The sequence below is a fragment of the Lagopus muta genome, chromosome 32 (assembly GCF_023343835.1).
Source record: "Lagopus muta isolate bLagMut1 chromosome 32, bLagMut1 primary, whole genome shotgun sequence".
In the NCBI taxonomy this organism is placed as follows: domain Eukaryota; kingdom Metazoa; phylum Chordata; class Aves; order Galliformes; family Phasianidae; genus Lagopus; species Lagopus muta.
Genome location: NC_064464.1, coordinates 889,423 through 1,008,941, shown reverse-complemented (window position 1 = coordinate 1,008,941; position 119,519 = coordinate 889,423). Strand labels below are relative to the sequence as shown.

Here is a 119,519-nt window from a genome sequence, read left to right as displayed (position 1 = left end):
GCGAAGGTTCTAAAATGGCAGCCGCACTGCTGGCCATGGCGTTCCACATAGCATGAGGAGGGGGCTGCAGGACAGGGCACGGGACGGCAGCTAGAAGGCACCCCCTGTGCCCAGCGGGCAGCCCTTCTCTCCGGCAAGCAAGAGGCCACAGAGGAGCCGGCCCCGAGAAAAGGGCCCTCGGCCTCCTTCATCCTCTCCCTTCTTCCACACGGGAATCTCTTGGGGCTGGCACACGCAGCACACAGCGCCATGTTCAGGGGCCTCCCGAGCCCAGCGCCAACAACAGCACGCTCCAAAGCGCACCTCACCACGCCTGCCTCCTGGCACACACAAGCTCCGCTTTCCACCTTAGCATCCAGCGCCTCTTCTTGCGCCTCACGGCTGGGGATTCAACCATTCCCTACCAGAAATACCGCCAGCTGCATTGTCATTACAATCACTCTGACTCCATTCCAAACCCGCGCACAATGCTGGCACACACACACGGGGCCACCCTGGCTCAGCCATGCTTCGCGGGGACCCACACAACAGCATGAGCAAAGCACGCAGAAACGTGCCGCGCTCCTGACTGATGCCAGTCTGAAAATCTCCCTCTCCCTCCCCCCCAGCCTACTAAGGCAGCACTTCTCCCAAGCAACAAACACAATCACACACAACTGCAGCCCTGCCTCGTCCCGACAACGGACGTCCACAGGAAGCACATCTTCACAAACCTTCTTCCAGCTCCGCGCCCTCCGGCCAACACAGCACCCGGGCGCCTTGCTCCACTGCCCGCCCGGGCTTTGTGGCCACAACTAGGCCCTACGGGGCCTCCTCCTTCACACGCCCGAAACACCAACAAAGCTCCGCACTCGCACGGCCTTCCCTGAGAGGAAGCTGCCCCCCGACCCCGCACCACTCGCCAGCGCCGCACGCATCGCCTCTGCGTGCCGGCAGCACCGCCAGCTCCTCCCCCGAGCGCCCCTCCATGCCCCCGCACCGAGGCCCGACCCCGCTCCCAGCACACAGCCCGCTCCTCCCGGCCCCGCTCACCGGCCCGGCGCCGCCATGCCGCGCTGCCCCGGAAGTGCTCTCCGCCGCCACGAAGCACTTCCTGCCCCGGCCCTACCAACCGCCTGCGGCCTCACGTTGCTAAGGCCGGCCTGGGGGCGGCCCGGGGCCTGCAGGAGGGGGAGCGGCAGCTGCGGGGGTCCGCTGCCGGATTCCCCTCGGCTGGCGCCGGCGGCATGCAACTTGTCTTCTTCTCCTTCTCTGCCTTTTCCCTTTGCCCCCTTTTGCTTTCCTTTGCCTTTCTTTTCTTTGCCTTGCTTCTCTTTTCTCTTCCTTTCCTTCTCTCTTTCTCTCTTCCCCTTCACATTTCCCTTTCTCTTTCCTTTCATTTCTTACTTTCTTCCCCTCCTCTCCCCTCCCTTCCCTTTGCTTTCTGTCCACACTCAGTCTGCACATCTCCAATGGACATGCCTGGAGAAGATCACCTACGCAGGCAATAAATGGCTTGTGCTCTGCTTCACTGCTTTGTGCTCTTGAAAGACACTCATTTGTTTTGCCCTTTCCTAACCCCCAAGTATCAGGAGGGCCCAGCTGCCTTTGCTGCGGAGCCTTATCACCCCACAGTCTGAAGACTTGGGGGAAAAGCTCAGCAGCTACGTAGCTGCCAAGGCAAGATTTCATGCCCTGGCCTTCATACAGCCCGGCTCTCCCCGCTCTGCTCTGCGCTCCTGCCATCCCCTGCAGCCCCTGTGCTGCCACAAACACGAGCGCGGCTCGGGCCCAACGCCCTCCCTGCTGCACGCCCTCTCACGACCCCATGTGCTGCACCCACACCACTGCCCCAGCCCCGCAGCCCTCCTGCCCACAGCGCAGCCCCACGCACCGGGCTCGGCCCCAGCCCCCAGCAGCTGATGGAGGTGACTCAGCCCCCGCTGCATCCACACCCAAACCTAACACGCACTAACCGCTCCTCAATACTCCGTTTCCCTCCTTGGCAGCCAGCTCCTTGGCTGCACGCAGCCCGACAATCCGCTCTTTCCCCTTCAGCAGGGCAGTAGGCAGGCAGGCGGGCAGGCAGGCAGGCAGCAGAAGGCAGTGCCGTGTAGCACGCTGGACCCAGTGCACCGTGCAGGCTCCTTCGTGGAAGGAGGAACACGCCGACGCGCCAAGCCAAAATGGCAGGCAGACACTCTTGACGTGCAGCCTCTCCTCTGCTCTCCTCTCCTCTCCTCTCCTCTCCTCTCTCGGGCTCCGGCTCAGCAAGGTGCCCGCGCAGCACTCAGACGCTCAACACGCGGCGCTGCCCATGACGCGCTCAAAGCCATTGCAGCTGAAGCAGCGCAGCACGGCTCGCTGCCCTCCCGGCTCACGCCTGAGCTCTGGGCCCGAGGCGCGCTCACCTGCAGCCCTCCCGCTGCCCTCTCCTCCTGCCCCACTCCCAGCGCTGCTCTTCACACCAGCCCACCCGCACTTGAACTCCTCGCTGCTCAACGGGAGCCTGACGTGCAGGCCACGGCTGCCCGCAGCTGCAGCTGGCCTTCCCAGGGCAAGCAGGAACAGTCAGTGCTACACAAGGCTCAAAAAGCCACCAGGCAAGCTGGAGAGACAAGCTCAAGGGGCTGAGTGCAGGGACACCTTGCTTCCTCGCGCGCTGCTTCCTCTCCTTTTGTTGCTCTCAGGCCTCACAGAGCAAGCTGATGCTCACACGCTTCGCTAGCACTTACGCTTTGGCTGAAAGGCCACCACTTGGCAAGACCAACATGGAAACGCGGGAAAAGCAGCTCCATCTCCACGGAGGGACGTGAAGCCGGCCGGTTCATCGCCCTGCCACTGCCAGCCCAAGCCAGGCATGTTTGGACCAGCTACTGAAAGAGGCAGCACCAGGTGTAAAAGGTTGCTTTCCCTTTTATTTTAAACAAAGGGATTTGGGTTGCCTTTTGTAGATATGTCAACAGAAAATAAAATAGCCTGGATACCGCTCATGACCAACCACATGCGGTAAGTTCACCTCATCATCAACATTCTGAAACAGCTATCGAGCTGAAGGACCCTGAAGGAATGCAGCGTCCCCAGCTCTTGCCACACATGAGATCCCGCACAGGCAAAGTCCGATTTGTTTGTCACGCATCAGAAGCCCTTCCAGCTTCCTCAGTTCCTCTCCAATGTCCGGGCAAGGGAAAGCACGGCCACGCCACAAAACCAGACGTACAGTGCGCTGCCTTTGGAGCACCTCTCAGCAAGCATTCCCGCTGCTTCCTTTGGCCTTTGAGGCTTAGCGCTCAAGCCCTCACCGTTTCTTTTTGCTTTCCTTCTTGGCTTTCTTGCTTAGCTGTGCAGCACTTGCCTTTGGTTTCTTCACCGTCTCCCAAGTCTTAGACTCCAAGCCGTCCCAGTCCTACAGGAATCAATTCACAAACAGTCAGGGAACTTTCTGACAATTGCCTGACAGCTCGCTTTGGGAGCTCAAGACACCTGACTGGGCAGCTTTGGGTGCCACTGCTGCACACTGCCTTCCTGACATCAGGGCACAACAGAAACTCCACCTCTCTCTTGTTCCCCAAAATCCCACGGAAGCTACAGTCTACAGGCCTTGCCTGCAAGGCAGTCCCTGCACAGGGGGACGCCCTGCCTGCCACTCACACCCCACAGAAGCAGCAGCACCAGCAGCAGCACCACGATAAGATGAGCTTGCACCTCCAGGCTCCTTGCGTGCCACCAGGAACAGCACGCACGCCCAAGGAAGGACAGAACAAACTGCCGCACTCTCAGCAATGCCGCGGCGCGCTACCGTAGGCCACGGCTCCAGCTGCTTCCCTCCCAGCCCATTTCCTCAGCATTTCTATCAACCTCTATCAAACAGAGCGCTACTTACTGTCTCTGGGCACTTGGGAACTGGCAGGGTTATGGCCAGCACGCACACCAGCTGGAAAACGGCTCCAAAGAAGAGGCCGGAGCGCAGCACGTTCTCCATCAGCGCGGGCTCAGGGATCTCACGGGGCGAGAAATGCAGTTCAGCGGCCATAGCGCAGACAGCCTGCTGCTCTGCTGCTCTCCAGGAGGCTGCTTTCTACAAGGGGGAAACGAGAGCCATCATTCCATTCCTGCGCTCTGACGCTGTGACTTCCTGCTAGCAAAACCTCCCAGCCTGACTCACAGACGTGCTCTGAACATATCCTTGGTCTTCCGACCCAACCACAAGCAGGGACGCCAAACTTGCATTTCAGCAACAGCTGAACACGCAAGAATCAACTTCTCCCTGAGCTTGATCACACACGCACGACCACTGTCTCATGAACACTAACAACAAGAGTATTCATACCATCACTTGCACATTTGCATCTACCTGGCTACGTACGTGTTCACGGCCTTGCTGCTGCTGTGCCGGACGGCACCAAGCACAGCAATAAAGCACGCAGAAAGCCCACCTGCTGAGGACAGGGGGATGAGCTGGGCTCACGCCTAAGCACTGCTTACTGCAAAGGAAGGCACACCTACCTGGCAACGGCCACGCAGGATGCTCGAGACACAGTCACACACTGTTCTCCTGAGGCCCAACGCAATGTCGCAGCCACTCACACTCTGCTCCTCGACGGTCTGCAACACAAAAGTCACAAGCTGCAAATTCAATCCATCCAAGATGCCATCGGGCCTCCGTGCTCACGGCACTCGCACTCATGTCTTCGCACCATCAATCAGCCGTGTGCTTACCGAGTGAGCGCTGCTCACTTCCACCTGACACCAGCAATCGACCCCTAACTGTCAAGTATGAACAGGAACCTATGCCTAACACTAAAAGACTACAACTAACCTATGCCTAACTCGAACAGAAGAACAGGAACCTATGCCTAACACTAAAAGACTACGAGTAACCTATGCCTAACTCTAAAACATGAACAATAACCTACTCCTAACACTAACACTAATCTTAACACTAAAATCAACAAGAAAAACAGGGACGGGGACATAACAGGGTGAAGATGGAGCTGGGGGCCCGCAGAATTGGCTCCAGAGGAGGAGCTGATGGAAACTAATGCCACCCAGCTAATGCTGGGGGCGGGGGCCGCGCAGCGGGTAGGGAGCCGAGCGCCTGGACCAGCGGCGGTGGGACGGCGCCGATGCGGGGCCTGGCACGGTGGTGTGGTGCCAGGCCAGCTGTGCCGCAGGCGGATCCACCTCCATGGGCTCATCCGGAGGTGGATCCACCTCCATGGGCTCATCCGGAGGTGGATCCACCTCCATGGGCTCCACGGAGGTGGTCACAGCGCTGGTCCAGGCGCGATGGAAACGCACTCTCTTTTCCTTCCTCCTCCGCTTGATCTTAAAGGCGGCCCCCCTCCTCCTCTTCGCTTCTGGGGCCCCCAGCTCTCCCTTCCTATTGGAAATTGGGCAAGCTTCGCCCCTCGCTCTCTTTGCTCCTGACATGGCTGCCAGAGCTCTCAGAGGCGAGTGCGTTGGCCGGGGCAGCGGTGACCAAGGTGACGGCTGTGATGCGGCGAAGGTTCTAAAATGGCAGCCGCACTGCTGGCCATGGCGTTCCACATAGCATGAGGAGGGGGCTGCAGGACAGGGCACGGGACGGCAGCTAGAAGGCACCCCCTGTGCCCAGCGGGCAGCCCTTCTCTCCGGCAAGCAAGAGGCCACAGAGGAGCCGGCCCCGAGAAAAGGGCCCTCGGCCTCCTTCATCCTCTCCCTTCTTCCACACGGGAATCTCTTGGGGCTGGCACACGCAGCACACAGCGCCATGTTCAGGGGCCTCCCGAGCCCAGCGCCAACAACAGCACGCTCCAAAGCGCACCTCACCACGCCTGCCTCCTGGCACACACAAGCTCCGCTTTCCACCTTAGCATCCAGCGCCTCTTCTTGCGCCTCACGGCTGGGGATTCAACCATTCCCTACCAGAAATACCGCCAGCTGCATTGTCATTACAATCACTCTGACTCCATTCCAAACCCGCGCACAATGCTGGCACACACACACGGGGCCACCCTGGCTCAGCCATGCTTCGCGGGGACCCACACAACAGCATGAGCAAAGCACGCAGAAACGTGCCGCGCTCCTGACTGATGCCAGTCTGAAAATCTCCCTCTCCCTCCCCCCCAGCCTACTAAGGCAGCACTTCTCCCAAGCAACAAACACAATCACACACAACTGCAGCCCTGGCTCGGCCCGACAACGGACGTCCACAGGAAGCACATCTTCACAGAATCACAGAATGGCCCAGCTTGGAAGGCACCTCAAGGATCATGAATCTCCAAGCCCCCTGCCACATGCAGGGCCACTAGCCTTCATGTTTAATACCAGACCAGGCTGCCCAGGGCCCCATCCAATCTGGCCTTGAACACCTCCAGGGATGGGGCATCCACCACCTCTCTGGGCAGCCTGTTCCAGCACCTCACCATTCTCATAGTAAAGAACTTCCCCCTGATACCCAACCTAAATCTTCCCCCCTTCAACTTAAAACCATTTCCCCTTGTCCTGCAGTTATCTACCCTTGTAAAGAGTTGACTCCCCTCCTGTTTGTAGGCTCCCTTTAGGTACTGGAACGCTGCAATGAGGTCACCCCGCAGCCTTCTTTTCCCCAGGCTGAACAAGCCCAGCTCCCTCAGCCTGTCTTTGTAGGGGAGGTGCTCCAGCCCTCCAATCATTTCTGTGGCCCTCCTCTGGACCCTCTCCAACAGCTCCCTGTCTTTCTTGTACTGGGGGCTCCAGACCTGGACACAGTACTCCAGAGGGGCCTCACAAGAGCAGAGTAGAAGGGGACAATCACCTCCCTGTCCCTGCTGGCCACCCCTCTTCTGATGGAGCCCAGGATGCCACTTGCTTTCTGAGCTGCAAGGGCACACTGCTGGCTCATGTTAAGCTTTTCATCCATCAGGACCCCCAGGTCCTTCTCTGCAGGGCTGCTGTCAAGGACTGAATGCGTACAAGTCCATGGTGCCAGATGGTGTGCATCCCAGGATTCTGAAGGAGCTGGTTGAGGTAATTGCTGAGCTGCTCTCCATCATATTTGACAAACCTTCTTCCAGCTCCGCACCCTCCGGCCAACACAGCACCCGGGCGCCTTGCTCCACTGCCCGCCCGGGCTTTGTGGCCACAACTAGGCCCTACGGGGCCTCCTCCTTCACACGCCCGAAACACCAACAAAGCTCCGCACTCGCACGGCCTTCCCTGAGAGGAAGCTGCCCCCCGACCCCGCACCACTCGCCGGCGCCGCACGCATCGCCTCTGCGTGCCGGCAGCACCGCCAGCTCCTCCCCCGAGCGCCCCTCCATGCCCCCGCACCGAGGCCCGACCCCGCTCCCAGCACACAGCCCGCTCCTCCCGGCCCCGCTCACCGGCCCGGCGCCGCCATGCCGCGCTGCCCCGGAAGTGCTCTCCGCCGCCACGAAGCACTTCCTGCCCCGGCCCTACCAACCGCCTGCGGCCTCACGTTGCTAAGGCCGGCCTGGGGGCGGCCCGGGGCCTGCAGGAGGGGGAGCGGCAGCTGCGGGGGTCCGCTGCCGGATTCCCCTCGGCTGGCGCCGGCGGCATGCAACTTGTCTTCTTCTCCTTCTCTGCCTTTTCCCTTTGCCCCCTTTTGCTTTCCTTTGCCTTTCTTTTCTTTGCCTTGCTTCTCTTTTCTCTTCCTTTCCTTCTCTCTTTCTCTCTTCCCCTTCACATTTCCCTTTCTCTTTCCTTTCATTTCTTACTTTCTTCCCCTCCTCTCCCTTCCCTTCCCTTTGCTTTCTGTCCACACTCAGTCTGCACATCTCCAATGGACATGCCTGGAGAAGATCACCTACGCAGGCAATAAATGCCTTGTGCTCTGCTTCACTGCTTTGTGCTCTTGAAAGACACTCATTTGTTTTGCCCTTTCCTAACCCCCAAGTATCAGGAGGGCCCGGCTGCCTTTGCTGCGGAGCCTTATCACCCCACAGTCTGAAGACTTGGGGGAAAAGCTCAGCAGCTACGTAGCTGCCAAGGCAAGATTTCATGCCCTGGCCTTCATACAGCCCGGCTCTCCCCGCTCTGCTCTGCGCTCCTGCCATCCCCTGCAGCCCCTGTGCTGCCACAAACACGAGCGCGGCTCGGGCCCAACGCCCTCCCTGCTGCACGCCCTCTCACGACCCCATGTGCTGCACCCACACCACTGCCCCAGCCCCGCAGCCCTCCTGCCCACAGCGCAGCCCCACGCACCGGGCTCGGCCCCAGCCCCCACCAGCTGATGGAGGTGACTCAGCCCCCGCTGCATCCACACCCAAACCTAACACGCACTAACCGCTCCTCAATACTCCGTTTCCCTCCTTGGCAGCCAGCTCCTTGGCTGCACGCAGCCCGACAATCCGCTCTTTCCCCTCCAGCAGGGCAGTAGGCAGGCAGGCGGGCAGGCAGGCAGGCAGCAGAAGGCAGTGCCGTGTAGCACGCTGGACCCAGTGCACCGTGCAGGCTCCTTCGTGGAAGGAGGAAGACGCCGACGCGCCAAGCCAAAATGGCAGGCAGACACTCTTGACGTGCAGCCTCTCCTCTGCTCTCCTCTCCTCTCCTGTCCTCTCTCGGGCTCCGGCTCAGCAAGGTGCCCTCGCAGCACCCAGACGCTCAACACGCGGCGCTGCCCATGACGCGCTCAAAGCCATTGCAGCTGAAGCAGCGCAGCACGGCTCGCTGCCCTCCCGGCTCACGCCTGAGCTCTGGGCCCGAGGCGCGCTCACCTGCAGCCCTCCCGCTGCCCTCTCCTCCTGCCCCACTCCCAGCGCTGCTCTTCACACCAGCCCACCCGCACTTGAACTCCTCGCGGCTCAACGGGAGCCTGACGTGCAGGCCACGGCTGCCCGCAGCTGCAGCTGGCCTTCCCAGGGCAAGCAGGAACAGTCAGTGCTACACAAGGCTGAAAAAGTCACCAGGCAAGCTGGAGAGACAAGCTCAAGGGGCTGAGTGCAGGGACACCTTGCTTCCTCGCGCGCTGCTTCCTCTCCTTTTGTTGCTCTCAGGCCTCACAGAGCAAGCTGATGCTCACACGCTTCGCTAGCACTTACGCGTTGGCTGAAAGGCCACCACTTGGCAAGACCAACATGGAAACGCGGGAAAAGCAGCTCCATCTCCACGGAGGGACGTGAAGCCGGCCGGTTCATCGCCCTGCCACTGCCAGCCCAAGCCAGGCATGTTTGGACCAGCTACTGAAAGAGGCAGCACCAGGTGTAAAAGGTTGCTTTCCCTTTTATTTTAAACAAAGGGATTTGGGTTGCCTTTTGTAGATATGTCAACAGAAAATAAAATAGCCTGGATACCGCTCATGACCAACCACATGCCGTAAGTTCACCTCATCATCAACATTCTGAAACAGCTATCGAGCTGAAGGACCCTGAAGGAATGCGGCGTCCCCAGCTCTTGCCACACATGAAATCCCGCACAGGCAAAGTCCGATTTGTTTGTCACGCATCAGAAGCCCTTCCAGCTTCCTCAGTTCCTCTCCAATGTCCGGGCAAGGGAAAGCACGGCCACGCCACAAAACCAGACGGACAGTGCGCTGCCTTTGGAGCACCTCTCAGCAAGCATTCCCGCTGCTTCCTTTGGCCTTTGAGGCTTAGCGCTCAAGCCCTCACCGTTGCTTTTTGCTTTCCTTCTTGGCTTTCTTGCTTAGCTGTGCAGCACTTGCCTTTGGTTTCTTCACCGTCTCCCAAGTCTTAGACTCCAAGCCGTCCCAGTCCTACAGGAATCAATTCACAAACAGTCAGGGAACTTTCTGACAATTGCCTGACAGCTCGCTTTGGGAGCTCAAGACACCTGACTGGGCAGCTTTGGGTGCCACTGCTGCACACTGCCTTCCTGACATCAGGGCACAACAGAAACTCCACCTCTCTCTTGTTCCCCAAAATCCCACGGAAGCTACAGTCTACAGGCCTTGCCTGCAAGGCAGTCCCTGCACAGGGGGACGCCCTGCCTGCCACTCACAGCCCACAGAAGCAGCAGCACCAGCAGCACCAGCAGCAGCACCACCATAAGATGAGCTTGCACCTCCAGGCTCCTTGCGTGCCACCAGGAACAGCACGCACGCCCAAGGAAGGACAGAACAAACTGCCGCACTCTCAGCAATGCCGCGGCGCGCTACCGTAGGCCACGGCTCCAGCTGCTTCCCTCCCAGCCCATTTCCTCAGCATTTCTATCAACCTCTATCAAACAGAGCGCTACTTACTGTCTCTGGGCACTTGGGAACTGGCAGGGTTATGGCCAGCACGCACACAAGCTGCAAAACGGCTCCAAAGAAGAGGCCGGAGCGCAGCACGTTCTCCATCAGCGTGGGCTCAGGGATCTCACGGGGCGAGAAATGCAGTTCAGCGGCCATAGCGCAGACAGCCTGCTGCTCTGCTGCTCTCCAGGAGGCTGCTTTCTACAAGGGGGAAACGAGAGCCATCATTCCATTCGTGCGCTCCGACGCTGTGACTTCCTGCTAGCAAAACCTCCCAGCCTGACTCACAGACGTGCTCTGAACATATCCTTGGTCTTCCGACCCAACCACAAGCAGGGACGCCAAACTTGCATTTCAGCAACAGCTGAACACGCAAGAATCAACTTCTCCCTGAGCTTGATCACACACGCACGACCACTGTCTCATGAACACTAACAACAAGAGTATTCATACCATCACTTGCACATTTGCATCTACCTGGCTACGTACGTGTTCACGGCCTTGCTGCTGCTGTGCCGGACGGCACCAAGCACAGCAATAAAGCACGCAGAAAGCCCACCTGCTGAGGACAGGGGGATGAGCTGGGCTCACGCCTAAGCACTGCTTACTGCAAAGGAAGGCACACCTACCTGGCAACGGCCACGCAGGATGCTCGAGACACAGTCACACACTGTTCTCCTGAGGCCCAACGCAAGGTCGCAGCCACTCACACTCTGCTCCTCGACGGTCTGCAACACAAAAGTCACAAGCTGCAAATTCAATCCATCCAAGATGCCATCGGGCCTCCGTGCTCACGGCACTCGCACTCATGTCTTCGCACGATCAATCAGCCGTGTGCTTACCGAGTGAGCGCTGCTCACTTCCACCTGACACCAGCAATCGACCCCTAACTGTCAAGTATGAACAGGAACCTATGCCTAACACTAAAAGACTACAACTAACCTATGCCTAACTCAAACAGAAGAACAGGAACCTATGCCTAACACTAAAAGACTACGAGTAACCTATGCCTAACTCTAAAACATGAACAATAACCTACTCCTAACACTAACACTAATCTTAACACTAAAATCAACAAGAAAAACAGGGACGGGGACATAACAGGGTGAAGATGGAGCTGGGGGCCCGCAGAATTGGCTCCAGAGGAGGAGCTGATGGAAACTAATGCCACCCAGCTAATGCTGGGGGCGGGGGCCGCGCAGCGGGTAGGGAGCCGAGCGCCTGGACCAGCGGCGGTGGGACGGCGCCGATGCGGGGCCTGGCACGGTGGTGTGGTGCCAGGCCAGCTGTGCCGCAGGCGGATCCACCTCCATGGGCTCATCCGGAGGTGGATCCACCTCCATGGGCTCATCCGGAGGTGGATCCACCTCCATGGGCTCCACGGAGGTGGTCACAGCGCTGGTCCAGGCGCGATGGAAACGCACTCTCTTTTCCTTCCTCCTCCGCTTGATCTTCAAGGCGGCCCCCCTCCTCCTCTTCGCTTCTGGGGCCCCCAGCTCTCCCTTCCTATTGGAAATTGGGCAAGCTTCGCCCCTCGCTCTCTTTGCTCCTGACATGGCTGCCAGAGCTCTCAGAGGCGAGTGCGTTGGCCGGGGCAGCGGTGACCAAGGTGACGGCTGTGATGCGGCGAAGGTTCTAAAATGGCAGCCGCACTGCTGGCCATGGCGTTCCACATAGCATGAGGAGGGGGCTGCAGGACAGGGCACGGGACGGCAGCTAGAAGGCACCCCCTGTGCCCAGCGGGCAGCCCTTCTCTCCGGCAAGCAAGAGGCCACACAGGAGCCGGCCCCGAGAAAAGGGCCCTCGGCCTCCTTCATCCTCTCCCTTCTTCCACACGGGAATCTCTTGGGGCTGGCACACGCAGCACACAGCGCCATGTTCAGGGGCCTCCCGAGCCCAGCGCCAACAACAGCACGCTCCAAAGCGCACCTCACCACGCCTGCCTCCTGGCACACACAAGCTCCGCTTTCCACCTTAGCATCCAGCGCCTCTTCTTGCGCCTCACGGCTGGGGATTCAACCATTCCCTACCAGAAATACCGCCAGCTGCATTGTCATTACAATCACTCTGACTCCATTCCAAACCCGCGCACAATGCTGGCACACACACACGGGGCCACCCTGGCTCACCCATGCTTCGCGGGGACCCACACAACAGCATGAGCAAAGCACGCAGAAACGTGCCGCGCTCCTGACTGATGCCAGTCTGAAAATCTCCCTCTCCCTCCCCCCCAGCCTACTAAGGCAGCACTTCTCCCAAGCAACAAACACAATCACACACAACTGCAGCCCTGGCTCGGCCCGACAACGGACGTCCACAGGAAGCACATCTTCACAGAATCACAGAATGGCCCAGCTTGGAAGGCACCTCAAGGATCATGAATCTCCAAGCCCCCTGCCACATGCAGGGCCACTAGCCTTCATGTTTAATACCAGACCAGGCTGCCCAGGGCCCCATCCAATCTGGCCTTGAACACCTCCAGGGATGGGGCATCCACCACCTCTCTGGGCAGCCTGTTCCAGCACCTCACCATTCTCATAGTAAAGAACTTCCCCCTGATACCCAACCTAAATCTTCCCCCCTTCAACTTAAAACCATTTCCCCTTGTCCTGCAGTTATCTACCCTTGTAAAGAGTTGACTCCCCTCCTGTTTGTAGGCTCCCTTTAGGTACTGGAACGCTGCAATGAGGTCACCCCGCAGCCTTCTTTTCCCCAGGCTGAACAAGCCCAGCTCCCTCAGCCTGTCTTTGTAGGGGAGGTGCTCCAGCCCTCCAATCATTTCTGTGGCCCTCCTCTGGACCCTCTCCAACAGCTCCCTGTCTTTCTTGTACTGGGGGCTCCAGACCTGGACACAGTACTCCAGAGGGGCCTCACAAGAGCAGAGTAGAAGGGGACAATCACCTCCCTGTCCCTGCTGGCCACCCCTCTTCTGATGGAGCCCAGGATGCCACTTGCTTTCTGAGCTGCAAGGGCACACTGCTGGCTCATGTTAAGCTTTTCATCCATCAGGACCCCCAGGTCCTTCTCTGCAGGGCTGCTGTCAAGGACTGAATGCGTACAAGTCCATGGTGCCAGATGGTGTGCATCCCAGGATTCTGAAGGAGCTGGTTGAGGTAATTGCTGAGCTGCTCTCCATCATATTTGACAAACCTTCTTCCAGCTCCGCACCCTCCGGCCAACACAGCACCCGGGCGCCTTGCTCCACTGCCCGCCCGGGCTTTGTGGCCACAACTAGGCCCTACGGGGCCTCCTCCTTCACACGCCCGAAACACCAACAAAGCTCCGCACTCGCACGGCCTTCCCTGAGAGGAAGCTGCCCCCCGACCCCGCACCACTCGCCGGCGCCGCACGCATCGCCTCTGCGTGCCGGCAGCACCGCCAGCTCCTCCCCCGAGCGCCCCTCCATGCCCCCGCACCGAGGCCCGACCCCGCTCCCAGCACACAGCCCGCTCCTCCCGGCCCCGCTCACCGGCCCGGCGCCGCCATGCCGCGCTGCCCCGGAAGTGCTCTCCGCCGCCACGAAGCACTTCCTGCCCCGGCCCTACCAACCGCCTGCGGCCTCACGTTGCTAAGGCCGGCCTGGGGGCGGCCCGGGGCCTGCAGGAGGGGGAGCGGCAGCTGCGGGGGTCCGCTGCCGGATTCCCCTCGGCTGGCGCCGGCGGCATGCAACTTGTCTTCTTCTCCTTCTCTGCCTTTTCCCTTTGCCCCCTTTTGCTTTCCTTTGCCTTTCTTTTCTTTGCCTTGCTTCTCTTTTCTCTTCCTTTCCTTTTCTCTTTCTCTCTTCCCCTTCACATTTCCCTTTCTCTTTCCTTTCATTTCTTACTTTCTTCCCCTCCTCTCCCTTCCCTTCCCCTCCCCTCCCTTCCCTTTGCTTTCTGTCCACACTCAGTCTGCACATCTCCAATGGACATGCCTGGAGAAGATCACCTACGCAGGCAATAAATGCCTTGTGCTCTGCTTCACTGCTTTGTGCTCTTGAAAGACACTCATTTGTTTTGCCCTTTCCTAACCCCCAAGTATCAGGAGGGCCCGGCTGCCTTTGCTGCGGAGCCTTATCACCCCACAGTCTGAAGACTTGGGGGAAAAGCTCAGCAGCTACGTAGCTGCCAAGGCAAGATTTCATGCCCTGGCCTTCATACAGCCCGGCTCTCCCCGCTCTGCTCTGCGCTCCTGCCATCCCCTGCAGCCCCTGTGCTGCCACAAACACGAGCGCGGCTCGGGCCCAACGCCCTCCCTGCTGCACGCCCTCTCACGACCCCATGTGCTGCACCCACACCACTGCCCCAGCCCCGCAGCCCTCCTGCCCACAGCGCAGCCCCACGCACCGGGCTCGGCCCCAGCCCCCACCAGCTGATGGAGGTGACTCAGCCCCCGCTGCATCCACACCCAAACCTAACACGCACTAACCGCTCCTCAATACTCCGTTTCCCTCCTTGGCAGCCAGCTCCTTGGCTGCACGCAGCCCGACAATCCGCTCTTTCCCCTTCAGCAGGGCAGTAGGCAGGCAGGCGGGCAGGCAGGCAGGCAGCAGAAGGCAGTGCCGTGTAGCACGCTGGACCCAGTGCACCGTGCAGGCTCCTTCGTGGAAGGAGGAAGACGCCGACGCGCCAAGCCAAAATGGCAGGCAGACACTCTTGACGTGCAGCCTCTCCTCTGCTCTCCTCTGCTCTCCTGTCCTCTCTCGGGCTCCGGCTCAGCAAGGTGCCCTCGCAGCACCCAGACGCTCAACACGCGGCGCTGCCCATGACGCGCTCAAAGCCATTGCAGCTGAAGCAGCGCAGCACGGCTCGCTGCCCTCCCGGCTCACGCCTGAGCTCTGGGCCCGAGGCGCGCTCACCTGCAGCCCTCCCGCTGCCCTCTCCTCCTGCCCCACTCCCAGCGCTGCTCTTCACACCAGCCCACCCGCACTTGAACTCCTCGCGGCTCAACGGGAGCCTGACGTGCAGGCCACGGCTGCCCGCAGCTGCAGCTGGCCTTCCCAGGGCAAGCAGGAACAGTCAGTGCTACACAAGGCTGAAAAAGTCACCAGGCAAGCTGGAGAGACAAGCTCAAGGGGCTGAGTGCAGGGACACCTTGCTTCCTCGCGCGCTGCTTCCTCTCCTTTTGTTGCTCTCAGGCCTCACAGAGCAAGCTGATGCTCACACGCTTCGCTAGCACTTACGCGTTGGCTGAAAGGCCACCACTTGGCAAGACCAACATGGAAACGCGGGAAAAGCAGCTCCATCTCCACGGAGGGACGTGAAGCCGGCCGGTTCATCGCCCTGCCACTGCCAGCCCAAGCCAGGCATGTTTGGACCAGCTACTGAAAGAGGCAGCACCAGGTGTAAAAGGTTGCTTTCCCTTTTATTTTAAACAAAGGGATTTGGGTTGCCTTTTGTAGATATGTCAACAGAAAATAAAATAGCCTGGATACCGCTCATGACCAACCACATGCCGTAAGTTCACCTCATCATCAACATTCTGAAACAGCTATCGAGCTGAAGGACCCTGAAGGAATGCGGCGTCCCCAGCTCTTGCCACACATGAGATCCCGCACAGGCAAAGTCCGATTTGTTTGTCACGCATCAGAAGCCCTTCCAGCTTCCTCAGTTCCTCTCCAATGTCCGGGCAAGGGAAAGCACGGCCACGCCACAAAACCAGACGGACAGTGCGCTGCCTTTGGAGCACCTCTCAGCAAGCATTCCCGCTGCTTCCTTTGGCCTTTGAGGCTTAGCGCTCAAGCCCTCACCGTTGCTTTTTGCTTTCCTTCTTGGCTTTCTTGCTTAGCTGTGCAGCACTTGCCTTTGGTTTCTTCACCGTCTCCCAAGTCTTAGACTCCAAGCCATCCCAGTCCTACAGGAATCAATTCACAAACAGTCAGGGAACTTTCTGACAATTGCCTGACAGCTCGCTTTGGGAGCTCAAGACACCTGACTGGGCAGCTTTGGGTGCCACTGCTGCACACTGCCTTCCTGACATCAGGGCACAACAGAAACTCCACCTCTCTCTTGTTCCCCAAAATCCCACGGAAGCTACAGTCTACAGGCCTTGCCTGCAAGGCAGTCCCTGCACAGGGGGACGCCCTGCCTGCCACTCACAGCCCACAGAAGCAGCAGCACCAGCAGCACCAGCAGCAGCACCACCATAAGATGAGCTTGCACCTCCAGGCTCCTTGCGTGCCACCAGGAACAGCACGCACGCCCAAGGAAGGACAGAACAAACTGCCGCACTCTCAGCAATGCCGCAGCGCGCTACCGTAGGCCACGGCTCCAGCTGCTTCCCTCCCAGCCCATTTCCTCAGCATTTCTATCAACCTCTATCAAACAGAGCGCTACTTACTGTCTCTGGGCACTTGGGAACTGGCAGGGTTATGGCCAGCACGCACACAAGCTGCAAAACGGCTCCAAAGAAGAGGCCGGAGCGCAGCACGTTCTCCATCAGCGTGGGCTCAGGGATCTCACGGGGCGAGAAATGCAGTTCAGCGGCCATAGCGCAGACAGCCTGCTGCTCTGCTGCTCTCCAGGAGGCTGCTTTCTACAAGGGGGAAACGAGAGCCATCATTCCATTCCTGCGCTCTGACGCTGTGACTTCCTGCTAGCAAAACCTCCCAGCCTGACTCACAGACGTGCTCTGAACATATCCTTGGTCTTCCGACCCAACCACAAGCAGGGACGCCAAACTTGCATTTCAGCAACAGCTGAACACGCAAGAATCAACTTCTCCCTGAGCTTGATCACACACGCACGACCACTGTCTCATGAACACTAACAACAAGAGTATTCATACCATCACTTGCACATTTGCATCTACCTGGCTACGTACGTGTTCACGGCCTTGCTGCTGCTGTGCCGGACGGCACCAAGCACAGCAATAAAGCACGCAGAAAGCCCACCTGCTGAGGACAGGGGGATGAGCTGGGCTCACGCCTAAGCACTGCTTACTGCAAAGGAAGGCACACCTACCTGGCAACGGCCACGCAGGATGCTCGAGACACAGTCACACACTGTTCTCCTGAGGCCCAACGCAAGGTCGCAGCCACTCACACTCTGCTCCTCGACGGTCTGCAACACAAAAGTCACAAGCTGCAAATTCAATCCATCCAAGATGCCATCGGGCCTCCGTGCTCACGGCACTCGCACTCATGTCTTCGCACGATCAATCAGCCGTGTGCTTACCGAGTGAGCGCTGCTCACTTCCACCTGACACCAGCAATCCACCCCTAACTGTCAAGTATGAACAGGAACCTATGCCTAACACTAAAAGACTACAACTAACCTATGCCTAACTCGAACAGAAGAACAGGAACCTATGCCTAACACTAAAAGACTACAACTAACCTATGCCTAACTCAAGAACAGGAACCTATGCCTAACACTAAAAGACTACGAGTAACCTATGCCTAACTCTAAAACATGAACAATAACCTACTCCTAACACTAACACTAATCTTAACACTAAAATCAACAAGAAAAACAGGGACGGGGACATAACAGGGTGAAGATGGAGCTGGGGGCCCGCAGAATTGGCTCCAGAGGAGGAGCTGATGGAAACTAATGCCACCCAGCTAATGCTGGGGGCGGGGGCCGCGCAGCGGGTAGGGAGCCGAGCGCCTGGACCAGCGGCGGTGGGACGGCGCCGATGCGGGGCCTGGCACGGTGGTGTGGTGCCAGGCCAGCTGTGCCGCAGGCGGATCCACCTCCATGGGCTCATCCGGAGGTGGATCCACCTCCATGGGCTCATCCGGAGGTGGATCCACCTCCATGGGCTCCACGGAGGTGGTCACAGCGCTGGTCCAGGCGCGATGGAAACGCACTCTCTTTTCCTTCCTCCTCCGCTTGATCTTCAAGGCGGCCCCCCTCCTCCTCTTCGCTTCTGGGGCCCCCAGCTCTCCCTTCCTATTGGAAATTGGGCAAGCTTCGCCCCTCGCTCTCTTTGCTCCTGACATGGCTGCCAGAGCTCTCAGAGGCGAGTGCGTTGGCCGGGGCAGCGGTGACCAAGGTGACGGCTGTGATGCGGCGAAGGTTCTAAAATGGCAGCCGCACTGCTGGCCATGGCGTTCCACATAGCATGAGGAGGGGGCTGCAGGACAGGGCACGGGACGGCAGCTAGAAGGCACCCCCTGTGCCCAGCGGGCAGCCCTTCTCTCCGGCAAGCAAGAGGCCACACAGGAGCCGGCCCCGAGAAAAGGGCCCTCGGCCTCCTTCATCCTCTCCCTTCTTCCACACGGGAATCTCTTGGGGCTGGCACACGCAGCACACAGCGCCATGTTCAGGGGCCTCCCGAGCCCAGCGCCAACAACAGCACGCTCCAAAGCGCACCTCACCACGCCTGCCTCCTGGCACACACAAGCTCCGCTTTCCACCTTAGCATCCAGCGCCTCTTCTTGCGCCTCACGGCTGGGGATTCAACCATTCCCTACCAGAAATACCGCCAGCTGCATTGTCATTACAATCACTCTGACTCCATTCCAAACCCGCGCACAATGCTGGCACACACACACGGGGCCACCCTGGCTCACCCATGCTTCGCGGGGACCCACACAACAGCATGAGCAAAGCACGCAGAAACGTGCCGCGCTCCTGACTGATGCCAGTCTGAAAATCTCCCTCTCCCTCCCCCCCAGCCTACTAAGGCAGCACTTCTCCCAAGCAACAAACACAATCACACACAACTGCAGCCCTGGCTCGGCCCGACAACGGACGTCCACAGGAAGCACATCTTCACAGAATCACAGAATGGCCCAGCTTGGAAGGCACCTCAAGGATCATGAATCTCCAAGCCCCCTGCCACATGCAGGGCCACTAGCCTTCATGTTTAATACCAGACCAGGCTGCCCAGGGCCCCATCCAATCTGGCCTTGAACACCTCCAGGGATGGGGCATCCACCACCTCTCTGGGCAGCCTGTTCCAGCACCTCACCATTCTCATAGTAAAGAACTTCCCCCTGATACCCAACCTAAATCTTCCCCCCTTCAACTTAAAACCATTTCCCCTTGTCCTGCAGTTATCTACCCTTGTAAAGAGTTGACTCCCCTCCTGTTTGTAGGCTCCCTTTAGGTACTGGAACGCTGCAATGAGGTCACCCCGCAGCCTTCTTTTCCCCAGGCTGAACAAGCCCAGCTCCCTCAGCCTGTCTTTGTAGGGGAGGTGCTCCAGCCCTCCAATCATTTCTGTGGCCCTCCTCTGGACCCTCTCCAACAGCTCCCTGTCTTTCTTGTACTGGGGGCTCCAGACCTGGACACAGTACTCCAGAGGGGCCTCACAAGAGCAGAGTAGAAGGGGACAATCACCTCCCTGTCCCTGCTGGCCACCCCTCTTCTGATGGAGCCCAGGATGCCACTTGCTTTCTGAGCTGCAAGGGCACACTGCTGGCTCATGTTAAGCTTTTCATCCATCAGGACCCCCAGGTCCTTCTCTGCAGGGCTGCTGTCAAGGACTGAATGCGTACAAGTCCATGGTGCCAGATGGTGTGCATCCCAGGATTCTGAAGGAGCTGGTTGAGGTAATTGCTGAGCTGCTCTCCATCATATTTGACAAACCTTCTTCCAGCTCCGCACCCTCCGGCCAACACAGCACCCGGGCGCCTTGCTCCACTGCCCGCCCGGGCTTTGTGGCCACAACTAGGCCCTACGGGGCCTCCTCCTTCACACGCCCGAAACACCAACAAAGCTCCGCACTCGCACGGCCTTCCCTGAGAGGAAGCTGCCCCCCGACCCCGCACCACTCGCCGGCGCCGCACGCATCGCCTCTGCGTGCCGGCAGCACCGCCAGCTCCTCCCCCGAGCGCCCCTCCATGCCCCCGCACCGAGGCCCGACCCCGCTCCCAGCACACAGCCCGCTCCTCCCGGCCCCGCTCACCGGCCCGGCGCCGCCATGCCGCGCTGCCCCGGAAGTGCTCTCCGCCGCCACGAAGCACTTCCTGCCCCGGCCCTACCAACCGCCTGCGGCCTCACGTTGCTAAGGCCGGCCTGGGGGCGGCCCGGGGCCTGCAGGAGGGGGAGCGGCAGCTGCGGGGGTCCGCTGCCGGATTCCCCTCGGCTGGCGCCGGCGGCATGCAACTTGTCTTCTTCTCCTTCTCTGCCTTTTCCCTTTGCCCCCTTTTGCTTTCCTTTGCCTTTCTTTTCTTTGCCTTGCTTCTCTTTTCTCTTCCTTTCCTTTTCTCTTTCTCTCTTCCCCTTCACATTTCCCTTTCTCTTTCCTTTCATTTCTTACTTTCTTCCCCTCCTCTCCCTTCCCTTCCCTTTGCTTTCTGTCCACACTCAGTCTGCACATCTCCAATGGACATGCCTGGAGAAGATCACCTACGCAGGCAATAAATGCCTTGTGCTCTGCTTCACTGCTTTGTGCTCTTGAAAGACACTCATTTGTTTTGCCCTTTCCTAACCCCCAAGTATCAGGAGGGCCCGGCTGCCTTTGCTGCGGAGCCTTATCACCCCACAGTCTGAAGACTTGGGGGAAAAGCTCAGCAGCTACGTAGCTGCCAAGGCAAGATTTCATGCCCTGGCCTTCATACAGCCCGGCTCTCCCCGCTCTGCTCTGCGCTCCTGCCATCCCCTGCAGCCCCTGTGCTGCCACAAACACGAGCGCGGCTCGGGCCCAACGCCCTCCCTGCTGCACGCCCTCTCACGACCCCATGTGCTGCACCCACACCACTGCCCCAGCCCCGCAGCCCTCCTGCCCACAGCGCAGCCCCATGCACCGGGCTCGGCCCCAGCCCCCACCAGCTGATGGAGGTGACTCAGCCCCCGCTGCATCCACACCCAAACCTAACACGCACTAACCGCTCCTCAATACTCCGTTTCCCTCCTTGGCAGCCAGCTCCTTGGCTGCACGCAGCCCGACAATCCGCTCTTTCCCCTCCAGCAGGGCAGTAGGCAGGCAGGCGGGCAGGCAGGCAGGCAGCAGAAGGCAGTGCCGTGTAGCACGCTGGACCCAGTGCACCGTGCAGGCTCCTTCGTGGAAGGAGGAAGACACCGACGCGCCAAGCCAAAATGGCAGGCAGACACTCTTGACGTGCAGCCTCTCCTCTGCTCTCCTCTCCTGTCCTCTCTCGGGCTCCGGCTCAGCAAGGTGCCCTCGCAGCACCCAGACGCTCAACACGCGGCGCTGCCCATGACGCGCTCAAAGCCATTGCAGCTGAAGCAGCGCAGCACGGCTCGCTGCCCTCCCGGCTCACGCCTGAGCTCTGGGCCCGAGGCGCGCTCACCTGCAGCCCTCCCGCTGCCCTCTCCTCCTGCCCCACTCCCAGCGCTGCTCTTCACACCAGCCCACCCGCACTTGAACTCCTCGCGGCTCAACGGGAGCCTGACGTGCAGGCCACGGCTGCCCGCAGCTGCAGCTGGCCTTCCCAGGGCAAGCAGGAACAGTCAGTGCTACACAAGGCTGAAAAAGTCACCAGGCAAGCTGGAGAGACAAGCTCAAGGGGCTGAGTGCAGGGACACCTTGCTTCCTCGCGCGCTGCTTCCTCTCCTTTTGTTGCTCTCAGGCCTCACAGAGCAAGCTGATGCTCACACGCTTCGCTAGCACTTACGCGTTGGCTGAAAGGCCACCACTTGGCAAGACCAACATGGAAACGCGGGAAAAGCAGCTCCATCTCCACGGAGGGACGTGAAGCCGGCCGGTTCATCGCCCTGCCACTGCCAGCCCAAGCCAGGCATGTTTGGACCAGCTACTGAAAGAGGCAGCACCAGGTGTAAAAGGTTGCTTTCCCTTTTATTTTAAACAAAGGGATTTGGGTTGCCTTTTGTAGATATGTCAACAGAAAATAAAATAGCCTGGATACCGCTCATGACCAACCACATGCGGTAAGTTCACCTCATCATCAACATTCTGAAACAGCTATCGAGCTGAAGGACCCTGAAGGAATGCGGCGTCCCCAGCTCTTGCCACACATGAAATCCCGCACAGGCAAAGTCCGATTTGTTTGTCACGCATCAGAAGCCCTTCCAGCTTCCTCAGTTCCTCTCCAATGTCCGGGCAAGGGAAAGCACGGCCACGCCACAAAACCAGACGGACAGTGCGCTGCCTTTGGAGCACCTCTCAGCAAGCATTCCCGCTGCTTCCTTTGGCCTTTGAGGCTTAGCGCTCAAGCCCTCACCGTTGCTTTTTGCTTTCCTTCTTGGCTTTCTTGCTTAGCTGTGCAGCACTTGCCTTTGGTTTCTTCACCGTCTCCCAAGTCTTAGACTCCAAGCCGTCCCAGTCCTACAGGAATCAATTCACAAACAGTCAGGGAACTTTCTGACAATTGCCTGACAGCTCGCTTTGGGAGCTCAAGACACCTGACTGGGCAGCTTTGGGTGCCACTGCTGCACACTGCCTTCCTGACATCAGGGCACAACAGAAACTCCACCTCTCTCTTGTTCCCCAAAATCCCACGGAAGCTACAGTCTACAGGCCTTGCCTGCAAGGCAGTCCCTGCACAGGGGGACGCCCTGCCTGCCACTCACAGCCCACAGAAGCAGCAGCACCAGCAGCACCAGCAGCAGCACCACCATAAGATGAGCTTGCACCTCCAGGCTCCTTGCGTGCCACCAGGAACAGCACGCACGCCCAAGGAAGGACAGAACAAACTGCCGCACTCTCAGCAATGCCGCGGCGCGCTACCGTAGGCCACGGCTCCAGCTGCTTCCCTCCCAGCCCATTTCCTCAGCATTTCTATCAACCTCTATCAAACAGAGCGCTACTTACTGTCTCTGGGCACTTGGGAACTGGCAGGGTTATGGCCAGCACGCACACAAGCTGCAAAACGGCTCCAAAGAAGAGGCCGGAGCGCAGCACGTTCTCCATCAGCGTGGGCTCAGGGATCTCACGGGGCGAGAAATGCAGTTCAGCGGCCATAGCGCAGACAGCCTGCTGCTCTGCTGCTCTCCAGGAGGCTGCTTTCTACAAGGGGGAAACGAGAGCCATCATTCCATTCGTGCGCTCCGACGCTGTGACTTCCTGCTAGCAAAACCTCCCAGCCTGACTCACAGACGTGCTCTGAACATATCCTTGGTCTTCCGACCCAACCACAAGCAGGGACGCCAAACTTGCATTTCAGCAACAGCTGAACACGCAAGAATCAACTTCTCCCTGAGCTTGATCACACACGCACGACCACTGTCTCATGAACACTAACAACAAGAGTATTCATACCATCACTTGCACATTTGCATCTACCTGGCTACGTACGTGTTCACGGCCTTGCTGCTGCTGTGCCGGACGGCACCAAGCACAGCAATAAAGCACGCAGAAAGCCCACCTGCTGAGGACAGGGGGATGAGCTGGGCTCACGCCTAAGCACTGCTTACTGCAAAGGAAGGCACACCTACCTGGCAACGGCCACGCAGGATGCTCGAGACACAGTCACACACTGTTCTCCTGAGGCCCAACGCAAGGTCGCAGCCACTCACACTCTGCTCCTCGACGGTCTGCAACACAAAAGTCACAAGCTGCAAATTCAATCCATCCAAGATGCCATCGGGCCTCCGTGCTCACGGCACTCGCACTCATGTCTTCGCACGATCAATCAGCCGTGTGCTTACCGAGTGAGCGCTGCTCACTTCCACCTGACACCAGCAATCCACCCCTAACTGTCAAGTATGAACAGGAACCTATGCCTAACACTAAAAGACTACAACTAACCTATGCCTAACTCGAACAGAAGAACAGGAACCTATGCCTAACACTAAAAGACTACGAGTAACCTATACCTAACTCTAAAACATGAACAATAACCTACTCCTAACACTAACACTAAACTTAACACTAAAATCAACAAGAAAAACAGGGACGGGGACATAACAGGGTGAAGATGGAGCTGGGGGCCCGCAGAATTGGCTCCAGAGGAGGAGCTGATGGAAACTAATGCCACCCAGCTAATGCTGGGGGCGGGGGCCGCGCAGCGGGTAGGGAGCCGAGCGCCTGGACCAGCGGCGGTGGGACGGCGCCGATGCGGGGCCTGGCACGGTGGTGTGGTGCCAGGCCAGCTGTGCCGCAGGCGGATCCACCTCCATGGGCTCATCCGGAGGTGGATCCACCTCCATGGGCTCATCCAGAGGTGGATCCACCTCCATGGGCTCCACGGAGGTGGTCACAGCGCTGGTCCAGGCGCGATGGAAACGCACTCTCTTTTCCTTCCTCCTCCGCTTGATCTTCAAGGCGGCCCCCCTCCTCCTCTTCGCTTCTGGGGCCCCCAGCTCTCCCTTCCTATTGGAAATTGGGCAAGCTTCACCCCTCGCTCTCTTTGCTCCTGACATGGCTGCCAGAGCTCTCAGAGGCGAGTGCGTTGGCCGGGGCAGCGGTGACCAAGGTGACGGCTGTGATGCGGCGAAGGTTCTAAAATGGCAGCCGCACTGCTGGCCATGGCGTTCCACATAGCATGAGGAGGGGGCTGCAGGACAGGGCACGGGACGGCAGCTAGAAGGCACCCCCTGTGCCCAGCGGGCAGCCCTTCTCTCCGGCAAGCAAGAGGCCACACAGGAGCCGGCCCCGAGAAAAGGGCCCTCGGCCTCCTTCGCCCTCTCTCTCCTGCCACGTGGGAATCCCCTTCTGGTGCTGGGCCACGCAGCACACAACACTCAGGGCACGCTCAGGGATCTCCTGAGGTCAGCGCAAACAACAGCGCGCTCCAGATCAGACCTGACGGTGCCTGCCTGCGGGGAGACAGAAGCCCCGGCTTCCATTTCAGCACCCAGCGCCTCTTCCTGCGGCTCAAACAGTGAGCGTCTGGGCACTCAAACATTACTTACGTAAATACATCCAAGGGAGTTCTCAACAAAACTTTCTGAGTCTCTGAGGGAATACAGTATAGGGAACAAGCTTCCTCAGCAAGGCTGTTTGTTACTCGCCTCGCTTATAAAGCCCTGCAGCCTACATCAGCGGGGGCAGCTTCTGCCAGCTCCCACACAGCTTCTCTGCTTTGCACTTTCTCTTGGCAGGGGACGAGGGAAAACCAGGCTAACAGGCAGACACCTGATGCGGGACGCAGGCTGCCGTGCCTGCCGAGAGCAGCGGGAGCGCTACGGCCGTGCGCAGGAAGCTTGGCTGCTGTGCTGAGACACGGCTGGGAAAGCACCTGCTCGCTCTTCTTGCCACCGTGGCTGCGTCCATACGGACCGAGCGGGGCTTTGTGCCAAACCAGCAAAAGCACAGCCTGCAGCGGCTGCGTGGGCCAACACGTTCACTGGGAGCTGCCCCCCACGGCACCCAGCTCGGCTCCTGACAGCACCTCCGATGCCGAACGCAGAATGGGAGCTTGCGCCAAATCAGCCCCAGCCTCTGCTCATACAACCAGAGAGCAGCCAAGGCTGGACAGGACCCACAAAGGCCACCGAGTCCAACTGTGACCAGCCCCACACACGAACGCTTGCTTCTAATGCAGCTCAAGGGTGGCATCCTATTGGCAACATAAAAACACACCAAGGCCTTCCCAACTTCAAGTGCTGCCAGCTACTGACACACACACACACACACACACACACACACTGAAATCCCTGACGCTGCTGGCTCAGAGGACCAGCTCAGAGAAGCGTTTGCCTGGGACGGATGGGCTGAGACTGGATCGAATCCTGCCTTTGAATTGGGACGCTGGACACAGCCTCACTGTGCGCCCAAAGACTAAGAACAGCGCCACCAAAGCGGGCAGAGACGCCACGCGCGCTCCTCACTGCTTGCCGCTTTCACATCTCTCTCACCCGCCCTCCCTCCCACCAATCCATCAGGGCAGCCCTTCCCAAGCAACAAACAGAATCACACAGAACTTCAGCCCGCACTCATCCCGCTCACTGACATCCAGAGCCAGGGACAAACCTTCAGCCGTGCCTGCTCCTCCCCCACTCAAACAGAGTACCAGGCACGTGCGTGGATCCACTCCTCGTCCAGCTTTGCTCGGCACAAATTCCAGCGGGGAGTCCTTATTCACACACCTGAAACACCAACGCACAACAGTGCATCAGAAAAGGCAATCAGAAAAGGAATCAGACTCCAGCCACGCTTTTCCGGCCGGCCGACGCCGCAGCCACAGGAGCCCATCGCCATCCTTGCTGCACCATCAGGCCCCGCCATCCGCAGCCTCCTGCCGGCGCACTCCGGGCCGAAAGCAAAACTCCACCGAGCGAGGCCAAAAGCCAAACTCGCCATCCGGACGGAGCCCCGCGCTTCCCCGCCGCCATCTCCAAGGACCACCGCCATGAAAACGACGCTCAGCGAGAGCGAGCGAGACGCCGGCTTCCCCGCCACGTCCAAACGAAGAGCGACGGCACCGGATCGCAGCGCGACGGCTCCCACCGCGCGACGGAGCGCGGCGCTGCCGCCGCCCGGGAGCCGCCCCGTTCGCCTCGGGCTGCGCCCCGGCACCCGCAGCCCTCGCGAGGCCGCGCGGCCCGCTAAGCCGCCAGCCGGGACCCGCCTCTGGCTGCCGGCGGCGCCGCCAGCTCCTCCCCCGACAGCCCCTCTATGCCCCCGCGCCGAGGCCCGACCCGGTTCCCGGCACGGAGCCCGCTCCTCCCGGCCCCGCTCACCGCTCCGAGCCGCGCCGCCCCGGAAGTGCTCTCCGCCGGCACGAAGCACTTCCGGCCCGGGCCCTAGCAACCGCCTGCGGCGTCACGTTGCTATGGGCGGCCTGCGGGCGGCCGGGGCCTGGGGGTGGAGTGGGGCCGGATTCCTCTCGGATGGCGCCGGAGCCGCGCGACTTTTCTCCTTCTCTCCTTCTCCTTCCTCCCCCTTTTCCTTTCCCTTCTTTCTCTTCCCTTTCCTTTTCCTTTCTCTTCCTTTCTTCTCTTGGCTTTTCCTTTCCTTTTCTCTTCCTTCTCTTCCCCTTCACACTGCCCTTTTCCTTCCCTTTCTTCCTTCCTTCCCCTCTGTTCCCCTCTCCTCCTCTCCCCTCCCTTCCCCTTTCTTTCTCTCCCCGCTCTCTATCCAGCTCTCAAGTGGAGATGCCTCAATGTCAGTGCTTGATGGGCTGCTTCGGCCCGGTTCCATGACCAGCGGGGCGGAGGGATCCGCGGGACCGGAAAAGGGAAACGGGAACCCAAAATGATTAAAAACAGTGGCAATGATCTGAGGTGCAACAAACTAATTTACTAAATATGGTATCAGCAAAATAGAATGAGAGCGAGAGAGAGAGAGAGTGTGTCTGAAAGGTGGATAGGCCTCACCACAGCGCTGAGCTGAGAACTGCAGTCCAGTTGAGCCCAGGAAGAAAAGCAGGCGGAGAAGCGCAGGCGAAGACGAGAACATCAGGGGACTTGGCCAGGAGCTGTGTGTCCTTGCTGACCGCAAAGCCCCCTGGGGAAACGTGGTTCTTCTCCTCCAGACAGGCACCCGCAACTTGAGCATCAGCAGCCAAACCCCCAGTGCATGACATGATGAGATGGTGTGCAATGCTGAGAACCCAAAGCACAAAACCATGACATTCCCCCCGTTATTCTACATCACTACATCATGCTTAATATATACAAACAAAACATTTCTGCAAGAAATCCCTGTTTTTCCCCTTAAATCTCGGGTTTTCTACCATAAATCCCCGTTTGTCCCCTTAAATCTCAGGTTCTTCCCCCTTAACTATGGCTTTTCCTGAGAGAAATTCCTGTTTTTCAATTAGGTCTTGGTTTTTTTTTCCCCCAGAAATCCCTGTTTTTCCCATTAAATCTAGGCTTTTTCCACTTAAATATGGCTTTTCCTGCCAGAAATCCCTATTTTTCCCCTTCAATCTGGCTTTTTCTTCTAGAAATCCCTGTTTTTCCCCTTAAATATGGATTTTTCTGCCAGAAATCCCTGCTTTTCCCCCTAAATCTCGGGTTTTTCCCCTTAAATATGGATTTTTCTGCCAGAAATCCCTGTTGTGCCCCTCAAATCAGGGGTTTCTCCCATTAAATATGGCTTTTTCTGCTAGAAATCCCTGCTGTGCACCTTAAATACGGATTTTTTTTGCTACAAATGCATGTTTTTTCCCTACAATCTGGGTTTTTGCTCTTAAATATGGCTTTTTCTCCTAGAAATCCCTGTTTTTCCCCTTAAATCTGGGGTTTTCTCCTAAATATCCCTGTTTTTCCATTAAATCTGGGTTTTTTCTTTTTAAATATGGTCTTTTTTGCTCGAAATCCCTGCTTTTCCCCTGAAATCTGGGGTTTTCTCCCCCAGAATCCCTGGTTTTCCATTTAATCTGGGGTTTTTTACCTTAAATATGGGTTTTTTTTCTGCTGGAAATCCCTGCTTGTCCCTTAAATCTGGGGTTTTTCCCCTTAAATTTGGCTTTTTCTTCTAGAAATCCGTTTTTTCCCCTCAAATCTGCAATTTTCTACCATAAAACCCTGCTTTTCTCCTTAAATCTGGGTTTTTCCCATTAAATCTGGGGTTTCCTACCATAAATCCCTGTTTTGCCCCTTAAATCTGGGGTCTTTTCCCATTAAATATGGCTTTTTCTCACGGAAATCCCTGTTTCTCCCCTTAAATCTGGGGTTTTCTCCTAGAGATGCCTGTTTTTCCCCTTAAATCTGGGGTCTTTTCCCATTAAATATGGCTTTTTCTCTGAGAAATCCCTGCTTTTCCCATTGAATATGGCTTTTCCTGGAAGAAATCCCTGTTTTGCCCTTCAATCTGGGGTTTTCTACCATCAATCCCTGTTTTTCCATTAAATCTGGGCTATTTCTCATTAAATACGTCTTTTCCTCCTAGAAATCTGTTTTGTCCCTTACATCTGGGTTTTTCCTCTGAAATACGCCTTTTTCTCTTAGAAATCCCTGTTTTTCCCCTTAAATATGGCTTTTTCTGACAGAAATCCCTGCTTTTCCATTAAAACTGGGGTTTTTCCATGAAATATGTCTTTTTCTGCCAGAAATCCCTGTTTTTCCCTTAAATCACGGGTTTTTCTGCTACAAATGCGTGTTTTTTCCTACAATCTGGATTTTTGCTCTTCCTGATTCTTTTGATCTTCCTGATCAGGAGGAGGAGGTTGATGAGGCCTTCCACAAACAGTTGGAAGCAGCGTCACGATCCCAGGCGCTGGTGCTTATGGGGGACTTCAATCATCCAGATATTTGCTGGAAAAGCAATGTGGCCAGGCATGCGCGGTCCAGACGGTTCCTGCAATGTGTTGAAGACAACTTCCTGATGCAGGTGGTTGAGGAATCGACGAGGAGAGGGGTACTGCTGGACCTTATTCTCACTAATAGAGAAGGGCTTGTCAGGGAAGTAAAGGTCGGGGGCAGCTTGGGTTGTAGTGACCACGAGATGGTGGAGTTCAAGATCCTGAGTGGAAGAAGTAAAGCAAAAAGTAGGATTGCTATCCTGGACTTTAGGAGAGCCAACTTTGATCTCTTTCGGGGCCTACTTGGAGCTGTCTCATGGGCTAGGGTGTTGGAAGGCAAGGGGGCCTGTGAGAGCTGGTCAGCATTTAAGCAGCTCTTCTTCCAAGCTCAGGATCGGTGCGTCCCTGTGAGGAAGAAATCGGGAAAGGGTGGCAGGAGACCTGTGTGGATGAGCAAGGAGCTCGTGCACAAACTCAAAGGAAAGAAGAAGGCCCACGAAATGTGGAAAAAGGGTCTGACTACTTGGGAAGAATACAGGAATGTTGTCAGCGTCTGCAGGGATGCGACAAGGAAGGCTAAAGCCCACCTGGAATTAAATCTGGCAAAGGGGATAAAGGATAATAAAAAAGGTTTTTTCAAGTACATTAACAGTAAAAGGAAGACTAGGGAGAATGTGGCTCCCCTGCTAAGTGACGGGGGTGTTCTGGTAACGGGGGATGCTGAGAAGGCGGAGATACTGAATGCCTTCTTTGCTTCTGTCTTCAGTGAAAAAGCTCCCCCTCGGGAATCTGAGACCCTGGAGATCAGTGAGAGGATCTGGGGAATGGAAGACCCCCCTTCTGTCAGGAAGAGGTGGTCCGGGAGCACCTAGGCAACATCAATGTTCAGAAATCCATGGGACCCGATGGGATTAATCCACGGGTGCTGAAGGAGCTGGCAGAGGTGATTGCTGAACCGCTTTCTGTCATCTTTGAGAAGTCTTGGAAGACGGGGAAGGTGCCTGAAGACTGGAAGATAGCCAACGTCACCCCGGTCTTCAAAAAAGGCAAGAAGGAAGACCCAGGCAATTATAGGCCAGTCAGCCTCACCTCTGTCCCTGGAAAGGTGATGGAACAGCTTGTACTGGATGTCATCTCCAGACAACTGGAAGAAGAGGAGGTTATCAGGAGTAGTCAGCACGGGTTCACAAGGGGGAGGTCGTGCTTGACCAACCTGGTAGCCTTCTATGATGTTGTCTCTGGCTGGGTGGATAGGGGGAGAGCAGTGGATGTAGTCTACCTTGATTTCAGCAAGGCATTTGATACTGTCCCCAATGACGTCCTTATAACTAAGCTGAGGAATTGTGGGATAGATGAGTGGACAGTGAGGTGGGTTGAGAACTGGCTGACTGGCAGAGCACAGAGGGTCGTTGTTGGTGGTGCAGAGTCCGGTTGGAGGCCTGTAACCAGCGGTGTTCCTCAGGGGTCTGTGCTGGGTCCGGTCTTGTTCAACATCTTCATCAATGACCTTGATGAGGGGATAATGGCCACCCTCAGCAAGTTTGCTGATGATACGAAGTTGGGAGGATTGGCTGAAGGCCGTGCTGCCATTCAGCAAGACCTGGATAGGCTGAGAGCTGGGCAGAAAAAAACCGGATGAGGTTTAACAACAGCAAGTGTAGAGTCCTGCATCTGGGGAGGAATGATTGCATGCACCACTACAGGTTGGGGGATGAGCTGCTGGAGGGGAGCTCTGCGGAAAGGGACCTGGGTGTCCTGGTGGACGACAGGTCGGCCATGAGCCAGCAGTGTGCCCTTGTGGCCAAGAGGGCCAATGGCATCCTGGGGTGCATTAAAAAGAGCGTGGCCAGCAGGTCAAAGGAGGTGATCCTCCCCCTCTACTCTGCCCTGGTAAGGCCTCATCTGGAGCACTGCGTCCAGTTCTGGGCTCCCCAGTACAAAACAGACAGGGATCTCTTGGAAAGAGTCCAGCAGAGGGCCACGAAGATGGTGAAGGGCCTGGAGCATCTCTGCTATGAAGAAAGGCTGAGTGAACTGGGTCTGTTCAGCCTTGAGAAGAGGAGACTGAGAGGGGACCTGATCCAGGTCTATAAATATCTAAGGTGTGGGGGGCAGAATGGCGAGGACGGACTCTTTTCAGTGGTGAGTGGAGACAGGACAAGGGGAAACGGCCAGAAACTGGAGCATAGGAAGTTCCGCACAAATGTATGAAGGAACCAATGTGCACAAGAACTTCTTTACAGTGAGGTGACGGAGCACTGGAACAGGCTGCCCAGGGAGGTGGTGGAGTCTCCTTCTCTGGAGATGTTCAAGACCTGCCTGGATGCCAACCTGTGCTACCTGGTGTAGGGAACCTGCTTTGGCAGGGGGTTGGACTCGATGATCTCTGGAGGTCCCTTCCAACCCCTACAATCGTGAGATTCTGTCATTCTGTGACGTACCCCTATGGGAACATGGGAATGTGGTGATGGTGTGCGGTCAGGCTTTCTTTTCAGATTGTATCAGATGAAATCACTTCTAATGCAGAAGTGCTGGTTGGCATCTGGACATGAATGCCAAAAATATGTGGGTCAAAAATAGAATTTCTAGGGATCGCTTTTTCCTACAAATTCTCATCCTGCTCACCATGACTAAGGAGTGCTTGCTGAAGTCTGAACAGCTGTATGACCTGAGAGGAAAAGGGATTCACTGCTGCTTAGTGAAGGATAAGCGGAGCTCACCACAACTTTCTCTCTAAATTGGAGAGGTGTGGATTTGAAGGCTGGACTTTTCGATGGATTAGGAATTGGCTGGTCAGGTGCAGCCAAAGGTTGTGGTCAATGATTCTGTGTCAGGGTGGAGACCGATCACAAGTGGCATCCCTGAAGGGTCAGTCTTGCCATGGATGCTCTTCAACGTCTTCATCAACCGTGCAGATGATGGTATTGAGTGCACCCTCAGCAAGTTTAAAAATGACACCAAGCTGAGCGGTGCAGTCGATCCATGGAGGGAAGGGAAGCCATCCAGAGGGACCTGCACAGGCTGCAGAAGTGGGCCCATGTGAACCTGATGAGGTTAAAAAAGGCTGAGTGCAAGGTGCTGCATTTCATCTGGGACAATGCAAGGTGTTTATACAGACCTGGAGAAGGACCTCTTGAGAGCAGCCCTGTGGAGAAAGTCTTGGGGGTCCTGCTGGATGAGAAGCTGGACATGAGTCAGCTGTGTGCGCCTGCAGCCCAGAAGGCCAGTTGTGTTCTGGGCTGCATTAAGAAAGGGAGCCAGCAGGGAGAGGGAGGTGATTGTCCCCTTCTACTCAGCTCTTGTGGGGCCCCATCTGCAGCTCTGTGTCCAGGCCTGGGGCCCACAGCACAGGAAGGACATGGAGCTCTGGGGGTGGGTTCAGAGGAGGGCCACTAACATGATCAGGGGGCTGGAGCAGCTCTGCTAGGAAGAAAGGCTGAGGGAACTGGGCTTGTTAAGCTTGGGGAAGAGAAGGCTGCAGGAAGACCTCATTGTGGCCTTTCAGTACTTGAAAGGAGCTTACAAAGAGGAGGGAGGACAGCTGTTTATGATGGTGGATAGTGACAGAACAAGGGGGAATGGTTTTAAACTGAGACTGGGGAGGTTTATGTTAGATACTAAAAGTAAGTTTTTCACTGAGAGGGTGATGACCCTATATTCTATGATAACATAGTCATGTTGAGGAAAAGACTGTGAATCATTTGTTGAGACAGATGAGAAGACGATCCCTGCTGAAATTTGTCCATGACATCATTTTCCTCACTGCATCCTTGAGCTCCTGGTTCCGCATGCTGTAGATGAGGGGGTTTAGTGTTGGAGGCACCACTGAGTACAGAAATGAAACCACCAGGTCCAGGGATGGGGAAGAGATGGATGGGGGCTTCATGTAGGCCAGAAAGTCAGTGCTGACAAAGAGGGAGACCACAGTGAGGTGAGGGAGGCATGTGGAGAAGGCTTTGTGTCGTCCCTGCTCAGAGGGCATCCTCAGCACAACCCTGAACATCTGCACATAGGACACAACAATGAATATAAAACATCCAAGTATGGCAAGAACACTAACCTCAATAAATACAGTTTCCCTGTAGTAATCTGATGCTGAGCAGGAGAGCTGGAGGATCTGGGGGATTTCACAGAAGAACTGATCCACAGCATTGCCATGGCACAGTGGCTGAGAAAATGTATTGGCAGTGTGCAACAGAGCAAAGAGAGCCCCAGTGGCCCAGGCAGCTGCTGCCATGGTGGCACAAGCTCTGCTGTCCATCAAGGTCCCGTAGTGCAGGGGCTTGCAGATGGCAACGTAGCGGTCATAGGACATGATGGTGAGGATGCAATACTCTGCTGAGAACAAAAACAAAAAGAAAAAGACCTGTGCAGCACATCCTTCATAGGAGATGTGCCTGGTGTCCCAGAGGGCATTGGCCATGGCTTTGGGGAGAGTGGTGGAGATGCAGCCCAGGTCGAGGAGGGCGAGGTTGAGGAGGAAGAAGTACATGGGGGTGTGCAGGCGGTGGTGGCAGGCTACGGCTGTGCTGATGAGGCCGTTGCCCAGGAGGGCAGCCAGGTAGATGCCCAGCAAGAGCCAGAAGTGCAGGAGCTGCAGCTGCCGCGTGTCTGCCAACGCCAGGAGGAGGAACTGGCTGATGGAGCTGCTGTTGGGCATCTGCTGCCTGTGAGCACAGTCACCTGTCTGAGGAGGGAAAACCAGGAAAATGTTATTTCATTCCTCCCCAGGCAAACCCTACTCTGTGTCTTCTGAAACCTCCCAGAGTGCCTCCCTCCCTTCTGCCAGATCTTTTCTGCTACATGCCTTGAGCTCTGGTTGCTGTTGGCTGATGTTTCCACGCTGCACAAGGAGCTCTGTTGCAGGCTGTGGATGAGTCAGGCTTGCTCGGCAGCAATAAAGCAATCGAAATACAGAGTGATCTCAGATTCAAAACCTGAGATATCAAGGAGCTTCCCACAACTTTCTCCAAACTGGTCAGCAGTGCTCTGTGGATATTGTTCTATTTTTTCTAGTTGCCCCAGCACTCATGAGGAATGTTTTTAAGGTAGAAATCCTCTTGATCACTTTGAGACACTTTAAATGAATCTTTTTAGATCAGGGAGGCAAAGGCCATACCCCTCACTTCCAAGTGATCAGTGCCATATCTGTGTTTGTACCACTGGAGGATGGTCACACTCAGGAGTTACCCTGACAAGACTCTGGGTGCTGGTAAGAGCAGAGCAATCCCAGTTAGATGGGCAGAACTCAAAGTCTCTTGATTTGCTCACTGTTCCAGAGGAGGATCTCAGCTCTCTCTACCTCATCAGGGACACTGCCATCCAGCAACATTTCCTTGGCCTTAACACCCAGGCATCGTCTCCATGGTACTGCTGGATAACACAGAACCGCCATGGCAGAGCTGCACCCTTGTCTAGGTTTGACTGCAGCCCAGGAGGAGCCACAGGAGCAGAGTCAAAAGCCAAAAGCATGGGGTGTCTTAGAAAGAGTCATCTCATTCCTAGCCCTAAAGACAGTGTTTATCAGAGGGTGTCTAAGCTCCACTTGAATCCCCATCCCACACCTTGCTGAGTCCTAATGAAACTCTTAATCAAGTTCTCATGACACTAGGAACGGATGCCCAGGGTGACAGTGAAAATTGACAAAAGAGTTGCTGCAGGGAAGGTATCTGCACTGCAGGGATGGCAGTGAGGTGACCATTTCCCCCACCCAGGCTTTGCAGTCAGCACTCTCCTCTCCCTGCCTGCCCCTATCTCTGCTGCTTGCAGCTGTCGCTGCCTGCAGCTGCTTCTCGGCCCCCACATCCCTTCCCTGGATGCTCACAGAGCACATCCCAGCCACTTTCTGCTCAGCTCTGCCCTACAGTCCCCTACTGGCCCAGGGCCATCTTGGTGTGAGCTGGTGCCCAGGGCCAGGTCACGCAGACCCTGGTGACACTAGACATACAGCAATGGTGATTTGTATGCATGGAGAAGCAATAAAGAAATTTTGCTGTGTGTCCTGGTAACCCTCGTTAAATGTGATGACACAGGATGCTTAGTCTCTTCTCTGAAATCACCACCTCTGTTTCTATTCCCACAACGGCAAGTGAAAAGAGAAAGCGTAGGCTTATTATTCTTCCTCTTGCAAAGCACCCTTAGAAAAACCCGGTGCAGTACAGCTGTGATCCCCCTGCTCAGTCAGCAGCTGTGGCAGCAGAAGGCCTCTGCCCTGCCCTGTCGGGGGGCTCCTTCCCCCCACACATCTCCCCGCAGCGCCCTGGGCAGCTCCCCGGGCAGGCTGAGTGCTGAGCCTGGCAGGCAGCACAGTCCCTGCCCCGGCACACAGCCCCTGGGGCACAGCAGGGACCTGCTCTGCAGGACAGCCCTGGGCACCGGGCTGCAGCCCTGGCTGCACAGCCTGCAGCTGTCCTGGGACACGCAGCCCTCAGGGCTGTGCTCTGATGCTGCAGCACAGAAGCCTTCAGCTGGAGCAGGTCTTCTTCCATGATAAGGAAACAGAATGTATGCTGCCTGACCTGCACTGGGATGCCCCAGACTTAGTGATCCTTGTAGTAAAATCACTCTGTTGCATGCTGTGAGGGACTTACCTTGTCAAGGGCTGTGAGCAATGCTCCTCCAGTGAGCTCACAGTCTGCTAGCATGCCACACTGCCTGTATGCTCTCTTCCTTCTTCTCTGTGTCACTTGCAGATCATGCCCCCAGCCCTGCTTGGTGCTGCACAGGAGCTGATCTTTTTTCACAGCTGTCTCTCTGCAGCACTGCCCACTTGCAGGAGCTCCTTGTGTACCAGGAGCCCAGAACAGCAGCAGAGGATATCATGTCTATCCACCCTACTGATCTCCCCTGAGATGTCCCTGGGTCCCAAGGCCAACAGATCCTGAAAGGCAACAGCATCATGATTATAGTATGAAATATACTGAATTTACCACCAAATGTGCAGTGGACAGTGACTAATTCCAGACACATGACTGGACATATCTAGTCCTACCAGAAAGTGTTTGCTGTAACAAAAAGGACACACAGAGAATGACAGGGAGGGGTGGACTTCCCCCGGGCAGGACAGTGACCCAGCTGAGGCAGTGCCCGCATCTCATCCCTAGATGGTAACTCTGTGACTGAAATGGAATCCTACTCCACACAGACCCACCGGAGTTTCAGGGATTCCTCTGGTTCAGTTCAGAAGTGCACGAGGAGTTGCCTGCATGTGAGCTCCTGCTCTGAGTCCTTGGTCCTTCAGCAGGGAGTCAGTTGCTCACACACAGACACTCAGTGATGACCAAGGTGCCTGGGGTGCTGCTGAATGTGTGCCAGTACTTGTGAAGTGTGTGGGAATCCCTGAGATAGACACCTCCTTCCTGAGCATCAGCTCAAACAGGGGATAGAGCTATTCCTGGTCATCCTAAATAACAACAGACCTCTGCACTTAGGACACACAAGTATGTCTTTTTCACCCGTCTCCATGGCTCATGCAGAATTGTGCAGCTGACTAAATGGCTGAGCTCACAGAAGAAGAGCCAGATTTTTTCCTCTTCTCCACCTGCTGCATATTCTGGAGCTGAAGGCTCTATAGAGCTTAGACACATCTTTAATTCTTCAACTGATGAAACCTCAGTTTTCTAGGGGCTCTGATGTGACTGACATCAGAAGCAGCCTAGTGTCTGGCCAGTTCCCTGGGCTGTCCAGCACACTCACATGCAGCTGCAAATGCTGCACAGGGCCTTTCGGAAAAGCCATGCCACAGGAGTGTCTGTGTTGCTTGAACAACTCCGAGCCTCACAGTGGATCTAATGCCTGTGTGCCCCCTTCTGAACACAAATACCATAGATGTGCATTACACGCAGGCTAAGAACAATGGTGCTTCCCTATTAGGATGTTTCCCTATGTGTTTTTATGCTAATGACATGCTGACCAGAAATAATAGTGGAGTTGCAGGTCTGTGTTCTTGTTTGGACTACAGAGACACGGTTAAATGGCTTCCACAACTGGACTGCAGCACAAGGGGGATACAGAGTCTTTACAATGGATGGGTGAGGAGACAAGGAAGTGTGAGAGTGCACTGAGCTCTTCCTGGGGGTGGCAGAGGAACCAGGTCAGAGAGAATGGAAATGGCAAACAGAGGGGATCAACTGTGTCCCTGGCTTCCTGATTAGGAAGAGCAAGTGGAAGGTGCCCTCTGCAGACAGATGGGAGCCTCGTGTATTCAGGCCCTTGATCCCTTTAGCGGTCTAGTGTCTGCTGCAGGGACAATACAGCAGGGCATGCACCATCCAGGAGATCCCTGGAGAGCACAGCTGGCAGCTTCTGGACCAAGCCATGGAGGAACCAGAGAGGAGAGGTGCTCTGCTGCATCTCACACTCATGGCATGGAAGGGCTGCTGGTGAATGTAAGGTCAAAGAGAACCTGGGCTGCGGTGGCCATGGGATGGTGGAGCTGAAGAGTCTGAAGGGAGGGCAGAGGACAAATTCACACCTTTTGCCTTCAGGAGAGCACACCTTGGCTTCCTCAAGTGTCTCTGTGTTACAGTACAGAAAGAAAGCGTATAGGAAGTGGCAACAAGGAGCGATCAGCTGGGAGCAATGCAGGGAGGTGGTCCTAGTGTACCTGCTAAGATGTGCTTAAGAAAGCCAAACTCAAACACTGCTGAACCTGCCCAAGCACATCAAAGATGGTAAAGGCTTGTAGAAATACAAACACAGCACAGGAATGCTAGGGTCAGTGTGGACCCACAGTACAATGGGACTGGGTACCTGGAATGAAGGGCGTGAAGGGCATGATGAGTCCTGTGCTGCATGGGACCATCTAAAACAACATCTGAGAAAGAAGAAAATAGCTCAGTGTCACTCCATCCATACAAAGGCAGAGTGATGCCACGGACAGTTCTGGGCAGGGAAATTCTGGGGGGCAGCACACACTGTGCAAGTCACCAATGGACCTTCTTTCCTTTTTGAAGCTTGAAGTCCGAAAGATATTCACTAATGTCAGTAAAACTGAAAGAAAGGATTGAAGACAAAGATAGAAATCGGTGAAAATATGCTAACACTTCTCAACTTCAAGTATTCTCAGGAGTCCTCTCCTACTTTGGGATGAAAACATTAGTCTTTGAGGGGATTTTGTGTCTCTTTATGCTGTTATTTTTTTTCTTAAAGTCAATGTCTCCCAGCATTGTGTTTTCAGGACACAGATGCCTTCAGGTACAGGACACAGGCAGTGGTGCCAGTGCCAATGCCCTGTGACCAATGCCCAGCATCCACCGCTGCTCCACCCTGCTGCGTATTTGATGTCCCTCATCCTCCATGTGTCTCCAGCTCTCCTAAATCAATGACCACGGTTAAGGAAATGCTTTCAGCAGCCCATCTGGACACATGCTCTTCCCACTGCTCTCCAGATTTCCCCATCCCTTGCTCTTTGTTCACTTAGACTCTTCCCAAACTTATGGCTGATCCATCACCTTCATGGAGATTATTGGAATTTGCTCCATCTCTCCAAAGTCTGATTAACTCTTTTCTCAACTCTTTAACTGTGATTCTATCTATCCTTAATTATCTCTGTCCAACATATCTCTTGTACAAATATTCCCTGTGAAAGACAAACCTCATTAGATGCAGCTTGGACAAGGCATGCAGCTGACCACTGTGTTTTACTGTTCATTCAATTGCATCATGTTTCCTTCTGTTCTTCTGTTTGTTGGCAGAAATAAAAAAAAAAAAAAAAAAAAAAAAAAGAGTGAGAGAAATCTTTCCTTGCCCATGTGCAGCCATGTGTGGCTCGTTCTATGAGAAAAGCCAGGGGGGAGTTGGTACGAAGGAGGTTTAACACTGAGCAAGCGACTCCAAAGGAGAACAGTGTTGTGAGGAAAAGAGATGCAAGTCCCGTGGGGCCAATGTGAGTAGAAATGGGGTGGGGATGTTGAGGTGGATGTTGGTCCACACGGTGACAAAGCAAAGCTCATTAAGGGACATCCTGGATCAATACCAGACGCAAAGTCCTGCTTTAAGTTCATGTTTAAATCTACCAATATGAAAATTAATAAGTGGACTTCGTATTGCCTGTTCTTCTCTTCCCCTTTTAGCTCTCTCCAGATACCTCTCCAGTGAGCTGTACAAGTTCTGAACACCTGAAGAAGATGGCAGGAAGGCACAAGGCACAGCACGGCTCTTCAGGTTGTAATGGGCCCCAGGGGGCATTTGCTGCTCCATCAACCTCCAGTGCACAGAGAAGATTGCACAAAGTGCTCAAGAAGACAAAGTCAGAAGGAACAGTGAAGTTTCTTGGAGTATTAATGGGCCCCACTGAGGGCCATTCACAAACAAGCTTCCCCAGGGACTTGATAGAGCAGAGAATTGGAAGCCATGATTGCAGGCAAACCAAGGCAGTGGGATGGTGGCTGTGATGCTGAGAAAAGCCTCCTTTGTCTTGTGAAGCAGAAAGGCCAAGCCCTGATCCCCAGAGCCTTAGCAAGGAGATCCTGTCCCTCCTGCTGGCTCAGGGCCTTTCCTTCCTGGTGCAGTGTGATGGAGTTTTGTGTGATGTCAAATGAAAGAGAAGGGGACAGCAGCTGCCAGACTCTGCATGGGGTGCAAGGATGCCATGAGGCCCAAGTCCCATGTGGGCAGTGTGTCTCATGAGAGGATGTGGGATGTGAGAAGGGCCCAGTCTGAACAAGCAGTCAATTCCAGTGAAACTTTGAACTTCAGTTTCTCAGTTCTGGTGCCTTCCTTTGGACAGTGTCCCATAGTTTTATGTCCTTTATGTTCTGCAGTGCCCACAAGTGCACCCAGTGCTCCAGGTGAGGCTGCAGCAGTGCAGAGCAGATCAGGACAATCCCTTCCCTCACCCACATGGCAATGCCATGCTCAGTGCATCCCAGGGGACAGCTGACTTTCCTGGCTGCCTGGGCACACTGCTGACTCACGTTCAATTTCATGCTGACCAAGACCCTGGAATCCCTTTCATTGGGACTGCTCTCCAAAGTCCCATATCCAGTCAGTGTGTGTGTCCAGGGCTGCCCCTACCCGGGTTCAGAATCACACACTTGTTCTCGTTATAGTTCATCTGCATTTTGTGCTTACCCAGTCCTCTAACTCGAGCACATCTCTCTTTAAGTCCTCTCCACCCTCAATGGAGGCAACAGCTCCACCCTATTTGGTACCAGCAGCAAACTTACTCAAAACATTTTCTAGCCATACATCCATACATGCACTCAATCACAAATCCATTAAAAAGAAGTGGTCTTCAAACAGAGCCCTGGGGAACCCTGCCAGTGGCCATCTGCAAGCCTGATGGAACCCCATTTGCCACCCACTGAGTCAGACCCACTGGCCAACTGCTCACCCACCACATTCTAATTCTGTCTAGCAATATGCAGGGCATTTTGCCCAGACAAATTCTGTGAGATACAATATCAAAAGCTCCCCTGAAATCCTCAAGGATAACATCAGATGGCTTCCCCAGTTCATCTGAATATTTGACCTTGTCATAAAAGGATATGAAGTTAAACAGGACCTTCCCTTCATGAACTTGTGTTCTCTCTGCCAGTGACAGAATTGTTCTTCAGGTGCTTTTTAGTAACTCCCACTATCATTTTTTCCATAATTTTACCAGGCACTGACTTGAGACTGACAGGTCCAGAATTGCCTGGATAATCTTGCTTGTTCTTATTGAAAACTGAAGCAATGATTGCCATTTCCCTGTGAACTGGGAACTTGCATGACCTGAGACGACTTCTGATGCCATTTACATGACAGCCCAGAGCAAACTACAGTGTCATCAGTGAAAGAATGTAAATGTGTCCTAGCTTTGTAATGCCTTGAACTCCAGAGTATGCCACAGATAGAGCACAGAGGAAGATCTGGCTCTTCTGTTGTGAGCTCATCCATTTGGTCAGCAGAATAACACCACATGCGCCATGGGGACAGGAGAAAAAGGCACAGTGTGTGCCCTAAGCACAGGGCTGTGGTGGCATTTAGGATGGCCACGAATACCTCCCTTCTCTCCCTCAGCTGATGCTCAGGAAGGAGGTGTCTGTCTCACAGATTTTCCACCACAGCTTACAAGCACCAGCACACAGCTGGGATCACCCCAGGCACCTTGGGCATCACTGAGTGTCTGTGTGTGAGCAGTGCAGGCCCTGTTGAATAAAGACCAAGGATTCAGATGAGGGGCTCCTACACAGACACCTCATTGTGCACATCTGAACTCAGCTAAGAGGACTCCTGGCTCCCATGGTTCTGTGAGGAATTGATCCCATTTCAGCCCCAGGGTTTCCACCAGCAGATGGGATGCCTACTTTTAGGATTTGGAAGTGATGGTCTGACAGTAATTAGACAAATTGAAATGGCTTTTAAATTGTTTTAGGAAGACATTTCTTAGACACAGGCACTGGAAAATGTTGCCAAAAGAGGCTGTGGATGACCAAACCCTGGATCCATTCAAGGTCAGGATGGATTGGGTCAACATGGCTGGGGCTTGGAATTAGGTGACCTGCTTCTGGAATCCAGTGGATGTGTTGATTAATTGAGCTGACTTTAAACTATGTTCTGCAGAGATGACCCTGATGCCTTGGAAGAGCTCAGGAGAAACATGGATATCTCCAGAGAGAGAAAGAAATCACATTCTTGGCTGCTGAGCTAGTCTGGTCTCCTGGGAAACAGAGCTCATACAAGTAGGCAACACTGCAGAGAGACAGTTGTGCCCATGAGCAGCTCCTGTGAAGCATGCAGCAGAGCTGGGGACATGATCTGCAGGTGACAGGACAGAAGAAAGAGATCTTAGACGCTGTGCACTGGAGGAGCATTGCCCACAGCCCTTGACAAGGCAAGTCTCTCACTGCAGGCAACGTCGCGACTTTTAGTGCAGGGATCACTAAATTTGGGACATCTCATTGCAAAACAGGCTGAAGGCATTCCATATTTCTTTATTTTGGATAAGAACCTCCTCCAGCTGAGGGCTTTCCTGCTGCAGCATCAGAGCACAGCCCTGAGGGCTGCGTGTCCCAGGACAGCTGCAGGCTGTGCAGCCGGGGCTGTAGCTGGGTGCCCAGGGCTGTCCTGCAGAGCAGGTCCTTGCTGTGCCCCAGGGGCTGTGTGCCAGGGCAGGAAATCTGCTGCCTGCCAGGCTCTGCACTCAGCCTGCCCGGGGAGCTGCCCAGGGCGCTGTGGGGAGATGTGTGGGGGGAAGGAGCCCCCGGCAGGGCAGGGCAGGGCAGGGCAGGGCAGGGCAGGGCAGGGCAGGGCAGGACAGGGCAGGCTCCTTCTGCTGCCCCTGCTTTCTGCTGCTGCCTGGGGCAGGGGGATCACTGATACTCTGCTCCTCAGGGTGTTTCTAAGGGCAATTTGTAGGAGAAGCAAGGTAGAGATTTTCCTTTTCCTTATCTCAGGGAGGGGGAAAGGATGGGAGGTAGAAATGTGAAAGGGGCTGTCAACTTTGAGCACAGCTATGAGACTCCTGAATTGTACTTCTCTCGATCACTTGCATTATGAACGGTCACACAGAATATGGTTTCAGCCTCTCCATTCTCGAAGGATGGAACCTGTTGAAATTATCATTGTTTTCTGCAGACACAGATAATGCACAAACCCTGTAAACAGGCAGCTTTCTCTGACAGAAATTGAACTGCACAGAGGTTGGGATTGGATGCTCTAAGAGCAGTTAAGGTAAGGTAAAGATATCAGACATAGAAATAGGTGAAAATACCCAGAAAGAGCTAAGATTTGAAAATTAGAAAAAGCCAAAATCTCCATAAGTTACTTTTTCTTATGGAATGCTGAACTTCATGAAATTAAACTCAAGAAATGGGGCTAAATGAACATTTGCCAAAGAGAAAGAAAAGGTTTTATAGTATAGCAGGAGTGACTCTGAGAATGGTCTTGACTCATCATTATCTTCTGCATTCTGAACAGGACTCCAGGCCCAGGAACTGCAGATGCCCAACAGCAGCTCCATCAGCCAGTTCCTCCTCCTGGCGTTGGCAGACACGCGGCAGCTGCAGCTCCTGCACTTCTGGCTCTTGCTGGGCATCTACCTGGCTGCCCTCCTGGGCAACGGCCTCATCAGCACAGCCGTAGCCTGCCACCACCGCCTGCACACCCCCATGTACTTCTTCCTCCTCAACCTCGCCCTCCTCGACCTGGGCTGCATCTCCACCACTCTCCCCAAAGCCATGGCCAATGCCCTCTGGGACACCAGGCACATCTCCTACGCTGGATGTGTTGCCCAGACCTTTCTGTTTGTCTTTCTGATATCAGCAGAGTATTGCATTCTCACCATCATGTCCTATGACCGCTACGTTGCCATCTGCAAGCCCCTGCACTACGGGACCTTGATGGACAGGAGATCTTGTGCCACCATGGCAGCAGCTGCCTGGGGCACTGGGCTTCTCTATGCTCTGTTGCACACTATCAGTACGTTTTCTCAGCCACTGTGTCAAGGTAAAGTTGTGAACCAATTCTTCTGTGAAATCCCCCAGATCCTCAAGCTCTCCTGCTCAGAATCAGACTACCTCAGGGAAACTATATTTCTTGTGGTTAGTGTTCTTGCTGTATTTGGGTGCTTTGTATTCATTGTTGTGTCCTATGTGCAGATCTTCAGGGCCGTGCTGAGGATGCCCTCTGTGCAGGGACGGCACAAAGCCTTCTCCACGTGCCTCCCTCATCTGGCCGTGGTCTCCCTCTTTGTCAGCACTGACTTTCTGGCCTACCTGAAACTGCCCTTCATCTCCTCCCCATCCCTGAACCTGGTGATTTCATTTATGTACTCGGTGGTGCCTCCAACACTGAACCCCCTCATCTACAGCATGAGGAACAAGGAGCTCAAGGATGCAGTGAGGGAAATGATGTTATGGACACATTTCAGCAGGGATAAACTTCTCATCTGTCTCTACAAATGACTCAAATTCTGTCCTGTAGCAGACCTGTATTATGATTTTTAATGTTTATAATCTTTATTTATATTAATAGATACATTTTTCTTTGCTTTTCATATGTATGTGTGTGTGTGATTATCATTGGTGGTTAGCAAGTGTTTGGCTTCCTAGTACTTCTACTGAGGCACCACCCTGCTCTCTTTCTCCTGGAGCCCATATGAACTCTGGGTCAGTGCTGACTCTCCCACAGCCTCTGTGTTATCCTTTTGTATCTGCAGGCTAATGAGATGTCAGCAGGTACCATGGAGGCAGTGGGGATGCAGCAGATGCCGGACAGGAGGCTGGAGAAAGATTCCTCAGGCATACCTGCACACACATAGTGCCTTTGGAAATGCTCCATTGTTATTCCAAGCATTTTGCACACCCACAGACTCCCAGGGAGAAGATTTATCAGCACTCATCCCTGTCCACCTGGGTCTACTGCCCACTCTGATCATCACGACCAGCACAGAGACACCCATCAACTGCCAAACAGATCAGAGGAGGGATGGAGTCTGATGGGAGCTGACGTGCTCATGAAATTTCCCTGAAGAATCAAGTACAACCAGGACCCCTATGACCTTGCTGCTGTTGCTCAGTCCCCGTCCCAGGCAAAAGTCCTCTCCCAACCCTCATGCTGGTCATTACCCAAAGTCAACCCTGGTAGAAGAAGAGCATGCTGGGGGATAGATAGAGCACCAGGATCTGGTTGTGATCATTCACAGGATAAGTCCTCTGCTCAGACCATGCAAGGACAGCAGCCTCTGAGAGCCCACAAGAGGAGGGAGCTGGCAGAGGTGATCCTGAGGCCCTGGACTCCACCCCGTGGCTGTGGGGCCATGAAGCAGGGTGTCTCAGGGCACAGATCCAGAAAAGCTTCCTGTTGTGTGAACAAAAAGGAGACACTGCCCAAGGAAGCTACCACCAGACCCAGCTCTCATGCCAGTGGTTCCCAGCAGCACTTTTCACTGTAATCTGCTGAGGGCTGAGGGCTGAAATGGAACCACTCCACATTTCCCCTGAGCTCAGTGCCTTCGCTGGCGAAAGGGCAGCCAGGCCCAGTCCATCTCCTGGCCCAGAGCTCAGCAGAGCTCAGAACAGGACTGGCTGAGAGCTGTAGGGGACATGCTGGGGACCTCATAATCAGCCTGGAACTCAGCGCCCAGCTGTGCTGTGCTCACCTTGCCTGGCTCTCAGGTGCCCCCTATGCTGCTCTGTCTCTGCCCCTCCTCAACAGGATAGGGGAGAAAACACAGTTCAACAATTCCCGGGTTGAGGCAAAAATCTCTTCATTCTTTCCTTGCTGTCACGGAGTTAACTAGATCAATCTATGCTTGTGACAGGAGACAATGGGCCCCTGCCCCGGCCTCCCAGCCCCACAAAATGGGAAGGAAAAGGGAAAAGGGAAAAGGGAAAAGGGAAAAGGGAAAAGGGAAAAGGGAAAAGGGATAGGGAGATGGGAGCTGGGATCAAGGAAGGAAAAAACAAACAAACAAACAAGACAAAACAAAAACAAAAACAGTGGCAACGAGCTATGCAGGAAAACTTATTTTATTAACTGTGATATCAGAATGCAAGATTACACAATATAATACAATCTAACAGAAGTTAAGACTAATAAATCAGACAAGATGAGTGAGAGAGTGTTCCTGAGACTGAGACAAACCTGAAAACCTTGGAATGGCTAGGAAAGCACCTCCAGCATCCACTGCAAGGCAGTAAGAGACCGCCCCCCCACCTTGAAGGGCCAGATCCCGTGACTGCTGTAAAGTATAGGGATGGGTACCTGGAATTGGAACATTAACACTTGAATTCCCAGTGCACTACATGATGTTCTGATATGGAATACTGAAAACCAAAAAATCACAAAACCATGACATCCCACCCCTTTCTCTACATTACTACATCATGCTTAAGATATATACATATAAACAAACAAACAGTGATTAAAATGCATTATACACACGTCTATATACATATATATACATAGAATTACTGACTGCACTCCCCCAGCATCAAGTTTCCTTGTGGTACACATTGAACATCCCCATTTTTCTGCATCACCCTCAAGTGGACCCAGGTCCCTGAGCAAAAACAGTACCATGGAGAGATTTGTCCCTTCCAGAAGCTAGAAAGACCCAAACTGCTTTTCCCAACTTGCTGTATACATGTACAACAGGGACTTTATCACCCTCTTCTGTATGTAGGCAGCTGGGTTGGGTAGGACCATCACGATTGATAGATCCTCTGGTCTATCACCAACCAGGTGACTTCTACCAAATGCTTCTCCCAGTGCTTACATGTTCCGCCACCCATTGCTTTCAGCATAGTTTTGAACAACCCCTTGTATTTTACCAGAGGCTAGTGCATGGTAGAGAATACGATAAATCCACTCAGTGCCATGATCTTTGGCCCAAGTGTTTGCAAGAGAATTTTGAAATGAGTTCCATTATCTGACTCAATCCTTTCTGGGGTGCTATTTTGCCACAGGACTTGGTTCACCAGACCCAAGATGGTGTTTTGGACAGTAGCATGGAGTACTGCATATGTTTCAAGCCACCCAGTGGTTGCCTCCACCATGGTGAGCACATAACGCTTACCACTGCGAGATCGTGGCAAGGTGATATAATCAACCTGCCATGCCTCCCCATATTTACGCTTCGGCCATTGCCCTTCCCCCCAGAGAGGTTTCATCCTCTTGGCTTGTTTACTTGTGGCACATGTGTCACAGTTATGAATAACCTGTGCAGTAGTGTCCATAGTTAAATCCACCCCTTGTTCTCTAGCCCACTTACATGTTGCATCTCTTCCTTGATGGTGTGAGGTCTCATGGGCCCATCAAGCCTGAAATAATTCACCCTTGTTTTCTTCCAGTCCAGGTCTATTTGAGCCACCTCAATCCTGGCAGCTCGGTCTACCTGATGGTTATTTTGCTGTTCTTCAGTAGCCCGACTCTTGGGCACATGAGCATCCACATGATGCGCCTTTACAGCCATATCCTTTATTTGGCAGCAATGTCTTTCCACAGTTCAGCAGCCCAAATAGGTTTACCCCTTCTTTGCCCGTTATTTTGCTCCCACTGCTGTAACCACCCCCATAGGGCATTTACCACTGTCCATGAGTCAGTGTAAAGATAGAGCATTGGCCACCTCTCCCGTTCAGCAACATCTAAGGCCAGTTGGACAGCCTTTACCTCTGCACATTGCCTTGATTCTCCTTTCCCTTCAGTGGCCTCTGCAACTTGTCATGTGGGGCTCCACACAGCAGATTTCCATCTGCGATGCTTTCCCACAATACGACACGATCCATCTGTGAACAGGGCATATTTCTTTTCATTCTCTGGTAGTCCATTGTATGGTGGGGACTCTTTAGCACATGATACTTCTTCTCCTGGTAATGTACCAAACTTTTTACCTCCAGGCCAGTCAATGATCACCTCTAGGATTCCTGGATGGCTGAGGTTCCCCATCTGAGCTCATTGTGTAAGATGTAAAGTGCATGTAAAATTTGGAGTAAAGTGTGAGTAAAACCCGGTCTAAAGTGTGAGTAAACCTGGAGTAAACTGTGAGTAAACCCTGAAGTAGATCACTTTCAGGGTAGGCTGTTTTTTCAGCCAGCAACAATGCTGCAGTTGTGCTGGTAGGCTGGCAGCTTGTAGGCAGGCTGTTGAGTGTGAAGGGTGGGGCTGGCACTGCCCACTCTTAACCTGGACACTTGACTCATGGTGATAACCTTTCAATAGCCTGGGGGGAGGTTTGCCTCTGGCCACAGAGCACAGTGGGTTGTTGCTGCCTGCTGAAGAGAGGGAGGATAAGTCTGTGTGTGAGCTCAGCCCACGCTGCCTCTACGGTGCTGCAGCTGTGGGTGTGAGAAGGCGGCCAAGTGGCAGGGTGTGTAAGGGTTGTCCCTCTTGGCTCAGGAGACCAGCTTTCCTCATGGCAGTCTTAGACCACAGGTTTCATCATGGTCTCTGCAAGACAGCGGGATTACTGCAGGAAGACGGTGGCAACTCAGACAGAGGGAGTCTACACACTTTTCAAGGGGTTTACTTTTACTCTTCTTAGGGTGCATTCACATTTTACTCTGGGTTTACACACAGATTACTCCAGGTTTACTATCACTTAACTCTGAATTTACTCACTATTTTCTTTGGGTTGTCTCACACATTACTCCAGGTTTACCCTTACTTTCCTTCTGGATTTACTCACACTTTACACCAGGTTTACACACACTTTACATTGGGTTTACTCCATTTTACTTGGGTTTATTCTTATTCTGCTCCAGGTGTACAACCACACTACTGATTTTACTCATCTTTACTCTGGGTTTTACTCACAATTTACTCAATGTTTACCCTCACTTTACTCGTGGTTTCCTCGGTCCTTTCTGTGGGTTTTACTGACACTTGACTCCAGCTTCACTCATCTTCCATTGGCTGCTGTTAATGGTGACATGCGCTGAAAGGGGATGCTATGCTTTCAGGTGCCAGGTGGCTTTTGTTAAATATGGGGTTGCATTGGTGTGGGAACAACTCCATCCCCACAGAACTCACCTGGCCTGCTGCACATGGCCTCACTGCCAGGAGCTGTCAGACAGCACTATGCCAACCTGCATGCTTTGCACTAGTGCAGTTTTCCACCAGGGTTTGTTGTTGTTGTTTTCTGTAGCTGGTGACTATAAAGGTTTTTTCAGGATAGACTCTTCCTGGAAGCACTGTCAGCCTTTAATATCCTCCTTCTTAGCCCTAAGTCCACACTTGATAATTTACCCTTCAACCCCAACTGTCTTCAAACATTTCAGGTAATTCACTGTGAATTTCCTACATGGCAGATAAGTCACACCATTCCGTACTTCTCCCTCTTGTACTTCACTGTAGAAATATCCTCTTGTTTATAACGCTTACTACACACGGAATTAGGATCAGGGATTATTGCCCTTACTTGCCCTGTGTGCCACTGAGGCTTTTGCCATTTGTGTTCAGTTAAATCATAGAATTCTTGTAGTTGGAAGGGAACTTTAAAGGCCATCTAGTCCAACAACCCTGCAATGAACAGGGGCATCCACAGCTTAATCAGGTTGGCCAGCGCCTGGTCCAGCCTGACTTTGAATGTCTCCAGTGATGGGGCATCCTCCACACCTCTGGGCAATCTGTTCCAGTGCCTCACCACCCTCACTGTAAAATACTTTTTCCTTGTATCAACCTAAATCTCCTGTCTGTAAGTTTGAGACCATTTCCCCTTATCCTATCACCACAGACTCTGCTAAAGAGTCTGATCCCTTCTGTCCTGTAGCTCCCCTTTATGTACTAAAGGCTGCTATCAGCTCACCTTGTAACCTCCTCTTCTCCAGGCTGCACAGTCCCAGCTCTTTCAGCCTGTCCCCATAGAAGAGATGTTCCATCCCTTGGATCATTTTTGTGGCCCTCCTCTGGATGTGTTCCAACATCTCTGAGTCTCTCCTGCACTGATGGCTCCACATTTGGATGCAGTACTCCCGATGAGGTCTCACAGCACAGAGTAGAGGGTCACCTGCTGGCCAGGGTACTGTTGGCTTTCTGTGCTGTGAGGGCATACTAGTGATGATTCTCTGCCTCTCTGATTCTTTCATTCCCTGATTCCATGCCAAGGCACACAGCTGCATAAAGAAGCAGTCTCTCACCTGTTATTCCACTTTCTTCTCATCCACTGCATAACCCGACTCTGGGGACATTCATTTCAGGCCAGCCTCCAGCTGGCAGTGGGGTTCCGCCCCTCAGTAATATCAAAGTCCAGGTGTTATCTCACTAGGGGTGGGGACAACCAGTGCTCGATCAGGAAGTGAAAGTAAAACTGAGAAGTAGCCCACAAGATCCTGCAGCAGCACACCCTAAGAGGGGCTCAGACCTGAGCTGCTGCAAAGCCTGTGGGCCCTTGGTGACCAGGGATGTCTACACCTTCATCTTCTTCCTCTGAAGACCAAAAGAGCGACTTCTGTAGGTAAAATCTGAGTCTAGTTATAATTTCACACTGTTGAGCAGCAGGCCTACCAAAGGTCATCCAGGTAAGTGAAAAGTTGGAGCTACTAAGGATTCAAGGTAATGAGAAAGATATGCTAATTGCTCTGTGCAGCCTCAAGATTGAAGGTAATGGAAAATTGTGCTGCTTACTAAAATGTTTATCTCTGTGTATTTCTGTGTATGTGCATTTCTGACAGTCGGCTTGTAACCAGAATCCTGAGGTCTGTCCTGAATTTGCCAAAGATCCCAAAGTCAGATAAGCAGTGGCTCATGGCATGACATAGATATCATTCAGCTATGTGTTCTCACTTTCCACCAGATGGCTCAGGAATGACTGCCAGTGAAAAGTTTAACAGCTGATTCATCTTGCTAAAATGTTTATGCAATTCCTCCTCCTAAATTTTAATGTAGTAATAAAGTTCTAATTATTACCACAGCACTGTAACCAGTCCTCATGCTGAAGGAATCCCCAGAAGAATCTTGGTGTCCCCACAGAATCAAGTGAGAGGGGTCTTGGCTGTCCTGAAAACCTCTTGCTGTTAAGAATCGCATCCCCAAAGTCCCTCAAGCACCTCTCCGCACCAGAGCTGTGATGCACGATGGCATCAGGAGGCAGTACAGAGAACACAGTGACAAGTCTACTGTGGGACACCCTGAAGTTCCTGGAGAAGCATGACTTCTGGAAATTCAAAAGGGAACTCAGCAAGTTCCAGCCCAGGGAGGGGTATGAGCGCGTTGACCTGGAGAGTGTGGCAGGGCTGTCACCAGCTGCACTTGCCACCCTGCTGTACAGCCACTACGGGAGGTCCTACTGCGTAGAGGTGACAGTGGATGTGCTGAGAGCCATGGGACAGGTGCACCAGGCCAAACGTCTCCTGGACACGCTGCAAACAGGTGAGCTGGGGGAGGTGAGGTCATGGCAGCACTGAGTGACTGAACTCATTCTCCTCTTCTCTGCAAGGCGCAAGGTTTGTTGAGCAGAACAAAGAGTTTATAATCCAGCGAGCCAATAATGTGGGAGGGACTATCGAGGAACTCCTCCAGGAAGGTGTGCTGAGCTCCAAGCAGCATGATAGCATCATGGCAGAGAGTACCAACCAGAAGAGAATGCAGAAGCTCTATGAACTTGTGCCAGTGTGGGATGCCACAGCCAAATATTGTCTGTACAATGTGCTGAGGAGAAATAATCTCTCCCTCTTCTTGCAATATGCAGGTAAGAATGAAATTCAATTATCTTCGCAGTTGAGAAAAGCCTTCAGAAAGAAAGGAGGATCACAGGGACATCTACACACCTTTGTACTTGGGAGGGACAGGAGGCATTTGTGTGGGAGCTATTACTCAGCAGCTGCAGATGCAAGTAGTGGAGGATGTAGAGAGCACATGAGGAAGTCTTATTCTTGGACCACATTTCTGCAGAGGTAATTCTTTAACCCTAGATTTATCCAACTCACCACTGCTCCCTATCTGTAGGAGATGGATTGACCCACTACTCCTCGGCATTTGAAGGCTGGATAGTAAATCTGGGTGAGTTCTGAACTGTTAAACACAATCATCCCTTTGTTAAACTGCATCATCTCCCCAGAGTCCCCTCCTGAGCCATTCTGTGAAGTAACGCTGGTTAAAATGGACAAGTTTCCAGATAGTCCTTGGCTTTTGGTTACCTTCCTTCAGCTATGTACTCAGTGCAGCAGGACGCCCTCTCGTAGGCCACAAGTGCATTCTCCTTTTGCTTTACTGCATTTCTTTAGTTAGGAGCCATTTTGCTCTGCCCCAAGCAGCCTTCCCCAGGGTCTCAAAGCAATCACCTCACTTATATTTCTCTGCCTCACTGCCATCTCCTCTCTCCTGCAGATGCCTGGATATCTAATACACAAGGTGAGCTCTGAGCTGCTCAGCACCGTCACTTCCTTTGCTGAACTACATCACCTTCCGTACAACACCTTCCATCCCTCCGGACACAGCCTTCCAAAAGCAGGACTGGCTTGGGCTCTTTGTTTTTTCCCTCTGCATGCAGGTCAGGGACCTAGCTCCAACAGAGCTTTTCAGGTTAAGAAAGTGAGAAATATTTCTGACAGATACATTATCATGACTTACCTTATCATGATAAGACAGCGGTGTGTAAGCTAAGCAATGTGTGAGGCCTACAATCAGCCAGTGATCACATAGGTCAACCAAGATCAATTCAAATGCCAGGCTCTCCTGGCACTTAAGATATACAAGGATCTGGATAGTTCTTGCCTTTTGACCTTTCTTATGCACTAATGAAGCCAGTATAATGAGGGAAATGGCAACTTAGGGGGGTCAAGAAGAGGCCATTGCAGCCCTTGGGGACAGAGGGAGATAAATGCTCACTCCTTGCCTTACAGCTTCATTCTACGGCACAGTCTCAAAACTGAGAGAGCAGGTGGGAAAGCTGTTCCCATTCACAACTCCTGCACATCCAGAAGACGAGCCTTTTGATGTGGAGAGCAGCAGTGGCAGAGGCTCAAGTCCCAAATGCATGGCATGCTCAAGTCAAGAGGTAAGGTGCTGTGCTCTCCTGCTTATTTCAGAGTGGTTTTCTAGGACAGCCTTGCACTTATCTGTCTCTGGTGATTGCTCACCAGGGATTCAGATCCTGGTGCACTTCTCCCATGAAGAAAGCCTGAGAGCATTGGGTTGCCCTGAGAGGTTCCAGAGTCTCCTTCCCCAAGGTTCTTCAAAATGCTGTTGGACTTGGGTCTGAGAAACACACTCTGGGTAGCCCTGCAGGAAGGTTTGGACCAGATCATACGATCATGGGATGGTGTAGTTTGGAAAAGGCCTCTAAGATCATCAGTTCAAAGCACAAATGCAGACCTGTCTGAACACAGTCTGCATCAGACAGAGCATCATCAAACTGGAAAACGGTAGAATAATAGCATCACAGAATTTGTAGAATCACTTTGGTTGGAAAAGAGACACATGTTCCGGTCCAGTCACCAACTACTACTATGAGCCTGCCACTGAACCATGTCCCCAGTCATCACATCCACATGTCTCTTAAAATCCTCCAGGAATGAGGAATCCATTAAACCAAACCAGCCTTGATACTGAGCTTAAACCTGTCTGTGATTCTGTGCTTCTTGCTCAGGAGGATGGGGCAGAAGAAGTGAAACCAGAGATTACTGGGGGCAAAGATGGCAAGAAAGAGATATACAGGTGAGCACCTGACAGCAGGAGGTGCCCTCTCCTGAGCAAATAGCCACCAAAAAAAAAAAAAAAAAGACAGGGTGATCCCACAGCCCAGTAGCCCAGTGTCCAGCCTGCAAGATCCTTTCTTTCTTCTCTCCTTCTACCACTCTGCAGAGCTCATTTTCCTCGGGCTGGCTTCTTCCGGTGCACTGAGACAAAGCTCAAGTTCTTAGTGAGGATGGCCACCACAATTGAGTATGAGTACTCCTTCTGGGAAAGTCACCTGCCTGCAGGAATCCCCTCTGAATGGATGGAGGCTGGACCCGTGTTTGACATCCGTGCTGAACCACGTGCTGTTGAGGCCATTCACCTCCCACACTTCCTGTGTCTCTCAGGTACTGCAGCAAGGATGAAGGCTCGGTGACTGAAACAGCCCTGGGGGACAACGCACCCGATCCCCAGTCAGATGAGTCAATCTGTGAACATTATGTCCATTCACAGAGAGGAAGTTAAGCATGTCTGGGATGCATATTGGCCACCTTGTGGATGGGAACTTGTGCCTGGAGAATCCTGATGCAGTGACGCCATTCCATGCAGTGCTGAGAGACCCCAGCTTCTCACCTATGGGTGTCATCTTGCTTTCAGCCTCATTCCCCTTCATACCTGTGCACTGCCTTGTGCTGCTCTACCGTGTCATCAGGGCTGCAGACATCACCCTTCATCTCTACCTCATCCCCAACAATCATGGCCTGGAGAAGGTAAGCACAGGTTTGGTTTCTGATTCAGTTTTGTGGTCACATGTAGGCAGTCAAAAAATGGGTGCCTCCTGGAAGAGATTGGGATTGTGAAGCACCTCTGGCAAACAGACTCCCACGAGGCACTACTGGGACCCTGCTCTCCTGATCTCTTTGTGGCTCTTCTTCCTCACTTGGTCTCCTTGCCCTCTTCTTGTCTCTCCCATCACCATTTGTCTCCACACTCACCACACAATCATTTTGCAGGCAGTGGAGAAGGATGAGAAGAGACGGGGCCATTCCTTCCTGGTGGACAAACCTCCTCACACCTCCCAGCCACTGAAGTTTAACACACGGTACCGTGTGTCCAGTCCCTCTGAGGCAGAGATAAACCCCCAAGTATGTTGGACCCTGCCCCTCATGATCACTATGAGGGATCATGTTCACTATGAGCTCACCTTAATGCACCAACTTGCCTCTGCCAGGAGCTGAAATTCATCTACCTGACTTCAGGCAGCCGCCAGCTCTACACCGAGATCTACAGCAAGGACCTGAAGGAGGGAATGCAGCTCACCTTGACAAAGGTGTCACAGGAGAGCAAAATGGAGCACAGCCCGCTCTGGGCCACCTTCCTGAGAGCAGGTAGGGAGGCAGGATGCAGCCCCAGGTGAGGTCTTGAGGATGCATACAAGTTTGGAAAAGGAGGAAGGGGTGCAAACATCTCTCACGGTGTGTGTCCCAACCTCCTGTCTTCAATTCATGTCCTTCATTCTTCTTGTTCTCCTCCAGGAGACATCGAGCCACCAGTTGCCTTTTCCACATCATTGTTTTCAGGTTTGTTCATCCATTAGGGTGGTGGTTTTGGCCTGGAGGTCCAGGTCTTTCCTCATCCAACGTGGAGAGAGGGTTTTCTTGCTCAGCATGGCTTCTGACACATTCATGAGGAAATGTGTACATCCCAGTCCAACATCCAGGCCAATGGGACAGCATGAGGTCACAAGCCACATCCCCAAAATGCTTCCCATGGATTTCCAATGAACCTGCTTCTTCCTGCCTCCCAACCTTGCAGATCCATCACTCATGGAGCACCAGCCATCCTCTTCTGTCCAGGCCCAACAAAAAGGTGAGTTTTGGGCTGCCTTTTTTCCTCACCAACCTGCCCCACGGAGGGAGGCCATGAGGGCACAATGCCAAAGCAGACGGAAGATCTTCAAAACCGAGATAGAGATTGAGATGAGGAGGACTAGGATGAGCTTTACCAAGAGATTGTCAAACTCTATCTCCTTGCCCAAAGTCTCAGCTGAGGCAGGAGAGGTGATACGCCATGCCAGGGTCCAGCAGAAGCAGAGATTGAGGGTCCTTCAGCCCTAGTGCAGGTGGGATGTCGCCTGCTGAGCACGAGCATCCAACCACTCACCCACACCAGGGCTGCATTTTGTGGAGCAACACCGAGAGCAGCTGATCCAACGTGTGACATCAGTCAGCCCTGTCCTGGACCAACTCTATGGGCGCGTCCTGACCAATGAGCAGTATCAGAGCATCCGAGGAATGCCCACACCGCAGGAGCAGATGCGGCTCCTCTACAGCTTCATGCCAAGCTGGGATGTTGCCTGCAAGGATCTGTTCCTTGATGCGCTGAAGAAAACCAATGATCACCTTCTCCAGGACCTCCAGGGACAGTGAAATCCATCTCGGGGAGGCTCTGAGAGAGCATGGCCCATGGAGGATGTGGGAAAGATGAGTTTCTGGATGAGCTCTATACCACTCAGGGAGACCTCGGTTTTTTACAGTTTCTTATTGGGTACTTAGTTTCACCTTCACTGGGTGTGACCATTATGGGGCTGGAAGATACTAGATTTGGGATGGGATGTTTCATTATAGCCTCATTCCCACATGTGGAAATGTATACATTGTTTTCTATGTAATTTGCTCTTAGTGAGCGTAAAAATCATTTCCAGGGCGGTTTCCCTCTCTTGCCAACACCAGCACATTATCACATTTGGTACACTTGTGGCTAAGTTGTTCCCTTTTCACTCATTCTTCCCATATTTCTGATCAATTATTTCTGATTCCTTGTCTCTGAAGGACAACGTTGAGACTGAACCCACTGTTTCTACTTTTTGTTTTCCCTTGATGGACTATGAGTGCACTGTCAGCAGGAATTTCTTCCATAGACCAAGAAGTGTAAGGTGACCCTTCTTCCAATCACCATTTGACTTATTTCATTAAAATTGACCATTTTTGATTCAGCCATTTGATTCTTCAAATTCCCAAACACACCAGGGCAGGGAATTTATCTCTCAGGAATAATCTCTACAAACTTGAGGAGATTGACCTTCAATCTACCAAATTCCATCCTCTTCAGAGGAGGCCATCACCATAGAGACAGTGCCTCAGGAGTGGGAGATGATCAGTAGCTGAGAGGGGCAGAGGCCCGAGGAGTTGAGTTCTTTGTGGGGTTCTGAGGTTTCCATGGGTTTGTGGTGTCTCCATGGGTTGTGGGGTCTCCATGTGGTTGACAGGTGTCCATGTTTGTCCATAGGGTGTTAAGAGTGTGAGCTCCCCATTGCGTGGAGTTTCTGTAGGTTATGGCAGGCATGTCCAACCTGCGGCCTGGCACAGCTCACAGTGCAGCCTGCACTCCCTTCCCCATGTTACCATGGGGTGACTCTTCCCACTAAGCAGCCCAGGCCCTCAGCACCCTCACCACCAACCAAACGCTGGTGTGGGCTGGGCTGAAACCAGGGACAGGGAGGGCATGGTGCAGGGCCAGCTCAAGTTATGGCCAATCACTTCATGCGTTTGGATCCATTGGCTAAATGCAGTTCTGTGAGTAATAAAAGATCTGCCTTGTTCTTCGTTGTGATAAAGGAATTTGAGAATAGGTTTGGATTACAATAAGTAAATACATAAATAAATAATCATTATACTTTCAAATATTTGCAGCCAATGCTGCTTGCAATTTTTTCAAGTGGAATGAAGAGAGTTGCAATCAAAAATCTGATCATGGCTTTATAGCAGACTTTCATAAGCCCTCTTTTACCAGAGAAAAACAATCATTGCTTTATAGTCCCTCCTTACTCACGTCATCACTTGTTAACAGTATGGACATTTGTGCACAATTACTGTCAGTGATGAAGTACAGGGAGAGTGACATTTCATAAAAAATCTCTGACCTTGAGTGTGACAAAGACTAGTTTAGCAATAGGGATCTGGCTTAAGGACCAATATGAGTTTAACAAAAGGAATCAATGAATGCTAATTCTAAAATGTTCCAGTTCAGCTTTGCTAGGTGTGCGAACAGCCTTGCTTTTCTCAACGATCCTGCTTCACAGGAGCAATGAAGTCACAACAGATGACTTTAATCTTCGCATCTACCAGGTACGAGGAATTTTTAACCATGCTGATGCCTTCAAAAGAGCACCTATTGATGAATCAGGAAAGAACGTTATCAGAAAATGATGAGAAAGAGCTCAGTTATCGCCAGAGTGTAAGTGAAAAGGAATTCTTTTCAGCTCAGAAGAAAGAGGTTCGGCAGCTTTCTTCATGCCAGGAGTAGCTGTGAGCTGTTCCACCATTAAGAGCCTCATTTGCTCCATAGTTAAAACGTGTAAACTCTGCCATCGGCAGGGCTCAGTGAAGAAGTGACCCAGCTGCACAGAGATGCTGCCCTCAAGAGCAGGGCAGGCAGAGAGTGCAATCTCTTGTGAAGGCATCTTCATGAGGGAGAGGAGTGTAAAGGAACGCGAGGACAAGAAAGTAGGAATGGCTGAGCACAAGGTTGTGCCACATCCCAGCAGAAGGAAGCCAAGATGCTTTAGAGAAACCCGTGCTTAGTTAGCATGGTAAAACACGAACCCCCGGGGTGGTGATCTGACGTGATGATGAGCAATGCCCTGGTAGGGGAGCAGCCTGGGAGTCGAGCTCTTCCCAGGCACTCCGGGTAGGAAAAGACTGTGGTGGAGCTGACAGCTCTGCAGACAGCAGCACTCGGAGGGGCACCCTGTGAATCGGCGAGAGCCCAGCTGGAAGCCATCTGGGCAGCACCGTGCTGGCAGCAGTGCACCAAAGCCGTCCTGCAGCCAGCTCTGGGCTGAGGGCACCCGGCATCTGCTGCTCTATGCGACTCCACGGAGCCGGGCTGCCTGCAGCTGAGGTGCAGCAGCTCTGCACCCAAGGTAAGTGCCCTCCATTGCTCATGCAGAGAATCACAAGCTTGGAAGGTCGTGACAAAGGGGATTCGTTTTCATCCAGGAGACAGATTTAATCATGTTGCAGTAATCCTCGTTACCTTTTATTTACTGAGGCTTTCTGTTCCTCTTTTATTATATGTCCCTTTACTGGGACTGTATTTCTCCCCCAGTCCTCACAGATGAAGTGACCTTGCTCCATAGCTCTGCATGTGTGGACCTCTGAATGCAGTAATAATTCCCCAGCCTCCTTTTGATTACTGACTTCCATGTTGGTAATTCTCTTAATTCTCTTCTATACACACCTCTCCACCAGCTCCCTTATTCTCCGAGGGGATCCAGCAGACAAGATGCTCTTGGGGCACTTTTAATGTTGCCTTTGGTTCGGCTGGCAGTTTGGCTCGATTGCTCACCTGCTTTGAGGTGCCTGGCAGCCCCTTACCTCCAGGACTGGGCTTTCATTGCAGACTGCAGCTGTTCTCTACCATAGGGCAGCTCCAGGGGCTGAAGCAGTGTCTGAATGCAGATCAGCTGAAGCTCTTTTGTGCCAGGCATGCACGATCAGGAGGAAGGAGTCTCCCGTGCATCTGGCTCTGAGAATAAAGGATGCTTTCCATTACACATTACATCAGAACTGTGGCCCTGCAATTCAATGAGATGTCACAGTATCCCTGGTGGTGATCTCCCCACTCTGTAAAATGTTTGCTAGAATTTCTCTCTTTACTATCATCAACTTCCCCATCTTCCCAGCATCCCTTAGTTGCACAGAGCTTGTAATAAATCACAGAGTGGCCCAAAAGGCTGGATCTGCTTGCAGTGACTTTGGAGACCTCCCTGACAGGCAGGGCTCATCTCTGTAGGACTCCTCAGTTGCAGGACAGGTTCTCCAGATCCTGGCTGCAACTGGGGCTCTTCATGAACTGCAGATCAGGATGATGTGTATGAGGGCAATTGGTGACGTCTCTTTCTTAATCACTATCTCTAACCTCATGTAGTAATGAGTAGATGTGTTAACTTGCTTATTTTCTTCATTGTTGAGCTTATCCTTTGTCTATAGGCAAGCTTTATTTTTGTATTACTTTGAAATGGACAGTAAAATAAGCCTATCCCTTTTGTTGGCGTCTGTCCTTCCTGTTGACCCCATCAACTTGCAAAACATATACATATGCAATACATTGGCATATGTATTCATTTTTTTTCCCCAAAAATTCACGAATATGTGCTAATGTCTCTCTGGGCATGCTCAATTGCATCTAAGGTGGTGGTAGAACCACTTGCTTCCTCCCCTTTATTTCTCCTTCTGCTTAATCTCTGTGACTTTGGGCCAACCTTTAACTGCTTTTCCCCAGTTTAGCAAGTTTCCTTTGATTGTGATGCCATAATGATCTACTTTATATCTTGGTACACCGTAGCTCACAACAATTTATGTGAAATCCAAGAAAAAGTCCTTGCACCTGGTGGACGCAAAGATAAAAGTAGTTTTATTGTGACTTCAGTGCTTCAGCGAAGAAGGATGTCTGCTGATGCTTTGGACATCTTCAGCTGCCAGTTCACTTGAGCTGTCAACTGATGTTTGCATCACAGTAACGCACTGCTAATCTCCATCTCCAGTATTTACCATGAGGGCTTAAACCAGGGCATTTTGTGCACACACAGGAGAAATGCGCATACATGGTGTGTATGGGAGGAGCTGAGCCCTGTTCCAGCCCCAGCACTGCAGACCCAGAATGAGGTGCCTCAGCTGACTCAGAATCTGAGTCATTTCCTTCTGCTTTGGCACCTGTGATCCCTGTCTTATACTGCCCAAGTGTCCTGTCTGTGTTGGGACAAGGGGAGGTGGCCCTCCTGCCAAACTGTCTCTGATGAGAGAAATGACGCTCCTGGGAAGGAGAATCTCAGCACAGCAGAAGGAGGAAACATCAAGGACTCCTTCAGTATTTTCCTAAGTGTCTTCCTGCAGAGCCCCAGGGACATCTGCAGGAAGACCAATGGGATGGAGAAAGAGAGGCCTCGGGCTGGGCCTCTGCTGCTGAGCTGGGCCAAGCTCCTGGGATGCAGAGAGCTCATGTAGCTGCTGGTACAGGAGCAGCAACTCTGCATAGTGCAAGAGGACTCTGTAGGCATGGGCGGTAGGTGACAACTAGAGGAGAGAAGGGAAAGAAATGTGATACATTGTATAGAGGTGGAGAACGTTGAGAGCTCACTGGAGGAGCAGCGCTCACAGAACTTAACACAGTAAGCCTCTGGCTGCAGGGCAAAATACACAAGAGTATCCAGGAGAGGTCTGTTAGACCAGCAGATCAGGCTGGAGGCACTCCATGTTTCTTTATTGCTGAGAAGGACCTGCTCCAGCTGAGGGCTTCTGTGCTGCAGAGTCAGAGCACAGCCCTAAGGGCTGCATGTCCCAGGAAGGCTGCAGGCTGTGCAGCCGGGGCTGCAGCCGGGTGCCCAGGGCTGTCCTGCAGAGCAGGTCCCTGCTGTGCCCCAGGGGCTGTGTGCCGGGGCAGGGACTGTGCCGCCTGCCAGGCTCAGCACTCAGCCTGCCCGGGGAGCTGCCCAGGGCGCTGTGGGGAGATGTGTGGGGGGAAGGAGCCCCCCCAACAGGGCAGGGCAGGGCAGGGCAGGGCAGGGGCCTTCTGCTGCCACAGCTCCTGCCTGGGGCAGGGGGATCACAGATTCACTCCATGCCAGAGTGTTTCTAAGGGCACTTTTGCAAGAGGAGAGACAAGGCAGGGGTTTTCCTACTCCCATGGGAAGAGAAAGGATTTGAGGAAGAAATCTAAAAGGGGCTGTCAACCTTGAACACGTTCACTTTCAGCCTCTCCTCCCTTGAAGGATAGAACCAAATTTCAATCCAGTTGTTTTCTGTTGGCATGAATAATGCACTTATCCTGCAATCAGGCAACTATCTCTAACAGAATTTAAGTGCACACAGGTTGGGATGGGGTGCACTAAGAGCAGAGAAGTTAAGGATATGAGACAGGGAAACAGATGAAAATATCCAGGGAGATAGGATAAGATTAAAAATGAGACAAATGCATAAGCTTCATAATTGCCCTCTGCTTATGGAATGCTGAACTTCATGAAATCAAATTCAAGTAATGGAGGTTAATGAATACTGATCTGGGAGAAAGAAACAAAATAAAGTATAGCAGAAGTGTCTCTGAGAATGGTCTCCTCACTATCTCCTGCACTCTGCACAGGACTCCATGCCCAGGAACTGCAGATGCCCAACAGCAGCTCCATCAGCCAGTTCCTCCTCCTGGCGTTGGCAGACACGCGACAGCTGCAGCTCCTGCACTTCTGGCTCTTGCTGGGCATCTACCTGGCTGCCCTCCTGGGCAACGGCCTCATCAGCACAGCCGTAGCCTGCCACCACCGCCTGCACACCCCCATGTACTTCTTCCTCCTCAACCTCGCCCTCCTCGACCTGGGCTGCATCTCCACCACTCTCCCCAAAGCCATGGCCAATGCCCTCTGGGACACCAGGCACATCTCCTACTCAGCATGTGCTGCACAGGTCTTTTTCTTTTTGTTTTTGTTCTCAGCAGAGTATTGCATCCTCACCATCATGTCCTATGACCGCTACGTTGCCATCTGCAAGCCCCTGCACTACGGGACCTTGATGGACAGCAGAGCTTGTGCCAGCATGGCAGCAGCTGCCTGGGGCACTATGATTCTCTATTCCCTCCTGCACACTGCCAACACATTTTCTCTGCCTCTCTGCCATGGCAATGCTGTGAACCAGTTTTTCTGTGAACTTCCACAGATCCTCAAGCTCTCATGCTCAAAATCCTATCTCAGGGAAGTCGGTCTTTTTGTGGTTAGTATCCTTGTCTTATTTGGTTGCTTTGTATTCATTGTGCTGTCCTATGTGCAGATCTTCAGGGCCGTGCTGAGGATGCCCTCTGAGCAGGGACGGCACAAAGCCTTCTCCACATGCCTCCCTCACCTGACTGTGGTCTCCTTGTTTCTCAGTACCATCTCTTTTGCTTGTCGGAAGCCTTCCTCTATCTCCTCCCCATCCCTGGACGTGGTGGTGGCAGTTCTGTACTCGGTGGTGCCCCCAACAGTGAATCCCCTCATCTACAGCATGAGGAACCGGGAGCTCAAGGATGCAGTGAGGAAAATGATGACATGGACAATTTTCAGCAGAGATAAAATTCTCATCTCTCTTTGCTAATGACTCATAATCTATTATCTTCTTTCATGCTTATATTATAGATTTTTTTATATTAATAAATACACTCCATTTGCTGTTTTACATTTGTATGTATATCCTGCATTATATATATATAAATATATTTTAAATTTTTATTAGTTATTATTGTGTTCTTAAACATGCGTCTTTTTCCAGGAGTCTGTATGAATTCAGGGTCAGTGCTGATGCTCTCACAGCCTCTGTTTTATCTCCATATCTGCAGGCAAATTAGATGCCAGCAGACTCTGTGGAGGCTGTGGGAATGCAGCAGGTATGGGGGAGGAGATCTGGAGAAGAGTTGATGTCAACCATGCCTGTACACTCTTCGTGCACTTAGAGAGCTCCATTGTCATTCCAAGCATTTTGCATCCACGGAATTCCAGGAAAGGGCTTAGCAACTCTCATGTCTGTACATCTGGGTCTGCTTCCCACCCTGACCAGCATGGCCAGCACAGATACCATCAAAGGCCAAACAAATCATGGGAGGATGGAGTCTGATGGGAGTTTATCTGAGCATGACTTCTCTCTGTAGAGGCAAGCATAACCAGGAGCTCTTGGGCCATACAGGAAAGACAGGGAACTATTGGAGAGGGTTCATAGGAGAGACACGAAGATGATCAGGGGACTGGAGCACCTCCCCTACGAAGACAGGCTGAGGGAGCTGCGCTTGTTCAGCCTGGAGAAAAGAAGGCTGCGGGGTGACCTCATTACAGCATTTCATGACCTAAAGGGAGCCTACAAACAGGAGGAGAATCAACTCTTTGAAAGGCTAGATAACTGGAAGACAAGGGGAAATAGTTTGGGAGGGAAGATTTAGGTTGGATGTAAGGGGCAAGTTCTTTACAGAGAGAGTGGTAAGGTGCTGGAACAGCTGCCCAGAGAGGCTGTGGATGCCCCGTCCATCCCTGGAGGTGTTCAAGGCCAGGTTGGATAGGACGCTGGGCAGACTGGTCTAGCATTAAATGGGGGAGGTTGGTGGCCCTGCCTGTGGCAGGGGGGTTGGAGATTCATGATCCTTGAGGTCCCTTCCAATCCTGGCCATTCTGTGATTCTGTGATTCTATGATTCTGTGATTCTGTGACCGTGCTGCTGTTCCTCAGTCCCTGTCCCCAGCACATGTCCCTGAGACAGTCTCTCACCCCTCATGCTGGCCATCAGCCCAAAGATAACCCTTAGAATCATAGAATCATAGAATCATAGAATGGCCTGGGTTGAAAAGGACCACAATGATCATCTAATTTCAACCCCTCTGCTGTGTGCAGGGTCGCCAACCAATAAATCAGGCTGCCCAGAGCCACATCCAGCCTGGCCTTGAGTGCCTCCAGGAATGGGACATCCACAACTTCCTTGGGCAGCCTGTTCCAGTGTGTCACCATCCTCTGTGTGGAAAAACTTCCTCCTAATATCTAACCTAAACCTCCTCTGTCTCATTTTAAGACCATTCCCCCTTGTCCTACCACTATCCATCCTTGTAAACAGCCATTCCCCCTCCTGTTTATATGCTCCCTTCAAGTACTGGAGAGCCACAATGAGGTCTCCCTGGAGCCTTGTCTTCAACATGCTAAACGATCCCAGTTCCCTCAACCTTTCCTCATAGGAGAGGAGATGGTAGGATCTGTCTTGGGCAGAGAAACCACGAAATAACAGTTTCCTATTCTTGGTGAAGTCAGGAGGGGAGCCAGCAAATCTGCTTTCTTAGACTTCTGGAGGGCAGTCTGGTGAGGAGGTTCCCTTGAGATTCACCCCTGTGAAGGGCAAGAGAGTCCATGAAGACTGTTTACTCCTCAAGAAGGAAGACTTAAAGGTGCCAGAGCAGGAAGTCTCTGTGTGCTGTAAGATGATTCAGCAGGCAAGAAGACTGGCGCGGGTGAACAGGAAAATTTTTCTGAGGCCCCAGGAAAAAAAGAGAGCATACCTCTTGTGGAAGAGAAAAATATCAGTAGCAAGGAAATGACAGGCTTGATGTTAACTATGTATACACAGATATGCACTGATGTTTCTCTGACTAAGAGGGGACCTAAATATCTTTGTAAATCGAATTTATAATTTAAGTGGCCAGACATGATATCACCTACCATAAAATCAATTTAAAGTCTTTCTCTTATTCCATCTCTTCCATCTCTTTTTTTTTTTTTTTCCTTTTTTTTTTTTTTTTTTGACATAGACTTCCAAGATGGGATGCAAACAAAGATTATTTAATTATATATAAATGAAGCTATGTTATAGATACATTATACTGATCAACCAATAAGATAGGTAAGAAATCTATCAGACTCTGAAATGTTTCTTATGGTGCAATACCTGTTATAGGTTTATTTCTGAAAATGTAAAGCTCAGTTCCTCTTTGTAACCAAGGAACTGAGATGAACTGTGCTCCCATTGAGGACTAATCAGCTTTCAGACCAACAATGAATGTAGACAGAGAAGAAAGTAAAAGAACAGGGATGGTATCTGCTCCTGTGTATCTTTTACAGAATGACTTTCTGAATCAGTGAAAGTTATCTCACAGATAAAAAAAAATGTATTTTTCCTTTATAAGCAAAACTCAGAGAGCAGGCCAGACAATCCACAGTTACAAAACTAATCCCAGTCAATCATAAAACCATAAAACAGAGTAACTTCATGTCAATACATTGAATAACACCAAAAGAATTGCTAGCAAAATCTGCACAAGAACTTCAACAATCCATTTATGTGTCCAGAAAGAGAGGAAGATAATACAATATACATGTTTCACTAGGGCCTCCAAATAGGTTCTGAAGCCAGAATCACCAATCATGTACCACTCAGTTGTCATAGACCATCTACACATGTAATGATACCAACAGAAGTTGGTTAAAGTATACATTTAAAATATATGTCCTTATATATCTGTATATATAAAAAATCTGTAGCATAAAAATGATATCTTATTCTTAAGCTTGTGAAATCCAGCCTGAAGAACAATTTCACTGAACGGGAAAAATTAAAGATTTCTTATTAAAGATTATTTTCTCTCCCTATATATAAGGTAAGATAAATATGATAAATGAATAATAAACATGGCAGGAAACACTTCTCCATACTCGGAAAGTGACTCAGCTCCATGCTGAAGAAATAATGAAGGAGCAATGCTTTCCATAACTACAGAAATCACAGAATCACAGAATCACAGAATCACCCGGGTTGGAAGGGACCCCAAGGATCATGTAGTTCCAACCCCCCTGCCTAGCAGGGCCACCAACATACACATTCAGATCAGGTTGCCCAGGACCCCGTCCAACCTGGCCTTAAACACGTCCAAGGACGGGGCATCCACAACCTCCCTGGGCAGCCCGTTCCAGGGCCTAACCACTCTCCTAGTAAAGAACTTCCCCCTAACATCTAACCTAAATCTTCCCTCCTTCAACTTAAAACCATTTCCCCTAGTCCTGCTGTTGTCAGCCCTTTTGAAGAGTTTACTCCCCTCCTGGGTGTAGGTTCCCTTCAGGTATTGATAGGCTGCAATGAGGTCACCCCGCAGCCTTCTCTTCTCCAGGCTGAACAAGCCCAACTCCCTCAGCCTGTCCTCATAGGGGAGGTGCTCCAGCCCCCTGATCATCTTAGTCGCCCTCCTCTGGACCCTTTCCAAAATCTCAATGTCTTTCTTGTACTGAGGGCTCCACACCTGGACACAGTATTCCAGATGGGGCCTCACAAGAGCTGAGTAGAGAGGGACAATCACCTCCCTGTCCCAGTCTCAGCCCATCCGTCCCAGGCAAACGCTTCTCTGAGCTGGTCCTCTGAGCCAGCGGCGTCAGGGATTTCAGTGTGTGTGTGTGTGTGTGGCAGTAGCTGGCAGCACTTGAAGTTGGAAAGGCCTTGGTGTGTTTTTATGTTGCTGATAGGATGCCACCCTTGAGCTGCATTAGAAGCAAGCGGTCGTGTGTGGGGCTGGTCACAGTTGGACTCGGTGGCCTTTGTGGGTCCTGTCCAGCCTTGGCTGCTCTCTGGTTGTATGAGCAGAGGCTGGGGCTGATTTGGCGCAAGCTCCCGTTCTGCGTTCGGCATCGGAGGTGCTGTCAGGAGCCGAGCTGGGTGCCGTGGCGGGCAGCTCCCAGTGAACGTGTTGGCCCACGCAGCCGCTGCAGGCTGTGCTTTTGCTGGTTTGGCACAAAGCCCCGCTCGGTCCGTATGGACGCAGCCATGGTGGCAAGAAGAGCGAGCAGGTGCTTTCCCAGCCGTGTCTCAGCACAGCAGCCAAGCTTTCTGCGCACGGCCGTAGCGCTCCCGCTGCTCTCGGCAGGCACGGCAGCCTGCGTCCCGCATCAGGTGTCTGCCTGTTAGCCTGGTTTTCCCTCGTCCCCTGCCAAGAGAAAGAGCAAAGCAGAGAAGCTGTGTGGGAGCTGGCAGAAGCTGCCCCCGCTGATGTAGGCTGGCGCGGTGCTGGCCCTGCAGCTGAAGTGTTCCTGGCTCTGGGTCTGACCCGCCCGCACCTTGCTTAGCGTGCGCTTCCCGTTGTGCTGCCAGCTCCGTGCCCCAGCTGCTGCTGCCTCCCTGCTCGCTGCTACCGGCTGCCTGCTTCGAGGCAGGAGGAGATGCTCTCGTGCTGCCACTGAGCATCTGCAGTAGGAAAAGGACGCTGGCATAGTCCACGGGCCTGCAGTGACTGACATCCCGGGTGTCCCCTGGGTGTCCCCTGAAAGTTGTGTGCTGTAACACTTGCCTACTTTGTCTTTGCCCCCCCCCTCCCCCCCCAAGGCTGCCTGAGATGCTCTAGCAAATAGCAGGGCTGTTACTTGGGGATTGCTGCAGGGCTTTATAAGCGAGGCGAGTAACAAACAGCCTTGCTGAGGAAGCTTGTTCCCTATACCATACTCCCTCAGAGACTCAGAAAGTTTTGTTGAGAACTCGCTTGGATGTATTTACGTAAGTAATGTTTGAGCACCCAGACGCTCACTGTTTGAGCCGCAGGAAGAGGTGCTGGGTGCTGAAATGGAAGCCGGGGCTTCTGTCTCCCCGCAGGCAGGCACCGTCAGGTCCGCTCTGGAGCGCGCCGTTGTTTGTGCTGACCTCAGGAGATCCCTGAGCGTGCCCTGAGTGTTGTGTGCTGTGTGGCCCAGCCCCAGAAGGGGATTCCGACATGGCAGGAGAGAGAGGGCGAAGGAGGCCGAGGGCCCTTTTCTCGGGGCCGGCTCCTCTGTGGCCTCTTGCTTGCCGGAGAGAAGGGCTGCCCGCGGGGCACAGGGGGTGCCTTCTAGCTGCCGTCCCGTGCCCTGTCCTGCAGCCCCCTCCTCATGCTATGTGGAACGCCATGGCCAGCAGTGCGGCTGCCATTTTAGAACCTTCGCCGCATCACAGCCGTCACCTTGGTCACTGCTGCCCCGGCACACGCACTCGCCTCTGAGAGCTCTGGCAGCCATGTCAGGAGCAAAGAGAGCGAGGGGCGAAGCTTGCCCAATTTCCAATAGGAAGGGAGAGCTGGGGGCCCCAGAAGCGAAGAGGAGGAGGGGGGCCGCCTTGAAGATCAAGCGGAGGAGGAAGGAAAAGAGAGTGCGTTTCCATCGCGCCTGGACCAGCGCTGTGACCACCTCCGTGGAGCCCATGGAGGTGGATCCACCTCCGGATGAGCCCATGGAGGTGGATCCACCTCCGGATGAGCCCATGGAGGTGGATCCGCCTGCGGCACAGCTGGCCTGGCACCACACCACCGTGCCAGGCCCCGCATCGGCGCCGTCCCACCGCCGCTGGTCCAGGCGCTCGGCTCCCTACCCGCTGCGCGGCCCCCGCCCCCAGCATTAGCTGGGTGGCATTAGTTTCCATCAGCTCCTCCTCTGGAGCCAATTCTGCGGGCCCCCAGCTCCATCTTCACCCTCTTATGTCCCCGTCCCTGTTTTTCTTGTTGATTTTAGTGTTAAGTTTAGTGTTAGTGTTAGGAGTAGGTTATTGTTCATGTTTTAGAGTTAGGCATAGGTTACTCGTAGTCTTTTAGTGTTAGGCATAGGTTCCTGTTCTTGAGTTAGGCATAGGTTAGTTGTAGTCTTTTAGTGTTAGGCATAGGTTCCTGTTCATACTTGACAGTTAGGGGTCGATTGCTGGTGTCAGGTGGAAGTGAGCAGCGCTCACTCGGTAAGCACACGGCTGATTGATCGTGCGAAGACATGAGTGCGAGTGCCGTGAGCACGGAGGCCCAATGGCATCTTGGATGGATTGAATTTGCAGCTTGTGACTTTTGTGTTGCAGACCGTCGAGGAGCAGAGTGTGAGTGGCTGCGACATTGCGTTGGGCCTCAGGAGAACAGTGTGTGACTGTGTCTCGAGCATCCTGCGTGGCCGTTGCCAGGTAGGTGTGCCTTCCTCTGCAGTAAGCAGTGCTTAGGTGTGAGCCCAGCTCATCCCCCTGTCCTGAGCAGATGGGTTTTCTGCGTGCTTTATTGCTGTGCTTGGTGCCGTACGGCACAGCAGCAGCAAGGCCGTGAACACGTACGTAGCCAGGTAGATGCAAATGTGCAAGTGATGGTATGAATACTCTTGTTGTTAGTGTTCATGAGACAGTGGTCGTGCGTGTGTGATCAAGCTCAGGGAGAAGTTGATTCTTGCGTGTTCAGCTGTTGCTGAAATGCAAGTTTGGCGTCCCTGCTTGTGGTTGGGTCGGAAGACCAAAGATATGTTCAGAGCACGTCTGTGAGTCAGGCTGGGAGTTTTTGCTAGCAGGAAGTCACAGCGTCGGAGCGCACGAATGGAATGATGGCTCTCGTTTCCCCCTTGTAGAAAGCAGCCTCCTGGAGAGCAGCAGAGCAGCAGGCTGTCTGCGCTATGGCCGCTGAACTGCATTTCTCGCCCCGTGAGATCCCTGAGCCCACGCTGATGGAGAACGTGCTGCGCTCCGGCCTCTTCTTTGGAGCCGTTTTCCAGCTTGTGTGCGTGCTGGCCATAACCCTGCCAGTTCCCAAGTGCCCAGAGACAGTAAGTAGCGCTCTGTTTGATAGAGGTTGATAGAAATGCTGAGGAAATGGGCTGGGAGGGAAGCAGCTGGAGCCGTGGCCTACGGTAGCGCGCCGCGGCATTGCTGAGAGTGCGGCAGTTTGTTCTGTCCTTCCTTGGGCGTGCGTGCTGTTCCTGGTGGCACGCAAGGAGCCTGGAGGTGCAAGCTCATCTTATGGTGGTGCTGCTGCTGGTGCTGCTGGTGCTGCTGCTTCTGTGGGGTGTGAGTGGCAGGCAGGGCGTCCCCCTGTGCAGGGACTGCCTTGCAGGCAAGGCCTGTAGACTGTAGCTTCCGTGGGATTTTGGGGAACAAGAGAGAGGTGGAGTTTCTGTTGTGCCCTGATGTCGGGAAGGCAGTGTGCAGCAGTGGCACCCAAAGCTGCCCAGTCAGGTGTCTTGAGCTCCCAAAGCGAGCTGTCAGGCAATTGTCAGAAAGTTCCCTGACTGTTTGTGAATTGATTCCTGTAGGACTGGGACGGCTTGGAGTCTAAGACTTGGGAGACGGTGAAGAAACCAAAGGCAAGTGCTGCACAGCTAAGCAAGAAAGCCAAGAAGGAAAGCAAAAAGAAACGGTGAGGGCTTGAGCGCTAAGCCTCAAAGGCCAAAGGAAGCAGCGGGAATGCTTGCTGAGAGGTGCTCCAAAGGCAGCGCACTGTACGTCTGGTTTTGTGGCGTGGCCGTGCTTTCCCTTGCCCGGACATTGGAGAGGAACTGAGGAAGCTGGAAGGGCTTCTGATGCGTGACAAACAAATCGGACTTTGCCTGTGCGGGATTTCATGTGTGGCAAGAGCTGGGGACGCCGCATTCCTTCAGGGTCCTTCAGCTCGATAGCTGTTTCAGAATGTTGATGATGAGGAGAACTTACCGCATGTGGTTGGTCATGAGCGGTATCCAGGCTATTTTATTTTCTGTTGACATATCTACAAAAGGCAACCTAAATCCCTTTGTTTAAAATAAAAGGGAAAGCAACCTTTTACACCTGGTGCTGCCTCTTTCAGTAGCTGGTCCAAACATGCCTGGCTTGGGCTGGCAGTGGCAGGGCGATGAACCGGCCGGCTTCACGTCCCTCCGTGGAGATGGAGCTGCTTTTCCCGCGTTTCCATGTTGGTCTTGCCAAGTGGTGGCCTTTCAGCCAACGCGTAAGTGCTAGCGAAGCGTGTGAGCATCAGCTTGCTCTGTGAGGCCTGAGAGCAACAAAAGGAGAGGAAGCAGCGCGCGAGGAAGCAAGGTGTCCCTGCACTCAGCCCCTTGAGCTTGTCTCTCCAGCTTGCCTGGTGGCTTTTTCAGCCTTGTGTAGCACTGACTGTTCCTGCTTGCCCTGGGAAGGCCAGCTGCAGCTGCGGGCAGCCGTGGCCTGCACGTCAGGCTCCCGTTGAGCGGCGAGGAGTTCAAGTGCGGGTGGGCTGGTGTGAAGAGCAGCGCTGGGAGTGGGGCAGGAGGAGAGGGCAGCGGGAGGGCTGCAGGTGAGCCGCCTCGGGCCCAGAGCTCAGGCGTGAGCCGGGAGGGCAGCGAGCCGTGCTGCGCTGCTTCAGCTGCAATGGCTTTGAGCGCGTCATGGGCAGCGCAGCGTGTTGAGCGTCTGGGTGCTGCGCGGGCACCTTGCTGAGCCGGAGCCCGAGAGAGGAGAGGAGAGCAGAGGAGAGGCTGCACGTCAAGAGTGTCTGCCTGCCATTTTGGCTTGGCGCGTCGGTGTCTTCCTCCTTCCACGAAGGAGCCTGCACGGTGCACTGGGTCCAGCGTGCTACACGGCACTGCCTTCTGCTGCCTGCCTGCCTGCCCGCCTGCCTGCCTACTGCCCTGTTGGAGGGGAAAGAGCGGATTGCCAGGCTGCGTGCAGCCAAGGAGCTGGCTGCCAAGGAGGGAAACGGAGTATTGAGGCGCGGTTAGTGCGTGTTAGGTTTGGGTGTGGATGCAGCGGGGGCTGAGTCACCTCCATCAGCTGGTGGGGGCTGGGGCCGAGCCCGGTGCGTGGGGCTGCGCTGTGGGCAGGAGGGTTGCGGGACTGGGGCAGTGGTGTGGGTGCAGCACATGGGGTCGTGAGAGGGCGTGCAGCAGGGAGGGCGTTGGGCCCGAGCCGCGCTCGTGTTTGTGGCAGCACAGGGGCTGCAGGGGATGGCAGGAGCGCAGAGCAGAGCGGGGAGAGCCGGGCTGTATGAAGGCCAGGGCATGAAATCTTGCCTTGGCAGCTACGTAGCTGCTGAGCTTTTCCCCCAAGTCTTCAGACTGTGGGGTGATAAGGCTCCGCAGCAAAGGCAGCCGGGCCCTCCTGATACTTGGGGGTTAGGAAAGGGCAAAACAAATGAGTGTCTTTCAAGAGCACAAAGCAGTGAAGCAGAGCACAAGGCATTTATTGCCTGCGTAGGTGATCTTCTCCAGGCATGTCCATTGGAGATGTGCAGACTGAGTGTGGACAGAAAGCAAAGGGAAGGGAGGGGAGAGGAGGGGAAGAAAGTAAGAAATGAAAGGAAAGAGAAAGGGAAATGTGAAGGGGAAGAGAGAAAGAGAGAAGGAAAGGAAGAGAAAAGAGAAGCAAGGCAAAGAAAAGAAAGGCAAAGGAAAGCAAAAGGGGGCAAAGGGAAAAGGCAGAGAAGGAGAAGAAGACAAGTTGCATGCCGCCGGCGCCAGCCGAGGGGAATCCGGCAGCGGACCCCCGCAGCTGCCTCTCCCCCTCCTGCAGGCCCCAGGCCGCCCCCAGGCCGGCCTTAGCAACGTGAGGCCGCAGGCGGTTGGTAGGGCCGGGGCAGGAAGTGCTTCGTGGCGGCGGAGAGCACTTCCGGGGCAGCGCGGCATGGCGGCGCCGGGCCGGTGAGCGGGGCCGGGAGGAGCGGGCTGTGTGCTGGGAGCGGGGTCGGGCCTCGGTGCGGGGGCATGGAGGGGCGCTCGGGGGAGGAGCTGGCGGTGCTGCCGGCACGCAGAGGCGATGCGTGCGGCGCCGGCGAGTGGTGCGGGGTCGGGGGGCAGCTTCCTCTCAGGGAAGGCCGTGCGAGTGCGGAGCTTTGTTGGTGTTTCGGACGTGTGAAGGAGGAGGCCCCGTAGGGCCTAGTTGTGGCCACAAAGCCCGGGCGGGCAGTGGAGCAAGGCGCCCGGGTGCTGTGTTGGCCGGAGGGCACGGAGCTGGAAGAAGGTTTGTGAAGATGTGCTTCCTGTGGACGTCCGTTGTCGGGACGAGGCAGGGCTGCAGTTGTGTGTGATTGTGTTTGTTGCTTGGGAGAAGTGCTGCCTTAGTAGGCTGGGGAGGATGGAGAGGGAGATTTTCAGACTGGCATCAGTCAGGAGCGCGGCACGTTTCTGCGTGCTTTGCTCATGCTGTTGTGTGGGTCCCCGCGAAGCATGGGTGAGCCAGGGTGGCCCCGTGTGTGTGTGCCAGCATTGTGCGCGGGTTTGGAATGGAGTCAGAGTGATTGTAATGACAATGCAGCTGGCGGTATTTCTGGTAGGGAATGGTTGAATCCCCAGCCGTGAGGCGCAAGAAGAGGCGCTGGATGCTAAGGTGGAAAGCGGAGCTTGTGTGTGCCAGGAGGCAGGCGTGGTGAGGTGCGCTTTGGAGCCTGCTGTTGTTGGCGCTGGGCTCGGGAGGCCCCTGAACATGGCGCTGTGTGCTGCGTGTGCCAGCCCCAAGAGATTCCCGTGTGGAAGAAGGGAGAGGATGAAGGAGGCCGAGGGCCCTTTTCTCGGGGCCGGCTCCTCTGTGGCCTCTTGCTTGCCGGAGAGAAGGGCTGCCCGCTGGGCACAGGGGGTGCCTTCTAGCTGCCGTCCCGTGCCCTGTCCTGCAGCCCCCTCCTCATGCTATGTGGAACGCCATGGCCAGCAGTGCGGCTGCCATTTTAGAACCTTCGCCGCATCACAGCCGTCACCTTGGTCACCGCTGCCCCGGCCAACGCACTCGCCTCTGAGAGCTCTGGCAGCCATGTCAGGAGCAAAGAGAGCGAGGGGCGAAGCTTGCCCAATTTCCAATAGGAAGGGAGAGCTGGGGGCCCCAGAAGCGAAGAGGAGGAGGGGGGCCGCCTTGAAGATCAAGCGGAGGAGGAAGGAAAAGAGAGTGCGTTTCCATCGCGCCTGGACCAGCGCTGTGACCACCTCCGTGGAGCCCATGGAGGTGGATCCACCTCCGGATGAGCCCATGGAGGTGGATCCGCCTGCGGCACAGCTGGCCTGGCACCACACCACCGTGCCAGGCCCCGCATCGGCGCCGTCCCACCGCCGCTGGTCCAGGCGCTCGGCTCCCTACCCGCTGCGCGGCCCCCCGCCCCCAGCATTAGCTGGGTGGCATTAGTTTCCATCAGCTCCTCCTCTGGAGCCAATTCTGCGGGCCCCCAGCTCCATCTTCACCCTGTTATGTCCCCGTCCCTGTTTTTCTTGTTGATTTTAGTGTTAAGTTTAGTGTTAGTGTTAGGAGTAGGTTATTGTTCATGTTTTAGAGTTAGGCATAGGTTACTCGTAGTCTTTTAGTGTTAGGCATAGGTTCCTGTTCTTGAGTTAGGCATAGCTTACTCGTAGTCTTTTAGTGTTAGGCATAGGTTCCTGTTCTTCTGTTCGAGTTAGGCATAGGTTAGTTGTAGTCTTTTAGTGTTAGGCATAGGTTCTTGTTCATACTTGACAGTTAGGGGTCGATTGCTGGTGTCAGGTGGAAGTGAGCAGTGCTCACTCGGTAAGCACACGGCTGATTGATCGTGCGAAGACATGAGTGCGAGTGCCGTGAGCACGGAGGCCCGATGGCATCTTGGATGGATTGAATTTGCAGCTTGTGACTTTTGTGTTGCAGACCGTCGAGGAGCAGAGTGTGAGTGGCTGCGACATTGCGTTGGGCCTCAGGAGAACAGCGTGTGACTGTGTCTCGAGCATCCTGCGTGGCCGTTGCCAGGTAGGTGTGCCTTCCTTTGCAGTAAGCAGTGCTTAGGCGTGAGCCCAGCTCATCCCCCTGTCCTGAGCAGATGGGCTTTCTGCGTGCTTTATTGCTGTGCTTGGTGCCGTCCGGCACAGCAGCAGCAAGGCCGTGAACACGTACGTAGCCAGGTAGATGCAAATGTGCAAGTGATGGTATGAATACTCTTGTTGTTAGTGTTCATGAGACAGTGGTCGTGCGTGTGTGATCAAGCTCAGGGAGAAGTTGATTCTTGCGTGTTCAGCTGTTGCTGAAATGCAAGTTTGGCATCCCTCCTTGTGGTTGGGTCGGAAGACCAAAGATATGTTCAGAGCACGTCTGTGAGTCAGGCTGGGAGTTTTTGCTAGCAGGAAGTCACAGCGTCGGAGCGCACGAATGGAATGATGGCTCTCGTTTCCCCCTTGTAGAAAGCAGCCTCCTGGAGAGCAGCAGAGCAGCAGGCTGTCTGCGCTATGGCCGCTGAACTGCATTTCTCGCCCCGTGAGATCCCTGAGCCCACGCTGATGGAGGACGTGCTGCGCTCCGGCCTCTTCTTTGGAGCCGTTTTCCAGCTTGTGTGCGTGCTGGCCATAACCCTGCCAGTTCCCAAGTGCCCAGAGACAGTAAGTAGCGCTCTGTTTGATAGAGGTTGATAGAAATGCTGAGGAAATGGGCTGGGAGGGAAGCAGCTGGAGCCGTGGCCTACGGTAGCGCGCCGCGGCATTGCTGAGAGTGCGGCAGTTTGTTCTGTCCTTCCTTGGGCGTGCGTGCTGTTCCTGGTGGCACGCAAGGAGCCTGGAGGTGCAAGCTCATCTTATCGTGGTGCTGGTGCTGCTGGTGCTGCTGCTTCTGTGGGCTGTGAGTTGCAGGCAGGGCGTCCCCCTGTGCAGGGACTGCCTTGCAGGCAAGGCCTGTAGACTGTAGCTTCCGTGGGATTTTGGGGAACAAGAGAGAGGTGGAGTTTCTGTTGTGCCCTGATGTCAGGAAGGCAGTGTGCAGCAGTGGCACCCAAAGCTGCCCAGTCAGGTGTCTTGAGCTCCCAAAGCGAGCTGTCAGGCAATTGTCAGAAAGTTCCCTGACTGTTTGTGAATTGATTCCTGTAGGACTGGGACGGCTTGGAGTCTAAGACTTGGGAGACGGTGAAGAAACCAAAGGCAAGTGCTGCACAGCTAAGCAAGAAAGCCAAGAAGGAAAGCAAAAAGAAACGGTGAGGGCTTGAGCGCTAAGCCTCAAAGGCCAAAGGAAGCAGCGGGAATGCTTGCTGAGAGGTGCTCCAAAGGCAGCGCACTGTACGTCTGGTTTTGTGGCGTGGCCGTGCTTTCCCTTGCCCGGACATTGGAGAGGAACTGAGGAAGCTGGAAGGGCTTCTGATGCGTGACAAACAAATCGGACTTTGCCTGTGCGGGATTTCATGTGTGGCAAGAGCTGGGGACGCTGCATTCCTTCAGGGTCCTTCAGCTCGATAGCTGTTTCAGAATGTTGATGATGAGGTGAACTTACCGCATGTGGTTGGTCATGAGCGGTATCCAGGCTATTTTATTTTCTGTTGACATATCTACAAAAGGCAACCCAAATCCCTTTGTTTAAAATAAAAGGGAAAGCAACCTTTTACACCTGGTGCTGCCTCTTTCAGTAGCTGGTCCAAACATGCCTGGCTTGGGCTGGCAGTGGCAGGGCGATGAACCGGCCGGCTTCACGTCCCTCCGTGGAGATGGAGCTGCTTTTCCCGCGTTTCCATGTTGGTCTTGCCAAGTGGTGGCCTTTCAGCCAACGCGTAAGTGCTAGCGAAGCGTGTGAGCATCAGCTTGCTCTGTGAGGCCTGAGAGCAACAAAAGGAGAGGAAGCAGCGCGCGAGGAAGCAAGGTGTCCCTGCACTCAGCCCCTTGAGCTTGTCTCTCCAGCTTGCCTGGTGGCTTTTTCAGCCTTGTGTAGCACTGACTGTTCCTGCTTGCCCTGGGAAGGCCAGCTGCAGCTGCGGGCAGCCGTGGCCTGCACGTCAGGCTCCCGTTGAGCCGCGAGGAGTTCAAGTGCGGGTGGGCTGGTGTGAAGAGCAGCGCTGGGAGTGGGGCAGGAGGAGAGGGCAGCGGGAGGGCTGCAGGTGAGCCGCCTCGGGCCCAGAGCTCAGGCGTGAGCCGGGAGGGCAGCGAGCCGTGCTGCGCTGCTTCAGCTGCAATGGCTTTGAGCGCGTCATGGGCAGCGCCGCGTGTTGAGCGTCTGGGTGCTGCGAGGGCACCTTGCTGAGCCGGAGCCCGAGAGAGGAGAGGAGAGGAGAGCAGAGGAGAGGCTGCACGTCAAGAGTGTCTGCCTGCCATTTTGGCTTGGCGCGTCGGCGTCTTCCTCCTTCCGCGAAGGAGCCTGCACGGTGCACTGGGTCCAGCGTGCTACACGGCACTGCCTTCTGCTGCCTGCCTGCCTGCCCGCCTGCCTGCCTACTGCCCTGCTGGAGGGGAAAGAGCGGATTGTCGGGCTGCGTGCAGCCAAGGAGCTGGCTGCCAAGGAGGGAAACGGAGTATTGAGGAGCGGTTAGTGTGTGTTAGGTTTGGGTGTGGATGCAGCGGGGGCTGAGTCACCTCCATCAGCTGGTGGGGGCTGGGGCCGAGCGCGGTGCGTGGGGCTGCGCTGTGGGCAGGAGGGCTGCGGGGCTGGGGCAGTGGTGTGGGTGCAGCACATGGGGCCGTGAGAGGGCGTGCAGCAGGGAGGGCGTTGGGCCTGAGCCGCGCTCGTGTTTGTGGCAGCACAGGGGCTGCAGGGGATGGCAGGAGCGCAGAGCAGAGCGGGGAGAGCCGGGCTGTATGAAGGCCAGGGCATGAAATCTTGCCTTGGCAGCTACGTAGCTGCTGAGCTTTTCCCCCAAGTCTTCAGACTGTGGGGTGATAAGGCTCCGCAGCAAAGGCAGCCGGGCCCTCCTGATACTTGGGGGTTAGGAAAGGGCAAAACAAATGAGTGTCTTTCAAGAGCACAAAGCAGTGAAGCAGAGCACAAGCCATTTATTGCCTGCGTAGGTGATCTTCTCCAGGCATGTCCATTGGAGATGTGCAGACTGAGTGTGGACAGAAAGCAAAGGGAAGGGAGGGGAGGGGAAGGGAAGGGAGAGGAGGGGAAGAAAGTAAGAAATGAAAGGAAAGAGAAAGGGAAATGTGAAGGGGAAGAGAGAAAGAGAAAAGGAAAGGAAGAGAAAAGAGAAGCAAGGCAAAGAAAAGAAAGGCAAAGGAAAGCAAAAGGGGGCAAAGGGAAAAGGCAGAGAAGAAGAATACAAGTTGCATGCCGCCGGCGCCAGCCAAGGGGAATCCGGCAGCGGACCCCCGCAGCTGCCGCTCCCCCTCCTGCAGGCCCCGGGCCGCCCCCAGGCCGGCCTTAGCAACGTGAGGCCGCAGGCGGTTGGTAGGGCCGGGGCAGGAAGTGCTTCGTGGCGGCGGAGAGCACTTCCGGGGCAGCGCGGCATGGCGGCGCCGGGCCGGTGAGCGGGGCCGGGAGGAGCGGGCTGTGTGCTGGGAGCGGGGTCGGGCCTCGGTGCGGGGGCATGGAGGGGCGCTCGGGGGAGGAGCTGGCGGTGCTGCCGGCACGCAGAGGCGATGCGTGCGGCGCCGGCGAGTGGTGCGGGGTCGGGGGGCAGCTTCCTCTCAGGGAAGGCCGTGCGAGTGCGGAGCTTTGTTGGTGTTTCGGGCGTGTGAAGGAGGAGGCCCCGTAGGGCCTAGTTGTGGCCACAAAGCCCGGGCGGGCAGCGGAGCAAGGCGCCCGGGTGCTGTGTTGGCCGGAGGGCGCGGAGCTGGAAGAAGGTTTGTCAAATATGATGGAGAGCAGCTCAGCAATTACCTCAACCAGCTCCTTCAGAATCCTGGGATGCACACCATCTGGCACCATGGACTTGTACGCATTCAGTCCTTGACAGCAGCCCTGCAGAGAAGGACCTGGGGGTCCTGATGGATGAAAAGCTTAACATGAGCCAGCAGTGTGCCCTTGCAGCTCAGAAAGCAAGTGGCATCCTGGGCTCCATCAGAAGAGGGGTGGCCAGCAGGGACAGGGAGGTGATTGTCCCCTTCTACTCTGCTCTTGTGAGGCCCCTCTGGAGTACTGTGTCCAGGTCTGGAGCCCCCAGTACAAGAAAGACAGGGAGCTGTTGGAGAGGGTCCAGAGGAGGGCCACAGAAATGATTGGAGGGCTGGAGCACCTCCCCTACAAAGACAGGCTGAGGGAGCTGGGCTTGTTCAGCCTGGGGAAAAGAAGGCTGCGGGGTGACCTCATTGCAGCGTTCCAGTACCTAAAGGGAGCCTACAAACAGGAGGGGAGTCAACTCTTTACAAGGGTAGATAACTGCAGGACAAGGGGAAATGGTTTTAAGTTGAAGGGGGGAAGATTTAGGTTGGGTATCAGGGGGAAGTTCTTTACTATGAGAATGGTGAGGTGCTGGAACAGGCTGCCCAGAGAGGTGGTGGATGCCCCATCCCTGGAGGTGTTCAAGGCCAGATTGGATGGGGCCCTGGGCAGCCTGGTCTGGTATTAAACATGAAGGCTAGTGGCCCTGCATGTGGCAGGGGGCTTGGAGATTCATGATCCTTGAGGTGCCTTCCAAGCTGGGCCATTCTGTGATTCTGTGAAGATGTGCTTCCTGTGGACGTCCGTTGTCGGGCCGAGCCAGGGCTGCAGTTGTGTGTGATTGTGTTTGTTGCTTGGGAGAAGTGCTGCCTTAGTAGGCTGGGGGGGAGGGAGAGGGAGATTTTCAGACTGGCATCAGTCAGGAGCGCGGCACGTTTCTGCGTGCTTTGCTCATGCTGTTGTGTGGGTCCCCGCGAAGCATGGGTGAGCCAGGGTGGCCCCGTGTGTGTGTGCCAGCATTGTGCGCGGGTTTGGAATGGAGTCAGAGTGATTGTAATGACAATGCAGCTGGCGGTATTTCTGGTAGGGAATGGTTGAATCCCCAGCCGTGAGGCGCAAGAAGAGGCGCTGGATGCTAAGGTGGAAAGCGGAGCTTGTGTGTGCCAGGAGGCAGGCGTGGTGAGGTGCGCTTTGGAGCGTGCTGTTGTTGGCGCTGGGCTCGGGAGGCCCCTGAACATGGCGCTGTGTGCTGCGTGTGCCAGCCCCAAGAGATTCCCGTGTGGAAGAAGGGAGAGGATGAAGGAGGCCGAGGGCCCTTTTCTCGGGTCCGGCTCCTCTGTGGCCTCTTGCTTGCCGGAGAGAAGGGCTGCCCGCTGGGCACAGGGGGTGCCTTCTAGCTGCCGTCCCGTGCCCTGTCCTGCAGCCCCCTCCTCATGCTATGTGGAACGCCATGGCCAGCAGTGCGGCTGCCATTTTAGAACCTTCGCCGCATCACAGCCGTCACCTTGGTCACCGCTGCCCCGGCCAACGCACTCGCCTCTGAGAGCTCTGGCAGCCATGTCAGGAGCAAAGAGAGCGAGGGGCGAAGCTTGCCCAATTTCCAATAGGAAGGGAGAGCTGGGGGCCCCAGAAGCGAAGAGGAGGAGGGGGGCCGCCTTGAAGATCAAGCGGAGGAGGAAGGAAAAGAGAGTGCGTTTCCATCGCGCCTGGACCAGCGCTGTGACCACCTCCGTGGAGCCCATGGAGGTGGATCCACCTCCGGATGAGCCCATGGAGGTGGATCCACCTCCGGATGAGCCCATGGAGGTGGATCCGCCTGCGGCACAGCTGGCCTGGCACCACACCACCGTGCCAGGCCCCGCATCGGCGCCGTCCCACCGCCGCTGGTCCAGGCGCTCGGCTCCCTACCCGCTGCGCGGCCCCCGCCCCCAGCATTAGCTGGGTGGCATTAGTTTCCATCAGCTCCTCCTCTGGAGCCAATTCTGCGGGCCCCCAGCTCCATCTTCACCCTGTTATGTCCCCGTCCCTGTTTTTCTTGTTGATTTTAGTGTTAAGTTTAGTGTTAGTGTTAGGAGTAGGTTATTGTTCATGTTTTAGAGTTAGGCATAGGTTACTCGTAGTCTTTTAGTGTTAGGCATAGGTTCCTGTTCTTCTGTTCGAGTTAGGCATAGGTTAGTTGCAGTCTTTTAGTGTTAGGCATAGGTTCCTGTTCATACTTGACAGTTAGGGGTCGATTGCTGGTGTCAGGTGGAAGTGAGCAGCGCTCACTCGGTAAGCACACGGCTGATTGATCGTGCGAAGACATGAGTGCGAGTGCCGTGAGCACGGAGGCCCGATGGCATCTTAGATGGATTGAATTTGCAGCTTGTGACTTTTGTGTTGCAGAACATCGAGGCATGTGAGTGGCTGAGAAATGGAGTTGGGGCTCAGGGGAGCAATGGGTGCCTGTGTCACAACCTTCCTGAGCGGCCCTTGCAAGGTAGGTGTGCCTTACTGTGCGCTGAGGCACTGCTGTTCAAACACAGCTGCTGGCACTGTCTGCAGCAGGTCTGCTTGCTGTTAAGCTTTGCCCTTCTTTTGTGTCCTCCTGTCCTTTTCAGCTCCTGCTCCCCTCGCCTGCAAGTGGAGCAATGCTCAGGTTTGAGGAATCGTTTCCTTGGCAGGCGGTAAAAGACGACGCGGCTGCAAGTTTCGTGTCCTTGTTTGTCATTGGGTCAGTGGAGCAAGGAAATGCTCAGAACAGCTCTAAGCCTGGAACAGCAGCGTGCGCGAGAGAATAACGACTCCTTCTCCCCTCTTGTAGAAAGCAGCCTCCTTGAGAGCAGGAGAGCAGCTGCTGTGTGGTGCTGAAGGGCATTTCTCCCAGCTGAGATCCCTTAGCCCACACTGGCGGAGAACGTGCTGCACCACCATCTCTTCTGCAGGGCCGCTTTGCAGCTGCTCTGTGCCCTGGCTGTAATCGTGCTGGTTTCCAGGTGCCATAAGCCAGTAAGTCGTGCTCTCTGAGGCTGATAGAAAGGCACGGGCAATGGGCAGGGAGGGAACAATCTGCAGCTGTGGCCTACGGTGCTGTGCCCGGCCCTGCTGAGAGTGCCGTCGTTTGTCCTGCCCTTCCTTCCATTGCACGTGTTCCTGATGCACGCCAGGAGCCTTGGGGTGCTGCTCATCTGCTGTGCTGTGCTGTGCTGTGTGTGCTGTCAGGCAGTGTCCAAGCCCTGTGCAGGCGCTGCCCTGCAGGAGATGGCTTTGGGTTCTGGTTTATGTGGGACTTTTGCGCAGGAGACAGAGGTGAAGTTTCTGGTGTGCCCTGATGCCAGGAAGGCAGTTTGCAGTGCTGGCAGCCAAAGCTGCCCGGGCGGTGCCTTGAGCTCCCCACGCGAGCTGTCAGCCACTTGTTACCTGTGAAGGTTCCCTGACCGTTTGTGCCTTGATTCTTGTAGGACTGGCACAGTCTTGGGACTCAGTCTGGCGAGGCAGTGAAGAAAGCCAAGGCAAGTGCTGCTCTGCTGAGGAAGAAAGCCCAGAAGGAGAGCAAAAAGAACCGAGCAGGGCTTGAGCGAGAAGGCCCACAGGACACTCGAATCAGCTGGAATGCTTCCTCGGAGGTGGCACCAAAGGCAGCGGACTGAGTCCAGTTTTGTGGCATGGCTGTGCTTTCTCTGTCATGGACAGTGCAGCGGAACTGAGGCACCTGGAAGGGAAGGGCTTGTGCTGTGTTCCCAGCAAGGAGGGCTTGCCAGAGCCAGGTCTTCAGCTATGGCAAGAGGTGGAGAGGCTGTGTTCCTTCAGGCTGCGTCTCTTCAGGGCCAGGGCCGGTCTAGTGTGAGATTGAAGTATGGCTAGCCGGGCCTGGAGGGAGAGGAGCTGACGTAGCCACAGGGTCAGGCTTCTCCTTGTGTCTGCCTGGAGGCTGATTGACTCATTGCTAAGCAGAAACCCTGGGCGCTGGGGTTTCATTTTGGGCTGTGTTGATAGAAATACAACCCAGAGCCTTTTGTATTGAATAAAAGCAAAACCAACTTTTTCCACACGGTGCTGCCTCTTTCCATAGCTGGTCAAAAGGTGCCGTGCTTGGGCTGGCATCACAGGGCCGTGAACCAGTCAGCTCTGCCCTGAAATTCTGCTGGTTTTCCCCCGTTTCCTTGTTGGTCTTCCTAACGGGTGGCCTTTCAGCCCACCTGTAGCTGCTGCCCACAGGCTGTGAGCCTGCCCTTGCTCTCCAAGGACCGCCAGCAAAAGCACGAAGGAGGGGAAGCGGCCCGGGAGGAAGAAAGGCGTCCCTGCACTCAGCCCCTGGAGCTTGCCTCTCTTCGTGGTGGCTTTTTCAGCCCTGCGCTGTGCTGAGGGTTGCTGTTTGCCCCGGGAAGCCCCGCTGCACGCGGGCAGCCTTGGGCTGCACATCAGCCTGGCATTGGGACACGAGGAGTGGAGGTGTGGGGGGGATGGTGTGAAGAGCAGCGCTGGGAGCGGGGAGGAGGAGAGGGCAGCGGGTGGGCGGCAGGGGAACGTGCCTCGGAGCAGAGCTCAGCCTCGAGGCTGGGCGACACGGAGCCGCGCTGCGCTGCTGCAGCTCCAGCGGCTTAAAGTGCGGTACGGCAGCGCCGCGTGTTGTGCCAGGGCGCTTTGCTGAGTCCGGGGGCGGGACGGAGCTGCAGCTGGCCAATGAGAGGCACGAATGGGCCGAAACTGGCCCTGACCGATGAGAGTCCGGGGGCGGGACGGAGCTGCAGCTGGCCAATGAGAGGCACGAACGGGCCGGAACTGGCCCTGACCAATGAGTGGCCGGAGGCGGCGTGGAGCTGCGATGGTGGAGGGGCTCGCGGTGTTTTTGTGGCAGAAAATCCCAGATTTCAAGGGAACGCCTGGGATTGCTGGCAGAAAACCCTTTAATCCCTGTTTTTCCCCCAAAATCTCGGGTTTTCTCCCAGAAATCCCTGTTTTTCCCCTTAAATCTGGGGTTTTCTCCCAGAAATCCCTGTTTTTCCCCTTAACTCTGGCTTTTCTCTCCCAGAAATCCCTGTTTTTCCCAATAAATGTGTCTTTTTCTCCCAGAAATCCCTGTTTTTTCCCCTTAAATCTGGGCTTTTCTCCCTGAAATCCCAGTTTTTCCACTTAAATCTGGATTTTATCTCCCACAAATCCCAGTTTTCCCCCTTAAATCTGGATTTTTCTCCCAGAAATCCATTTTCCCCCTAAATCCGGGTTTTTCTCCCAGAAATCCCATTTTTTCTCCTTAAATCTGGGGTTTTCTCCCAGAAATCTCCGTTTTTCCCCTTAAATTGGGGGTTTTTCCACTTAAATCTGGATTTTTCACCCAGCAATTCCTGCTTTTGCCCTTAAATCTGGGGTTTTCTCCCAGAAATCCCATTTTCCCCCTTAAATTTGGGTTTTCTCCCACAAATCCCTGTTTTCCCCCTTAAATCTGGGGTATTCTCCCAGAAATCCCTGTTTTTTCACTGAAATTGGGGGGTATTCCTCTTAAATATGGCTTTTCCAGCTATGAAATCCCAGTTTTTCCCCTTAAATCTGGCGTTTTCGCCATGAGAGGCGACTGCTTTGCCCAGTGTTTTCCTGTCGCTCCTTGCAGTTCCTGCATTTGAATTACTGCACGATGATGTGCTGTTTCAACTGCTCCTCGTACCTCTGCATCATCTGCAGACTGTGCTGCCAGGGCCCTGATGGAGGGGTGGAACGCTGCTGGTGCTGGGTGGAGGCCAAGGCCCCTTTCTATCAACTGGCTTCCAGCTGAGCTTTTGCCAGTGCTCGCAGCCCTCTCTGCCTGGCCCTTGGGGTGGTTTTGTGCCCACCTCGTAGCTTTCTTTTTTAGCTGGTATGTCATCAACTTGCCTGTTGTGAGAGAGAGTGAGGAAAGCCTTACAGAGGTGGAGAGAAACAGAATTCACCGCTGTTTTCTCTCCCACCAAACTTCCCCTCCCCCCGTACACAGCTGTCACATTGGTACCCAGTTTCCCCTTTGTTCTCTGTCACCCTTTCCCTTCACGAGTCTGGGGACGACTCCTATTTTGTTTGTATCTGTTAAGCATGATGTAGAATAAGGGGGGGGAACGTCCTGGTGCTACGCTTTGGGTTCTCAGCATTGCACACCATCTCATCATGTCATGCACTGGGGGTTTGGCTGCTGATGCTCAAGTTGCGGGTGCCTGTCTGGAGGAGAAGAAGAACCACGTTTCCCCAGGAGGCTTTGCGCTCAGCAAGGACACACAGCTCCTGGCCAAGTCCCCTGATGTTCTCGTCTTCGCCTGCGCTTCTCCGCCTGCTTTTCTTCCTGGGCTCAACTGGACTGCAGTTCTCAGCTCAGCGCTGTGGTGAGGCCTATCCACCTTTCAGACACACTCTCTCGCTCGCTCGCTCTCATTCTATTTTGCTGATACCATATTTAGTAAATCAGTTTGTTGCACCTCAGATCGTTGCCACTGTTTTCAATCATTTTGGGATCCCCTGTTTCCCTTTTCCACCCTGCTGCTCATGGAACCGGGCCGAACCAGGCCATCAAGTGCTGCCATCGAGGCATCTCCACTTCAGAGCTGGATAGAGAGCGTGGAGAGAAAGAAAAGGGAAGGGAGGGGAGAGGAGGAGAGGGGAATGGAGCCTGAAGCCTGGAGGAGAGGCAATGTCACCGCGGTGTTCAAAAAGGGCAAGAAGGAAGAGCCAGGCAATGATGGGCCAGCCAGCCTCACCTCTGTCCCTGGAAAGGTGATGGAACAGCTGTGCTGGATGCCATCTCCTGACAATGGAAGAAAAGGTTATCAGGAGTAGTCAGCACGGGTTCACAAAGGGGAGATTGTGCTTAAGCAACCTGGTAGGCTTCTATGATGTTGTCTCTGGCTGGGTGGATGGGGGCAGAGCAGTGGATGTAGTCTATCTTGATTTCAGCAAGGCATTTGATACTGTCCCCCACGACATCCTTATAACAAAGCTGAGGAAGTGTGGGATAGATGAGTGGACAGTGAGGTGGGCTGAGAACTGGCTGACTGGCAGAGCACAGAGGGTCGTTGTTGGTGGTGCAGAATCCGGTTGGAGGCCTGTAACTAGCGGTGTTCCTCAGGGGTCTGTGCTGGGTCCGGTCTTGTTCAACATCTTCATCAATGACCTTGATGAGGGGATAATGGCCACCCTCAGCAAGTTTGCTGATGATACGAAGTTGGGAGGATTGGCTGAAGGCCGTGCTGCCATTCAGCAAGACCTGCACAGGCTGAGAGCTGGGCACAAAAAACGGGATGAGGTTTAACAACAGCAAGTGTAGAGTCTTGCATCTGGGGAGGAATAATTCCATGCAGCGGTACAGGTTGGGGGATGAGCTGCTGGAGGGGAGCTCTGCAGAGAGGAACCTGGGTGTCCTGGTGGACAACAGGTCGGCCATGAGCCAGCAGTGTGCCCTTGTGGCCAAGACCATTTAAGTACATCCCACACCATTACAGAATATCCCAGCACCATCCCACAACATCCCAGCAAATCCCAGTACAACCCAGCACCATCCCAGCCCCATCCCAGCACCTTCCCACACCATCCCAGCCCCAAACCAGCACCAGCCCAGGACATTCCAGCACCAGCCCACCGCATCCCAGCATATCCCAAAACCATCGCACACCTTCCCAGAACATCCCAGCAGATCCCAGCACATCCCAGCAGATCACAGCAAATCCCAGCGTCATCCCACACCATCCCTGAACAACCCAGCACCATCCCAGCACCATCCCACAACATCCCAGCACAACCCAGACATCCCATACTATTCCACACCATCACAGCACCTTCCCAGCACCATCCCAGCTGCATCCCACACATTCCCAGTACATTGCAGCACCATCCCACAACATGCCAGCCCGTCCCATCCCCATCCCAGCACAATCCCACACCACCCCAGTTCATCTTACACCATCCCAGCACATTCCAGCACCATTTAAGCACATCCCAGCACATCCCACACCATTACAGAACATACCATCACATCCCAGCACATCGCAGCACCATTCCAGCACATTCCAGCCCCATCCTTGCACATTCCCACACCATCCCAGCACATTGCAGCACATGCCAGCACCACCCCACAACATCCCAGCAAATCCCAGCCACATCCCACACAATCCCTGCACAACCCAGCACCATCCCAGCTACATCCCACACCATCCCAGTACATTGCAGCACCATCCCACAACATGCCAGCCTGTCCCTGCCCCATCCCAGCACAACCCAGCACGTTCCACACAATTCCATACCATCCCAGCACGTCCCAGCCCAATCCCAGCCCCATCCCAGCACATCCCAGCACCAGCCCACTGCATCACAGCATATCCCAGAAACATCCCAAACCTTCCCAGAACCATTCCAGCACATCCCAGCTCATCTCAGAACCATCCCAGCACATTCCCACTTCATCCCAGCACAACCCAGCACCATTCAAGCACATCCCAGCACATCCCACACCATTACAGAACATACCATCACATCCCAACACATCCCAGCACCGTTCCAGCACATCCCCACCTCATCCTTGCACATTCCCACACCATCCCAGCACATTCCAGCACATCCCAGAACATCCCAGCACCATCCCACAACACCCCAGCATGTCCAAGGACGATCCCAGCACATCTCATCCCAGCTGCTGCATCCTACAACATCCCAGCACATCCCACACCTTCCCAGCACCATCCCACCTGTATCCCACACCTTCCCAGGACATTCCAGCACCATCCCACAACATCGCAGCTGGTCCCAGCCCCATCCAGGCACAACCCAGCACGTCCTGCACAATTCCACACCATCCCAGCACCTTCCCAGCACATCCCAGCACCAGCCCACAACATCCAAGCATATCCCAGAACCATCCCACACCTTCCCAGCACCATCCCAGAACACACCAGCACATCCCAGCACATCAAAGCCCCATCCCATCACCTTTCCACACCATCCCAGCACAACCCAGGACCTTCTGACACCTTCCCAGCTCATTCCAGCACATCCCACCACATCCCAGCATCATCCCATGCCATCCCTGCACAACCCAGCACCATCCAAGTACATTCCAGCACCATGAAGCACATCCCAGCACAGCCCAGGTCCATCCCCGCACCATCCCAGTACATCCCAGCCTATTCCAGTGAATCCCAGTACCATCCCAGTGCATCCCAGCAACATCCCAGCCCCATCCCAGCACATCACTGCCACATCACAGCCCCATCCCACACCATCTCACGCCATCACAGAACATCCCAGCACATCCCAGACCCATACCAGCCCCATCCCAGTACGTCCCAGCACATCCCATCACCATCCCATCACAATCCCACACCATCCCAGCACATCCCAAGACATTCCCACACCATCCCAGCACATCCCAAGACATTCCCACACCATCCAAGCACATGCCAGAACATCCCAGTTCCATGCCAGCAAATCCCAGTACATCCCAGCTCATCCCACACCATCCCAGCCCCATCCCATCCCATCCCAGGCCAATCCTAGCACATCCCAGCACATCCGAGTCCCATCCCAGCACATCGTGCACTATTCCATACCTTCCCTGCACATCCCAGCACATGCCAACACATCCCAGCCCCATCCCAGCACCTGTATCCCACCCATGTATCCATCTAGAAGCTCAGCTTCCCCAGTCCTTCAGTGAACAGACACAAAGACACCCACCGTGCGCTGCCTTCTCCTCCACCATTTCCTTCAGGACATGGCAGAGCCTCTGCGGATATTCTCCAATTCTCCATGCCTCTCTCCGTCTCTCAGGACCTGAACACAAAGCACGAAAATACATTGCAGACAAACAAAGGACTGAACTGAATGGACTTTGGGTGAAGTCAATACAGACAACAGCCACCCCTGGGATGCCTGTGGGGCTCCAGCACGGCAGGCAGCCAAGGATTTTGGCCCGGCCTTCCCTGCAGGCACTTCTGCACCCAAAGGCTGAGGACAACTTTCCATCACACGCTGCCATCTACGCAGCTGCGGAGCAGAGTTATGCAACTTGCAGAGCTGCCAGGTGGGCAGCTGGCTGGCGCTCAGCATCCCAGCACCATCTCAGCACCATTCCAGCACATCCCACACCATCACAGAACATCCCAGCACCATCTCAGCACCATTCCAGCACATCCCACACCATCACAGAACATCCCAGCACCATCTCAGCACCATTCCAGCACATCCCACACCATCACAGAACATCCCAGCACCATCTAAGCACCATTCCACCACATCCCACACCATCACAGAACATCCCAGCACCATCTAAGCACCATTCCAGCACATCCCACACCATCACAGAACATCCCAGCACCATCTCAGCACCATTCCAGCACATCCCTCACCATCACAGAACATCCCAGCACCATCTAAGCACCATTCCAGCACATCCCACACCATGACAGAGCATCCCAGCACCATCTAAGCACCATTCCAGCACATCCCACACCATCACAGAACATCCCAGCACCATCTAAGCACCATTCCAGCACATCCCACACCATCACAGAACATCCCAGCACCATCTCAGCACCATTCCAGCACATCCCACACCATCACAGAACATCCCAGCACCATCTCAGCACCATTCCTGCACATCCCACACCATCACAGAACATCCCAGCACCATCTCAGCACACACCAGCACAATCCCACAACATCCCAGCATGTCGAAGGATGATCCCAGCACATCTCAGGCCCATCCCAGCACAACCCAGACAGCCCATACTATTTCTCACTTTCCCAGCACCTCCCAGCCCCATCACACACCATCCCACACCATCCCAGAACATCCCAGCACCTTCCCAGCACACATCAGCACCATCCCACAACTCCCCAGCATGTCCAAGGATGATCCCACCGCATCCCAGCACATCTCATCCCAGCCGCTGCATCCCACAACATCCCACCACTTCGCAGCACAACCCAGCACCAGCCCACCACATCCCAGCCCCATCCCAGCACCATCGCAGGACATCCCAGAGAAGGGCAGAAGAAGCAGAGAAGGGCTGCCCGCTGGGCACAGGGGGTGCCTTCTAGCTGCCGTCCCGTGCCCTGTCCTGCAGCCCCCTCCTCATGCTATGTGGAACGCCATGGCCAGCAGTGCGGCTGCCATTTTAGAACCTTCGCCGCATCACAGCCGTCACCTTGGTCACCGCTGCCCCGGCCAACGCACTCGCCTCTGAGAGCTCTGGCAGCCATGTCAGGAGCAAAGAGAGCGAGGGGCGAAGCTTGCCCAATTTCCAATAGGAAGGGAGAGCTGGGGGCCCCAGAAGCGAAGAGGAGGAGGGGGGCCGCCTTGAAGATCAAGCGGAGGAGGAAGGAAAAGAGAGTGCGTTTCCATCGCGCCTGGACCAGCGCTGTGACCACCTCCGTGGAGCCCATGGAGGTGGATCCACCTCCGGATGAGCCCATGGAGGTGGATCCGCCTCCGGATGAGCCCATGGAGGTGGATCCGCCTGCGGCACAGCTGGCCTGGCACCACACCACCGTGCCAGGCCCCGCATCGGCGCCGTCCCACCGCCGCTGGTCCAGGCGCTCGGCTCCCTACCCGCTGCGCGGCCCCCGCCCCCAGCATTAGCTGGGTGGCATTAGTTTCCATCAGCTCCTCCTCTGGAGCCAATTCTGCGGGCCCCCAGCTCCATCTTCACCCTGTTATGTCCCCGTCCCTGTTTTTCTTGTTGATTTTAGTGTTAAGTTTAGTGTTAGTGTTAGGAGTAGGTTATTGTTCATGTTTTAGAGTTAGGCATAGGTTACTCGTAGTCTTTTAGTGTTAGGCATAGGTTCCTGTTCTTGAGTTAGGCATAGGTTTGTTGTAGTCTTTTAGTGTTAGGCATAGGTTCCTGTTCTTCTGTTCGAGTTAGGCATAGGTTAGTTGTAGTCTTTTAGTGTTAGGCATAGGTTCCTGTTCATACTTGACAGTTAGGGGTCGATTGCTGGTGTCAGGTGGAAGTGAGCAGCGCTCACTCGGTAAGCACACGGCTGATTGATCGTGCGAAGACATGAGTGCGAGTGCCGTGAGCACGGAGGCCCGATGGCATCTTGGATGGATTGAATTTGCAGCTTGTGACTTTTGTGTTGCAGACCGTCGAGGCACGAAATGGAGTTGGGGGTCAGGGGAGCAATGGGTGCCTGTGTCACAACCTTCCTGAGCGCCCCTTGCAAGGTAGGTGTGCCTTACTGTTCGCTGCGGCACTGCTGTTCAAACACAGCTGGTGGCACTTTCTGCAGCAGGTCTGCTTGCTGTTAAGCTTTGCCCTTCTTTTGTGTTCTCCTGTCCTTTTCAGCTCCTGCTCCCCTCGCCTGCAAGTGGAGCAATGCTCAGGTTTGAGGAATCGTTTCCTTGGCAGGCGGTAAAAGACGACACTGCAGGGCATTTCTCCCAGCTGAGATCCCTGAGCCCACACTGGTGGAGAACGTGCTGCACCACCATCTCTTCTGCAGGGCCGCTTTGCAGCTGCTCTGTGCCCTGGCTGTGATCGTGCCGGTTTCCAGGTGCCATAAGCCAGTAAGTCGTGCTCTCTGAGGCTGATAGAAAGGCACGGGCAATGGGCAGGGAGGGAACAATCTGCAGCTGTGGCCTACGGTGCTGTGCGTGGCACTGCTGAGAGTGCCGTCGTTTGTCCTGCCCTTCCTTCCATTGCGCGTGTTCCTGATGCACGCCAGGAGCCTTGGGGTGCTGCTCATCTGCTGTGCTGTGCTGTGCTGTGTGTGCTGCCAGGCAGTGTCTGTCCAAGCCCTGTGCAGGCGCTGCCCTGCAGGAGATGGCTTTGGGTTCTGGTTTATGTGGGACTTTTGGGCAGGAGACAGAGGTGAAGTTTCTGGTGTGCCCTGATGCCAGGAAGGCGGTTTGCAGTGCTGGCAGCCAAAGCTGCCCGGGCGGTGCCTTGAGCTCCCCACGCGAGCTGTCAGCCACTTGTTACCTGTGAAGGTTCCCTGACCGTTTGTGCCTTGATTCTTGTAGGACTGGCACAGTCTTGGGACTCAGTCTGGCGAGGCAGTGAAGAAAGCCAAGGCAAGTGCTGCTCTGCTGAGGAAGAAAGCCCAGAAGGAGAGCAAAAAGAACCGAGCAGGGCTTGAGCGAGAAGGCCCACAGGACACTCGAATCAGCTGGAATGCTTCCTCGGAGGTGGCACCAAAGGCAGCGGACTGAGTCCAGTTTTGTGGCCTGACTGTGCTTTCTCTGTCATGGACAGTGCAGCGGAACTGAGGCACCTGGAAGGGAAGGGCTTGTGCTGTGTTCCCAGCAAGGAGGGATTGCCAGAGCCAGGTCTTCAGCTATGGCAAGAGGTGGAGAGGCTGTGTTCCTTCAGGCTGCGTCTCTTCAGGGCCAGGGCCGGTCTAGTGTGAGATTGAAGTATGGCTAGCCGGGCCTGGAGGGAGAGGAGCTGACGTAGCCACAGGGTCAGGCTTCTCCTTGTGTCTGGCTGGAGGCTGATTGACTCATTGCTAAGCAGAAACCCTGGGCGCTGGGGTTTCATTTTGGGCTGTGTTGATATAAATACAACCCAGAGCCTTTTGTATTGAATAAAAGCAAAACCAACTTTTTCCACACGGTGCTGCCTCTTTCCATAGCTGGTCAAAAGGTGCCGTGCTTGGGCTGGCATCACAGGGCCATGAACCAGTCAGCTCTGCCCTGAAATTCTGCTGGTTTTCCCCCGTTTCCTTGTTGGTCTTCCCAATGGGTGGCCTTTCAGCCCACCTGTAGCTGCTGCCCACAGGCTGTGAGCCTGCCCTTGCTCTCCAAGGACCGCCAGCAAAAGCACGAAGGAGGGGAAGCGGCCCGGGAGGAAGAAAGGCGTCCCTGCACTCAGCCCCTGGAGCTTGCCTCTCTTCGTGGTGGCTTTTTCAGCCCTGCGCTGTGCTGAGGGTTGCTGTTTGCCCCGGGAAGCCCAGCTGCACGCGGGCAGCCTTGGGCTGCACATCAGCCTGGCATTGGGACACGAGGAGTGGAGGTGTGGGGGGGATGGTGTGAAGAGCAGCGCTGGGAGCAGGGAGGAGGAGAGGGCAGCGGGTGGGCGGCAGGGGAACGTGCCTCGGAGCAGAGCTCAGCCTCGAGGCTGGGCGACATGGAGCCGCGCTGCGCTGCTGCAGCTCCAGCGGCTTCAAGTGCGGTACGGCAGCTCGGCGTGTTGTGCCAGGGCGCTTTGCTGAGTCCGGGGGCGGGACGGAGCTGCAGCTGGCCAATGAGAGGCACGAACGGGCCGGAACTGGCCCTGACCGATGAGTGGCCGGGGGCGGGACGGAGCTGCCGCCGGCCAATGAGAGACACGAACGGGCCGGAACTGGCCCTGACCCATGAGTGGCCGGTGGCGGCATGGAGCTGCGATGGTGGAGGGGCTCGCGGTGTTTTTGTGGCAGAAAATCCCAGATTTCAAGGGAACGCCTGGGATTGCTGGCAGAAAACCCTTTAATCCCGGTTTTTCCCCCAAAATCTCGGGTTTTCTCCCAGAAATCCCTGTTTTTCCCCCAAAATCTCGGGTTTTCTCCCAGAAATCCCTGTTTTTCCCCTTAAATCTGGGGTTTTCTCCCAGAAATCCCTGTTTTTCCCCTTAACTCTGGCTTTTCTCTCCCAGAAATCCCTGTTTTTCCCAATAAATGTGTCTTTTTCTCCCAGAAATCCCTGTTTTTTCCCCTTAAATCTGGGCTTTTCTCCCTGAAATCCCAGTTTTTCCACTTAAATCTGGCTTTTATCTCCCACAAATCCCAGTTTTCCCCCTTAAATCTGGATTTTCCTCCCAGAAATCCATTTTCCCCCTAAATCCGGGTTTTTCTCCCAGAAATCCCATTTTTTCTCCTTAAATCTGGGGTTTTCTCCCAGAAATCTCAGTTTTTCCCCTTAAATTGGGGGTTTTTCCTCTTAAATATGGCTTTTCCAGCTATGAAATCCCAGTTTTCCCCCTTAAATCTGGGGTTTTCTCCCAGAAATCCCTGTTTTTCCACTTAAATCTGGATTTTTCACCCAGAAATTCCTGCTTTTGCCCTTAAATCTGGGGTTTTCTCCCAGAAATCCCATTTTCCCCCTTAAATTTGGGTTTTCTCCCACAGATCCCTGTTTTCCCCCTTAAATCTGGGGTATTCTCCCAGAAATCCCTGTTTTTTCACTGAAATTGGGGGGTATTCCTCTTAAATATGGCTTTTCCAGCTATGAAATCCCAGTTTTTCCCCTTAAATCTGGCGTTTTCGCCATGAGAGGCGACTGCTTTGCCCAGTGTTTTCCTGTCGCTCCTTGCAGTTCCTGCATTTGAATTACTGCACGATGATGTGCTGTTTCAACTGCTCCTCGTACCTCTGCATCATCTGCAGACTGTGCTGCCAGGGCCCTGATGGAGGGGTGGAACGCTGCTGGTGCTGGGTGGAGGCCAAGGCCCCTTTCTATCAACTGGCTTCCAGCTGAGCTTTTGCCAGTGCTCGCAGCCCTCTCTGCCTGGCCCTTGGGGTGGTTTTGTGCCCACCTCGTAGCCCCCTTTTTTAGCTGGTATGTCGTCCACTTGCCTGTTGTGAGAGAGAGTGAGGAAAGCCTTACAGAGGTGGAGAGAAACAGAATTCACCGCTGTTTTCTCTCCCACCAAACTTCCCCTCCCCCCGTACACAGCTGTCACATTGGTACCCAGTTTCCCCTTTGTTCTCTGTCACCCTTTCCCTTCACGAGTCTGGGGACGACTCCTATTTTGTTTGTATCTGTTAAGCATGATGTAGAATAAGGGGGGGGAACGTCCTGGTGCTACGCTTTGGGTTCTCAGCATTGCACACCATCTCATCATGTCATGCACTGGGGGTTTGGCTGCTGATGCTCAAGTTGCGGGTGCCTGTCTGGAGGAGAAGAAGAACCACGTTTCCCCAGGAGGCTTTGCGCTCAGCAAGGACACACAGCTCCTGGCCAAGTCCCCTGATGTTCTCGTCTTCGCCTGCGCTTCTCCGCCTGCTTTTCTTCCTGGGCTCAACTGGACTGCAGTTCTCAGCTCAGCGCTGTGGTGAGGCCTATCCACCTTTCAGACACACTCTCTCGCTCGCTCGCTCTCATTCTATTTTGCTGATACCATATTTAGTAAATCAGTTTGTTGCACCTCAGATCGTTGCCACTGTTTTCAATCATTTTGGGATCCCCTGTTTCCCTTTTCCGCCCTGCTGCTCATGGAACCGGGCCAAACCAGGCCATCAAGTGCTGCCATCGAGGCATCTCCACTTCAGAGCTGGATAGAGAGCGGGGAGAGAAAGAAAGGGGAAGGGAGGGGAGAGGAGGAGAGGGGAATGGAGCCTGAAGACTGGAGGAGAGGCAATGTCACCGCGGTGTTCAAAAAGGGCAAGAAGGAAGAGCCAGGCAATGATGGGCCAGCCAGCCTCACCTCTGTCCCTGGAAAGGTGATGGAACAGCTGTGCTGGATGCCATCTCCTGACAATGGAAGAAAAGGTTATCAGGAGTAGTCAGCACGGGTTCACAAAGGGGAGGTTGTGCTTAACCAACCTGGTAGGCTTCTATGATGTTGTCTCTGGCTGGGTGGATGGGGGCAGAGCAGTGGATGTAGTCTACCTTGATTTCAGCAAGGCATTTGATGCTGTCCCCCACGACATCCTTATAACAAAGCTGAGGAAGTGTGGGATAGATGAGTGGACAGTGAGGTGGGTTGAGAACTGGCTGACTGGCAGAGCACAGAGGGTCGTTGTTGGTGGTGCAGAATCCGGTTGGAGGCCTGTAACCAGCGGTGTTCCTCAGGGGTCTGTGCTGGGTCCGGTCTTGTTCAACATCTTCATCAATGACCTTGATGAGGGGATAATGGCCACCCTCAGCAAGTTTGCCGATGATACGAAGTTGGGAGGATTGGCTGAAGGCCGTGCTGCCATTCAGCAAGACCTGCACAGGCTGAGAGCTGGGCACAAAAAACGGGATGAGGTTTAACAACAGCAAGTGTAGAGTCTTGCATCTGGGGAGGAATAATTCCATGCAGCGGTACAGGTTGGGGGATGAGCTGCTGGAGGGGAGCTCTGCAGAGAGGAACCTGGGTGTCCTGGTGGACGACAGGTCGGCCATGAGCCAGCAGTGTGCCCTTGTGGCCAAGACCATTTAAGTACATCCCACACCATTACAGAACATCCCAGCACCATCCCACAACATCCCAGCAAATCCCAGCACCATCCCAGCCCCATCCCAGCACCTTCCCACACCCTCCCAGCCCCAAACCAGCACCAGCCCAGGACATTCCAGCACCAGCCCACCGCATCCCAGCATATCCCAAAACCATCCCACACCTTCCCAGAACATCCCAGCAGATCCCAGCACATCCCAGCAGATCACAGCAAATCCCAGCGTCATCCCACACCATCCCTGAACAACCCAGCACCATCCCAGCACCATCCCACAACATCCCAGCACAACCCAGACATCCCATACTATTCCACACCATCACAGCACCTTCCCAGCACCATCCCAGCTGCATCCCACACATTCCCAGTACATTGCAGCACCATCCCACAACATGCCAGCCCGTCCCATCCCCATCCCAGCACAATCCCACACCACCCCAGTTCATCCCACACCATCCCAGCACATTCCAGCACCATTCAAGCACATCCCAGCACATCCCACACCATTACAGAACATACCATCACATCCCAGCACATCGCAGCACCATTCCAGCACATTCCAGCCCCATCCTTGCACATTCCCACACCATCCCAGCACATTCCAGCACATCCCAGCACCACCCCACAACATCCCAGCAAATCCCAGCCACATCCCACACAATCCCTGCACAACCCAGCACCATCCCAGCTACATCCCACACCATCCCAGTACATTGCAGCACCATCCCACAACATGCCAGCCTGTCCCTGCCCCATCCCAGCACAACCCAGCACGTTCCACACAATTCCATACCATCCCAGCACGTCCCAGCCCCATCCCAGCACATCCCAGCACCAGCCCACTGCATCCCAACATATCCCAGAACCAGCCTACACCTTCCCAGAACCATCCCAACACATCCCAGCTCATCTCAGAACCATCCCAGCACATTCCCACTTCATCCCAGCACAACCCAGCACCATTCAAGCACATCCCAGCACATCCCACACCATTAAAGAACATACCATCACATCCCAGCACATCCCAGCACCGTTCCAGCACATCCCCACCTCATCCTTGCACATTCCCACACCATCCCAGCACATTCCAGCACATCCCAGAACATCCCAGCACCATCCCACAACACCCCAGCATGTCCAAGGACGATCCCAGCACATCTCATCCCAGCTGCTGCATCCTACAACATCCCAGCACATCACAGCACAACCCAGCACCATCCCAGCTGCATCCCACACCTTCCCAGCACATTCCAGCACCAGCCCACAACATCCCAGCATATCCCAGAACCATCCCACCGCTTCCCAGCACCATCCCAGAACACCCCAGCACATACCAGCACATCAAAGCCCCATCCCATCACCTTCCCACACCATCCCAGCACAACCCAGGACCTTCTGACACCTTCCCAGCTCATTCCAGCACATCCCACCACATCCCAGCATCATCCCACGCCATCCCTGCACAACCCAGCACCATCCCAGTACATTCCAGCACCATGAAGCACATCCCAGGACAGCCCAGGTCCATCCCCGCACCATCCCAGTACATCCCAGCATATTCCAGTGAATCCCAGTACCATCCCAGTGCATCCCAGCAACATCCCAGCCCCATCCCAGCACATCACTGCCACATTACAGCCCCATCCCACACCATCTCACGCCATCACAGAACATCCCAGCACATCACAGCACATCCCAGCCTCATTGCAGTACCATCCCAGCATATCCGAGTACCATTCCAGCACATCCCAGCACATCCCAGCTCATCCCACGTCATCCCTGCACAACCCAGCACCACTCCAGAACATCCCAGCCCCATCCCAGCACATGCCAGCACCGTCCCAGCACAACCCATACTATTCCACACGATCCCAGCACGATCCCAGCACCATCACACATCCTCCACGCCATCACAGCACAACCCAGCACCATCCCAGCTGCATCCCACACCATCCCAGTACATTGCAGCACCATCCCACAACATGCCAGCCTGTCCCAGCCCCATCCCAGCACATCCCAGCACCAGCCCACTGCATCCCAACATATCCCAGAACCATCCCAAACCTTCCCAGAACCATCCCAGAACATCCCAGCACATCCCAGCACCAGCCCACTGCATCCCAGAATATCCTAGAACCATCCCAAACCTTCCCAGAACATCCCAGCTCATCCCAGCACCATCCCAGCTCATCCCACTCTATCCCAGCACAACCCAGCACCATTCAAGCACATCCCAGCACATCCCACACCATTACAGAACATACCATCTCATCCCAGCACATCCCACACCATTCCAGCACATTCCAGCCCCATCCTTGCACATTCCCACACCATCCCAGCACCACTCCACAACATCCCAGCAAGTCCAAGCACAGTCCCAGCACATCACAGCACAACCCAGACATCCCATACTATTCCTCACGATCCCAGCACCTCCCAGCCCCATCACACACCATCCCACAACATCCCAGCACATCCCAACCCCTTCCCACAACACCCCAGCATGTCCAAGGATGATCCCAGCACATCCCAGCACATCTCATCCCAGCCGCTGCATCCCACAACATCCCAACACTTCGCAGCACAACCCAGCACCAGCCCACCACATCCCAGCCCCATACCAGCACCATCGCAGGACATCCCAGCACCAGCCCACCGCTTCACAGCAAATCCCAGAACCATCCCACACCTTCCCAGCACCATCCCAGAACATCCCAGCACATCACAGAACATCCCAGCCTCATCGCAGTATCATCCCAGCACATCCCATCACCTTCCCAGCACAACCCAGAACCTTCCGACACCTTCCCAGCTCATTCCAGCACATCCCAGCATCATCCCACACCATCCCAGCACAACCTAGCATCACTCCAGAACATGCCAGCACCATCCCAGCACAACCCAGACATCCTATACTATTCCACACGACCCCAGCACCATTCCAGCACCTCCCAGCCCCATCACACACCCTCCACACCACCATCCCACACCTTCCCAGCACATCCCAGCCTCATTGCAGTACCATCCCAGCACATCCGAACACATCCCAGCTCATTCCAGCACATCCCAGCACCATCCCACGTCATCCCTGCACAACCCAGCATCACTCCAGAACATGCCAGTACATCCCTGCACAACCCAGACATCCCATACTATTCCACACCATCCCAGCACCATTCCAGCACCTCCCAGCCCCATCACACATCCTCCACACCTCCATCACAGCACAAACCAGCACCATCCCAGCGGCATCCCACACCATCCCAGTACATTGCAGCACCATCCCACAACATGCCAGCCTGTCCCAGCCCCATCCCAGCACAACCCAGCACGTTCCACACAACTACATACCATCCCAGCACGTCCCAGCCCCATCCCAGCCCCATCCGAGGACATCCCACCAAATCCCAGCACCAAAACTGCATCATCGCAGCTCATCCCATCACATCAGAGCACCATTCCAGCACAACCCAGACATCCAATACTACTCAACACGATCCCAGCACCATTCCAGCACCTGCCATCCACATCACATATCATCCCACACCATCACAGAACATGCCAGTGCATCCCAGCACATCCGAGCCCCATCCCAGTACGTCCCAGCACATCCCACCACCATCCCATCACAATCCCACACCATCCCAGCACATCCCAAGACATTCCCACACCATCCAAGCACATGCCAGAACATCCCAGTTCCATGCCAGCACATCCCAGTATGTCCCAGTACATCCCAGGTCATCCCACACCATCCCAGCCCCATCCCATACCAGCAACATCCCAGGCCAGTCCTAGCACATCCCAGCACATCCGAGCCCCATTCCAGCACATCGTGCACTATTCCATACATTCCCAGCACATCCCAGCACATACCAGCCCCATCCCAGTACCATCCCAGCACATCGTGCACTATTTCATACCTTCCCTGCACATCCAGGCACATCCCAGCTCATCCCAGCCCCATCCCAGCAGCTGTATCCCACCCATGTATCTATCTAGAAACTCAGCTTCCCCAGTCCTTCAGTGAACAGACACAAAGACACCCACCGTGCGCTGCCTTCTCCTCCACCATTTCCTTCAGGACATGGCAGAGCCTCTGCAGATAATCGCCAATTCTCCATGCCTCTCTCCGTCTCTCAGGACCTGAACACAAAGCACGAAAATACATTGCAGACAAACAAAGGACTGAACTGAATGGACTTTGGGTGAAGTCAATACAGACAACAGCCACCCCTGGGACGCCTGTGGGGCTCCAGCACGGCAGGCAGCCAAGGATTTTGGCCCGGCCTTCCCTGCAGGCACTTCTGCACCCAAAGGCTGAGGACAACTTTCCATCACACGCTGCCATCTACGCAGCTGCGGAGCAGAGTTATGCAAGTTGCAGAGCTGCCAGGTGGGCAGCTGGCTGGCGCTCAGCATCATCTCAGCACCATTCCAGCACATCCCACACCATCACAGAACATCCCAGCACCATCTCAGCACCATTCCAGCACCATTCCAGCACATCCCACACCATGACAGAACATCCCAGCACCATCTCAGCACCATTCCAGCACATCCCACACCATCACAGAACATCCCAGCACAACCCAGCACATCCCAGCCCCATACCAGCACCATCCAAGGACACCCCAGCACCATTCCACAACATCCCAGCATACCCCAGAACCATCCCACACATTCCCAGAACCATCCCAGCACATCCCAGCACCATCGCAACACATTCCCACATGATCCCAGCACATGTCAGCACCATCCCAGCACATCCCAGCAACATTCAAGCACATCCCAGAATAGCCCAGGTCCATCCCAGAACATCCCAGCAACATTCCAGCCCGATCCAAGCACATCCCAGCCCCATACCAGCACAATCCCACACCATCCCAGTTCATCCCACTCCATCCCAGCACAACCCAGCACCATTCAAGCACATCCCAGCACATCCCACACCATTACAGGACATACCATCACATCCCAGCACATCCCACACCATTCCAGCACATTCCAGCCCCATCCTTGCTCATTCCCACACCACTCCAGCACATCCCAGCACATCCCAGCACCACTCCACAACATCCCAGCAAGTCCAAGCACAGTCCCAGCACATCACAGCAAATCACAGCACATCCCAGCATAACCCAGACATCCCATACTATTCGTCACGATCCCAGCACCTCCCAGCCCCATCACACACCATCCCACACCATCCCAGCACATCCCAACCCCTTCCCACAACGCCCCAGCATGTCCAAGGATGATCCCAGCACATCCCAGCACATCTCATCCCAGCCGCTGCATCCCACAACATCCCAACACTTCGCAGCACAACCCAGCACCAGCCCACCACATCCCAGCCCCATCGCAGGACATCCCAGCACCAGCCCACCGCTTCACAGCAAATCCCAGAACCATCCCACACCTTACCAGCACCATCCCAGCACATCCCAGCCTCATCGCAGTACGATCCCAGCACATCCCACACCATTCCAGTACATCCCAGCACCGTCCCAGCATAACCCAGCACGTCCCAGCACATCCCATCACCTTCCCAGCGCAACCCAGAACCTTCCGACGCCTTCCCAGCTCATTCCAGCACATCCCAGCATCATCCCACACCATCCCAGCACAACCCAGCACCACTCCAGAACATACCAGCACCATCCATCCCCATCCCAGTACAACCCAGACATCCAATACTATTCCACACGACCCCAGCACCATTCCAGCACCTCCCAGCCCCAACACACACCCTCCACACCACCATCACAGCACATCCCAGCACCATCCCAGCTGCATCCCACACCATCCCTGCACATCGCAGCACCATCCCAGCCCCATCTAAGTACAACCCAGCACATCCCATCACGTCTCAGTACAACCCAGCTCATCCCAGCGGCATCCCAGCACAACCCAGCCCCATCATCCCATCCATGTATCCATCTAGAAACTCAGCTTCCCCAGTCCTTCAGTGAACAGACACAAAGACACCCACCGTGTGCTGCCTTCTCCTCCAGCATTTCCTTCAGGACATGGCAGAGCCTCTGCGGATATTCTCCAATTCTCCATGCCTCTCTCCGTCTCTCAGGACCTGAACACAAAGCACGAAAATACACTGCAGACAAACAAAGGACTGAACTGAATGGACTTTGGGTGAAGTCAATACAGACAACAGCCACCCCTGGGACGCCTGTGGGGCTCCAGCACGGCAGGCAGCCAAGGATTTTGGCCCGGCCTTCCCTGCAGGCACTTCTGCACCCAAAGGCTGAGGACAACTTTCCATCACACGCTGCCATCTACGCAGCTGCGGAGCAGAGTTATGCAAGTTGCAGAGCTGCCAGGTGGGCAGCTGGCTGGCGCTCAGCATCCCAGCACCATCTCAGCACCATTCCAGCACATCCCACACCATCGCAGAACATCCCAGCACCATCTCAGCACCATTCCAGCACATCCCACACCATCACAGAACATCCCAGCACCATTCCAGCACCATTCCAGCACATCCCACACCATCACAGAACATCCCAGCACCATCTCAGCACCATTCCAGCACATCCCACACCATGGCAGAACATCCCAGCACAACCCAGCACATCCCAGCCCCATACCAGCACCATCCAAGGACACCCCAGCACCATTCCACAACATCCCAGCATACCCCAGAACCATCCCACACATTCCCAGAACCATCCCAGCACATCCCAGCACCATCGCAACACATTCCCACATGATCCCAGCACATGTCAGCACCATCCCAGCACATCCCAGCAACATTCAAGCACATCCCAGAATAGCCCAGGTCCATCCCAGAACATCCCAGCAACATTCCAGCCCGATCCAAGCACATCCCAGCCCCATACCAGCACAATCCCACACCATCCCAGTTCATCCCACTCCATCCCAGCACAACCCAGCACCATTCAAGCACATCCCAGCACATCCCACACCATTACTGGACATACCATCACATCCCAGCACATCCCACACCATTCCAGCACATTCCAGCCCCATCCTTGCTCATTCCCACACCACTCCAGCACATCCCAGCACATCCCAGCACCACTCCACAACATCCCAGCAAGTCCAAGCACAGTCCCAGCACATCACAGCAAATCACAGCACATCCCAGCATAACCCAGACATCCCATACTATTCGTCACGATCCCAGCAACTCCCAGCCCCATCACACACCATCCCACACCATCCCAGCACATCCCAACCCCTTCCCACAACGCCCCAGCATGTCCAAGGATGATCCCAGCACATCCCAGCACATCTCATCCCAGCCGCTGCATCCCACAACATCCCAACACTTCGCAGCACAACACAGCACCAGCCCACCACATCCCAGCCCCATCCCAGCCCCATCGCAAGGACATCCCAGCACCAGCCCACCGCTTCACAGCAAATCCCAGAACCATCCCACACCTTACCAGCACCATCCCAGCACATCCCAGCCTCATCGCAGTACGATCCCAGCACATCCCACACCATTCCAGTACATCCCAGCACCGTCCCAGCATAACCCAGCACGTCCCAGCACATCCCATCACCTTCCCAGCGCAACCCAGAACCTTCCGACGCCTTCCCAGCTCATTCCAGCACATCCCAGCATCATCCCACACCATCCCAGCACAACCCAGCACCACTCCAGAACATACCAGCACCATCCCAGCACATTCCATCCCCATCCCAGTACAACCCAGACATCCAATACTATTCCACACAACCCCAGCACCATTCCAGCACCTCCCAGCCCCAACACACACCCTCCACACCACCATCACAGCACATCCCAGCACCATCCCAGCTGCATCCCACACCATCCCTGCACATCGCAGCACCATCCCAGCCCCATCTAAGTACAACCCAGCACATCCCATCACGTCTCAGTACAACCCAGCTCATCCCAGCGGCATCCCAGCACAACCCAGCCCCATCATCCCATCCATGTATCCATCTAGAAACTCAGCTTCCCCAGTCCTTCAGTGAACAGACACAAAGACACCCACCGTGCGCTGCCTTCTCCTCCACCATTTCCTTCAGGACATGGCAGAGCCTCTGCGGATATTCTCCAATTCTCCATGCCTCTCTCCGTCTCTCAGGACCTGAACACAAAGCACGAAAATACATTGCAGACAAACAAAGGACTGAACTGAATGGACTTTGGGTGAAGTCAATACAGACAACAGCCACCCCTGGGACGCCTGTGGGGCTCCAGCACGGCAGGCAGCCAAGGATTTTGGCCCGGCCTTCCCTGCAGGCACTTCTGCACCCAAAGGCTGAGGACAACTTTCCATCACACGCTGCCATCTACGCAGCTGCGGAGCAGAGTTATGCAAGTTGCAGAGCTGCCAGGTGGGCAGCTGGCTGGCGCTCAGCATCATCTCAGCACCATCTCAGCACCATTCCAGCACATCCCACACCATCGCAGAACATCCCAGCACCATCTCAGCACCATTCCAGCACATCCCACAACATGACAGAACATCCCAGCACCATCTCAGCACCATTCCAGCACATCCCACACAATCACAGAACATCCCAGCACCATCTCAGCACCATTCCAGCACATCCCACACCATGACAGAGCATCCCAGCACCATCTCAGCACCATTCCAGCACATCCCACACCATCACAGAACATCCCAGCACCATTCCAGCACCATTCCAGCACATCCCACACCATCACAGAACATCCCAGCACCATCTCAGCACCATTCCAGCACATCCCACACCATGGCAGAACATCCCAGCACAACCCAGCACATCCCAGCCCCATACCAGCACCATCCAAGGACACCCCAGCACCATTCCACAACATCCCAGCATACCCCAGAACCATCCCACACATTCCCAGAACCATCCCAGCACATCCCAGCACCATCGCAACACATTCCCACATGATCCCAGCACATGTCAGCACCATCCCAGCACATCCCAGCAACATTCAAGCACATCCCAGAATAGCCCAGGTCCATCCCAGAACATCCCAGCAACATTCCAGCCCGATCCAAGCACATCCCAGCCCCATACCAGCACAATCCCACACCATCCCAGTTCATCCCACTCCATCCCAGCACAACCCAGCACCATTCAAGCACATCCCAGCACATCCCACACCATTACAGGACATACCATCACATCCCAGCACATCCCACACCATTCCAGCACATTCCAGCCCCATCCTTGCTCATTCCCACACCACTCCAGCACATCCCAGCACATCCCAGCACCACTCCACAACATCCCAGCAAGTCCAAGCACAGTCCCAGCACATCACAGCAAATCACAGCACATCCCAGCACAACCCAGACATCCCATACTATTCGTCACGATCCCAGCACCTCCCAGCCCCATCACACACCATCCCACACCATCCCAGCACATCCCAACCCCTTCCCACAACACCCCAGCATGTCCAAGGATGATCCCAGCACATCCCAGCACATCTCATCCCAGCCGCTGCATCCCACAACATCCCAACACTTCGCAGCACAACCCAGCACCAGCCCACCACATCCCAGCACATCTCATCCCAGCCGCTGCATCCCACAACATCCCAACACTTCGCAGCACAACCCAGCACCAGCCCACCACATCCCAGCACATCTCATCCCAGCCGCTGCATCCCACAACATCCCAACACTTCGCAGCACAACACAGCACCAGCCCACCACATCCCAGCCCCATCGCAGGACATCCCAGCACCAGCCCACCGCTTCACAGCAAATCCCAGAACCATCCCACACCTTACCAGCACCATCCCAGCACATCCCAGCCTCATCGCAGTACGATCCCAGCACATCCCACACCATTCCAGTACATCCCAGCACCGTCCCAGCATAACCCAGCACGTCCCAGCACATCCCATCACCTTCCCAGCGCAACCCAGAACCTTCCGACGCCTTCCCAGCTCATTCCAGCACATCCCAGCATCATCCCACACCATCCCAGCACAACCCAGCACCACTCCAGAACATACCAGCACCATCCATCCCCATCCCAGTACAACCCAGACATCCAATACTATTCCACACGACCCCAGCACCATTCCAGCACCTCCCAGCCCCAACACACACCCTCCACACCACCATCACAGCACATCCCAGCACCATCCCAGCTGCATCCCACACCATCCCTGCACATCGCAGCACCATCCCAGCCCCATCTAAGTACAACCCAGCACATCCCATCACGTCTCAGTACAACCCAGCTCATCCCAGCGGCATCCCAGCACAACCCAGCCCCATCATCCCATCCATGTATCCATCTAGAAACTCAGCTTCCCCAGTCCTTCAGTGAACAGACACAAAGACACCCACCGTGTGCTGCCTTCTCCTCCACCATTTCCTTCAGGACATGGCAGAGCCTCTGCGGATATTCTCCAATTCTCCATGCCTCTCTCCGTCTCTCAGGACCTGAACACAAAGCACGAAAATACATTGCAGACAAACAAAGGACTGAACTGAATGGATTTTGGGTGAAGTCAATACAGACAACAGCCACCCCTGGGACGCCTGTGGGGCTCCAGCACGGCAGGCAGCCAAGGATTTTGGCCCGGCCTTCCCTGCAGGCACTTCTGCACCCAAAGGCTGAGGACAACTTTCCATCACACGCTGCCATCTACGCAGCTGCGGAGCAGAGTTATGCAAGTTGCAGAGCTGCCAGGTGGGCAGCTGGCTGGCGCTCAGCATCCCAGCACCATCTCAGCACCATTCCAGCACATCCCACACCATCACAGAACATCCCAGCACCATTCCAGCACATCCCACACCATCACAGAACATCCCAGCACCGTCTCAGCACATACCAGCACCAGCCCACCACATCCCAGCATGTCCAAGGATGATCCCTGCACATCCCAGCACAACCCAGACATTCCATACTATTCCTCACTTCCCCAGCACCTCCCAGCCCCATCACACACCTTCCCAGCACCTTCCCAGAACATCCCAGCACATCACAGCCTCATTGCAGTACCTTCCCAGCACATCCGAGCACCATTACAGCACATCCCACCACATCTCAGCTCATCTCACGTCATCCCTGCACAACCCAGCACCACTCCAGAACATCCCAGCCCCATCCCAGCACATGCCAGCACTGTCCCAGCGCAACCCATACTATTCCACACGATCCCAGCACGATCCCAGCACCATCACACATCCTCCACACCGTCACACCACAAACCAGCACCATCCCAGCCCCATCCCACACCATCCCAGTACATTGCAGCACCATCCCACAACATGCCAGCCTGTCCCAGCCCCATCCCAGCACAACCCAGCACGTTCCACACAATTCCATATCAACCCAGCACGTCCCAGCACATCCCAGCACCAGCCCACTGCATCCCAACATATCCCAGAACCATCCCAAACCTTCCCAGAACCATCCCAGAACATCCCAGCTCATCCCAGACCCGTCACAGGACAACCCAGCACCATTCAAGCACATCCCAGCACATGCCACACCATTACAGAACATACCATCACATCCCAGCACATCCCAGCACCAGTGCAGCACATCCCAGCCCCATCGCAACACATTCCCACATGATCCCAGCACACGGCAGCACCATTCCAGCCCCATCCTTGCACATTCCCACACCATCCCAGCACATCCCAGAACATCCCAGCAACATCCCAGCACCATCCCACACCATCCCAGCACAACCCAGACATCCCATACTATTCCTCACGATCCCAGCACCGCCCAGCCCCATCACACACCATCCCACACCATCACAGAACATCCCAGCACATCCCAGCACACATCAGCACCATCCCACAACTCCCCAGCATGTCCAAGGATGATCCCAGCACATCCCAGCACATCTCATCCCAGCCGCTGCATCCCACAACATCCCAACACTTCGCAGCACAACCCAGCACCAGCCCACCACATCCCAGGCCCATCCCAGCACCATCGCAGAACCTTCTGACACCTTCCTAGCTCATTCCAGCACATCCCACCATATCCCAGCATCATCCCACACCAGCCCTGCACAACCCAGCACCATTCCAGTACATTCCAGCACCATTGAAGCACATCCCAGCACCATTGAAGCACATCCCAGCACCATCCCAGTACATCCCAGCCCCATCCCAGCACAACACTGCCACATCACATCATGTCCCAGCCCCATCCCACACCATCTCATGCCATCACAGAACATCCCAGACCATCCCAGCACATTCCAGCCCCACCCCAGCACACCCAGCACATCCAAGCCCCATCCCAGACCATCCCAGTACGCCCCATCCCAGACCATCCCAGTACGCCCCAGCACATCCCACCACCATCCCACCACCATCCCATCACAATCCCACACCATCCCAGCACATCCCAAGACATTCCCACACCATCCAAGCACATGCCAGAACATCCCAGTTCCATGCCAGCACATCCCAGTATGTCCCAGCCCCATCCCAGTACATCCCAGGACATCCCACACCATCCCAGCCCCATCCCATCCCATCCCAGCAACATCCCAGGCCAATCCTAGCACATCCCAGCACATCTGAGCCCCATCCCAGCACATCGTGCACTATTCCATACCTTCCCTGCACATCCAGGCACATCCCAGCACATCCCAGCCCCATCCCAGCAGCTGTATCCCACCCATGTATCCACCCAGAAACTCAGCTTCCCCAGTCCTTCAGTGAACAGACACAAAGACACCCACCGTGTGCTGCCTTCTCCTCCACCATTTCCTTCAGGACATGGCAGAGCCTCTGCGGATATTCTCCAATTCTCCATGCCTCTCTCCGTCTCTCAGGACCTGAACACAAAGCACGAAAATACATTGCAGACAAACAAAGGACTGAACTGAATGGACTTTGGGTGAAGTCAATACAGACAACAGCCACCCCTGGGACGCCTGTGGGGCTCCAGCACGGCAGGCAGCCAAGGATTTTGGCCCGGCCTTCCCTGCAGGCACTTCTGCACCCAAAGGCTGAGGACAACTTTCCATCACACGCTGCCATCTACGCAGCTGCGGAGCAGAGTTATGCAAGTTGCAGAGCTGCCAGGTGGGCAGCTGGCTGGCGCTCAGCATCATCTCAGCACCATTCCAGCACATCCCACACCATCACAGAACATCCCAGCACCATCTCAGCACCATTCCAGCACATCCCACACCATCACAGAACATCCCAGCACCATCTCAGCACACACCAGCACCATCCCACAACATCCCAGCATGTCCAAGGATGATCCCAGCACATCCCAGCACAACCCAGACATCCCATACTATTCCTCACTTTCCCAGCACCTCCCAGCCCCATCCCACACCATCTCACGCCATGCCAGCACATCCCAGCACATCCCAGCCCCATCCCAGCACCAACTCAGCATATCCCAGCACACTCCAGCCCCATTCCAGAACATCCCAGTACGTCCCACCACATCCCAGCCCCATTCCATACCATCCAACCACCATCCCAGTACATCACACCCACATCACATCACATCCCAGCCCCATCCATGCACCTCCAAGCCCCATCCCAGCCACATCCCAGCACCAGCCCAGCACATCCCAGCACCAGCCCAGTTCCAACCCAACAAATCCCAGTACGTCCAGGTACATGCCAGCACAACCCAGCAGCCGCAGCCACATACGAGCAGAGAGCATGAGATGAAGGCTGGCGACTCACCTCTGGCATCCAGCCCAGGCTCAGCAACAGGAATCCGCTTCGGTGCTTCACCAAGAGGACCTGCAGGCACAGCTGTGATCAGACACAGGTGAGGACAGCTTCCGCTGCACCTTGGCGCCTGCTATTTCTGCAGTGACCTGCGAGGACTGGCGGCAGGTCGGGGAAAGACATGGCCCAAACGGCAAACCAAAGAGTAGCAAGGGCTGCTTTCCCACTGAAATGGGACACTTCCCCACAGAAAGAAACACTCAGGACTGCTCTGTGTACAGAACAGGGCCTTCAAGGCACAAAGAGACCTGAAAGACCTTTGCAGGCTCTTAAGTGCCTGCATAAACTACGACAGCACCAATTCTTCCTGCCTTCAAGGACCCTCACAACTTACCTCTGGTTTCCCGAGGCACAAAAGCAGCATCCACCCAATCCTCTGGATAAGGAGCATCAGCGCCCTCATCTAGAATCAAGAACAGGGGAGCCACGTTCCCATGGCACATCGAGATCTCCTTTTCCCCTACGGACTGGGGAAGGCTCAGGTAAAGCGATGGGAGACTCGGGCCGTGATCGCCAAGGCTGCAGAGCGGCCAGGGCGACCTGGAGCCTGGCACTGGGCAGCTTCCCAAATGCTCTCTGCAGGCCACGTGCAACGCGCCGCTGGGACCGCTCGCAAGGGCACACAGCCATCAGGGCTTTCGTACTGGGAAATCCCTGCTGCATCTCACACTAAAGCTTCTTCAGCCACATTTTCCCTTCAAGCCTCCTCACCCCTCCTCCCCTCCCCTCCCCTCCCATCCATTTTCTCCTTCCTCTTGTCCTTCCCCTGCCCTCCCCTCCCCCCTCTTTTCTCCCTTTCCCCTCCCCTTCCCCCTTGCCTTATGCCCAACTTTCCTCTCTTGCTCTTCATGGAATTCATCTGGATTCTCCTGCCTTTTGCTGCTACTCTTGCCTGGCTTTCCTTTGCAATGCTGTGCGTTGCTCTCTCCGTATTTCTTGCCAGCCATTCTTCTCTTAGCTCTTATTCTTCACTTTTTACTTGGCTTTTTCTCGTTATCTTTTTTCCTTTTGTTTTTACAGACATCTGTACAGCCACGTTCTCCTATATCCTCCCCCAGCCCCCTACATCCCTCCCCACAGCTCTCCCCAGCCCCTGGAGCCCTTCCACAAACCCCCCCAAGAGCCGCCCCAAAGAAGCTGTGTGCCGAGCTGCAGCCGTACATCTCAGTCTGGGGAGCTGGGAACTGGGGCCACAAGCACAGGAATGTTTCCCTATAGCACCGTGTCCCCACAGAACCCCCTCACCGCCCTCTATTGCCCCAAATCCCCCAGACCCACCCCTGCACCCCATATACCCCAATCCCCTGCCACAGCCCACTCCAGCCCCCTGTGCCTCCCTGCACCCCAACAGCCTTCTGCAGCTCCCCGCAGCCCTCCCCAGCTCCCCACAGCTTCCTCGCCCCCTCTATTGCCCCATCAGCCCCCTCTATCTCTCCCACAGCTCCCGGGAGCCCCATACCGATCCCACATCCATCCCATATCCTCAGCCCGTCCCATATATATCCCACTTCCCCACACCCCATCCTGTCTCCATCCACATCCCCACATCCCAGCCCCGCTCCCAGCCCCTCACCCCACACGGAGGTGGCTGATGGCCGCGCACGCTTCCTTCTCTGTCCCGGTGCTGCTCTCCGTCCATCCCGGCTTCGGCACCGCTGTGCTCGCACCGCTCCCTTCATGCCGCGGCTCCGTCTCGGCGCTGCCCAGAGCTCCGGCGCGCAGCGGCTGTGTGACCAGCACCGTCTGAGGGGAGAGCCGGCTGCCAACGGCCGTTCCCGCGTGCTGCGCCTCAGCCAATCGGAGCCGGCGGAGCTGCCGCTGACCAATGAGAGGCACGAACGGGCCGGAACTGCCTCTGACCTATGAGAGTCCGGGGGCGGGACGGAGCTGCAGCTGGCCAATGAGAGGCATGAACGGGCCGGAACTGGCCCTGACCAATGAGAGTCCGGGGGCGGGACGGAGCTGCCGCTGGCCAATGAGAGGCACGAACGGGCCGGAACTGGCCCTGACCAATGAGTGGCCGGAGGCGGCGTGGAGCTGCGATGGTGGAGGGGCTCGCAGTGTTTTTGTGGCAGAAAATCCCAGATTTCAAGGGAACGCCTGGGATTGCTGGCAGAAAACCCTTTAATCCCTGTTTTTCCCCCTAAATCTGGGGTTTTCTCCCAGAAATCCCTGTTTTCCCCCCCTAAATCTGGGGTTTTCTCCCAGAAATCCCTGTTTTTTCCCCCTTAAATCTGGGGCTTTCTACCAGAAATCCCTGTTTTTCACCTTTAATGTGGCTTTTTCTCCCAGAAATCCTGGTCTTTCCCCAAAAATGTGGGGTTTTCTCCCAGAAATCCCTGTTTTTTCCCCTTCAATCTGGGGTTTTCTCCTAGAAATCTTTGTTTTTTCCCCTTAAATCAAAGGTTTTCTCCCAGAAATCCCTGTTTTTCCCATTACATGTATCTTTTTGTCCCAGAAATCCCTGTTTTTTCCCCTTAAATCTGGGATTTTCTCCCATTAATCCCTGGTTTTCCCATTAAATGTGGCTTTTTCTCCCAGAAAACTTTGTTTTTCCCATTAAAGCTGGGATTTTCTCCCATTAATCCCTCTTTTTTTCCCCTTAAATCTGGGGATTTCTCCCAGAAATCCCTGTTTTTCCCCTTCAATGTCCCTTTTTTCCCATGACGGCGTCCCTGCTCCAGTGCCACCCTTATTGTAACAGACTTCTGCCATCCGTCCCATCTCAACTCTCTCACTCTTTGCCCTTCTTTCTCGCAGTCCCCCTCCAGACACCGAAGGCCAGAAAAAGAACAGGGCAGCACACCCAAAAACAAAGAAACACAGAACCGTGGCAGTGTCCATCTCTACTGGTGATGTTTTTTATTGACCACAACCTGAGTTGGAGTTGGAGTTGGGTGGCCCTTGGAGCACTGCCTGCTGATGCTGCTCCTCTCAGTCGTTCAGCTGCAGCTTCTGCATCATCTCCACCAGGCTGTTCATGGCAGAGGACTGGAAAGAAACAGAGCGAGTGTAGGAACAGGACAGAAACTCTCCTTAAGATCTCCTTAAGCAAGGCTGAGCAGGACTCTTGCAGCACGGCCCCATGCAGCACAGCACGTTCCTGCCATTCAGGTCACTGGCGTTACTTCCCACAGCAGCTGCCTATGCTAAGATTCCTGCTCTGCTGGGGGAACGAGGTTTCCAAGGTTGCAGTGCTCGACATGGCAAGGCTCTTTATGGCAGCAAAACCCTCCGGCCGTTGCCAGCAGTGTCCTTCTGAAGGCAGAGGAAGGCACCCAAGCTCCCCTGGGCAGCTCTCACTGACAGCGTGACTTCCTCAGACACACAGCTGGGTGTTTCTCTGGGACATCACTGCCCTCAGGACCTTACAGCATCCGTCACGGCTGTCAGACAGAGGCACTGAGAGCAACGAGAGCCGTGTCTGTGCTCCCCAAGGACTCACCTCTGCACGTGCAGCTGCAGCCCTGAGGGAAGCCTTCTTCAGTTCCCTTCTCCTCTCTTTCTGTCGTCGTCTTCTTGCTATAAAGCAAGAATAAAAATGAATTCATGGGTGCCACAAAAGAAGGCAGAAAAAAGACCGGGGAAATTCGAGCAGGAAGCCTCTCAGGGAATGACATTTCCAGGGGGACAAACAGAAGACCAGCGTGCGGTTAAAGAGACGGGGTTACATACTGTGGCACCTCACTGCCTTGGGACTTTGGAGGCTTCAACTCTTTTCCCCTCTGCAGAGAAGGAAAAAGCAAAGCCAACCCTGTGCAGCCTCGGTGTGCTCGAGAAGGGCAGCACCTGCCCTGCAGGGCGGCAGCACAGCGCCTGCTTACCTGTCAGCTTGGGGCTCCGTGCTGCAGCAGGCCCAGGCTGTGCTGCTGGAGCCGGCACGCTGCCTCCGCTCTGACCTCTGGCTCTTTTGCAGGCAGGCAGCTGTGCTGTTTGCAGCTCTTCTTCCAAGCCCTTGCGTTTGCATCCAGCCAGGGACTCGGAGACAGAGCGGGGGCACACGGCAGGGGCAGGTCTTCCCCCCGAGCTGGGACCTGCTGATGGAGGAAGCCCCCCAGCCTGGAGACGAGCTCTCCCAGAAAGCACTTCCTGCACCGCTTTCGGGTCGATCTTTGCCTCGGACTCAGCACCTCTGTCTGTTATAATCCAGAAAAGAGAAGCAAGGAGATACAACGAGAGCCCAGTGCTTTCAGTCTGCACAATGGGCCACAATACCAGGAAATCTGCAGTAAGGAATCTTAGCATCTTGGGTGAACGTTGGGTTGAGATTACAAAACGGGACAGGAAGGTAACAGTAGATCCCAGGGATTAATACCTCAAGCAACACACAACAACGTCAGTCCCAGAAAGAACAGAGAGCCCAGCTAGAAAGACAGTGCCCCAAACCCAGGTGCCTGCTGGGTGTCCGTACCTCTCTTGGGTGCTGTGCCACACTCAGTGCTTCTGCCTTGCCTTTCTGCAAGGCTGCGCTTGGCTGGAAGGCTGCTTGCATCAGCTTCTGACAGAAAGGAAACAGAGACATGAAGAGCATCTCTTTGGAGGAGTATTTTAGCACAGTCAACCAAACTTCTGGTCTTCAAGTGTAGTTTCTTCAATTTCCTTTCTGCTGCTACAGCCTTGTGCCACTTGTGCAGTCAGCACAGATCTGCAGCGCCCTTTCCTCTCTCCTCCATCACACACAGCCCTGCATGCAGCCCTCCTTAGAGGCAGCACCCACAGCACAGCTCACAGGAGCTCCTTACCTGGGGAGGCTTTCCGTTTCCCCCCGTGCCCGGCACCATCCCACGGACGCGCAGGCTCCGTCCCTGCAACGACAGATGGAGTGTGATTGCACAGACACCAGGAGCAGCACTGTCCTGTCAGCCCACACCCAGCCCCAAAACCAGAAGACGCTGTTCTACAGCCAGAGCAGAAACTGGTCTTTAAACTGCGCTGTGCTTACACAGAGCAGTACTGCTCTCATGCCTGTCAGATGGCAGCAGAGGAACCCCGGACTGCCTGACAGCTCTGCATTCTGCAGAGCAAAGCTGCACCAGCAAACAAAATGCTACCGGGTGCAAACGTCGAGACACGGATCTCTTGTCCCTAGAGGGAATGCGCTCAGCTCTGAGCAGCACCACTTGCACACAGACTTCTGTCTCACTGCTGCCATCAGCTGTTGCTGTCGGCCTTTCTAATGCTTCCGCCATGGTTACTGGACATCCCTGCAGCACTGCAGCCGCTCAGAAGTAATACTCAACATTCATTCCTCCATCCTCCATGACAGAGGACTGCAGAAACTCACTTTTGGGTGGCAGTGAGGACGGCCCGTCCCCATTGCGCCCCTCTGTGCGCTGCCAGGCGCCATGGGATCTCTGCTCCCAAACACGGGGAACCGCGCTGCGCTGCTTCTGAGGAGAGAAAGAAGAAACGTTGGAGGGAACGGGCAGCCAAGGTTTGCACAGAGCTTCCAGGTCGTGCCAGGGATGGGATGGCAGAGTGCTGAGATGTTCGTGATCACTGAGGGAAAACACGGCCTGAGCCATGCCCATGCTATTAGCCCAGGCTGTCAGCCAGCGCAGAACCCAACCAGTTCCTGAGGTCCCAAAGGACCAGCAGGGCTCCCCCCGCTCCACCCCTTCCCCTTGAAAACAGAAACAAAGGAAGAAACACCAAGCAAAAGATACCCAGCCCTACCTTTGCTCTCACACAGCGGGAACTGGAGCCGCGCTCGTCTCCATGCTGAGACATGACGGCTGAAGTCTCAGAGGAAGCCCAAGCTCCGATGGCTCTCTGCACAGGAACTTCCCCCGCTCCTGGAAAGAGCTGGCTTCACTCTTCCTCGATGCCCAAAATCTCCTTTTGGACAGGAACCCTGCAGAAAGCATCCACCAGTGAAAAATCAGGAGGAAGAAGCATCTTCCCAGCTTTCTTCTGCCGCACCATGCAGTCTCTTGAGGAGTGCAGCATCTGGAAGGCAGTGGGCTGCAAGAGCTGCCTGCCACCAGGTCCAGCCACGGCTGTGTCAGCAAGCACCCTTCTCCATCTCCTCAACAGCTCTGCACCCAGCCATCCATGGGGCAGGGGGCACGAGCTGTGCTCTGAGAAGCCTGTGCTCTCCTTGCTTTTCAATGTCGGACGTGAAGGCGGGGGCTCAGCAGTGAATTTCCAGGGGAGGAAGGACATCTCATCATCCTCACCGAAACGTGGGATGCAATCTCAGCAAGAACCATTTCCCTGCAAACAGCCATGCTGAGGGGCACCGCCGGAGCTGGGAACTGCTCCCCAGCCCAGCTTTTCTGCTGATATCTCCCGGCACCCAGCCAGCACCAAACCCAGCTCACCTGGTCAGCCTGCTCAGCCGGAGCGGTGCCCAGCTGACGCACACGCCGCAGCGCTGCTCCCAGTGGGCTCTCAAAGGATGATCCCTCAAGAAAAGCACAGAGCTCAGTCTCGGTGTGCACCACACTCACCAGAGCAACAGCTCTCTGCTCTCCAGCGGTGGCACAAACGCTTCCAGCCCAGCAACCATTGTGCCCTCAGCGAGTGCCTGCATCACCGCTGTGCTTGCATCATAAGCGAAGGAAATGGACGCCTCCCAGATCCAAATTATAGGAAACCTGGGACTCAGCCAATGGGTTGAATGGGGTTAATTGAATGGGGGTTACTTGAAGTAAAGCAACAGAGAAGTGAAGACGACCCTTGTGCAGCCCAGTAAAAACGCAGTATGGCCTCGTCGTGGTCAGCGGGGTCCCAGAGGAACCAGTAGGAGCTGGGAGGAGTGCAGAGCAGTAGGGACCAGAAAAGTGCAGCATGGCCAAGTGAAAACCAGTAAGGAGCAGCATGGCCTCAGAGCGGTCCGTGGAGCCCTATAGGAATCAGCAGAGAGCAACAGGAAGGCACAGCTGTGCCCAGGGCCGGTGCCGGCCTCTGCCTCTGGCTTTGGGCCCTCGGCTTGGTGCTGGCCTCTCGGGCTGTGCGTCAGGCCTAGGCCTGGTGCCGGCCTTTCAGGACTGGCTTTAGGCTCCATGGCCGTTGCCAGCCCGCCCGGCTGTAGGTGTGGCTGTCAGCCCCGGCTCTGGCGCTGCCCCTGTGGCTGTAACCGCGGCATTATGGCCCAAGGCTGGTGCTGGCTCTCTGGCTGGAGCTTCAGACTTCAGGCCCGAAGCTGGTGCCAGCTTCTCGTGCTGTGGCTCCAGGTTTAGGCCCAGTTCCAGTGCAGCCTCTCTGGCTGGGCTTCAACCCAGGGTTGGTGCAGGCCACTCAAGCTGTGGCTTCAGGTCCCTTGGCCGGTGCCAGTCTCTCTGACTGTGTGTTTAGGCCCCAGGGCCACTCCCGGCTTCTCTGGCAGCATCTTTAGGCCCAGGCCGTGTGCCAGCCTCTCTAACTGTGGCTGTGGCTGTGAGCCCCTGGGCTGGATGCAGCCTTTGGGGCTCTGGCCCAAAGTCACCAGGGCTGGTACCAAATTGTAAGCAAACAATATGAGGGCCGCCCAATGGCGTTATCTGAAGTAACAAAACAGAAATTAAGATGGCTCTCCCTTGTTTTTCCCCTTAAATGTGGCTTTTTTCTCCCAGAAATCCCTGTTTTTCCCCTTAAATGTTGGGTTTTCTCCCAGAAATCCCTGTTTTTCCCCCAAAATGTGGGCGTGGGGACCTGGGGGGCTGTGGCACGGCACAAACGACTGCAGGCAGAGGGACGTAGCAAATGGAATGCAAAGCTTTTAATAATGTATCATAAGAAACAATGAGTAACAGAAACAACACTATTGCTAAAATTCCCATCCCACAGTAAGCAGAGCAGCCAGACAACGTCCCATCCCACTGCTGTGCTGACTCTGGAGGACGGCTCGGTTGTGGAGGGGAGAGATGGGGCTGCTGGCGGTGCCCCTGGAACGCTGCCGCTGCTGCCTGGTGCTGCGGGCCGGCGAGGAGCGCAGGGTTACGGGTAGCCGTACTGGTCGGCGATGGCCATGTCTATCTCCCGCTGCACCAGGAACTGCACGGGGCCGATCTTCATCTGCTGGGCCGCCCGCTGCCGCTCTTCCTGGGCCAGCTTCTTCATGCGCTCCCTCTCAGGCCGCTGCTCGGCTGTGATGGGCAGCGACTCCTCCATCACCAGCGGTATTACACCGCCACCCGCCTGCGGCGCCACGCAGGGCACAAAGTCCACGGGGCGCCACGGCCGAGGCTGCTGCTGGGGCAGCGCTGGTGGTGGTGGTGGTGATGGCGGTAGGTCCTTCCGCAGCGCTGAGCTCCTCTGTGGGGACGGGCGCGGGCAGCTCGGCAGCACGTCCTTGGCAGCTCCCTCCTCCTGCACCGTGCTGCCTGGAGCTGTCGGTTCTGCCTTGTGTGCATGGCTGCCTTGGGGCTGGAGGGCAGCAGGGCCAGCGCTGACTGAGGGTTGGGGCTGCACAGAGGGTGGCTGGCGCACCGGGCCCACCGCAGTCACCCTCTGCCCCAGCGGGTGCACCGTCTGGATGCAGTCCTGCAGATGTTTGCGCAGCTCGCTGGCAGTGCCCGCTTGGCTGCCGCTGGCTCCTGCGCCGGCCCCAGGCAGCCTCTGTTGGCATGGCTGTTTGCGGCCTTTCCTTTCTGTTCTTTCCCCGCGGGGCGGCAGCTTCCTTTTCTTGGCAGGAGCGCTGCTGGTGGGCTGCTCCTGCTGGGAGCTCTCCCCTTCCTGGGGGGTGCCGGCAGGCGCAGGGCGCTTGGCCCCCTGCTTGGTGCTGCCCCTGTTCTTGTTGTCTGCCACCCGGCTGGGGACAGAGCCTGGCGACGGGGGCGAGTGAGCCTGAGCCTCCTGGGGCTGCCTTTGCTGCACCTCCTCGGTGGGCTGTGCGGTTTGCACTGAGGGAGGTGCGCTGACGGCCAGGGTGGTCGGCCGTGGGCTGAGCCGGGCGCTCGCTGGTGGCACGACGGGGCGCTGCTCCGACAGCCCGCACTGCAGCTCAGCCAGGAACCCGGGGGATGGAGGAAGCCCCCAGAAGGGGTCGGTGGGCGTCCCGGTGGCAGCCTGTGTGCTGAGCTCTCTGCTGTCCCCGGGGTTGGCAGGGAGCTCAGCGATCAAACATCCGGGGGCAGGGCTGCTGGGGTTCTCGTGGGGGACCTCAGCAGCTCTTGCCACGTCTGAAAATGCAAAAACATCCCCCAAATGGCCATGAGAGCCTTCTCACACCCACTGTGCAAACACACACCTGCAGCTCTGCAGCCCCAAACTCACCATTGATCCAAGAGAGCAAACCCTGGATTCCTGAGTTCTCCTTTTGGAGAGGAACCTACAGAAAGCATCAACAAGGGGAAGACCATGAGGAAGAAGCATTTTCCCAGCTTTCTTCTGCCATGCAATGTCGTCTCTTGAGGAAGGCAATGCTTGGAAATCAGCTGGCTGCAAGACCTGCCTGCCCATCACTAGCTGCAGCTGGGGTCTGACTGCCATGGCTTCTGTCAGCAAGTGCCCCCAGGTCCCCTTTTCCCCCACAGGTGTGCTGACCGCCCATGTCCCCAGCTGAGCACCTGGCTCTCTGCCGTGACTTCAGCGCGGTTTGATGAAGCACCTGCTGGGTATGGCACACCAAGCAACCCACGGAGCAGGGAGGCACAAGTTGCACCCTATGAAGTCTGCGCTCTGCTTCCTTTTGCAGGTCTGACATGAAGGTGGGGGCCCGGCAGCAATTTCCCAGGGGAGGAATGCCTTTTCGTCATCCTCACTGAAACGTGGGATGCAATCTGAAAAAGAACCCATTTTCCCTGGATACAGCCATGCAGAAGGGCACCGTTGGACCTGGGAGCTCCTCCCCAGCCCAGCTTTCCTGCTGATATCTCCCGGCACCCAGCCAGCACCAAACCCAGCTCACCTGGTCAGCCTGCTCAGCCGGAGCGGTGCCCAGCTGACGCACACGCCGCAGCGCTGCTCCCAGTGGGCTCTCAAAGGATGATCCCTCAAGAAAAGCACAGAGCTCAGTCTCGGTGTGCACCACACTCACCAGAGCAACAGCTCTCTGCTCTCCAGCGGTGGCACAAACGCTTCCAGCCCAGCAACCATTGTGCCCTCAGCGAGTGCCTGCATCACCGCTGTGCTTGCATCATAAGCGAAGGAAATGGACGCCTCCCAGATCCAAATTACAGGAAACCTGGGACTCACCCAATGGGTTGAATGGGGTTAAATGAATGGGGGTTACTTGAAGTAAAGCAACAGAGAAGTGAAGACGACCCTTGTGCAGCCCAGTAAAAACGCAGTATGGCCTCGTCGTGGTCAGCGGGGTCCCAGAGGAACCAGTAGGAGCTGGGAGGAGTGCAGAGCAGTAGGGACCAGAAAAGTGCAGCATGGCCAAGTGAAAACCAGTAAGGAGCAGCATGGCCTCAGAGCGGTCCGTGGAGCCCTATAGGAATCAGCAGAGAGCAACAGGAAGGCACAGCTGTGCCCAGGGCCGGTGCCGGCCTCTGCCTCTGGCTTTGGGCCCTCGGCTTGGTGCTGGCCTCTCGGGCTGTGCGTCAGGCCTAGGCCTGGTGCCGGCCTTTCAGGACTGGCTTTAGGCTCCATGGCCGTTGCCAGCCCGCCCGGCTGTAGGTGTGGCTGTCAGCCCCGGCTCTGGCGCTGCCCCTGTGGCTGTAACCGCGGCATTATGGCCCAAGGCTGGTGCTGGCTCTCTGGCTGGAGCTTCAGACTTCAGGCCCGAAGCTGGTGCCAGCTTCTCGTGCTGTGGCTCCAGGTTTAGGCCCAGTTCCAGTGCAGCCTCTCTGGCTGGGCTTCAACCCAGGGTTGGTGCAGGCCACTCAAGCTGTGGCTTCAGGTCCCTTGGCCGGTGCCAGTCTCTCTGACTGTGTGTTTAG

The 119,519-nt window shown here is 54.9% G+C and overlaps 8 protein-coding genes across 24 annotated transcripts; 4 read left to right on the top strand and 4 right to left on the bottom strand.

The window, feature by feature from the left end:
• Positions 1–11,038: 11,038 nt before the first annotated feature.
• Positions 11,039–18,527, bottom strand: LOC125686169 (uncharacterized). Its single transcript, XM_048929888.1, has 2 exons — positions 17,439–18,527; positions 11,039–11,126 (listed from the first exon to the last, which is right to left on the bottom strand). The coding sequence occupies exon 1, from the start codon at positions 18,396–18,398 to the stop codon at positions 17,697–17,699; it is 702 nt and encodes a 233-aa protein (XP_048785845.1). The 5' UTR covers positions 18,399–18,527; the 3' UTR covers positions 11,039–11,126; positions 17,439–17,696.
• LOC125686153 (uncharacterized) lies at positions 11,120–79,113 on the bottom strand. Its single transcript, XM_048929872.1, has 2 exons — positions 78,375–79,113; positions 11,120–12,678 (listed from the first exon to the last, which is right to left on the bottom strand). Exon 2 carries the CDS (start codon positions 12,028–12,030, stop codon positions 11,329–11,331), a length of 702 nt encoding a protein of 233 aa, XP_048785829.1. The 5' UTR covers positions 12,031–12,678; positions 78,375–79,113; the 3' UTR covers positions 11,120–11,328.
• Positions 15,901–110,472, bottom strand: LOC125686152 (uncharacterized). Of its 6 annotated transcripts, XM_048929871.1 has the most exons (10): positions 110,285–110,472; positions 109,046–109,114; positions 108,664–108,723; positions 107,694–107,789; positions 105,328–105,423; positions 103,015–103,110; positions 87,596–87,691; positions 25,922–26,037; positions 22,820–23,541; positions 15,901–15,985 (listed from the first exon to the last, which is right to left on the bottom strand). In XM_048929871.1, the coding sequence occupies exons 1-8, from the start codon at positions 110,388–110,390 to the stop codon at positions 26,030–26,032; spliced, it is 627 nt and encodes a 208-aa protein (XP_048785828.1). In that variant the 5' UTR covers positions 110,391–110,472; the 3' UTR covers positions 15,901–15,985; positions 22,820–23,541; positions 25,922–26,029. The 6 variants fall into 6 exon arrangements, 4 of the variants coding, with proteins under 4 accessions (XP_048785828.1, XP_048785827.1, XP_048785825.1 ...); XR_007373684.1 differs by lacking the exons at positions 87,596–87,691; positions 103,015–103,110; positions 105,328–105,423; ... (2 more) ...; positions 109,046–109,114; positions 110,285–110,472 and adding an exon at positions 26,632–26,691; XR_007373685.1 differs by lacking the exons at positions 87,596–87,691; positions 103,015–103,110; positions 105,328–105,423; ... (2 more) ...; positions 109,046–109,114; positions 110,285–110,472 and adding an exon at positions 26,590–26,621.
• On the bottom strand, positions 32,836–33,798 carry LOC125686136 (olfactory receptor 14J1-like). The gene has a single exon (XM_048929823.1). The coding sequence runs from the start codon at positions 33,796–33,798 to the stop codon at positions 32,836–32,838; it is 963 nt and encodes a 320-aa protein (XP_048785780.1).
• On the top strand, positions 43,064–44,026 carry LOC125686138 (olfactory receptor 14J1-like). Its single transcript, XM_048929824.1, has one exon. It carries the CDS (start codon positions 43,064–43,066, stop codon positions 44,024–44,026), a length of 963 nt encoding a protein of 320 aa, XP_048785781.1.
• On the top strand, positions 49,843–56,172 carry LOC125686132 (NACHT, LRR and PYD domains-containing protein 1b allele 2-like). 10 transcript variants are annotated; one of them, XM_048929813.1, is made up of 15 exons: positions 49,843–50,012; positions 50,474–50,537; positions 50,622–50,930; positions 50,998–51,249; positions 51,507–51,560; positions 51,888–51,911; positions 52,403–52,557; positions 53,149–53,216; positions 53,364–53,584; positions 53,691–53,947; positions 54,191–54,322; positions 54,409–54,565; positions 54,713–54,757; positions 54,993–55,046; positions 55,350–56,172. In XM_048929813.1, exons 3-15 carry the CDS (start codon positions 50,636–50,638, stop codon positions 55,604–55,606), a joined length of 1,971 nt encoding a protein of 656 aa, XP_048785770.1. In that variant the 5' UTR covers positions 49,843–50,012; positions 50,474–50,537; positions 50,622–50,635; the 3' UTR covers positions 55,607–56,172. The 10 variants fall into 10 exon arrangements, with proteins under 10 accessions (XP_048785770.1, XP_048785768.1, XP_048785769.1 ...); XM_048929811.1 differs by having other exon boundaries at positions 49,843–50,016; XM_048929812.1 differs by having other exon boundaries at positions 49,843–50,080.
• On the top strand, positions 56,011–62,296 carry LOC125686139 (olfactory receptor 14J1-like). Its single transcript, XM_048929825.1, has 2 exons — positions 56,011–56,107; positions 61,317–62,296. The coding sequence occupies exon 2, from the start codon at positions 61,340–61,342 to the stop codon at positions 62,294–62,296; it is 957 nt and encodes a 318-aa protein (XP_048785782.1). The 5' UTR covers positions 56,011–56,107; positions 61,317–61,339.
• LOC125686154 (uncharacterized) lies at positions 79,124–89,998 on the top strand. Of its 3 annotated transcripts, XR_007373687.1 has the most exons (3): positions 79,124–80,100; positions 89,673–89,703; positions 89,791–89,998. XR_007373687.1 is itself a non-coding variant. In XM_048929873.1 (2 exons), exon 1 carries the CDS (start codon positions 79,166–79,168, stop codon positions 79,865–79,867), a length of 702 nt encoding a protein of 233 aa, XP_048785830.1. In that variant the 5' UTR covers positions 79,124–79,165; the 3' UTR covers positions 79,868–80,100; positions 89,760–89,998. The 3 variants fall into 3 exon arrangements, 1 of the variants encoding a protein (XP_048785830.1); XM_048929873.1 differs by lacking the exon at positions 89,673–89,703 and having other exon boundaries at positions 89,760–89,998; XR_007373686.1 differs by lacking the exon at positions 79,124–80,100 and having other exon boundaries at positions 88,927–89,703; positions 89,760–89,998.
• Positions 110,473–119,519: the final 9,047 nt, after the last annotated feature.

Excerpts from the sequence above, each read along its gene's own strand:
- LOC125686153 (XM_048929872.1), bottom strand. The coding sequence starts at position 12,030 with ATGGCGCTGTGTGCTGCGTGTGCCAGCCCCAAGAGATTCCCGTGTGGA.
- LOC125686169 (XM_048929888.1), bottom strand. The coding sequence starts at position 18,398 with ATGGCGCTGTGTGCTGCGTGTGCCAGCCCCAAGAGATTCCCGTGTGGA.
- LOC125686136 (XM_048929823.1), bottom strand. The coding sequence starts at position 33,798 with ATGCCCAACAGCAGCTCCATCAGCCAGTTCCTCCTCCTGGCGTTGGCA.
- LOC125686138 (XM_048929824.1), top strand. The coding sequence starts at position 43,064 with ATGCCCAACAGCAGCTCCATCAGCCAGTTCCTCCTCCTGGCGTTGGCA.
- LOC125686132 (XM_048929813.1), top strand. The coding sequence starts at position 50,636 with ATGGCATCAGGAGGCAGTACAGAGAACACAGTGACAAGTCTACTGTGG. Across the intron at positions 51,912-52,402 it reads CTGGATATCTAATACACAAG|CTTCATTCTACGGCACAGTC; the intron begins GTGAGCTCTGAG and ends CTTGCCTTACAG. Across the intron at positions 55,047-55,349 it reads TGTCCAGGCCCAACAAAAAG|GGCTGCATTTTGTGGAGCAA; the intron begins GTGAGTTTTGGG and ends CACCCACACCAG.
- LOC125686139 (XM_048929825.1), top strand. The coding sequence starts at position 61,340 with ATGCCCAACAGCAGCTCCATCAGCCAGTTCCTCCTCCTGGCGTTGGCA.
- LOC125686154 (XM_048929873.1), top strand. The coding sequence starts at position 79,166 with ATGGCGCTGTGTGCTGCGTGTGCCAGCCCCAAGAGATTCCCGTGTGGA.
- LOC125686152 (XM_048929870.1), bottom strand. The coding sequence starts at position 94,982 with ATGGTCTTGGCCACAAGGGCACACTGCTGGCTCATGGCCGACCTGTCG. Across the intron at positions 94,314-94,385 it reads ACATCATAGAAGCCTACCAG|GAGATGGCATCCAGCACAGC; the intron begins GTTGGTTAAGCA and ends TTCCATTGTCAG. Across the intron at positions 84,475-94,266 it reads TCACCTTTCCAGGGACAGAG|CTCTGAAGTGGAGATGCCTC; the intron begins GTGAGGCTGGCT and ends CTCTCTATCCAG.